Genomic DNA, 121,896 nt, shown 5'->3' on the forward strand with positions numbered 1-121,896 from the left:
GATTTTTTGTCTTGTTTCCAGCCAAAAAAAGGATTTTCTAGACAAATAAAAATAATTGACTTGTTTTCAGAAAAAAACTAGTCAAAATTAAGTGAGTTTTTGCTTGAAACAAGCAAAATAATCTTCCAATGGAGTAAGAAAAATAATCTTATGTCAAACAGAAAACAAGATAATTTTTCTTACCCCATTGGCAGATTATTTTGCTTGTTTCAAGCAAAAACACACTTAATTTTGACTCTTGTTTTTCTAAAAACAAGACAATAATTTTTACTAGAAAATTTGTCTAGAAAATCCTTCTTGATTTAAGAATTTTTAGATATTTCGGCTGGAAACAAGACAAAAAATCTAAATAAGAAAAGCATTTTTTGCAGTGTATGAGTATAGTGTGTATTAACGTGTAGATTTCAATCTCTGTACAGTCTAATATTTAAGTGTCATGCCATTCAAATTTCATACAAAAAGCAAACTATGCTCCCTTCGAACTGGTTTTCTTTAGAATACAAATATTGTGTAATCCCAGGCTATCTGTAATCAGAAGCACGTTTAAAACTGGAATATAATTTAATTTCATTCACACGTTTCATAAACACATAATCCTTTCTGGATCACAATCCGCCATCAAAATTATATATTTAATTATAATAGCTGCTGTGCGAAAAGGCTATAAACGATCTGTCACCTGCAGCATCCGCACATGCGGTAGCCTACTAGCTGGGACAACTTCTTTATGTTTACAGACGAGACGTAATGAAGCAAGGCCATGCTCGAATTTCCCGCGAAAACCTACCCGTACCAATCAAATTAGAAAACATTATTTTACGCTAACTGTTGTGAATTGGGCTAAAGTAAGGCAATAGTTTTGAACACTGGCTGGTCATGTACTCAATATTGTACTCAAATATTGATTTCGGATAATTTTTAACCAAAAAAAGTTAATGACTGCAGCTTTAACAATTAGGGATTAAATTGGGCTGGGGCCACCCGGCACATATGTTTACCTTGGTAACTCATCAGAGGACTTTCCTACTTTTTCAACATTATAGGCTATAGTTTTAAACACTTTACTCATTCTTACTAATTCAAGTAATGATGTGATTCAAGTGTCTTCAGAAAACTTTTGAATGCATTTCAACTTTATCTGATAACGTAGCGTTCATAAGCACAGCATTGCTTTGTTTACAGCCGTTTCCAGAAACCGCTATATGTTTGACGTTCCAAAAGCACCTCCTACTGGCAGAGAATAAAATTGGAACAATAAGCCTGTCTGCCGTTTACCCCATTCGCCCATATAACTCTGTTTTAAAATAATGTAATAATTTATACTTCTGACCCGTCTCTTTTCTTAAAAAAAAAAAAAATGGTTTAAAGACTAAAATGTTAGGTTTATCATTTTAGATATATATTTTTCTTGTTTTTGTGAAAACCTGTATCTCAACTGTAATTAAATTGTGTTTTTACAGTCATTTTACAGTTTATTATGTTATCACAGACATTGCTGTACTCTGCTCATATGGTATTAATTTTCATTTTTAAATAATTTTTTGCAGAAAAAAGGTCTTAAAAAGTCTTAAATTTGAATTTAAAAATCCTGCAGACAGATGCAGCTTTGCACACTGCCAGCATCTAGAATGATTTTGATCAGCATTTTAGTGTTCATAACAGAGGGCTCTCTCAACTTGTTATATTTTACAGTTTGTCAATTGATATAATTGTTAATGGTTACAATATAATTACAATATAATTGTTAATTGATTTTGTAGGCTTTGCATACACATGTGCACCCCTCAAAATCTGGAAACCCCATGAGCCCACCCACATAATAAATCCCAATTTAACCCCTGTTAACAATAAACTATTAACGATGGTACATTCATACAAGGACCTTTTCTTCATTGATTTTGCTGTGAAACATGACCCAGACATGTTTTCGTGAGATTCACTACTTAGGTACTTAGTTACACAAAATCAATTATCTGCATTTTGATGCAATGCCAGGTTGTGCCTCCTACATGAACATGCTCTCTCACCTCCATCTGTTGTCTGTGTTCAGGAAGGTGCAAATCAATTGCTCGAGCAGAGGAAAGCAGACACAGTGTTCTGTGCTGTTCTTGTCTAAATCCCTCCAGACTTCCTGTTGCAGCGAGACGTCATCGGCAGCATTGTGTAATGCAGAATAGCTTGCATTAGTTCTATTGCAATGCAATACGGTTATTATGATGAAAGAATGTGGCTTTCTTTCCTTAAGTGTTCCTCGCAGAAATGTTCTGGCCTGTATAGACAGATGACAGCACAAACAAGTAAGTTCTAACACTATATGGCATCCCAATTCTATCTTCCCTGAATGGCACAGAGTCTGGTGCGATAGGTGAAAGCAAGCAGTCATTTAAACCATTCAGACTGCAGATCAGGTACTCAAAGCTGCAATTCATTGCTTCGCTCACACTCCAAAATTGCTCCATTCAGACGGTCTGTGGCATTTTACAGTAGAGCAGAAGGCCACTCTCACTCACAGACTTACAGAAGACTGCAGTCACATGAGAACCACTCATGTATAGAGGCAATCATTCTAGTGGAAAGTGGGTGAACAAAGCTGTACAAAATGTATTGTGGGCGATCCCGGTTAGAGATGCTATGCAAACGTTCCTCCTCATCAGCCCTCAAGAACACTTGCTTGTGTCATATGGGTCGCTCTCTCTTCAGAAAGCAGTATGATTACACTGATAGTAGATGTTCCCACCTCTTGAATAAAACACTAATCATTTTACCTCCGTTTAAAGAGCTGTAACGGAAGCATCACTTCCCTAAATGTGGCGAAAAAGTGGCATAACAGTCAGAATCAGAACGTTTCTTTTATTTCATAATGCACTGTTTCTTTTGCGGTAATGTTACATGAGAGGAAATGTAGAGAGTTGCGACATGCTGTGCATTGAAATTACTTACACTGCAACAAATTGTTTTTAACATCCAGATTAAATCTTTAACGGCAAAATCTGGTTTAACTGTAAATTACAGGGAGTCGTCTGTGAATTAAACAAGGACAAACAAGCGAGGCTTTATCTCACAATAACAACACTTGGGCTGAGTACGGCTCTCACGTAGAAAGTTAAAGTGATTCAAGTGTCCTTCAAAGACAGGGATACAGGTCCTGTTTCACTGCAAATCCGTAGTTTGTAAACATCCTCTCGATGTTCGTAAAGACACATATAAATATATCGCAGCTCAAATAAAACAGCAAAGTTATAATTCATATTTTTTTCACACAAGTGGACATAATGGAGTCTGAGTACAAAAGCCTGCACATATCCATGTTGTAGACAAGACCAAATATGATTTTACGCCTTTTATTATTATTAGATAGGACAGTGAAATTCAGACAGGAAAGTATTGGGTGGAGAAAGGGGGGCGGGATCAGCAAAGGACCTAGAGATGGGAATGGAACTTGGGTCACCATGAGCACAGTTGTGCTATATGTCAGTGCACTAACCACTAGGCCAGGGGTCGGCAAGTAAGTTTGGCATCGGGCCAAAAAAATATTTGGGCTCGAATAGACACTGTCATACAGTGGCTAATTCACTAAACAATCACTTTTGCAATACACAGTATGTCGGCACAAAAACAGCATCACAAACAGCCACAATCCAGTTTAACTAGGCTCTATATGCACTAAAAAGTGCTGCAGCACCAGTATTGTCAGTACAAGTCATTGTTTTCTATGTAAATTAAGCTTATTATACAGTAGATACACAAAACTTGGTGCAATTTGCCTATTATCACCTGCAGAAAAGCAAGCGGTTTGCAGTCACGATGGCAGTTATTTGTCAAAAAGTTAGTTCAGGTGTCTGGATCACAGTGCTGGAGCATGCCAGATTGTAAAGTGGACCCTCTACAACTTAACAACATTAACCCATCCACAAGATTGTGCCCATGCTGTCAACACAAACAATTTGGGCGAGTTTGTGCTGGTCACTGATTTGCGAAATTCCTGAATGGGTTCAAAAACAGTGTGTATGTTTTCAAAGATCTGAGGTTGGTTTTAACCCAAGTTGGTTACTCTTGTCTTCCATTTGGAATCAACAAGAGGGCTTCTTGTTTTTCCAACAGAACAAGCTCATGTCCTCCCTTACTCCATTACTGGCCAAAACATAGAGCACTGGGTCCACCACGCTGTTCAGGCTGGACAACGCGAGGGAGCAAGTGAAGGGCAAATACATTGCTTGTTCTAAACTGCAGGTTTGATCTTCTCCCAAATAAAAGAAGGCGATGGACCTCACCATCAGGAGGATATGGTATGGCGCAAAGCAGAAGGAGAAAATGCCAATGACCCCCATAGACAGAAGCTTCACTTTGCGTTTGCCTTGATCGTCCACCCCTCTGCTTTGCTGCACCTTGGTTGGGATCAACCAGTAGCAGACGGTGATGACCACCAGTGGCAAGAAGAAACCAATTCCCACCCGTATCAGGTTGAACATCGCAATGCGTTCTGTCATGGGGACAGTCTCGTAGCACGTTTGTTCAGTGTCATCCAGTGGATCCGATAATTTGTCCAGGTACAGCACCAAACAGTGCAAGGCCATGACGAAAACATAGACCAGCCCACAGATGATCCAGGCATAGCGCTGGCGGCGGAAGACTTGGACTCTCAGCGGGAAGGTGATGGCCAGGCAGCGATCGATGGAGATACAGCAGAGGAGATAGATGCTGATGTACAGGTTGGAGTAGTAAAAGAAACCGGCCAGACTACAGAGTCCTTGGCCGAGGTTCCATTTGTGGTTGTTGTTGAAATAATAGACCCACAGGGGCATGGTGAAGATGTACAGGAGATCCGAAAAGGACAAACTGAGCAGGTAGATCCCTAGAACATTCCTTCTGCGGATCTGCTGAATTATGGGCCCCATGGTGATCAAGTTGAACAGCAGCCCCAAGATGAAGGCAATGATGTAAATGGACATCAGCAGGTGACCTGCTGGCTGGGTCTTGATCACACATGATGAGTTGATTGTCTTGTTTGTTGCATTCATCATAATCTGGGTGCACAAAGAAAGAAATGCTCTAATAAATATCTGCATCAGAAAATTCCATAGTTCATAAAAATTCATTAATTTTCAATTCTGCATGTAATTGTGATTCTAGATCATGTGTGCCCTTTCAAAGATCAAACTCAATTGAATTTGAGTTGATTTGAATTCTAATTCAGTTGAAAATGGTGCACAACCTTGATGTAAATAGATGGGAAATTCACCAGTTCTTGCATAATTATATCCATACTTTAATTTAGTAGTCAGACCTTGGCAACCACCACAAATGCAACTATGGATAGCTCCTTAACACACTGTGTTGTACAGGAATTTACAGTACAGTACAATATATCCTAGTCGCTGCATTTAGTGTTGCTTGAATAAACTCATGGGAAAATGTATACACTTTATTTTGCAGTGTCCTTGTTACAGTGTAATTATCCACTAGTACGTTTAAGTACTGAGTAATACTAACGTGTTTACTAGTTAGGGATAAGAATTACACTTTATATTTGCATATGTACTTACAGTGTACTTGCATAAGAAAGTCCTGGATAATATAAGGTACCTACATGGGTTAGGGGTAGGTTTAGGTGTAGGTTCAGGGTTGGTACCTAGTTATTACCCAGTTATTGTAATTATTTTTTTAATTTCAGCGCATGTAAAAGAGTGGTAAACCATTGACCTTTAGGTTTCAAAATTTGAGCACTCATAGCTATGATGCGGTTAAACTTGGCTAGACGTTTTTGCTGTTGATTGTTGTTGATGCAGATGTTGTCATGGTGCACAATGTATTGATGTTTTAAAAGTCCTTTCTAGATCAATCTAGATGTTAATTATAATTGTCATGACCGATGTGAAAATATCAATCTACTGAAAGTGTGGTTCAGACAATGTATTGATTAACTACTCAGAATTTATATTGCGCATTAGGCACATAACCAAAAATGTTCTTGGAATTGGCAAATCCAAAAGAAAATAACAAATTTCTGGTTGCTGCAAATTGCAGAATGTCTGTGGTTTCAATGAGAAGTGAACAACCTGATGCACAAAACATTTCCTTTTACGTCTTATTAAGTCAAGGTGTAATGGTTAACCAGCCAAGATGAACACCGATGAGTCACTGAAAGCATCTCAGATTAACAGCATCTGCACATCAAATAAAACTCATGTTTTACTCAAAAATTATATATATATATATATATATATATATATATATATATATATATATATGGCCAGACACATTTTGCTTCATTTATTTACAAAAGCAACATTTTATAGACCTTTTCACGCACCATCTCTTACAAATCAAGGTTCACAAAAGGTTGCAAAGTCATTCTTATCAGAAAATAACAGCTTGCAGGAAGCCTGGTAATTAATTTAAAGTTAAACGTGTAGCAAAATGTCATCCCCAGTACTACTTGCTTTATGTGTCATGATTACAATGGAGAATTATCCAAGAAAAACAAATTAATAGAAATGATTATAATAATAGTCTATAATGAAAGTGTCATATAGTCTTGTATTTCTCAACACTAAAATATTGCACATATATTGCCAGGATACATCAGTTTAGAAGGATGAAGGTAATTAATTACCTCTGTGACCAGGATTCCTATACCTTTGCTATTTATTTTATGATATGTTTGATATTAAAGGCAAAATGTCACCCTTGCTGTTAAACTTAATTTCATGGTTGAGCAAACGTGTTTTTGAGCAGACGGGGAAATAAACTTTTTAAAATGTGCCTGGACTGAGTTTATAATGGATTTAAGCCTTGGTTCTGTTTTTTGAAAGCATTCAACAACTTTTGCCTCAGATCTTGGAGATCAGCGATATTTGTAGGCAGAGACTTTACATCTGTTCATATACCACACATATGCCATGGTTTTTCTCCGTTCACACGAGTGGCAAGCCTTACACTTTGAAATCTCTTTGAAAGATGCATCTTATAATTTCCCAAAGAAAACCCCCCACAAAACAAAAATAAGCCGATAAAACTTATTATTTTGCCGATTAGGTTCACATTAGTTCATTTCACATCTAGCTACTGCAGCTCTCTCATCACTACCTGCATATCCCCTATATTCCCTTGAGTTCATCTTTAGTGCTATTGCTAAACTTGTTTTTAGCCTTTGGATAGTCTTTTCACTTGCTGCCAGTCTTTGCTCAAATTCAATTCAAGACACTGTTGCCGTCTTACACAGCTGCCGGTCTCCACATGAAGGGTTTTGCAGTGCCTCAATTCTTGCTCTTCAGTGCAAAACCTGTGAGAAAAGCAAACAGCCCTACCACAGTCAAAGAAAGTTTCACCTGACCAAAAAGCCTTATAGCTGCACTTGAACTATATCCTGTTCTTGCTTTTAAGACAAGCATCATAATATTGCTTATATGCATGGATCAACCTGGTCTCATAAAAAGTGCACCCAGGTACGTAAATGCCATGAGACTAGGTTGGCATGGACTGTATATACCTAATATTAAATATAACATTTTGATGCATAACTCATCTTGTTCCATTTTTAATACAGACATGTATGGTACCTCAAATTATGTGGCTTGCGATGTCTAATTTGTAAATGAATCACTGAGATCAGATCTGTTCAATGAATCGTTTGAATGTCAAAAAATCTATGAAATTATGAATTATGATTTTTGTTTGCAAATTAAAAACTCATATAACCATTTAATAAACTAGCATGTGAATTTACTTTTCATATATTTTTAAAGACAGGCAAAACATTTTCATCTGAAAGAAGTATATTGTTTTTAATTGTAACAATTTATGGTAATATGATAATTTTTTTATATTTTTTCCACTTTAGACATTCTATTAACTATAAGCAACTTTGCAACTACATGTCAAGTTGTTCTACTTAACCCTAACACTACTAATACTCTAATGAGAGTTAGTTGACATGAAGTTGGAAACTTATACAGTTACTTATAGTTAAAAATGTCAAAAGTGGGCAATCAGAATAAATGTGTAACCTAAATTATATTTGAAAGAATTAACTGAAACGTGCACACAAAACACCCTTAGTTACAGTATATGTATGGCTTTATTTTGGATCACGTGATGTGGCAGGATCCACATGATGACATATCGAATCTTTGAATCATTTGTTTTCTCTAGTTCTTTGAAGTTGAACTGTTCGTAACATCTCATTCACATAAATGAGTCAGACTTCTGATAGTGTGTGTGGTTTATTGAGGAGAGGATGCTAATATTTTAAAGTGAGCTGATTTATTGTCACATTTTCACAGGAAACTAAGCTTTATCTCAAGATCAAAATGTCATGGGGACTGTGGTGGGCAAACGGGGTGGGCTCAATTGATTTGGACCAGGAAGCAAACAACCACTCATAACTGTTGCACATGGGGGATTCCACACAGGAAAACACCTCTGCTCTCAGCTGCCTGTCCTGGTACAGTACGTGCAGTACTGTTTTGTGTAATGTCGGCAAGCATGTGCTAAGAATAAAATGTGATGTGGAGAGATGTCAAGATAAAAAATAAACAGATCCAAATCATATTAATGTAGAGATCGGTCACCCAAAAAGTTGTTGGCAGTGTTGGGAAGGTTACTTTGGAGATGTATTAGGTTACAAATTACCCTATTTAAAATGGAATGTAGTGTAACTATTTCAATTACTTTATTAAAGTGATGTAACTTATTACATTTGATTACTTTTTGATTACTTAAATTTGTAATGAATGCTTTCAACTGTTAATCATTTACGACATTTAAAGCAAGCAGGGTTAACCTTACAGTAGTACTCAATATCAGGGGCGTAAATCGCGGGAGGGATGGGTTGTCTGAGGGTTGTCCTCCCCAAAAAATATCATTACAAACCACTGTTTATATTGTAAATAATATAATGGACATATACATAAAATAATTGTGCAAGTAGTAAAACAATATAAACGCAAAAAAAAGCATTTTTTAAGTTTAGAAACGTTTCAAGCCCCCCTCCCTTGCCTCACAGTGGTCCACTGCCTGCTTTCGCCCTTTACCTCACCTGCTCCAGTCGGTGGGAGAGAACAAAGTTCTTCAGTAGTTATATGTAAGTAGGCTGTCAAGGCTATTTTATTCACTTTAAACATCGGATGAAGTGATACTTTCTCCTCAATACAGATGATACGGGATCATTAATAAATTAATCATGACAAAAAATGATGATATCCGATGTATTTTTCTATGAGCAATTATAAGGTCACCTTGCTTAGCTTGTTTAATACCGTAGCTTGTCACTCACTACAACTAAAGCCCAAAGTATACTTCACTTTTTACACGTACACGAGGGACAGCGTACAGTGCGCATGATGCAAATTGTGTCAGCAGAACAGTACGCATGCACTGTATGCGCACCACCCAATTTTTGTAACCCACATGCTCACTGAAGTTATTTTGCAGTAATCAGTTGTTCCACAAGGTGGCAACACTGTCCCGGACTGTTGTTTCACAGTAGAAAACGAAACTAAAGAGACGGACAACGACAACAAAATAGCGGAGAATGCAACAACAGACACTCACATTTACAAGTAGTGAGAAATCTCAGCTTTAGTTTAAAAGAGTTAAAAAAACTAGGCCTTAACACAGTTATAAGCCTGTGTGTGAATTGATATTAGGCTAATATAGTAGACCTACTGATGTGTTTGGTTTTGCTCAATATGATGTTAAGTGCCAGATCAGTGGGCTTGCTGCGGTTGAATATCTAATTACGAGATGTCCTCAGTCCCAGACGAAACCTAAAATAGTATGTGGAGGACGCCAAATAATTTAATAACTGTAATATGACCGCGTGGTGAACCTATGAATCAAACTCATATTTAAACACGGGCTATGTACATATCTATCCTTACAAACTGCAATTTTGGCAGTATTATTTGTCTACCCTTCAGAAATTGCTCTTGAGAAATTTCATGTTTATTGTTACCAACATTCTTCAAAATATCTTCTTTTGTGTTCAACAGAAGCAAGAAACTCATACAGGTTTGGAACAACTTGGGTATGAGTAAATGATGACTTTTTATTTTTGGGTGAACGATCCCTTTAAGTGGCCTTTTATTTCATTAATATTATAATATCTGCACAATATGTGGAAAGACACGTAAAACCTTTAAGTATCAAATTACGTTTTAAAAATGTAATGTATTCGCAGACCTTCTTCATGTAAGAGATTTTGAGATCTTAATGGTCTTCTTAATCTGCTCACAATATCAAACTCAGGCGTACTAACAGCATTAGCTGCTATAGTGATTAGCCTACCAGCAGTACGTCAACCTGAAATTCAATTCAGGTCTAACTGAGCAACGGTTTTGAAGCGATGTGTGCTATTCACCCTACCCGTGCAAAACAGAGGAAAAATCAATAGATGGGTAACCTGAGCACACACTCTTAAAGCTTCAAGATGACTTTGAGATTTGAGAACCAGCAAATACACAACAGTCTCCCATACAATACATAAAAAATTTAAAACTGCATCATAAACAGCCTCCTCTTCAGCTCTGCTGTGAATGATGATAATACCGATTCATTATTTTTCAAGTCTGATGGTTATTTCGGGATGAGCAATGATAAAGATGTGCTGTGATTCACTTGTGCTGTGATTCACATATTTCAAAATATGTCGGGCTGTTCATGCTTAATTTTCGTGGCAATGTGGTGTGCTCTTTAAAGATTGTAACAGGGTTGTGGTTGAAATTTAGATGATGCATCATAAAATAGAAACTGCATATTGTTTACTGTTGTTTAAATGTAATATTCACTTTTAAACCTATGCCAACATGTTTAAATGTCAAATATTGCATAATAATGTTTTCTGTTTTTGCCCATGAATTCTGCCACTCAAACACCAGAGATTACAAACATTGACACAGGCCAAGAAATGAATTTAAATCACAACCACATGATCCAAACCAGAAAAGGGGCTGCCGCTGTACCATAAAGGAAATACACAGGTACTTTAATATAAAATCTTCCAAGTTCAGAAAGATTGATGTGAAAATCCCAAAACGGATCAAGTGAGCAATGAATAACATGGTTTTGTTGTGTTCCTACTCACTCCTTTTTTGAAAAAGAAGTACACTTAAGCTTACTTTTAAAAGCGTATTTAATCAATACAACACTATAAAAGATTAACTTAAGTGCAAGCTTAATGTAATGTTTTCAGATACTTAATTGCATGTTAAAATATATTATTAATTGTAATTATAAATGAAGACTTTAGATGCATAAACCTTTAAAAAAAAACTCTTTCAAATGAGCATTTTTATCAGGCTCCTATATTTAGGTTGAGTTATTTTCCTTTTAATGGCAAAGAACATGTTTTTCAGTTACTGCATGCCTTATTTTCAAAAATGTCCAATGTTATTTTCATATGAGCCTGATAAAAATGCTCATGTAAAAGAAAATATTAGACAGACTTTTTTGCATCTGAAGTCTTCAAATACACAATTTTATTCAAATATATTAATCCTTTATGTAATTTCAAATAACATGCTTCAATTAAAATTAGAATGAAAGTTGTGTTTTAATATGCAATTAGTCAATACATCAATTCATTCATTAAAGAACAACAAAAGATTATTTAAACAATGATTTAAAATGTACTTTAAAATCTTTAATTTGACATTATTGCAAAGTGCACTTTTTAAAAATGTACTTAAGCATGTTAAAAAACATAGTCCTACAAGTGTACTCTCTTTAAGTACAATTAAGCGGTCTTTTTATTCATATTAAATTATCTGTTTTTAAAATATACTTTTAAGATTTCACATTCTCTACAAGTGCACATTTAATACAATTAAGTTCATTTTTTCATAAGCACTAGTATACAGCTGCTAAAAACATTAAGGGAAAGGGAAGTGGTGTGTGGCCAAGTATGGTGACCCATACTCAGAATTTGTGCTCTGCATTTAACCCATCCAAGTGTACACTCAGTAGTGAACATACACCCGGAGCAGTGGGCAGACAATGCTGTTGCGCCCGGGGAGCAGTTGGGGGTTTGGTGCCTCGCTCCAAACCCCCCTCGCTCATCTCAGTTGTGGTATTGAGGGTGGAGAGACTGCTGGTTATTCACTCCCCCCACCTACAATGCCTGCCGGACCTGAGACTCAAACCCACAGCCTTTGGGTTACAAGTCCGACTCTCTATCCATTAGGCCACGACTGCCCAAAACAGTTCTCATTTGGTGTTCCTTTAAAAGAACAGCTGTTGTTGTTTTCATATTTGGGGCTCAATAAAGCCAAAGGCTATTAGAGGGTGTGCATTACACTGATTTTTTCGATGTTAGGGATGGTTCAACAACTCTTTTAGTGATAGTGTTATTAAAAATCTGGGTAGGATATTTTCACTGTTTGTCTAGAAAGGAAGTCAGGGATAATGTGGGACTCTTCAGTCAGCAGTTACTGCACAGTATTGATAAACATCTACTTTAATGGAGATTTCCTTTCCGTTTCCTTTCCCTTAGCCCACATTTTCCGTAATGTGTTTACACTGCTTTATTCTTGTTTTGCTATTGTAATTACAGGTTTAATGAGCACCCCTGAGAGCTGTTGAGACTCAGGCTAGTGGTCTGGAAAGAAGAGTGGTGGGCTGCACCTCCTGTCAGCCCCTCTGAATGGCATAATTGCTCCCTAACCAACTCCCTTCCTGAGGCATCCGCATACTCAGGCTGCACGAAAATTATGTAAGTGCAGAACAAAACTAACAGTGTTTTTACCTTGCATCAGTTTTATGTCAATGTTATAAATTATATTAAGTCAGGGAAGTCTTGACCTAATGGTTAGAGAGTTGGACTCGTAATCCAAAGGTTGCGGGTTCGAGTCTCGGGCTGGCAGGGATTGTAGGTGGGGGGGATGTCCAGCGCTCTCTCCACCCTCAATACCACGACTGAGATGCCCTTGAGCAAGGCACCGAACCCCCAACTGCTCCCCGGGCGCCGCAGCATAAATGGCTGCCCACTGCTCCGGGTGGGTGTTCACGGTGTGTGTGTGTGTGTTTACTGCTGTGTGAGTGCACGTTGGATTCTGAGTATGGGTCACCATACTTGGCCGTAAGTCACATCACTTTCACTTTTCACATAGACATATGACCCTAAAAATGCCTTGGGTCACGCAATTTTTTTTTCACAAAAAAAACTAACTAGTCTGCATCTGTTTTAACAAGTTAAGCACTTCACATATTTAAAATCTTATTGGGAGATGAGAGAACGGTGCATTTCAGAATCAAAGTCATTTTGCAAAACAGATGCCATTTGAGATCCTGTCACTTACAATATGTGAAACACTTACATGTGTGAAAAATAATTAAAGTCAGCTTTGCTATATGCAAATATGGACTAATAATCAGTGCTATCAAAAGAATAATGGTGATTAATCACATTCATGTGTGTGCTATGCATATTTTTGATTTATATATAAATACACACATACAGTATAAATTTGGAAAATATTTACATGTATTTATATGTATATATTTATATTCATATAGTTTATATTATATATAAATACATTTAATATATAAAGATAACATACTTTTCTTAAATATATACATGCAAGTGTGTTTATTTATATATACATAATAAATATACACAGTGCACACACATGTATATGTAAGCAAAAACTTATTTTGAATGCTATTAATCGCGTTTAATCGTTTGACAGCATTACTAATACAAATTAATAAATACAATATATATTTTTTTAAGCATTCAACAGTTTATTTATTTTAGATTATTTACTCATTTTTTTCTGCATGAATTTTTGTATTTATTCATTCTACATATATGATGCTAACAAACAAACAGATGGTCAAATTAAATAAATCAATCAATCAAGGAACTGTCACTTGCCTGTTATGACAATTTGAACATTTTTATAACAATTTGAACTTATTAATGGATTAATTCATTGTTTTATAGGGGACAATAGGGTGAAGGTTACACACCTTGAGATGCTGAGATGCACTTTTTGGAAATTTCCAGGATGTGCATCATCTCTGTTACCATCATATTTTGCCCCCTTTTACTCCATTAATGACTAATTATTTAAACCATCATAATTACCTCATCATTTCAAGAGAAAAAATAAACTCTTCAAAGACAAGTGAAAGTCCCATCTTTTTATGCGGGCTATATGACTGTCAATTTATAAATTAAATAAATTCTAAGACGCACCTCATAGTTTAACAATATCATAATATTCAATCAAATTAGTTGTCAACCGTTACTTTTTCGAAGGTATAATTACCTCCCAAAATGCATTAATTTTGCTTGATTTCGCACAATGCAATTTATTAACTTCAAAACATATTATTAGTCTTACTTTCAAAACTCTTAATAATACTAGACGTGGCAGCCGGATCCCTCATATTCGCATCCCAGCGTTGTAAACATTTTAAATTAGTAGGATCAAGTGTCTGGCAACTGCATTACTAGTGATACTATCTATAGCACTGGAAACAAGCAAGCATGTCCACCCTCTGATTTGATCTTATTTACACATACACACTGGTTCACCATTATTCTTGTAGTTCTTGTAACAAAACCAGCCTAAAAAATGAAAGAACCTCACCTGTGAATCAACACTCGTTTAAATGATAAATTGTACTCCACCAACTCCAACCAGAGAAGGGTGTCCTCCCAATCCCAGCGGTGTAACTTTACAACCTCAGTCCTAGAACCGCCTCAAGTCCAGCTCCAGTCCCGCGTGAGCTCTGAGAAAAGTGGCACAGCTGAGCTCCTCAGACGTGAAGAGGGTGTCATGCACTTTAATAATGCTTCCAGGCCGGAGCAGATCAAAAGTGACCCTGTGAGAGCAGGTTCAGCCGATGCACTTCGCGCGGAGTGGATGGAGAGGAGATTAATTGAGAGAGAGAGAGAGAGAGAAAGGGGAGGAGAGATGAAACCTGTCTCTCACATGTTTGTCTACAGGAAGATGTTAGGCTAGGGGTTTTTTTCCCCTTAGAGCTGCATGTGGTGGCGTTAGAGGGTGGTAGCGTTAGAGGCTGCATGTGGTAGCGTTAGAGTAAAAGCTTTTTCCAGACACGTGGTGAATGACAGATTATGACAAACTTCCAGTGATGGTCCAGTCTGCTTCAGACACAATGCCACAACTTCCTGTTTAACATAAGAGAAACTACAGACTTGCCTGCCTTAATGGCTGTAATGGAATAAATCCATAATTTGCATTATGAGTCATTTTCTGCTTTAAGACACCACTATCAGTAAATCCTGATTGAACAGATAAATCAAAGCTGAATCAATTTTTTTCCCTCTCTAATGCCAAAGCACCTACTGTTTTTTTCTGTCTGAAATGTTCTGGTAAAGGCTGAGACTTCTGAGAAATTAGGTTAAACCTATATAAACTTAATATTATCTTAATTGATTATTTAAAGGTTACATTCCATGTGGAAATGTGGAGCAGTTCCCCTATGCCTGATAGAAAGTCACAACTCAAGTTCATCAAAAGGTGTTTTGACCTTTCAGTGAATTTCATAAATGATTGACTATAATAATACAGGGAAGGAATGAGACTTGAATCTAAAACGTATTGCTAAATAATTTGTGCTGTACCACATTGTTTTGCGGTTGCCTGTTGCTTGGGGTTCATTACCGCATTTTTTTCCCCCTTTCATATTCTTCCCATTTCTGGTGGTTTGCATTTATCTTACTAACTGATTTCTAGAGTACAGAGCAGTGTCTGGACTCATACATGTGGGCTTTCCCTAAAACTGTCAGGGCAAATATGATACTTTCCATTTCCTAATGTTTTTAACTTCATATAAACAACGTTTTTTGTAGATCTGAAACACCGTAATGTTTAATTCACAGTTTCCATCAGGAAATATTAGTTTGAGTTTAAACTTAAAGCAGTTATGGGTTAAATGAATGTGAATCACTATCAGCAGTTTCTGTGGCATTTTCTCGATTATACAATACAATATAAATTTGTCTTTGACCCCACCAGCGAAACCAAGTATAGACACATACCAAATAAATACAGATATTAAATCACACAGCAGGTACAAAGGATCTTTTATAAATATTTATCTTTGCTCTAGGCATTAAAAACCGTCTCCCAGTGGGCCGTGGAACAAACTGGTCACACAAACGATGAGTCTTTTAGAATACACTCTGATTTCTCAACACATCTTGAAGTGTACACCTCACCCAAATTACTCTGTGGTCTGCCAATGATTTTACTAGCTGTTTTAGTGACCCCTGCCAGATTATTTTTCGGTGTGCTGCTTATTAATAGTTGGTAAGGTAGTTGTTAAGTTTTGGTATTGGGTAGGATTAAGGGATCTAAAATATGGTCAATCAGAATAAGCCATTAATAATAAAGAGCCAATATGCTAGACTAGTAATAAGCATGCTAATAAGCAACTAAGAAGTTAATAAGAATTGGTCCCTAAACTAATACCTAAAGTACCAATTAGGACCAGTTCTCACCATTAACTGGACCTTAAAATAAAGTGTGACCAAATATTATTATTGTGAAGTATTATTATAATTTATTTTCTATTTTAAATTTCCTATTCTATTTTAAATATTTAAAATGCCTTTCATTCATTTGATGGTAAAGTTGAATTCCCAGCATCATTACTCAAGTCTTCAGTGTCACATAAGTTAATATTTAAAATTCCAGTATAGCCTATTATTTAGTCTTAATATTATTTAAAATTAAAAAATATAAGCCTCTATATAATTTATATAATTATTCCATTTGAATTGTAATGTTCAATAGAGCCTCATCACCGCCGCTGTTTAAACGCCGAGCGCGCCTCTCCTCGGGAGACCGGTCTCTTCCCCGTGCATGCACGCTGGTGTCCTCGTGGGTCCAGGAAGGGAGCGTCGAGGAGGACTGCCGCACCCGTTAGGCGGCTGACGGGCCAGGATGCCGGGCCGCCGAATCCCCCAGAAGCGCCGGGAACCCCAGAGATGGACGAAGCCGCGCAAGAGACGCCGCCGCCACTCGCTCCCGGCCCCGAGAGGGCCACCGGACTCCGCCCCTTCCCTGGACCCTTCCCTGACGAACACTACCCTCCTTCACTAGCCCCGCGGCACAACGAGGACACCAGATTCCCCGTTTATTTGGACACTTTTCCCCTTGGACACTTTATTTTCCCTTTTTATTGTTTAATAAAAACCTCTCCGAGGCTTGACGCCACACCCACTGTGTCTGTCGTTTGCTCCTCCCGCCACAATATATATATATATATATATATATATATATATATACACACATACAGTGCCCTTCAAAATTATTGGAACAGTAAAGACAAAATTGGTGTGGTGTGTGGCCAAGTATGGTGACCCATAGTCAGAATTTGTGCTCTGCATTTAACCCATCCGAGTGTACACACAGTAATGAACATACACCCGGAGCAGTGGGCAACCATTGCTGCGGCACCCGGGGAGCACTTTGGGATACAAGTCCGACTTTCTATCCATTAGACTGCCCTAATTTACAAATATGATTAAAAGATGAATATGAGACAAAACTACAGAATGTCACATTTCATTATTGGGTGATTCAACACAGATGTTTTACCAGCTAAGAAGTTCAGCACTTTTAGAGTTTCATCCCTCTATCTGATGTGAGCATAAGTATTGGAACAGTTGCCTCACAGGCAGGGCCTGAAGTTAACTTTTTTGACCACCAGCCATTGTGGCAGGTGGATTTAAAAATCCACCTGCCACAGTAACTTTTTACCACAGCCAGTTTTTTTTTTTTGCCTCATAAGGGTGAAAAATAGAAATCACACAAACATTATTTTTTAACTTGTAAGAATACACATTTAAGTGCTGTTAAGTTATTAACGAAATCATTATAAGTAATAATAACTCTTAGACTATATATTTTTTAATCTTTTTATTCATTGATTTGCTGTGTCACAGACATAGTCATATGTCATAATCACACCGGAATAGAAAAACAGGTATACACACACACACACCATGCTAACTCAACAGATATAAGTTAGACCTAAGTTACTGCAGCTCGTATGTAAACAAATCACACACGGCTGTGTTGATGGCTGATTTAGTCAGTAGACAGTTCCTGGCAACTGTTAATTACAGCCTTCAGGAACCGTTAAGCAGAACTAAATGACTATTACTGGTAAAGTTACCGGGTACCGGACATTTTCTCACTGGTTCCCAACTCCCAACATACACACGCACACACATCTGTGACACACAAACGTAGTCAGAGAAGGGCCTCGTCTTCTTGCCAGATCGCGTGATCGTTCCCAGAGGCGGACAGAGTACACAGCTTCATTACTTGAGTAAAAGTACAGATACCCCTTGCTAAATTTTACTCAAGTACAAGTAAAAGTACTACAGTCAGGTGTCTACTTAAGTAAAAGTACTGAAGTACTTGTTTTTAAAAGTACTTGAGTATCAAGAGTACAAGAGTACATTTTCTAAATATTGCATTACTACTGCCACAGTGCTTACATTTATGTACAGAAACGTCCTAAATGGAGTTATGAAAAATATTAATACCTTGGAGAATGTAAAAGGAATTGAAAGTAAAATCAAGTCATTCATCTTTTTACCATGTTGCTTTATTTAACATTTCTCACTTGCCCACAAGGCAATATAGCACAATGGCAACACTCTGACAAACCTCTGCTAGAGTTTTAATGGACCCACATTTGAACCTGACTGTGTTAAACACACCGCATACTCAAGAACATCAAAGCAAATGCTCAGCTTACATTAATGTGTAATATCAGGAAAGAAAATTCAGCTAACAATTGTGTGTACATGTGAGTTTCTCTGTTTTTTCATCAATCAAATCAATAAACCTAAACCAGCAAAGAAGGCAATATAGCAATGTTCTGACACACCTCTGAACCTGACCGTGTTATACACGCAGCATAGAGCAAAGAAGAGAAAATAATAATGATTAAAGAAAATCAGCTGTATTTAGGTCAGCGTACAAAGAAGGAAAAATTAAATTCAGCTCATTTGAGTGACAGTATTAAGCCCCTTCCTCTCACATTGACATACAGGCAAAGGCAGGAGAAAATACTTTCAGCTGAATAACACCATTCTCACACACACAATCTATGTGTGACAACTCTGTGTGTGTGTGTGTGTGTGTGTGTGTACTGTACTTCAATTCAATCAAATGTCATGAAGTCCTTGTTCAACTTGTTCAACTTGAGGAGAAGTTGGTTCTCAAAATTCTGTGAATGAATTGATCCCCTTCTTGGGGTGAAAAGCAAACCTGCTATGCTAAAAAGCCTTTCACACGCTGCTGAAGCCGGCAGGGCTGTGTTGAGCTTTAATGAGAGTGCAAGGGCAGCTGAATGGCGTTCAAAACTGCAAGGATCGAGCCAGTGGGCTGTTGCACCTATAAAGCGCCTTCTCCTGGCCGTCCAACAATCAGTAGTGGTGGCAATGTATGGTACCTTTTTCATTTCGTTCTTGAGACGTTCTTTCATTTTAGATGTAGCTGAATCAGTTGTGCGGGACATGACAGCATTACTCGGTTGTAATTCTACAATAAGGTCTTGGAAGGATGGTTTCTCAACCAGGGAGAAGGACTGGAGACCTTGAACGATGAAGCGGAGGATAGCCCGATCAACCGTCTTCTGAGACACCTGCTTGGTCTCCAGCAGCTTCAGTTGCTTCGCCTTGAAGCCTGTTCCACCTTCTGATGGCCTCTTGCAGGCTGTTGAAGTCAGTTGACAGTATTCCTCCAGATGTGTCTCATGCCTTCTCTGTAAAACACAGTATAATATTTCAGTTTACACTATAATAAACTAATAAATATTAGAAAAGATACCCATCATGTAGTCTACATAGCAATATTATTAATTATGAAGTGCTTGTTGTTCATAATTTTCCAATGGCTCCAGACTAACTTTTTTAAATTGGTTTTACTGGTGCAACTAACTTTATTTTACGTGGACCAGCAAAGTATTTAGGTGCTTCTGACATTCTAACAAGTGCTGCAATATTAGGTCAGGCAAATACAAGACTTTTTAATACAATACATACCTCTCATGTATTTAAATACAATTGTAGGCTACAACAATTTTGTATGGTATAACAAGACAGGTATAAGTACACTCAAGAGCCTTCACCCACTTGAATAGGCATTTAAGACTTACAGTTCAACAAACACTATTGTAATCCTGTCTAGGCCAGCTGAACTGTTATTTAAAAAAAAAAAGCCAAATAGCCCCTGTAGGGCTAGGTCTAGTTATTCGCTCTGGTGAAATAAGTGAGCTGAAATGCCCTGCTTGCAACTAGCATAGCCTACGACTGAACTAATTGGGCTTTTGCATTTTTTGTACGGTAAAAAAGACGTTTCGTACTCAAGCTCAGACTATAAAATATACATATGCTCTCTCTATTTGTCAGGGGCATGTCAAAACATGAATCTGAAAGGACTTCAGTTGATTATCTATGTTAACGTTACACGATTAGCAAATTGGCGGGTGCATGTGGCTTCGACTACTCAAACGTAACCGAGAATGTAAAAAGCTGCATTATCGCAGCTAGCCAATCATTTAGTGCACTTTTCTGTAGCTAGAATCTAGCTTAGAAATGTAAGGAAGTTTATTTCAATGTACGTACCTTGACATGCTTCCGCAAGTTGGAGGATGAATTTTTGTAGGCGGTGATGAAGTTCTGTTTTGGTAAACACAGCAAACACTTGAAGCGAAAACTATCATTAACTTGTTCAGAAAATTTAAATAGTCTGGCGAGGTGGGGCCACGGGTTGGCACATTCCCGGGATCGACCTGCTGCGTATTCATCCATTGTTTCGTCCATGGTTTCGTCTCTTATCTAAATCATTATCTGACCATGGAGTTGACTTTGGCGGAAAGCTGAAGGTGATTGCTGATAGGCTGTCCCAATCAGTGGCGCCTGCACAATCCAATTACGTTTTTTTTTTAGAAGTAGTAACGGGTACTCACGGTTATAGATAGAAATGTAGCGGAGTAAAGAGTACAATATTTGCCTCTCAAATGTACTTGAGTAAAGTCATGAGTACTCCCCAAAAATGATACTCGAGTAAAGTACAGATCCCTCAAAATTGTACTTAAGTACTGTACTCAAGTAAATGTACTCCGTTACTGTCCGGCTCTGATCGTTCCGAAACAGAAGTCGCATCTTCTCAAACTGCGCTGCTTTCATGGACGTCAGTGCCTTGACCGCAGCGGTCTCCTCCGGAAGCGCAGTCTTTGATATTTTGCAACTTATTGTGTGTAGGTGGCTTTTTGATGACTCGTGGTCCTTCATTGCTTCTAATATTAAGTTTTTAGTCCCGATTAAAAAAGGATTTGACTTCGCGTTCTCTGAGCCGTCACTGCAGTACATTTCATCTGTACTGCGGTCATAAATCAGCCACTCACGAACCTTGCCGTTGTCGCCAATTGTCCACTTTGTATTAAAACATCGTCTTTTACTTTTCTTTGACTCATCCTCATCTTTTTGTTGGTTGTTCGTTTCAGCTGGCCTCTTTACCCCAGTAATGTGCCGCCACATTTTGAGCTAAAATCCAACGAAATGGCAGATTAAAAAAAAAAAAAAAAAACAGACGCAAAAAAAACAATAACTAATGAATCACTCAATTCTCATTGGCTACCCGCCGATGTGGCAGGTAGATTGACAGTTTTACCCGCCAATTGCAAAATTCACCCGCATTTGGCGCGTGGTCGGGTGTTAATTTCAGGCCCTGCTCACAGGTCTTTCTAAGTGATCAGCTGTGTCCTGTTGCATTAATTCTTCAGATATTAAAAGCAGGGAATGTGTCGTATCAGTTATATCCATTACTTCTGTATTCTGAATCTTGCATTCGATGATGACACACACACCCAGGATGAAGACGAGGGAGCTGACTTTGAGAGAAAAGCAAGCAATTTGGATGCTAAAAGAAAAGAGGAAGTCAGCTAGAGCTATAGCAAAAACAAAGGGCATGGAGAAATCAAGAGTTTGGAAACCACCAGCGACACCAGCAACGACCTGATCGGCTGAGAAAACAACAGTAGTTGATGACAGACAAATCATAAAAGCTGTGAAAATGAATCCTAAAATACGTGTCTGTAAAATCACCAACAACTTCCAGAAAGCTGGAGTGATGCTCTGACAATCTACTGTCCTCAGGAGACTTTGACACAGAATTACAGATGCTACACAGCAAGATGCAAACCTCTGACCAGCACCAAAAATAGAAAGGCAAGATTAGAGTTTGCGAAAAAGCACAAAGGTGAGCCAGAAGAGTTTTTGAACTGTGTTAATGGACCGATGAGACAAAGACGAACCTTTATCTACACTGTAAGAAAAAATCTGTAGTTTTTACTAAATAATTCTGACAGCTGTGGTTGCAAGAATAATTTTGTAGAAAATACAGAAAAAATGTAAACACATTTACAGAACAAAACTGTAAAATTTACAGTATAAAACTGCAATTTACAAACAGGGACATTTTAATATAAACCAGTAAATTCAACAACACACACTGCTATTAGAATCTGTTTTGTACCTTTAAAAAACTGACAGCCACCATAATAATGCAGATGGTGAAAGAGAACGCCACATGAAGAATGAAAGCTCATCACAGGTAGCTTCACCACAAGCAGAAGTATGTACTAATATATAGAAGGCGCACGGAGTTATTCATGCAAACACAAAACACCATCATGGTAACACACATGATAGTTAAATAATTCAATAAACTTTCATCAAACAACAGAAGATGTAACACGAAGCCCAAATGTACATAACTGATAACTAAAAACATTATTATTTAAACAAAATACTTTCAAATGTCACGCAGGGAATTCTGGGAATATCAGTTTATAGTTTTTGACGGTAAATTATACATTGTTTTTTTTACTTCTAAAAACTGTACAATTGACAGCATTTTACTGTAAAATTACATGAAATGTCTGGTTAGATCTTTTACAGTTTTTCCCTGTATATAGTACAGGAACTTACTTTTAACCTATTAACAGTTTTTTTCAGTAGCGTTTTTACAAAATTTTACAGTTAAAATTACACATTTTTTTACAGTGTAAGTGATGGGAAAGCAAAAATGTGGATAAAAAAAGGAACTGCAATGATCCCAATCATACAGCCTCATCTGTAAAGCATGGTGGAGGTGGTGTCATGGCATGGGCGTGCATGGCTGCCTCTGGAACAGACCCTCTCAACTTTACTGATGACTTAAAATATGATGATAGTAGCAGAATGAATTTGGAAGGGTACAAAACCATCTTGCCTACCAATATTCAAGAAAATGCCACCGGATTCATTGGGAAGTGCTTCATATTGCATCAGGACAATGACCCAAAACACCCTGGCAGTTCAGTCAATGAATTTATAAGGGCAAAGAAATGGAAAGTCTTAGATCGCCCAAGTCAATCTCCAGATTTAAATCCGATTGAACATGAATTTCACCAGCTGAAGAGGAGAGTAAAGGCAGAAACTCCCCAAAACAAGCAACAATTGGAATTGGCTGCATTAAAGGCTGGTAAAAGCGTTTCAAAGGATGAGACCAAGAGTCTGGTGATGTCTATGGGTCACAGACTCACTGCTGTGATTGTGCACAAGGGATCTGCAACTAAATAATAGCTTTTAATCTTTTATATCTGCCTTATGTACAACTGTCCCAACACTTATCCTCACATCAATGAGTGGGATGAACTCTAAAAGTGCTGTTCTTTTTATTTGGTAAAACATGTATGTGTTCAAACAGCTAATAATAAAATGTGACATTCTGTAGTTTTGTCTCATATTCATCTTTTAATATTTGCAAATGTCTTGACTCCACAGCCAACAGAGCATTTTGTCTTTACTGTTCCAGTACTTATAGAGGGCACTGTATATGTGTGTGTGTGTATGTATATATATATATATATATATATATATATATATATATATTTATTTATTTATTTTTTCCCCATGTTCTGATAAAGTCAGATGAGAGAAGTAAGTTTTTCCTCTGGTTTGTAAGCTATAGTGGGACATACAGTGCCTTTTAATGGTTTTCAATTATTCCATTTTAAATTGTGCTATAAAAACGTTTCCTATGATTTCCATTAATAGGACATTGAATATCACATCATCATCCTCTAATATGTTACGTATCACGGCATCTTTCCCAACATCTATCATATTTTCACCATTATGATTTATATCTCAAATACAGATAAATGATTATACTGGTATAAGAATGAATATATTAAACCCTCTACAATGGCTTTTCTCCAAACTCAATACTTTTGCTTAATTTTTTTTACAAACTGAGGAACAAGCTGAAATGATTTTCTGTGCCCATAGATGCTGTCAGTAAAGCTTAATCCGTATTGTACCTGGAACAAGTTCTCCATGTATTTTTATGTGTTTCATTCTGTCATTCTCTCTGCTAGATTCTTCTGAGAATCAATCAGGAAAAGAGAATGAAAAAATTCAACTGGACTCAAACCTCATGACTCAAGAAGATTCATTTCAACAGATGTATGCATCACCATGTTTATTATACCTGCTGGACATGCTCCGGCATTACCTTCCACAAACTACATCAGAATTTCTAAGGTTACATGTGTACAAAACAGTCCTTCATAGCAATACGTTTCAAGCAAACCTAATTCTCAGTGACATGCAGCCTAATGCTCAGGTCTAGGGTCAGTTAGGAATAAGAATACACATCCAGTACAGCTAGTACTAGCAAAGATCAGCCGGTTGCTAACAGCAGCTGATCTGAGAACAGTCTAGGTAGTCTTTGTGCACTCATTTTGTATGCTGATAAGGCCGGGGGGAAGCCTGCTTATCAGTCCTCATAAGATAACATCCATTCTCAGAGGTGAAGTCGTCTGCACCTGGAGGGCAAACCGATGACGATACTGGAAAACACTAGACTCTTGGACTTCTTCCAGGTTATTTTGCAAAAAGGTTCTCAGTAATATGTAAAAAGTGGATCTGAAACTAAAGGTGGTGTCACCACTGAGCACAAAATAGAAAAAAAAGTCCATCTTAACAGATAAATTTTTTTTTTCATTGCATTTGTATCATTACGAATACATTTCTGGTGACCTGGAGATTTTCAGCTTGACGTCAATCTGTTGTGAACAACAAACTAGGGATGGATCATGATGGTCGATGAGTCAATTAGTGAGATTTACTAACTTTTTAACGATTTTTCCGGTACTTTAATTTGCATGTTAAACGCAAGCTGCGCTTTAGCAGTTTAGGTCACATTGGCAGAATTTGGGTGAAATTTTGTGGGCAAAAAAAGGTCTATTGTCCATGCATCAAGCACCGTTCACACAGAAGTCATTTTCAACTTTCTGTTGATAAATGCGGCAAATTCACATGAACGTGAAAGCAATCTTGAGGAACAACTTCACACAAAACTTCCAATTGCACAGATTCATATTGAAATGCCTGGATTTCGGCCACAAAATTTAAACGAGCACCAGTAAATGTGACCATACCTTTAGACAGTTCTGACCATTAAAACTCTTAAAACATAGTTTATTCATCGCCTCCAAAGCACCACTGTCAGGAAAGCCACATTCAGAAGAACATCTCTGGTCATTGTGTCACATCTTGCGCTGTTTTTTTGAATGTCTTGCAAGTTTTTAAGATTCTAAAAATATTCGAAATTTTAAAACCGTGTCTTGAGATCTTTCAGTCGGTTTTCTTCCATTTTGTCCCCTAAAGGTACGGTCACATTAGCAAAATTTAGTAGGGAAAAAGTTTAGCAATTTATGAAGCTCCATTCACACAGAATTCACTTTCAAACCAAGCAGCTTTCTGTTGGCAAATGTGGCGAATGCACGTGACCAACTTGAACCATTTGCAAAATCTACATGAGGAAATCTTTCGTCCTGACATGAAATTAACGATAGCATGCATTTCCATTGAACTAACTGGGTTTAGCTTGCGAAAATACGCAGAATACTGGTAAATGAGACCGTACCTTAAGAAAGACGTCTAGCTGGGGGAGACAAACCAAATCCTGCCCGTTTCGAAAAAATTGGTTTCAGACATGCCTACAATGAACGGTTTGTCTACATGTTGGAATCCAAAATAGTTCTTTCCTGACCTTAATATCTGCAACTCAGAAACAAATCTGCAGCAGTCCTGGCTGAAGGAGGCCAGAGTCAAGATGGCCTGCCAAAGACACCCGAAGCTACGCTTTCTTACAGAGGACTACCTCCATCCTACGCTCGTGGTGCACTAAAAATTGCTAAAGTTTGGGCAGGTACTCTTCATTCCTCTTGTCCTCCGCCTCGGTTTCTTCTTCAAAGGATGCTAACACGCTCCGTCAGCCCCTGCATGTCGGCGTCCTCCGCACCCTCCAGCTCGTCGTCGTCGGACGCGGGTGGCGGGGGTACCAGGTGAGCAGGGTAGGGCAGCGTGTGGTCACGGGCGTACTGCTGCCAGCGGCTGTCATCGCTCTCGTGGGTTATGTAGCGCTCCCCGAGCTTTGACTCCAGCTCTCGGAGGTCCAACCAGGCCTGGTAATCCTGAAACAGCAGACGGGGTGGTGGGGTGCCACAGCTAATGGTGATTCATTTTGTTTGCGGTGTCTAATAGCACTTTACATAAGGAGCTTATTTGCCCTTAATGTAATTTGCTTGTCAAACATAAAACTCTTTTACTGCAAATTCAAACTTAGATTTTGTCATCTCAGGGGTTGTTTTTTGCATTTGTCCTTTTTCCTTCTTTCATGTGGAGCTTTTAATTAAATTACAGACCTATTTCCAATTTTTTTCATGTGAATATAATAGCCTTATCCTTGTCTAGATTATCCTTCTTGCTATATATATATATATATATATATATATATATATATATATATATATATATATACATACATACATATACACATGCCATATGTGGCACCCCAATCATGGAAAGAGCCATTAATAGCATGAGCCTGATATTGGCATTACCTGTAGATAGGAATGGCTGAGACTCTTGTCCACACTGTAGCGTTTTCTCATCTTCACTTGGAGCAGGTTATTGATGAGGTCGATAGCTATGGAGAAACGGAGAGATCACACAAACAAAATCTGCATTGATTGAAGCTAAATGATTTTACAGCAGTGGACAGAAAATCAAAGGCGGATGGAGCGACTCAACGGTCAGCCTGCTTTTAATGTATCGAATTTCTTTTTGCTATGATGAAGTAAATTTCCAGGAAGAGCCACACAACGTGTTCTCTATTCATCTGTTTTAACTTTTCATATACTTGTATTCTCAATTTGATCTGACATTTTATTGTACATCAGGAACTTGTGTTTAATTCTGTGTAATTTTAGTGTTTGTACCTTCAGGAGATATCTGTTTCCATGGGTTGGGTGGGTACATGAAGGCGGCATTGTGGATCTGATCATTGATGTCTTCATCCTCATTGAAGGGGAAAGTTCCACTCAGACTGACATACATAATCACACCTACAGACCACATGTCCAGAGAGCGATTGTAACCCTGGTTCAGCAGGACCTCGGGGGCCAAATAAGCTGGTGTGCCAACGACCGAACGGCGGAAAGACTTCTCTCCAATGATGCGAGCAAAACCAAAGTCACAAAGTTTCACCTATGGATATCCCGTGTGGGTGGGAAGAAGTGTTAAGAGTCAACGAAGTGTAAAAAGGAGAAGCATAACCTTGCATTATGCAACAGAAAAAAAGAGCTGTAGTTTGTTTCCCATGCCTCTGTATCAGGATGTGTTAAAATTGCGGGGGTTTTTTTATTTCTGACCTGTGGGAAAGGATCCGCTGATGCTAACAGCACATTCTCAGGCTTGAGGTCACAGTGTACTATGTTTTTGAAGTGAAGGTGCCTCAGAGCAGCCAAAATCTAGAGAGGGAGTGAAAAAGAAGATACTGGTTTAAAATAATGTCTTTAATGGCCCATTAACACCATGAACGATTACTATACCGATAACTAGGCGAGAACGGGGCACAACCTCTTTGAATTTCTCAGTTTGTGTACTCCACAAGGGGTTCAGGATATAATGTTTTATCGACAGTAATTTCACACTTGTTTAGTAAAAGTACGTCACTTTGTTTCATCATTACAGCGTATATGTTTTTCTTTATTTACCCTCTAAAAATGGAAGTGAAATGTGACAATGTGGCCCGTAGGTGGGGTACATTGTAACATGTGAGGGGTATGGGTGGGGTGTGTTGTAACATGAACATATGACAGCTTAAAATGTTCTTAAAATCTGATCTAATGAAAGACAAACTAAAATATTTTGTCAATAATATAAAATTTGTAACTTTTTCAAATAAAATAATGACTTTTTTTAAGAATTAATCATCTGAATTAATAATCTGATTTTGGAGTTTGACAATGAACAGATTGCAGCCATGCTTGGTACGGCCCATAAACGAGTCAATATGCTTTACATTTCTTGAAAGAATCATTTCTGAACATTAAACACTGATTGTCTTTTTTCACCTGCTTCTCGCAGTTTGTCATTAAAATGCATTAAAGTAAACAGTGTAAATTACATCGCTAATGTAATAGAATAGCATAGTTTAATTATAGCGGGGCACATTGTAACGCAGTGTTACAATGTTCCCCATCTACGAAATTGGAATTGCATCTTCTGCTACATAGCGAAGCATTAAAAAAACATTAAAAAAATCTAAATTGATAAATAACAGATTGGAGATTAAAATAATTGCAGATTTATCTAATTTTAAATGAATACTAAAAACTGAGATGAAAAATTTACTTAAGACAGAAATGTACTTTTACTATGGTAAAATAAATATTCAGCGATATCTTCAAAAGATTTTTGAATGTTGGCACACTTTTTTCTCTAAATAGTGATGATATGGCAACTAGCAAATAGGTGGTGAATGATAAAAACATCAACAGTCAGTCAGAATCCAACAGACATGAAAGAGCATTTAAAGGGGTCACGAACTGAGAAATCACAATTCCCTTGATCTTTTGATATTTAAGAGGTTATTGTGCTACAAAAACATCCTGTACTTTTCAGAACTCAAAACTTTCTCATTAGTCTAAAAACAGCTTATATTGAAGCCAACTCTGTGATGTAATAGTGTCGCTAAGCACCGCCTCCACAGAAGATGATCAATGCCTGCTTCTACATCGCTGCCTGTTTAGCCCCGCCCACCGATACACACATGTAGAGTAAATAACAAGAGAGGAAAATGCATGTCTACACAGAAATCATATGATAACGATAGCTATGAAGACAAGACGGTGTGCAGTGCCAAGTTGTGGAAAAATAGTGTTTGCATTGCCTTCCTTCTGATTCTAAAATTAAGAAAGAGTGAAGGAACTTTATTTTTAATGAAGATCCAGACCACGTCAATAAGAACTTAGTCCTTTGTTCACTTCATTTTACTTTCCTTTGTATGTTAGTACAGATCGTTTAATATGTAATGAGTATTTATGCGTTTTTGACCTAAATCACAACAGCGTCCATCTGTGAAGGCTGTAGGCTGTCAAACATACACAACTATTAGCTAATCATAGGCGTTTACTTCAGAATCTACAATCCGCCACGCCTATTCAGAGTGTTCTGATGAGGGGGCTAAAAACAAGACAGAAAATAGCTTATTACTTCCCAATTATGTTTTCTGATATAAAAATCTTGATAACATAAGTGGACCTCAGAGAACAGTACAAAATAATAAAAAAGGAAGTTCATGACCCCTTTAAAGCAGCAGATGAAAAAAACAACAAACAGGACACTATAATTACCATTATAGTTATAGTTAAGGAATTATAACTATCCCTATTGGTGTGAACAGGCCTTTAGAATGACTGTGCAAACCATATGTCCTTGGTGTGAACAGCCCTTAACTTCTGAGACACAAGTTTAAGCTCTAAACGCAGCACTGACCTGCGTGATGAGGAACTTGGTGAGTCTCTCAGGAAGTCGTCCTTTCTCACTCGACAGGATCATCTCGAGCATGTCACCATGAAGTTTCTCCATCACCACAAACACCTTCTCCGGCGTCTCAAACATGCATTCGAGATTCACTATACCCAAGTGTCGCAGGCTCTGAGAGAGGATGAAAGGACAAGATAAAGAGATGCGGTTGAGTGAGTCACGTTGTTGCTTATTTGCATTCATGACCTTATGTTAGGTGTCCTCACAATTAGCAGGCACACAGCAGGTTTAATTGTGTTATATGTGTTCATTATCATTTAATCAATACAATGGCACTCATTAGCCACACAGTTCTACGTGTGATGAATCATTGAATCTCTTTCGCCTCCTGCTGATCACCTGTAATATGGCTACTTCATTCCTAAGCTGGCTCTCCTGCTTGGTGGGGAACCGGAGCTTGTCGATCACCTTCACGGCTACATCCCGGCCAGTTTTCCTGTGTTTACCTATGTGGGTTGAGGAAATGATTATGTGTTGTATATGTGAGATCTTTTGCAAATGTCCATTCTTGCATATCATTAGTGGTGCTTGCTATTGCATATACTTATGACAAGGGTTATGAATAAGAATTCCATTTCTGGTGTTTAAACTCTTGAAAAAAAATAAGATTCAAAAAGTGTTTTTTTGCAGTGATGCCATAGAAGAATCTTTTTTAGTTACCCAAAGAATAGTTCTTGAAAGTAATATTTTTCTTAGTGTGAAGAACATTTTAATAATTTTAATAATCCAGGGATGCACGATATAGGATTTTGCTGATAACTGATATGCCGATATTTTTCAACTCATTTTGGTCGATAGCTGATGCCAATACCGATATATACTCTCCAATATTTGGACTGCAATACCTAGTTCAACCTTGTCAATCCTACATACAGCACCTTTAAATAAACAATAATTAAGCTCGTTTACAATGAAAGAACACTGAAAGCTGAAAATAACTATAAGTCAACTGTAAATCATTTCATTTTTTTGTGGAAACATTTAAATTATTTGAAGATTTATAAAGCAAAATGTAGAAGAGTTGTAAAAAAAATCAGTTGTCTTTTTTTTAGAGCTCTTTGAATTTCAGTTTCATAATCTGTATGAAAAATAAACAACAACAAAAACCTAATACATTAAACAATTTTATATGTACAGATTTATGCATTAATGTACAAGTGCCATGTTTGTGATTTTTATTCATGTAAGCTATAGCTTCTGACAAAGCATTAAAGCATACTTGTGATTTTATGACATCAATTACTGCTTTATTTAACACAATCTTAAGGTTATTTGTGTATTAAATTCATTTTATTACAAATAGGCCAACAGCGCCCCTACGTAAATAAACGGCAGTGAATCTAATTAACATTTAGCCAAAAGTTTGCTTCAAAAATGACCACACAGCTGACGTGATCTTATCGTTAGCACACCCTGATCACATGTGAGTTATTAATCTTATAGGCAAGGCATATCGGCTTAATTTATAATATCATGGCAATCCCGATATTCACATTTTAAGACATTGTCAGCCGATTCCGATATCATTCCAATAATATAATGAATCCTTATAAAAAATACCCTTTTCCTTAAAGATTCCATGGGTGTTTAAAGTTCTTCATGGAACCATTAATGTCAATAAGAACCTTTATTTTTAAGAGTGTAACTTGTCCCAAATTGGACTTCAGTCTAGAATATCATAACATCTTAAGGGTGCATGTGCTCTGTTCACATGGTCCAGTAAGAAAACTCCTAGCAACCATCCAGAATAGCCTGGCAACCACCAAGCACACCTTAGCAACCGCATAGCAAATGTTTAAACGTTTTAAAAATCTGCTTTTCAGTCACAGACATACCTCCATATACCACACCAAATTGTCCAGAGCCCAGAACCTCATCAGCAAAGATCTGGTACACCATTCCAATGTCCTGTTGGGTACATCATCATCATTTATTATTATCTAACTCATTATCTTAATCATCTTTATCATCATCAGACAATGTGATGTATCAAATCTTTAAAGGTCATGTTTACTCACCACGTTCTCCTGAATCTGACTGTTAGACACCGAGATGTTGACTGATGCCTGCCCTGAAAATTAATCATATTAATAACCATGTTAGTCTCACTTCATAATCTTAGTGTTAAACTCATACTGTATAAAGGTCAATGACAAATAAGGATGATGAAAAAAACAAAAACAAGTTTCTATGCTAAATGTAAAATGCTAAATTCTCAAAAACTGTAACTTCTTTCTTCGTTGATATGAAACTTGCTAATATCTATCTAGCTATCTTTTTTATTTTAAAAATATACTTTTCATAATTGTTACATATATTTCCTTGTGTTCGTTTTTCATTTGATGTGCACTAAAATGCTAGAAACAAAAAAAAACTAAAAAAAAGAAACAAAATATAATATATAATAAAATAAACAATGACATTCATTCATTTGTGTTTTTAAATATAGTCCAAATTAAGAAAATGAGCATCAAATGGGCATCATATTATATAATCATATCATAGCATCATCATATCTAACTAAATTCTCCTCATAACCAAATTATTTGTTTAGGTTTCATAACAGTGACCCCTATTATGATTATGTATTCAGAATCACACCTTTCTTCCAGAATTAATCTCACTTACGGTGAGGAGTATGACCTTTTGCTGGAGGATTGTCTTGGAAGATGACTGGCATGAGGGCTTGACGTATAGCAGTCTCCCATCCTTTGGCAAACTCTCGTCCCACCCCACTATTGGGCGCAACACTACTGGGGCTGGTGGTGATGGGCAGACCAGACACACTGGATGACGGGGACGGGGTGGTGTTGGGGTCTTCACCAACAAAGTAGATCATGGTACCCGTCATGATCTCAAAGCAGTGGGGGCTTGTGCCAGGAGGGACGAGAGAGAAATCACCTGCAGGGCGAACCTCAAGGATTTCTGAGAGCGGGATCTCCTGCGGAGGGAGGCAAAGGGGAAAATTACACCCTCAATCATGCAGACAATATGCACCAAGGTTAATTTAAAAGCAGGGTCTGGGTTAATGCCAGTGTGAGTTGAGATAATTAACTGAAATGATACATCAAACCAGGTAATTCTACATGTGAAGTCACCCTAATGGCCAACTAGCTTGTGAAAAACATTCATAATGCATTATTTCATGAACCCAGAATATTCATGCTTCATCTGTCACTGTGAACACATAATGCATAATGTAATGTGGCTTTTCCACACACACACACACACACACACACACACATTAACTCCTTTTTCATGTGCATTTTAGCTTACAATGTCTATAAACGATAGGAACTTGCTTCCACCATGGGAAGGATGGAAAAATTAATAAATACTGTACATACATTAAAAAAAAAGTGATTGCGACTTTTTATCTTATAATTCTGACTTTTTTCGCAATTATGAAAAAGTCAGAATTGTGACATATAAATTCAGAATTGTAAAGAAAAAGGTCTCAGTAACCCTTTTATTATTATTATTATTTTTATTCTGTGGCAGAAATGAAAAAACAGAATTGCGAAATGTAAACTGAACTGTGAGAAGAAAAGTTAGAATTCTGATTTCATATCTCACAATTCTGACTTTCGTCTTGCAGCTCTGAGACAGCCACAATTTTTCTGTTCAAGTCAAAATTGTGATATAAACTTTTTTTCCTTGCAATTCTGAGAAAAGAAAGTCGGAATTGCAAGATATAAACTCAGAACTGCATGACAAACTCTAACTCTAAAAATTCTAACTCTTGTTCTTTAAATTCCAAGCTTCTGAATTTCTTTCCCACCATGGAATACAAAATGAAAAAAACGATTGTGACTATCTCACAATTCTGAGTTTTATAATTCTGACTTTTTTCTCAAAATTGCAAACAAAAAAAAAAAAGTCAGAATTGCAAGACAAACTCAGAATTACGAGATATAAACTGAAAATTCAAAATTTTGTTCTTGCAATTTCAGTTTTTTCAAGTTTTTTGTTTCCAACATAAAAAAAAAAGTTGTAAAAAGCTATTTTTCCATGTTTTTTTTCTATCTCACAGTTCTGAATTCATACCTCGCAATTCTCAGAATCACAAAAAATCGGAATTTGGAGATTTAAACTCTGAATTGTGAGATAAAAGATTTATCTTTTTTTTTTTTTTTTTCATGGCGTGGCAGAAACAGGCTTTCATAACAAACAGTCACTAAACCACAAAAGAAAGTGAGATTCTACCTTGTAGTATTTGTTGGTGGTGTTGTTTTGAAATAGGATGATGCATTTGCAGTCCAGGCGCCAGTAGTGTTTCTTCCTCTGTTGGAGGGTGGGGTGAGAGGTCAGAGGTCATAGCTCAACAAGGAGTTGGTGCTGGGGTCAGCTTCACCCCAGCAGACAGGAGGAAGAAAGCGAAGTGTAAACAGAGCTGAAGAGGAGGACGCAAGAGAAAAACCAGGAGGAAAATTAGAAAGAAAAGGCTAAAGAGGAGTAAAATGCTACACGGAAATTCAGAAGTTTTACAGGAGGCAGAGAACAGACCAATATATCAATGTTGAGAAAATGCCTCAGCCAATTTTTCCCCATTCTTTGTGAAAATACTCGTCTAGAAGCACCAAACACTATGAGAGACATTTACTGCTATTCATTCCTACAAATCAATACCCACTCCTGCAGGGGACGCTCAGAATAGCCTGTGATTTAAAAGCTGAAGATTTGCTGATATTATAGCGCAAGTGTGCAGATTGATGCAGAACACATAAAGCAATATCAATAGTGTTTGGAAGTGAGGTAAGAATAGTGTATAGACTAGACAGAAAACTCTCTCTGGCTGTGCTGAAAGAATAGTTCACGCAAAAAAAATTACCGATACATCATTTACACATCTTTATATTGTTCAAACTCTGTAGAACACAATTTAGATTAAGAAAATCCTTGTCACTATTTTCCATATAATGACACTAATATTTACAATGGGGTTTAAGACTCAAATTTTTGAATTAATACATTGGTAATTGATTTCTACATTCTATTGTGAAAGTCTTCTGAAGTAACTGAGTATTCTAAAACCATTTGGAAGATTTATTGGTAAATGTAAGACGCTCTTCAAAAGATCCCCTTTTCAGTTCTAAAGAAAAAAGTCATACAGGTTTGTAACGAATGAGAGTGAGCAAATGAGGTCAAAATATTCATTTTTGGGTAAATTATTCCTTTCAGGTCAGCCAGCAGTCAGAGGAAGTACCAGTGTGTCCTTGTTGCTGTAGTGCACCATCCAACCTTCCTTGATGGCTGTGCTAGAGCGGCGTGTGGTCTGCCTGATCGACTGCACTACTCTCATTAGAGGAATATTAGCACTGCGGAAACATGATAGCACACGTCATAAACCATGAGATCTTATAAGAGAATACAGGTGTGTGACAGATACAGAGGTACGCAGGCAACTGCATGCTGAATGAAAGCTGAAAGATGCACCAATTGCAAAAAGCTAATATGTTATTGGTCAGTTCATTTTATTGCAAAGGGAAACTGACCTGCAATATGGGAATGCACAGTTGCAAATCAAATTTTCACACTTGATGTGAAGGGCTTGTTCACCTTGTAATTTTGATGTATATCATTTTGTATAAGCCATAAAAACTATCCCAGGCTCAATGGATACACATGACTCAAAATCTGAGATAGTTAGTCTGAATATACATATTTCACTACACTTTTCAGGGGACATGTTCACAATCGGTGTTTATCAGTGATATCACTGTTTCTCCATTGCAGATGCGGGTTTATAAACAGCACAGTGTCATAAAAATAACATGCCTGTGGGTACAAAATAGTTATATGATATTATATACAAAATAGTACAAAATGATATTATGCATCTTGTAGCATGTTTCAAGGCAGTTAAATGTGCTGTGAGTGACGCTAAACAGTGTGTTGAATTTTCTTAGTTTGCTCCTTTTCTCAGTTATTACATTGTTTATTGTACATATCATGGCATTTCAGAAATGAAAAGTCTGGTGAGTGGCACTAAATTGTGTTAATCGCGTTTTAAAAAAGCAGCCCTAAAATAACCCAGCTGTAAACATAGTATTAACAAAAGCAAATGTGAGATAAAAACACATCTACTGAAGCAACTATGCCATTTTAGCTTCCTTAAGTAAGGCTTTGAGCTCTCTTGTGGAGTGGTGTGTCTCTTTTTTCATCAGATTCGTACCAGAGCGGTCTGTATCGCAAGTGCAATGTTCTACCGGGTGAGGTATCGAGCAAGTTTACTATATCAGAAAAGCCATACATATGGAGCTGGTTATGTTATCCAAACAATAAAATTTATTAGATTACAAATTAAAAACTTTAGTAAAAATGTTTTAATGTCAGAACATAGAATTGTGCAATGAACCGTGCAAAAAACAAACAAAAAAAACATTTATTTATTGATAACCTGCCCCTGTAATCATAATTTGTGCAAAAAGGAACAAAAGTTGTTGCTATTTTATTGCCACTAGTGTTCATTTCAGCTGGAAACTCTAGTGAAATGTATATATAGATACATTTTTGCAGAAATGTAGACAGTCACATATTTCCAATGAGCCTGAGATTATTATTATTTCCAATTTTGTGTTTACAGTGACTAGGCCTTAATTTTGTCTGTGTCTTACTACCTCTGGTCTCCACTGGCTCCATCCTGGTTGCTGTCTGGGGAGAAAGATCCAGGGATACTGCAGGCCTCATCGGAGTCGTCCATCAGCGACGACTTATCAGTGTCAGAATACTCATTACTGTAGTCCATCGGCACCTCCATGTCTGTGCTTGGACTTAATATGTCTGAGAGACAGACAGATGGGAAAAAAAGTAAAGAAAATTCACACACAAGCACCGTGAAGTGACAAACAATAATTACATGTTTGCATAAGCAGAAGACACAGTGCAAATATTCCAAATGTATTAACAATGCCCATCATGTCAACAATGTTTCTCTCATACTCATTACCGAGAGTCTCCCCTAAGCAGTCATTTGGGACCTTGTATGCACATCGCTTGTGGCAGTTGAACTTGCAGTCTTAAAAAAGAAGAAAAAAACAAGTGTCAAAATCAAATAGTGAAAATAATAAATATAAATATTGCATGAATATGTTTTAAATTATTCTAAATCTTTAAAATGAAATTAATACAGTATGTATGTAGAATACATATAAAATATAAAAGTCTGCTACTTGACTTAAGAATGTATTCTTTAAATAATTTTAATTACTTATTTTAAATTAATATTGTATTATATAAATGTTCAAAATCTTGTGGTAAGTAAAAAAATTGTTAATGCTTCTGAAAGTCCTTTAGGTCATTTATGCTCTTAAAAGTATCTTATGTTTATAAAAGCTGCATTTATTTGATCAAAAGTCAAGTAAAAACAGTAAAATAATAAATTGAAATATAATTACAAGTGAAAATCTCTTTTCTATTCATGTTTCAAAATGTAATTTATTCCTGTGATGGCAAAGCTGATTCTATTGTTTTGCTGTTTCTCAATATTATTAGTGCTGAAAAATATCTGCTATTTTTTTTTTATGTTATTTTATTATTTTTTGGGTGGGGGGCATGATACATTCTTAAGGATTCATTCATGAATAGAAAATTCAAAAGAACAGCATGTATTTGAAATTGAAATGCTTTCATACTGTAAATGTTGTTACTGTCACCGTTGATAAGCTTAATGTATCCTTTGATGAATAAAAGTATTAATTTGTTTAAAAATGATTTTAAATTTTTTTAAAGAGTGTACATATTAAGGTGTACTTTTACTGTTATTTTAAGATAATCTACAAGCAAATTAACAACATAGTTACACAATTTCCTAGCTGTTGTAGTACTAATTTGTAATTCAGGATGGATTATTGAGCAGGATTGTCAGACCTTTGCACTGGAGTCCCTGGCGGAAGAGTCCTCTCAGCAGTCTCTTGCAGTACTGACACACGGTGGGACGCGTGTACGAGTGAACGGCGAATGTGTGGGGGACCTTCACTTTAGTCATGAGGATCTTGTCCAGATGGACCGGCCGCCCGGTGTAAAAGCGCCTGGCCTCACTGGGGGTGCGGGGCTGGAGAAAGATCAACATGATATTTACATGATTTGATATTATTAAATTAAACATAAAATTCCATTATGTTAAAGTTACAGTAATAGAAAAATCTATGTATATTATTACTAAATATAGTTAATTATATTTTTATGGTAACACTTTACAATAAGGTTCATTAGTTTAGTCACATTAAGTAATGCATTGACTAATATTAACTAAGTATGAACAATACATTACTTTATATTACAGTATTTAGTAATCTTTGTTAATAGTAATTAATAAAATATACAACTGTTCATTGTTAGTTCATGTTGCTCAGGTCCATTAATTAATATTAACAGAGAAACCTTTTGATTTGAATAATGTATTAGTGTTGCAGTAAATATGAACTGAGATTGATAAATGCTTAAAATAATTCAATAAAAAAATCATTGTTCTATATATATAGAAAGAGAGAGAGAGAGAGAGAGAGAGATAGATAGATAAATATTGATGTTTTTACTGCACTTTTGATCAAATAAATTTAACCTTTGGTAAGCATAAAATACTTATTTTAGAAGTATTTTATGTCTTACTTAAACTTTTGACTGCCAGTACATAAATAAAAAAACACACAAAAAAACAATACTAAAAATACACTTAAAATCCATTTTTACACATTTCTTATTTGAATCTGTTCCCTCAAAAGCTGTGGTTATACAGTATGTTTGTTAGAACATGAAATTGAATGTGTGCTGTACCATCTGGGTGTGCGATCGGATTAGACTGGCTTCTTCAGACGTCACGCTGCTGTTGAGACTACTGAGGGACTCTGCGGTGGACAGACGCAGAGACTGGCTGCTGGTGAGGGACGCGGTGGACAGCCGCCGCTTCCTCGCCCCGCTGCAGTTATTGGGAATGCTAAAAGCACAGCGCTTGTGGTAATTCAGTCCACAACCTGTAGGGGGAGACAGTGAGAGGGCAAAAAGTTGGACACTGTGGACATTTATCACACTTATGTCCAAACTCTCTCGGTCATAGATGAAGATAGTTGGGACATGGAAAATATATGAAATTGCATGACAGCTCACAACAAGTCTAGCTATGACTGAACGAAAACAAGTGCAGTATGAAGAATACAAATTGTGAAAGATAGAGTCCCCACCATCGCATTTGAGTCCTTGACGCACCAGGCCGAAAAGCATCTCGCCACAGTGATCGCAGAATGCCGGTGCGCGATACGAGTGCACGTTTAACGCGTGAGGACGAATCTGGAAGTCCTCGGATGTAGCAGCAGCTGCAGAACACACAACAAAAAAAATCACAAACAGGAGACATCAGTGCTAACATTTTAATGTTTGAAAATACAATTTACAACAGATCTCAGATTTTTTAAATTAATTTTACAAAAACTTTTACTGTCAACTTTTTACTACAAAATATTTTCAGGTATTGAAACTTGATCTGAAAATATTCTTATGCAAATTTGCATGATTTCCAGCATTTGAAGCTGCGTGTGAGTTGAAGAGCTATGGTATCTCCCCATCTTTATCAAATCTGTTATTTCAACAAACTCTCACAACACTTCTGCTGATTATATTTGATCTTCAACTTTGGCCCATGAACATCAGGCTAACATGCACAAATAACTAAAGCATGTGTGAGATTCTCAAGATAAAAGGTTAAAATACACCAAATGAGACTTTTATAAGATCTAGGTCACATCCATTTAGTTCAGTGACGTGACTTCTTGTTAAAAGCATTGTGTTGTGATTTTAGTTATTGACTTTGTAAAAAAAAAAGTGTGTAAACCTCCAGGAAATTGCTTTGTGTCATATGCCGTTGATATACTGTACATCACTTCAGTACTTCAATGAACTGTGATTTTAAAAAGAGCCAATACAAGAATACAAAATGTGGATTTATTTTCCAGTGTTATCTTGAAAATCCCTATATTAATTCCTTATTTTTCCCCCTAAAACAAATAAAGAAAAATAAACCTATTTCTATTTATATCTGATTCTGGTCAAATTTCATTTTAAAAATAAAAATCTTTGGACATTATCATTATCCCCAGACGCATTCAAATAATTTAATATATATTATATATAATAGCTATAATTTTTTATATGTTCAGTTTTATTTGGTGTTTTTGTCATTTTTAAATATTTTTACATTTTTAATATTAATATTTATTATTCATATTTATTTGATTTACCTTTAAGTTATATTTATTTCAGTTTTGGATTTAGCCATTTTGGTACTTCATACTAAACATATATTACAGCTAGTTGCCAATAAATTTATTATTTTTATCTAAGATTTATATTTGATTTTATTTCAATTAATGCAAATTAATTTAATAGTTTATTTAACAAAAACAACAGTATTATTAAAGTTATTCTTATCTTCTCATTACTGTAAAATGAGACATTATAATTATTATTATTAAATGCTCTTACATTCTATAGACTGTGCAACATGTATTACAATATATAAATATTTTTTTAATTATTTAAAATTAATTCAAACAAGTATGGTAAAGAGAATGAGATTTATTCAAATTGCCATATTGTGAAATGGGGGCGAGGGTGAAAATAAAGTTCTCCACAGGCCAGTGGTCACTATCATTCATTACATGTCACCAGAAATCATTATATCTTAATGAATGACTTCTAGCTTTGGTGCTGCATGTTTGAACGCCTTTTGAGCTATTGGTTAATACTAATTGACTTACCGGACAAAACAACTTCCACCAGGTCCCCCTCCTGGATGTCTGACACAGCCTTGACCAGCTGCAGGATGTTACTGTTGCTGGTGTCGTGCTTGAAGAGGAGGATCTTGTCATAGATCCCATAAAAGCCACATTCAGGAAACTGGACAAAACAAAGAGAAAGAAACATTGATTAGCCTCATTTATAACCCATCTATACATATCCACTACACTCTGCTAATGTAATATTTTTCTTTTCCTGTTGTCAACAACCTTCATCACATTACAGCTGCTCAAAACAACCACAACATCCTTCATAGATTTTTGGCTCATTGACAAACTTGGAGAATCCAACTTTGAGATGAGCTACTAAGATCGATGGTCATCATGTTAATGAAGAGCCATCTGCAAGGGTCCCTAATGGTGGCACTTTTGCAGGTGTACCCACCAGGGAACTTCTCTCTTATTTGTGCAAGTGTTGCACATCAATGTGGGGCGGGGGTTTTCTTTGCTTCTGCCAGCTGCATTTTGAAGATTTCCTGTTGTTGCAGAGATGAGCTTTTAATTTTCGCTTCTGAGCAGATTCTAGAGGTTTTATGTTGTTTGTGTTGTTTTAGGAGATAAAATTTTCCTGGAACTTTTGACATAAAAAGTTCAAAACAATACGTAAGCATTACGTAGGTTTCATTACCAGAAACTTTTCTTATGTCCAAAACAACCATTTACAGAAATGATGCGGGGAAAATGGTTAGTTACGAAATTTGTGACTTTTTAATGTCAGATTAATGTACACGACAGCCCACATTTATGCCAACAATGCCTATTCATTGTTCATAAACTTGGGTCGTTCAGTCAGTCAAGGTGAAGAAATAAGGAGGCAGTGGGATAGATACTATTATTCAAAAACATGAGCAGTAGTAGATCCTATTCCATAACCAACAATAAGAAATATAGGAAAGTTTTGCTGAATTAATATGACCATTAAACATTTTACTCATCAATTTTGTCCAGAAATGAAGATTGTGGCATCATTTAGTTACACTTGTTGTTCCAAACCTGTATGGCTTTCTTTCTTCTGAGGAACACAAAAGAAGTTAGTTTGAAAAATATTTTTTTAGTATATACAGTGAACATCAAAGGGGTCCAATGTTGTTTGGACCCCAGCAACTTTCATTTTATCTTCTTATGCTCTGCAGAAGAAAGTAAGTCGTACACATTTGAAATTACATTGATAACGGTAAATGATAACAGAATTTACATTTTTGGGTCAACTGTATTTTTAACTATGTTTCAAAATTTGTTTTATGTTACAGTGTGTTCTGGCTTTGCAAAGAGGCTGATATTGAGTAAAGGTTTTTCAAACTGCAAAAAAAAACTATGTATCCGACTCAGAATGAGCTTTATTGGCCATGTATGTTTACACATACAAGGATTTTGTTGTAGTGACGGAAGCTCCACAGTGCAACAGAAAGACAGCAACAGGACAGGACACAGATAATAAAAGAATAATATACAAATGTCCAAATAGGCAGTGTACAAAGCAGCAAAAACACAATATATAATATAGACAACCATTTATGTACAGGTCAAGTATGTGCAAATTAGAAATGAGAAAATAAAAATAAAATAAGTGAGTGTGGTGAATGGATAATGTATTATAGTTGTGTGTTCCACGTTTATTGTTGAGTGTTCATGAGATGGATTGCCTGAGGGAAGAAACTGTTCCTGTGTCTGGTCGTTCTGGTGCTCAAAGCTCTGTAGCATCGACCAGACGGTAACAGTTCAAAGTGGGAGTGTGTGCTGGATGTGAGGGGTCCAGAGTGATTTTACCAGCCCTTTGCTCACTCTGGATAAGTACAGCTCTTGGAAAGTGGGGAGGGTTGAACCAATGATTCGCTCAGCAGTCCGGACTACTCTCCGTAGTCTTCTGAGGTCAGATTTGGTAGCTGAGCTGAACCAGACAGTTATTGAAGTGCAGCTGGCGAAGAAAGTACAACCTCTGCTGGGCCTTTCTGACAATGGAGTCTATGTGAATATCCCACTTCAGGTCCTGGGAGATGGTGGTGCCCAGGAATCTGAATGACTCCACTGCAGTCACAGTGCTGTTCATGATGGTGAGTGGGGGGAGAGCAGGGGGGTTTCTCCTGAAGCCCACAATCATCTCCACACTTTTGAGCGTGTTAAGCTCCAGGTTGTTAAGACTGCACCAGAGAGCCAGCTCCTTAACCTCCTGTCTGTAAGCAGACTCGTCACCGTCCTGGATGAGGCCGATCAATGTGGTGTCGTCTGCAAACTTCAGGAGCTTGACAGAGGGGTCTTTAGAAGTGCAGTCTTTGGTGTAGAGGGAGACGAGCAGTGGGGAGAGTACGCAGCCCTGAGGAGCTCCAGTGCTGATGGTACGAGTGCTGGATGTGAATTTACCAAGCTTTACTAACTGCTGTTGATCCACTGACAGACAGAGGTGGGGACGAAGAGCTGGGTTAGTTTATTCTGAAGGGTTTCCGTGATGATGGTGTTAAAAGCGGAGCTGAAGTCCACAAACAGGATCCTCACATAAGTCCCTGGACTGTCCAGATGCTTCAGGATGAAGTGCAGTCCCATATTGACAGCATCATCCACAGACCTGTTTGCTCTGTAGGCAAACTGCAGGGGGTCCAGTAAGGGTCCGGTGATGTCCTTCAGATAAGCCAAAACCAGTCTTTCAAATGATTTCATGGCTACAGACGTTAGAACCACAGTTCTGTAATCATTAAGTCCAGTAATTTTGGATTTCTTTGGGATGGGGATGATAGTGGAGCGTTTGAAGCATGAGGGGACTTCACACAGCTCCAGTGATCTGTGGAAGATCTGTGTGAAGATGGGGGCCAGCTGATCAGCACAGGTTTTTAGGCAGGCTGGTGACACACCGTCTGGGCCTGGTGCTTTCCCTCTTTTGCTCTACCTGAACATGGCACACATCTTCGCTGATTTGAATTGTAGGTGTGGGGGAGAGGAAGGTTGCTGGAGGTGTTAATGGTTGTGTGGAGAGGTGTTCAGGGTGGGTGTGGGGTGATCTTTCAAAACGACAATAGAACTCGTTCAAGTCGTCTGCCAGCTGTTGATTCTCCAGAGTGCTGGGGGATGGTGACTTGTAACTGGTGATATCCTTCATTCCTTTCCACAATGAAGCAGGATCACTGGAAGATAATGTTTTTTCTTAGCTTGTCAGAATAATTCCTCTTTGCCGCTCTTTATCCCCCTTTATCCCCCTCTCTGTAAGCATCTTCTTTGGCCTGACGGAGATGTCTGAGTTTTGCAGTGAACCACGGTTTGTCATTGTTGTAGATTAGTCCTGTTAGGAATGCACATATCCTCACAGAAACTGATATAAGATGTTACAATCTCTGTGAGCTCGTCCAGATCGATGGCAGCGGCTTCAAAAACAGTCAAATCAGTGAAAGAGAAACAGGCTTGTAGATCCCGCTCTGTTTCATTAGTCCATCTATTAACAGATCTTAATACAGGCTTTGCAGATTTAAGTTTCTGCCTGTAGGTCGGAATAAGATTAATCAAACAGTGATCAGAGAGTCCTAAAGCTGCTCGTGGAACCGAGTGATATGCGTCCTTTATTGTTGTGTAACAGTGATCCAATGTATTACTGTCTCTGGTGGGACATGTGATGTACTGTCTGTATTTTGGCAGTTCACGGGAGAGATTTGCTTTATTAAAGTCCCCGGGAATGATTAAAACAGAGTCTGGGTGTTGTTGCTCACTCTCTGTGATCAGATCAGCGAGTTTCTGTAGAGCTGTGCTCACGTGCGCTTGCGGTGGAATGTAGACACTCACGAGAATGAACGAGCAGAATTCCCGCGGCGAATAGAACGGCTTGCAGTTAATGAAGAGCGTTTCTAGATCTGAACAGCACATCTTCTTTAACACAGTTACATCTGTACACCACCTCTCATTGATGTAAAAGCACGTCCCGCCGCCGTGCGATTTCCCTGTTGATTCCACTTCCCGATCTGCTCTGATCAGCTAGTAATTAGGCAGATGCAGTACGCTGTCCGGTATGTTGCCATTCAGCCAGGTTTCCGTGAAACATAGAGCAGCAGAGTTAGAAAAATCCTTGTTTGTCCGGGAGAGCAGGAGGAGTTTGTCCGTTTTTTTTGGGTAGAGAGTGGAGATTCGCCAGATGGATGCTAGGCAACACCGTTCGAAATCCGCGCTGAGGAAGCTTCACGAGCGCGCCGGCTCACTTTCCCCGCCTGCACATCCTCCTGAAGCGTTTGACCTGAGCTACGGCTCCGCCAACTACAATGTGCAGCAAAACGTCCGAAAAATCTAAATCCAGTAAAAGATTTTGTGGTGTGTTCTGCCGAATGTTCAGCAGGTCATCCCTGGTAATATATATATATATATTCGTTTAGTATTTTTTGTCAAATATTTGAACATTCAAATATCTGAACATTCTTAGATCAAAATAAATTTACTTGAAAAGCACAATTACTTAAGATTTTATGTTTCTTGAAAAATATATCAAAATTGTGTTATTTTTGGCTTAAAGCAAGGAAAAATATCTGCCAATGGGGAAAGAAAAAATAATCTTGTTTTCCCTTTAAATTTAGATTATTTTACTTACCCCAGTGGCAGAAGATTTTTCTTGTTTTAAGCAAAAACTATCATAATTTTGATAAATATTTCCGGAAACAAGACTTTTTTTACTCAAGTAAATTTATCTTGATTCAAGAATGCTAAGATATTTGTAATGGAAAACAAGACAAAAATGCTAAGTAAGCAAACCAATTCTGCAGTGTACAAACTAGAGAGAATCCAGCAGAAAACCAATAGCCCATGTGTAAAACTTTGCATCTCATATTACATTCAAAGATGAAGTTTACTTTGAGACTTTATAGGTACCATTAGTAAAAAAACAGCCCGTTTTATCCTAAGGCTGAGGTAATATTACATAATCACAGTTTTTAATGCAATAAAACCTTGGTAAACATTAGCATTGGCCCTCAAGAGAAATAAAAGGATCAAAACTCCTTGCCGTAATCCCTTTAAGGCCTGGTGCATTTTTAAAACCAAATGGCGATGTTATAAACCAACAAAAATAATTTACATCCAACGCCCTTTTAATCACCAGGCATGTAGAGCAGCAGAAGACGCAGTGGAGCAGCTCTTTGATGAAGATCTTGCAGGGGGATTCGGACGCAGTGTCGTGCAGAATCCATTTGTGCTAATTAGCATGAGAACTGGTGTGGTGGATTTGCTTGGTTGCTTTTCATTTCGAATTGACAGCTGTGACCGTGCTGTGATATAAGCCTGAGAGCCAGTCGGGTGTGATATTCGAGCACTTCTGCATTTCAGCCGTCGTCTGCCAATCATTGTAGAGCAAAATCCCACTTGGCACCAAACAACTACCTGGCATGAGAAGATTAGCTACCTGAACAAGCCAACTTGGAGCGAGGTTGAAATGAGAAAGCTGGGCACAGTCAATAGCATGACAAAGGTGCAGTATTACATATAATGAATGACAGAACAACAAGGATGAAAAAAGATATAGCCGCCCCATACCGCAGGTCAAAGGAGTGTGGGACGTAGGCTTGATAATGACAGTCAAATGCATAGGGGCTTATCAGTGAAGCAGATCTCCTGAATACTTTATAATGCGCCATTCAACGCATGTCATACAACTCAGTGAGCTGGAAGCCATCACAACCAGCATACTGAACCTGACTCTTGCCCCTCGTCTTATGTCAGTGTTTGTGTGCGAGCGGCGCTAGAGAAAGTCTGTTGGGATTTTCCACTACGGAACATGGAATCATGGCTGTTATCGGCGCACACATAGCACACTGAAAAAAGCCATTCATGTGTTAAGAATCCTGTAAATAAGTAAAATCAGGTTTAAGGTTCAACCAGAAAAGTACGTTGGTCTCACATCCAAGTCATGGTGAAGTTTGGTGGGATTTTCCAAAGAACGAACTGATGATGTAATTTCAAACAAAATAAACTTCAAAGCAAGTTCGTTTAGAGCAGGGCTGTCAAATTCAGTTCCTGGAAGGCCACTGGGTAGCTACAACCCTAATTAAACACACCTAAACAAAAGTAATCAAGGTCTTCTGACTAAAGGTCATTGCACACTTAGTCCGAAATGTTAGTCCGATATTTTCGCACACTGAAAAATAAATACGACCTCATGTGTCAATCATGTTTACACACTGCCTCAGAAACTTTCGTCCGTCATAAAAAAAAATTCGGATCAGGTTCGATTTTCGCATCCGTAACAAGCATTTTGATAGAAAAGGATGACGAATACAAAAAACCCCCCGAAAAAACTCATACGAAAATTTCGGACTCAGTGTGCAATGGCCGTTATTAGAAACTTCCAGGCAAGCGTGTTGGACCTGATTGGAGCTAAACTCTGCAGGACAGTGGCCCTCCAGGACCAGAGTTTGAGAGAAGTGATTTCCAACCCTGCTCCTGGAGAATTACCATCCTCTAGACTTCAATTCCAACACTGCTCCAACACACCTGCCTGTAATTATAAAACGTACCTGTGAACACCTTATTTATCTGGTTCAAGTAATTTGATTGGGGTTTAAGTTGAATTCTGCAGAATGGCAGCTCTCCAGAAGCAGGTTTGGAGATCCAAGAGTTTGTTTCTTGAATTCAAACAGCTTGATAAAGCGGACTTTAAAGAAAATTTCACTGTGGCTAGTAAACACCTTCAAACTACCACTGGTCCATCGTGATTACATAATAGGCAGGTAAAAGTATATATGCACGCGTATATGCATCACTTTGACCGATCTGCAGATCCCATTTTCTCACGTGCCACGATTGGTCGATTATATACAATTCCTGCAAGTTATTGGTCAAGCTACTTTTCGATCACTACCTTCAGCAAGTATAATAAAGCCAAAACCTGGATATTTTCGGCAATATAGAAATCCTGGCAGGACGTGTCCGGGAATCAAAGAACGAATGGGTGTGATGTAATTTCAAACAAACTTATGCCATAAACGAAGTTTGTTCGCCATTCATTTTTGGAGTTTGAAACACCTTGCAAACTTTCCAGAAAACCTTGCTTCGGCTGATAAACACCTTTTAACCTTTGGGCCATGGTGGTTATGTTATATGTACATAATAGGTTTGGCTCTGTAGATCCCACATACTTGATGTGAAAATCTTCTCATGGTTCATTCTGGTTCATCGAAGTCAAGTCAAGTCACCTTTATTTATATAGCGCTTTTAACAATGTAAATTGTGTCAAAGCAACTGCACAATATCAAAAAAGGAAAATAGTGTATCAATAATGTAAAATGAAAAGATAAAAAAAAAAAAAGATTTTCAGTTAAAAGGAATTTCATTATTGAATTCAGTGATGTCATCATCCAGCTCAGTTCAGTTTAAATAGTGTCTTTGCAATCAGGTCGACGATATCGCTGGAATTGAAGTGTCCCCAACATCAGCGGCAAGGAACCAAAACTCCATCGGTGACAGAATAGAAAAAAAAAACCTTGGGAGAAACCAGGCTCAGTCGGGGGGCCAGTTCTCCTCTGACCAAACGAACCAGCAGTTCAATTCCAACTGCAGCAAAGTCAGATTGTAAGGGCTCAACTGGTTCCAGTGGTCTTTCCCGATGGCTGTCTAAGTGGCGGGGTCCTCACTGGGGATCTGTCTTTGGCGCTCATCCAGGTGTCCGGCCTCCGCCGACGATCAGGGCCACATACATCATTTCCCGGTACCGATCCACCATCTGATCTGGACATGGACTGAGAAACAGAATAGAAACAGACAAATATTACCGTAGATGCTATTCTTCTTATGATGTAACGAGTACATCATGTGTTATGGGGAGTGTTCCCGGTTCCGGTTTATCTAATTAGTGCAATCCTTTAACGGATTTGAATAATAGAAGTGTATTAGTGTGTTATGTGTAAGCCAGGTTAAAGAAATGTGTCTTTAATCTAGATGTAAACTGACAGAGTGTGTCTGCCTCCACAACAGTATTAGGTAGATTGTTCCAGAGTGGGTGCTAAATAGGAAAAGGATCTGCCGCCCGCAGGCGATTTTGATATTCTAGGTATTATCAGTTGGCCAGAGTTTTGAGAACGCAGCAGACGTGGAGGACTATAATGTGATAAGAGCTCACTCAAGTACTGATGAGCTAAGCCATTCAGGGCTTTATAAGTAATTAACAAGATTTTAAAATCTATACGATGTTTGATGGGGAGCCCACAAGTCAGACGCAAGTAAATATGTGGACACACTGGAAAGCTGTTTTACAGTAGAAATTGAAGTTGTAATTGTAATTGAAAGTGACTTTTTTCATGTTTAATATTCTAAAGCTGCTTGTTTTAAGGAAATCTGTTGTATGAAGTGCTATATAAATAAAGGTGATGTGACTTGACCGGGAGCGCCATATTGAGTATATGGGGGCTTTAATGAAAGATCATGCTGATGTTGTGATACGAGCATGGAAAACCATTTATAGTGCAACAGCGAAGAGTGTGAGAACACAAAACCCAGACATGACATCAGAGAGACGACAGGAAGAGACAAAAGGAAAGAGAAAGAATATAAGAGTATTACTACACTCCATACCCAAAACAACACCTTTCCACCCAGTTCCTGTTTTTCCCACCGCCTAAGGATTCCCATGTGTTCCTTTCAGAGCACATGTGGCTAACCCCCACCTCATCCAAAGGAAGAGACGGACCCTGGTCTGTGGCCTTCCGCTCGAAATACTCCCTCCCTCCCCCTGAAGCTTCCACAAGAAAGTCAGCAACCCTCCATCTTGTCTATTTCCAGAGGCTTGAACTGCTGCCAAAGATTATAGTCCACACCCGGCCTGCTACCACAAATTCTAACCAACCTCTAAACATGCTTGACAGCAGCAGGCCCCTCGGGCGAAAACAGTCACACAGTGGCTTGAGGCGCTTGCTAAACTGGGCAAAGTCTGTTCAGAATCTGTCTGCAATTAATGAAGCTGCTCTAGTGGCTTATTAACATTTAAATGAAAAAGGACCAAAATTACAGCAAAACAATCAAATGTCCTGACAAATCTTCCAAATGGAAAACAGCATGTTAAATGAATTGAAGAGGTTTGCCCATGTCATATAAACAAATCACGCTCATTTGAAAACCATGTCTGAGGGGCAACATTTCTGCAAATTTATATTTCTATATCAAACAACATTTTCAATATCACATAGTAAATGCAGTATGCACTTTGCTGGCCTAAAATAAGACACTCAAATATGAGTCATACAATTGCCTGCATATTAAAACTAGCTACAACAAGCACTTGCTACTTACTACTTTGTACAAACCCAGCGCTCATTTTATTTGTCAATTAAACTGAGTGCAAAAAAAGTTTTTCCAGACACTTTGCAGTAAATGGACCGTAGAGCAAACTGTCGGCCACAAATCGCTCAGCTACATATGTATCCTCAATTGTTCCTATGCATTGTTTACACAGTGGCACAAACAATAGACGCTGGTGCAATCATATCTGCCATTCCCTAGGCTTTGCTTGGAGACAGCGCAGTGTTTCTAAGGGTGCTTTGTGTTGACTAGGATTGTGTTTCTCTCATGGTCTCAGGCGGCTGCGCCCATTATGACTCTGATGAATTATGGAAACCATTGTCCCCTTCTCTTCTCTTCTCTTCTCTTCTCTTCTCTTCTCTTCTCTTCTCTTCTCTTCTCTTCTCTTCTCTTCTCTTCTCTTCTCTTCTCAGGACTTTAACCCTGTCTTGTCTCATCAGACATGAGTACGGTGGCATAAAAAAAAAAAATACTATAAATAGCCACTGCTCTTCTTTACATGTCATATTGGAAATCTCTGGACAGACTGAAAGCAATAAAGATGAGTGACATTTATATCCACTTCCAAGTCTGACATGTATTTTCCCTCCTCGTGTTACCTATCAAGTGCCAATAAAGGGTGATCCCCAGTGCGCTCCAGTAGAGCCCTGCACGGGCCTCAAATTTAGGCCCTAGCCCGGCCCACGTCCGACAGCTTATCAGAATTACCGGCCCGAGTCCGACCCGAGCCCGTCTTTTTTTTCCCCCTTCTCCTAAAACAGTTTATACTACTGTTTCGGCTATTAAAATAATTAAGTTTTGTGTGCAATGGCAAAATTATTATATATATATTTTTTTTTATTGAGTTAATTTAGAAAAACGTTTGGAGCATTTTTGTTCGTTAAAGCTAGCCTATATCTAAGTTTGTGCGGAGAGTGGAAGCTAAAGCGCGCTCTGCAGGACATGGAGGCATCAGCGCAAACACTTGGATTGTTTTCAGTGGAAACAAATTAAAATAGCCTATGCCGTCATTTACATTTTATTATTTTTTTTTTTTGATAAAGAGTAATACATAATTCGGACCTGTAAAGGGTCTACTTGTATTTGTGTGCACTCACAATACCAACAAAAGGTAGTTCTTTTATAAAACAAAGAAAACAAACATGATGCGCTTTCTGCCGTCTCGTCTTGAACAGGAGCGCTTCACAAAAATGAACCGAAGCTGAGCGAATACATGCCTCACAGACATGATAAATATATCTATAGAAAGCTTTAAATTATCACTTAACGAAATAAAAAATTGAAAACAAAAACTCTTATTCTAATCTTAATCATAATCAATAAAGATGCATTTCTCTCTAAAGGCGCGTCTAATGAGGAGACGGTGAGTCAGGATCAGCAACTTCATCCTTGCGACACAGACTCACAAAACATTAGTTTATTAGTAAATAATTCAAATATCTCCTTAATATTTCCCGCAGACACATTCATGGTTATGTTTGCTGGGGTTTTGCAGCAAGCTTATTGCATGCATTTGAACGCAGAACTATTCAGCTGCGCTGAAGTCACTTGTGCACCTGCTGCTGCGGGACACTAAACACCGTCGAGCTGCTCTCAGTCGCGGCACAGTCTCGTGTTGTTTCCACCAGCGTGGCAATTTTTTTTCATCACTAATCGATGGATGTCTACAATATAAAAATAAGGAGAAACCCAAAACAGGCCCGAGTCTGAACTATGACGTAGAAATTGGCCCGAAGCCCGGCCCTAGAGACATAAAAAATTCGGGGCCCGGGCCGAAATGCAGGGCTCTACGCTCTAGGTTTTCGGACTGATCTGGCAACAGCTTCTCTAATTAGCTTATACGACCAGCTTCTTTTTTTTTTCAGTGACTGTAAAGCATATATTAAAGCTGCAATTCTTACACAGCTTTTGTAATAATAATAAATAATAAAATAAAAAACTACATACATTTTATTATTTAGATTAAATTAAATTAAATTAATTTAGATTTAAATTTATATGTAAAAATGATTTGATTGTCAACATGTTTTGCATCTTGTTTCTCATAATATCTCGTCACTGTTGAGAAAATGTACATGCTGGAACACTTACATGAAAGTTCCAGTCTTTTGACACTAATAATAATAATTCATAAACTAGTAATAATAATCTGTCTGTCTCACATATCCATATAGTACACTCATTTACAGACCCCTTTAAACCACTTTGTGGCTTCATTCTGTGATATGATCATGGTCACATGACCACGACCATGGTTTGAGAATGTGAACACAGTTTGGCCACAGCAGCTTTAGAATGAATGGTTGCAACACCATGACCCACTTCAGTCTGTGATTATTCCCACACGTCAAGGCTTCATTCTTACCAAACAAACTCCTTAATAATGGAACAAGAAGTCACTTTTTCCTTAGATTGCCCTTTGTGTGCTATCCAAACATCAACTAATTGTAATGGAAATGCCCATTGCTCCAATCCAGATCTCTAAGACCAGCTTTACAGTGCTTAGAGACAGTGTGAAACCAGAGAAACTCTCAGAAGTGCCATGGCAACATAGGAATAGACTATTTTGGCATTTTATGCTTTTGTGTTAAGAATGATTCACATTAGCCATAAAAAAGATAGGTTTATTCTTAAACCCATCTCAAATTTACATTGTAGCCTTCATTTTAAAATATATTAAGTGCAAGAGAAGCTTTATTAACTCTATATATAGAATTTATATAAAGAATTTATATAAACTTTTGCCGTCCAGATGTTTGGGATCAATAAGATTATTAATGATGTTTCACAATATTTTAATTCTGTCAGGACCACTATCGTCAATGATAGACACTTAGCATTCAGTTTGGTTTGGCTGTATGGTTCTGTTCTGGGCAAAAAGTCCCTGCACATCCATGCAGCCTGTCATGAATGAGCAGGGAGAGCAGCAATAATACCCCCCCCCCCCCCCCCCCCCTCCCACACACTAAATGTACTTAAATATACTTAAGTACATTTAGTGTAACACATTACTCAAGATTAGGGAATCTGATTCAACAGGAATGTCAGAAGCTAAGTCCTGACTGTGGCGAAAGGAGGAGTTGGGGATGGAGGAGGGTAATTTGCTCCTGAGCAAGCAAGCTGCTGAATAATACTGTTAAGACACATGGATTCTATCAAATACCAACAGATAAAAAAAAAATCAATAAGTGACTGACTGTTAGAAATGTTATAATGGGCCATGTTTGGATCTTCCAACCGTACAATAATCCAAACATAAATCTCAAAAACAACACAAAAATGGGTCACTGAGCACAAAACCAAGCGTCTGCTGGCCATTCCAGTCTTCTGACCTGAACCCTGTAGAAAATGAGTGAGATGAACTGAAGAGAAGAAGCACCAACATGGAGCTGTGAATCTAAAGGGTCTGGAGTGATTCTGGATGAAGGAATGGTCTCTGATCTCTTGTCAGGTGTTCTCTAACCTCATCAGGCATTAGAGGAGAATATTTAGAGCTGTTAAACTGGCAAACGGAGGTTTCAAAAAGTATTGAATAAAAGGCTGCCGTTAATTGTGGCCAATGTATATTAGAGAAAAACATTCATTTCATAATGATATTTCCCCCCCATTTTAAATTCTTATTATCCAATGAAAGGTTAGATTTTTGTGATTTTAAAAGATAAAAAGGACTAACAATGCAGATTAATTTTGATCTTCTTTGATCATATTTACCAAGGGTGCCGATAGTTTTGGCCATGTCTGTAAATATTAAAGAAAAATAGGTTGTGTTTATATATTAAATGTACACATACATACATTATATATATATATATATGTGTGTGTATATATATGTGTATGTGTGTATATATGTATGTATGTATATATATATGTATATATGTATATATATATATATATACACACACACATATATATATATATATATATATATATATATATATATATATATATATACACACACATATATATATATATATATATATATATATATATATATATATATATATGTATATATATATATATATATATATATATATATATATATATATATACACACACTCACACATATATAGTGTATGTATACACAAAATATATATACACCAAACATATATTTAAAAATAATATTTTTTTTAAATATCATTAGAATGGATGGCCACAAATAGAATGGATGAAATTATACCAAATCAGTAAATCAGTGAGATCGTTCTAACAAATATATATATATTTGTGTGTGTATAGATAATCAAGAAAACCTATGAAATATTACTAATAATATAAAAAGCTATTCTTGCATTTACTTTATTAAAATGAGTAAACACTGCACAGCAAAATATACTGTCCATCTCTGTGGTCGTGACCCCAATGTTGAGCCCCTCTGCTCAGGTGAAAGAAAAGGTGTGGCTGTGTAAAAAAACTACATGGTTGCCAAACTGAGAGAAAACTGTGTGACAGCATGAGAATCTGACTCCAAAATAGCAACAGAGAAAAGCGAAACATGGACTAATAGATGCAAGTTCCGCTTTTCATCATAACCACCATTTCCTTTCTATATATCTAGAGTTTACAATACACACAGACAGTTTATGTGGCTTTTCATGCCCAGCACTGCTGCTTTATTTGAAAAGGAGTTCACATGGCCCTAAATACAGCACTGAAGACTATCAAGCTCTCTGAGGCATTACAGTCAATAAAGCAAGATGTTCTCCTTTGATTGTGCGGTTTCAATTTATCTAGAGGACGTAGATGAATGTAGTTTGAACATGAAGCTTCAAATGCCACACGCAGATTAAACGGAAGTTATTAAATCTGGTATGAGATGTTCAAACAGAAACGTATTTTCAATACAATCGTTCAGTCTATCAGTGAACAAAAACAAAGGCCTGAGCTCTTTACAAACACAAGGCCTGAATATGCTGTTACCCAGACGTTATTGATCAGTTGTAACAGACTCAACCACTGAATCATGCCAGAAGCTGTGACTGTTTATATGACCTACTCCGATGGCAATATAATTGCTAAAGATACTATTTGAACAGTAATTATTACAGCAGTCGAACAATATAAAGCCAATAAACAAGCAAGGTAGATGACATCATAATTACTGACCCAGATTTTGTGATATTCTGAGCTGGATCTACAGTACATTTGGGTGAAATTGAACAGCTTGTCTTCACTGACAGAGAATTGAAAAAAATAATAATAATCTGCCTTGAAGTGCACCTGAGATTCACACTCATGAGTACGGCATCCGTTATTATGACATATCACATATTCTAGTCGGAAACATAACACAGACAGCTTAAACAAGACCAAAGAATCATACTGTGAACAGTAAAAAAAATAAATGAACTGTATTTTTAAAAAAATTAAATAATTCTCATCATTTATTTATACATGATATTACAAGTAAATGTTTGTTACAATAAACAAATCCTGAAATTCAACTGTTCTGTACATCACACCTTAAAGGACTGAAATATAGCATGTAAAATTAAAATAACATGCAAAATCTTTCATTATAATTTACTGAACTCGTTGTCCACTTATCTTGATATATGTATTGTATATAAATACATAATGTATAGGCTATCTGATCTTTTATATATGAGTGTTTCTACAGTTTCAGAAACTAGAGTATCATCAAGCTTATGACTTTGCTCTGTCATTTATGTTCTCAAAATTCATAATTACAACATTTCCAACTCTAATTGAAACGCACACAAAATTCTATAAAAATTGACCTTTTGTTAATCTCTGCCGCCTTAGTAAATGAGGTTTGAGACATAAGTATAATGCACAGATATTTGGAAAACGTTAATAAGTGACCTGTCAAAAATATTTAGTTTAATTTACATTCAAAGTTAATCTATTTTAAATGTACTAATCTGCAATATCATTACATATTTCTAATTAAAATATACATTTAAATAAATTACATGTTTCAATAGAAATGACATTTTAAGTATATTTTAGTTGATTATAAATGCTTGTCAGTGAATTTGGCAGTACACAACTAAGACAATAAAAGTAATTATGAAATGACATAATGCTGAACTTAAATTCTACTTAAGTCGATTAAAAAGTAGTCTAAAATTCAGCTAACTGCATTTAATAATGTAATATAATAGCAATTAGCATGCAATTAAGAGTCCAAAAATATGTTGAAAACTTAAGTATATGCTTTACATACATACATATACACATACACTGTATACATACACACACACATATACACATATGTATATATATATATATATATAGAATATTTATATATATAGAAGAGTTTATTTGCAAAGACAGATAATTCCGTTTTTTTTTTATGTTCAAAAAACATGTTTTTTTTATATGTTACCATGTTTTTATTTTGTTTTATTGGGTTAGTTAGCTGTTTTTTTTTTTTTTTTTGGGGTATTTTTTTATGCACAATGAAAAAACATGATTTCTGAGAATTGTTAAAAATGGAGTTATCCGTTTTTGGAAATGAACTCATGTATATATATATATATATATATATATATATATATAGTGTGTGTACACACGTAAAATAAAAAATAATTCCTCTTTTTAGAAATATACTAAAGTGTAGGCTACTTCTTTTTCACAAGGGTATGTATGAAGCAAAAGGAGATTGTGTAAAGTGGCAGACCGGACTGAATGAATATTAGGAACAATGCCCGATTGTTTGCAACATACTGGTTTTGTTTCAGATCAGTACAGTTTATACACTTACCATTTCACAAAGATAACCCTCTCAAAACCAGTTCTCTCATAAGCATGTGTTACATTGTGACGTTACGAAGTTAAATGAATGATAGAAACTGGACTGTGGCTTAATGTTTGTAGGAACTGGAGGTCAGGCATGCAAATGTTTTAACAATGTTGCATACAGCACTCGGAAGAGACATAGTAAAAAGGCTCCTCTTTAAAATAACAATACAAATAACATAATACAACGTTGTTTGAGACAACACCCTTGGCTGCAACTTCTTAAGCCTTCCACCGTCATCACCTTTGAAATAGTCTTCTGTCACCAGCTAAAACAAAAATTTTGGCAGATATTGACTTTAAATGAAACAGTGCCGTGGCAATTGCGGCGTAAAGATGTCAACGCGTTACACTCATTAGCAGCCAACAACTGCTTGGCTCAGCGCGGGAATTTCACTGGCTATTGTGTTTGTGCGTGATGGAACAAATGCTTTTAGCTAGTTGGGTTATTTTTAGGTCGTGTGATGTCATAGGACACTGCAAGCTGAGAAACATATCAGAAATGCCAAGTTTTTTTGCACAAAGTCATAGCCTAACAACCTGAGTGACAAGAGTGAATGAGAATTCCCCTTCGCAAGAGATGACGCAATAAACGGGTGATGTCACAACAACAAACACAATGCTGAGGTCAGTTGGAGCACAATAGGATAAAAGATTCTATTCTACCGAGCTTGGCTCTTTTAGGCTAACTCTTTTCTTCTATTCCTCCACCCTGTTCCACGTGTGCAACAGATAGTCCCATATAGCATACGCTAAAACATAAACTAAAGGAGTTCTTTGCTATGCAAATCTGAATCACTAGCAAGGCAGTGCCTTGTGAAAAGGAAGTGTTGCTTAACTGTACTGAATGTGCACTTGTAGTGTACTTCAAAACTTAAAAGTATAATTAAAACAAACAAACATATTGTGTTTGCATATGATATAATATTAATCAAATTAAACGGCCGCACAGAATACGCTTTCAGGATTTAAGTGGCCAATACACTTTTAAAAACTGCACTTTGTAATACTATCAAATTAAAAGGTTTACTTTAAAATACATTTCAAATTGTGTTCAATAGACTTTTGTGATGCTTTAAAGTACACTTATTTAGACTAACAAGCTTAAGCATGTTGATTATAAGTTTAATACAACACTATATCAAGTTAATATAAATATACCAAATTGCACCTTCATCATTACAAATGTGTAATTGCAAATATTTTTAATACATTGCAAATTTTAATAAAAAGACATTTAAGTATATTTTAGTTTACCATTACGCTTGTCAGTACATTCAACAGTATGCTTTTATCCATATTTCAAAGACAATATTAGTAATTATGAAATCATATATAAATACATAGCCTACTTAAGTGGCCCAAAAATGCTAAAAACTATTTAATATAAATTAACCATTTTAAATAATTTTAACTATAATACATACTACATTTTCATGTTATTGCAAGTAACATGCACAGAAACATTATATAATATATTTTAAAATAATATACTTAAGTGCAAAATAAATGTACGTAAGTACACTTTTTATAGAAAGTGTACAGCTTCTTTTCTTTTTTTTTACAAGGTGAGATTTAAGTACATTGTCTCATAAGGAAGCAAAAGCAATTAAAGACATCATAAATCAAGGTTTTGTGGCTTTTAGTTCAGCTATAAGCCTATTTAGCATTATTAGCAATTAGTTAGCTATATGCTAACTAAAAAAAACATGGCAAAAACTTCTAGGAGATATATGAAAAACGTAAAAATTAGGCTACTTGTCTGATAAAATGCTCTCTAGAATGTAAAATAATTCTTTCAAATCTTTCGAAACGGCAAAGGACTAGCAATAGCATATGATGTTTTTGCTAAGCTGTATAAGCTAAAGGCTATTAGCTCAAAATAAAAACATCCCTTTAATAAGTGTCACCCCAACTTATTTTAACAGGAAATGCATCAAGACAGGAGATACAAATGTGCTCATCAACCCATTTCATTGAATCTTCATTCTTATAAACTTAAGAGAAGAGAAAAGGACAAGTCTGTGAACTTCTGTGATGTTTATGTAGAATATAAGGGTTAAGAGCCTGACTTCCTGTTTGCGTTCTCACAAGTTCAAGAGGGCAAGGAGGGAAAGTCTGTGGAGGTACTAAGTCAACTATTTTCTTTGTTTAATGTTCTTGCGTCAGCCCCATGCAATCATGTTGTATATGTGGTGTAAGATGACTTTCCCTTTAGTCACGAGTAGATAACGCAGATATAATAACAAAGTTGAACATCTGTGTCATGGAAAAGGGTGTAAAAGCCAAATTTACATTCCACACATGGCTAGAGCCCTTACGCAGAGCATGACAGCCTGCAGGACTGGTGCAAATACCAATGATACTTCTCTGCTGTAGCATTTCAAATTCATTGATATAGTATCAAATAAATAACTTCTTAAATTGTATAATGTGTATTAACATTTTTTAATAATACAAAATTGTTTAAAATGAAGTACAGTATCACTCACATGAGCACCCCAACTAAAATAAACCAGTTTATGTAGGCAAAACTTAACTCTGTATACTAGGTTAAATGAAACTATAACAATAGCATCTGTGGCATGCTGTCAATCACCACGGATATTATTTAGACTTGTCTCGATTTATAAAAAGCATTGTTGACAAAGCATTTACTATGGATGTCTAAGTGGGAATTGCATACTGGAAAACTATTAAAAATACACCATTACTGTATAGTTTATACAAGCTACATTTAGTGGGATAGAGTTGCTTACAAACCCAGTCCACAGAGTTATGTCAAAACTGGTCTCATGGCCATTTAAACCAGTACACCCGGTACTTTTTCTTTTTTTCAAGAAGAGACATAACTACATGTTTTAATGAACTCTGCAGCACTTTTCCATGGAACAAATTCCAGTTACGGGAAATTACGGTGCGAATGCATAACCAGAAGCAAAAAGACAATTCAGACAACATATACCACATTTTGCATGGAATAATTAATAAAAGCTCCTTAACAAAAATATACAAGGCACATTTTTTGCTTTTAAACCCTTCTACACTGTATAAAAAGAGATAAATACAAGAAAATATGTTTTCTATTATTTATCTGATATGTTCCTATATTCCAAAATTTCACATTTAATTCAATGTGTTACTTGCAGTTTCTTTATAAATATTTGTGAAATTTACTACACATTTTTGAGCGAAAACTGAAATCTATAGCATTTTTTCCGTGTGTATACAATCGGCTGATAAACTCGTTCAGTGTTACTGTTAACAAGTTATGTTTTTGTAACTGAGTGACGAGTCAAAATTATGTTCTGTCATGAGCAATAGCATAACAAATACTGTGAGCAGCGAGTACAGTCACCAGTTCTGTTGTATTTAACAATGACAAAGTGAATCTGAAGCAAGACATCTTTTCAAATGCACAGCAACAACAACAAAAAAAACAGCCCCTGAAAATGGGACCAGAGCCATCCACCTTCTGAACTCAACATGTTGGTTTAGATGCAAAAATCACACACACTGCAGTGCAGACACACACACACACACAGTGATTTCATTAAGCCCACAAACTTCTGTGCGCTGCCCTGGGCTGAGGCAAGGGCTCGGAAAACAAAGCAGCCTTTTTTTTATTCAAGTGAACAGTAACACGAGAGGCATGTCTGGCAAGCGAAGGGGAGGAGAGGGCGGAGGGGACTCAGCCAGGGGACTAAATGGAGTTTGTGCTCTACTGTGCTGAAATGGGCTTTTGTGGCCCAGGTGTCAGTATGAAGCAGCAAGTAAGCCGCTAGGAAAGCCACATTGATCCCCAGAGCCCCCAACAATTTATGACCTTGTTACTTTGAACAGAAAAAATAGAAATGAAAGTAGGGATGAAAATTGTATAGTTTTAAAAGTTTCCAGCTAGCCTTTGTGGCCGGCTCATTAAAAAGAATTGGCTCCTATTAGTGTTTTAATAGCTTATTTTAGTATTTTTGAAGGAGTTTGTGACTGATTCAATAAAAAGAATAAGTTGACAGCACAATAAGAGTCTTTCAGATTTGATTTTATGATACAATGGTACAGCGATAGTATCATATGCTTATACTACTTTAACAGCCCATGTGAAAAAGAAGTGTGCTAAATTGTATTGAATGTGAAAATCTTAAAAGTATTGCTGTATGTATAGTTTAATATATTACATATAGTAAAAGTATATGTTTTATGCTTTAATACTCTTTTGTCATGCGTTGACTAACATACTAATGTACTGATTATAATTGTAACTGCATTGTTATTCGATTATATTTAGATTAAATACTGTATATTTATATAGCCTAATATAAATGTAAATTCATAGACTGCAAATTCAGCATTTCTAATGCCCAAATAGAAATAACTCTAAACTATATTTTAGTTCACCATAAATACCTAGTTAGTACATTCAGCAGTACATTTTAACCATATTTCAAAGACAATAGAAATATGAAATGAAATTACATATAAAGATATACTTATAGGGATAGTTCACCCAAAAATGAAAATTAGTCAAATTACTCACCCTCATGTCGTTCCAAAACGTAAGACATTTGTTCATCTTCAAAACACAATTTACGATATTTTTGATGAAATCCGAGAGCTTTCTGACCCTGCATAGACAGCAACGCAACTGACATGTTCAAGGCCCAGAAAGGTAGTAAGGGCATTATTAAAATAGTCCACGCTTCATCAATGGTTCAACTGTAATTTTATGAAGACTGACACGAAATAAAAGAAATTGTTGACTAAAGTCATTATTCCTGGGGTGTTTTTGCACACAAAAAGTATACTCGTAGCTTCATAAAATTACGGTAGTAAAAAACATGGTAGTTGCGTTGCTGTCTAAGCAGGGTCAGAAAGCTCTTGGATTTCATCAAAAATATCTTAATTTGTGTTCCGAAGATAAACAAAGGTCTTATGGGTCTGAAACAACATGAGGGCGAGTAATTAATGACAGAATTTTCTAATTAACATTTGATGTTAATTTTATACTCAGGTTTCACTTAAGTATATTATTTTCGTAATCTTTTCTTTAAAAAGTGTGTTAAAATTAGAAGTGTACTACTTTTTCACAAGGAATATGCTATGGTACTGAATGATTACCATATTATGCCTCGTTGCTTGTCCATAAAAAACATGCTAATACTACAGTTTGTTTTCTTTCTTTTGTTAAAGACAATAACAGGGTGCTTAGCATTTGAAAACACATCAATTCTCACATAAAAAACAGACTTCTCTCCTCACTCTGAGATCATGCGTTTATCTACTGTGGTAACCCATCCATTTAACTTTCTGCAGCAAACCGGCTTGGAAACATACACACAAAACCTCCGTTCTTACGCATAGCACATGCACATACTGCTCCACCTTCTCCAAATTTGCATGCACACTCCACCCACGCCTAACGTTCACACCGTCCTACATTACAGTCAATCCAAGCACATGAGTCTGACACCTCGTTCCACTCATTTCTGCTCTTTTCATGGCAGAGTTAAGCTGCTTTGATTTGTATTACCACACACAATTTCCATTCTTCCAAAGAAACCAATTGCAAACCGTGGATTGGTCTGAAAAGAATATAATCCTAATGGGATTAATTACATACCGATTTACTCACAGCACGGCATTAAACAACACGTTTCAAAACCAAAAGGTGCGCCAGCTGTGGAATTAAGGCCTTGCAAACAGCGTTTGTGTGTCTATGTGCTAAACTGAGTGAACTAAATGTAATTATTTAGAATTAATGGATATGCTAAATCAAAAACAGGGCCTAAATATGTTGTTTATTAACACTACAATTTTCAAGAATATCTACCATGCGCCTAGTACAGCCTAGTAGTAAAGCCACAACACCCTAATATGACTATTTTTGCACAGGCAAGCATCGTTCTAGTAAAATTCCAGTTGTTACTGTTTCATAATAAATTAATGTTTGCATAGTTTTATTGCACTAACAATCAATGTTAACTATGGTATTTTGTGGAAACTGTGGGTGAGCCAAACTGCCCCGGATAACAGAAACCATCTGTGACTTCATAATTGGGCGCACAATTATTAATCTGGGCACAGACCCGACATCTTGTTTGTTTTCTCTTTTTGAAATGACCAAGGAAAGCTAATATGTCCAGGTATTATGAAACTATTGCCATTATTTGTACAAAAAAATCACTATGGCTGTGCCTTGGTACAATATGCTAATATCATGGTACTTTGACATTCACCAATGTAGTCAATGACTGCCATATTCATCATACACAATGGTATTTGCATAGTACATTCAAAATATGGAAGTACCTTTTTTCGGTGAGATTTAAAAGCATAGGCTGCTTTGTCAAAGTTTGCATTATACACCATAAGCATATTCCTTAGCCTAAACTTAGACAGCTACAAATCATAGCACAAATAAGGGACAAGGATTTCATAATGACCTACATGATGGAGAAAACTCCAAAAGAAGTGTAAATGAGTATGCCAGAAAATCCTGCCTGAGTAAAGCGATCTGCCGCTGGCGCTGTATTGTACCAATGAGTAACCCATTATAATTGACACCTGGAAATGTGTTTTTGTTAGGTGCTGAATTGATGTGTCACAGGCAAGAAAAATCTGTTTCACATCAAATAATCGCGTATTTGGGGGCCATTTAATGGCCATTACATTTGCCACATCATATATTTTTTTTTTATTGTTTATTCAAGCTATTTTTTTTTCTCTAATTCTCATTTGCTGCATACTATCTATGGATTTACATTGTTAAATTAATACATAATACAGTATAACATATAAAACAGTCTGTTCACATCAAACACAACATTCGCTGTACACCAAATCAAAGAACTTGAGCAGATTTCTTCTTATCTAAGGACCAGCGACTCTTATCTAAATCTTCAACATTAAAATTAAATGCAAAATAGCTCTAAGCTAAGAAAATAACCCTAACAAAGCACAATGTCAAAGATTGCGTCTCTTGTCTTTTCTCTTTTCACTTTTGTCATTAATTTCCTGTTGAGCAAATGTGTTTTGAATAGTCAAATGGTGGCCAGCATACAACGGTGAATGTGCAAGGAAATACGGTCCTTCCATGCAAAGACTCTCCGTAGCCATGCAAATGAGCCGGAGTGAGATGACTTTATAGCATGCGGGAGTTGCACGGTGCAGAATTACCTGTGACTCCCCTGATATCAGACACTGTGTGCTTTACAGTGGCCACATTTGTAAGAAACAAACAAGTAGTGATTTTACGCTAGCTGCTGACATTTCCTCAGGAGTGTCCTTTAAAGTCTTCTTCCCTCTGGAATGGGGATTCACAGTCCAACCTCCTTAACCTATTGATCTAGAATGGATCTAGAGCGTGGTGGAATTGAGATGTCCATAACCTTGTTTCGACACTGGTTACAGTTCACTGCATGAGCGTTTTGGTACACAGGTCAAAAATGTGTTTTTGTACCGTTTAACTTTCTTCTGTTTAGTATGAACTGACTCACATGCTTGCTGCAAACTGTGATTTTAATTACATATTATATTAAGGAGGACTTGCCCATTTGTTCTTCCCCAAACCACTGAAAACGTCGTGGCCTAATGGTTAGAGAGTCGGACTCGTAATCGAAAGGTTGCGGGTTCGAGTCCCCGGCCGGCAGGGATTGTAGGTGGGGGGGAGTGAATGCACATCGCTCTCTCCACCCTCAATACCACGACTGAGGTGCCCTTGAGCAAGGCACCGAACCCCCAACTGCTCCCCGGGCGCCGCAGCATGGCTGCCCACTGCTCTGGGTGTGTGTGTGTGTGTGTGTGTGTGTGTGCATTTGTTCACTACTCACTGCTGTGTGTGTGCACTTGGATGGGTTAAACGCAGAGCACCAATTTCGAGTATGGGTCACCATACTTGACAATACGTCACGACTTACTTTGCTTTTAAAACACAACCACAATTCTGCCCTCTTTCTACTATTATCACCCCAGCCTAGAATACAAGGCCAGAGGTGGGTGAACAGGAGATTGATGGAGTGCTCCTCCTGGGAACCAGATAAAATCACACTCATTCCTCTCTGGGGGGCGACATGCGACTTAACCCTCAACCATTTGTTTCATTTTAAGCCTATATACATTATCACTAGACACCTATTTTGCTGCCAACCACATTCAAAAAAGACCTTGTGCAGAAATCTCTTTAAAGGTGTGTTGCATGGAGATGTGCAGAGATGAAAGCAACAGCATTGTCTGTGAACCTGCAGTGAGAAAACAAACTCCAGGAGGAAGCCAAAGGGAGCGGTTCAGAGGTGGAGGACACACCATGGCCTCCTACTTTGGGAGGAAACAGGCTTAATTTCCTCCTCTTTATCCCATGGACAATGGCTTGCTTACGTGTTGGACCAGCAGGGAAAAAAAGGAACAAAAGGGACAGCCCACAGCCTGGTACTCTATAGATGTTTTAATAATGCATTACATAGATGGCAGAACAATTTTGGAGTTCTTTAGGGATTGAGGGAAAGGAAAACTTGTTCTAGAAGAGGATAAATAATGCCTAGAGGGAGGAACTGAGTGATGCCGCCACATTACCTTCCAAGTGAATGGAAAAAAGTGTCCATGGAACAGAGGGAGCCATTTGAATAAACAGAGAGGGAACACTGTGACTCACTCTGTCTGACGCCAAGGGGAGATGAGGGAAGGAGTCAAAATCCAAGCTCACAAATCACCCAATCCAAAGGACACAACAAAGGACTTGTTGTAATCAACTGATTTGTGAGTTAATAGGAAAAACATGATGGTCAATGTTTCCCCGAGTCCAAATCACATTTATATTATTTTGTAGATTCCCTTCTGGGGCAACTTTTAAAACAAGTTCTCTTCGTAGCAACAGATCAAGACATTCGCCTTCACATGGATAACAGAACTCAAGCCTGAGAAAAAAGAAAAAAAAAAACTCTTCCTAATGAACCTTTTTAAGATGACCCTTGTCATCTCACAGTGTGACTGGCTGATAAAATCTCAGTTGTTAGGTACTAATGCAGATTTGAGGTAAGGGCAGTCACGGAATGGATGGCCTGTTTTTTGTCCCATTACAGCAGAAATGGGTTCTGGACATTCTGTGCCAGACTAAGATATTAAGTGAATCTAATTTTTACATCAAGGGCTTCACTCAGGTAAGATGGCCCACCTGGAGGGTTTGACATTTGGCAATTTAATCAACAATGCTTGTACTTACTAATGCATTTTTTATTAGTATTATTCTTACGACCTTCCATGAGCTTACATATCAGTGCCTTCATTGGCAACGTACACATCAGTCTGGGATTTTCCTGTGGCGAACTGCTGACACTGAGATAAGAGTTGCCATACTTTACCAGAGCATGCTCTGCATGCATCACATATTTCTGTGGTCACTGTGCATGTGAGCTAAGTAAGAAATATTTACATTGCAGAAAAGGACACCTTTTGCTCTAATGAAATCATCAAAAAATACAATGAAGAATCTTTGAAGTCTGGGTGTATTGAAAATCGCTTTAAAAGACCTGAAGGTAAACCACTAAATTTCCAATAAAAACTGCTGTATATTCAAACATAAACTCTGCATTTTATACACAACCTCTGAGGGCAAACATGCCATCTCAAAACTTTTTTTTTTAGCTGTGCAAAAGTGCTAGTGCATACAGCATCAAAGCACAACATACTGGGTGGCGCTTACCTTCTGATCCACAATTGAGCAAGAAATTTGTTTGACGTAGGCCAGGTCTGCAGTCTGGGGTAGAAGCACAGATTCTCTAGTAAGCCCAATCTGTATCATGAAGGAGACACCGGTTGGTGCCAGAGGCCCGGACGTTATTCCAGATGCCCCGCCGGGACCCAGGGCAACCCCCATGTCCACTGTAGGAAACCCTGGGGTTTGAGAGTTATGGACAGAGACCGGTGTCCCCTGCTGCATCACCACAGACCCAGGTGGAGATGGACCACCCGGGGGAAAGAAGACCTGGGACATGGGTTCCGGAGACATGAAGGGACTGACGTTGGCCATGCCGAAGAGTCAAAAACAGTCAAGAGATAAGACTGGGTAGTGTGAGACAGCAAACTCACCTACACACACCAGCAGTCACTCACTCATCAATAGTGGCCGTCCTTGCTGTGTGTCCCGTGTCTACTAGAGCTTAAAAACAACTGATCCCCTTCCAGGAAGTGGCTCTTCTTTCTTCTCGCCCTCCCTTTCACAGAAAGCTCCTTTATACAGCTTTCATTCCAGAGAAGAAGCAGGTGAGAAATACAGATAAAGTTTGGCTTTGAAACTAAACGTCCTCTCCTCCTCCTGCTGCTTCCTGTTCCCTCACTACTCCAAAGCAGCTTTGAAGAGGAAAACGTCCAAACTTCAAGGAAACACACTGGGGACAAAAAAGAAACTAACAAATGAGAAAAGCAAACAAATGCCTATAGCAGTAAATCCGTCAACTCAAGATGGCCTCCAAGTACAGGAAATAAGCCGGAGAGAGCTCCTGGTTAGGCTTGCTTTGCAAGTCAGAATGTGTTTCAGTTTCTTGTCGTGTTGAGCAGTCTGCTGTGCCTCAGTGAGAAAACTACTGAGGACACTCCCTCTTCCCCCTGCCTCCACCTCCCTACTGTCTGAACCTGCAGAGCCCTGGAGGAAGTGATGTGACTGGCAGATCTCTCGGCCAATCAGCAGGAGAGAGAGCTGTAAAAGAGAGGCTCTGTGAGATCATACATATCCACTTCGGTCTCCTCCCAGTACCACATACACCTTCTTCCCTCCCTCTCAACTTTTAGGTCTTTCTCTTTGTGTAGCAGTTTGCCTTGTTTACTCCCCCACCCTGGAACATATTTGTTCTCCCTTTTTTTTTTGCCTGGGGCCCCATGTTAACTTGCACTCTTTTCCCTGTCACTCATTCTTACTCTCTTTCCCCAGTCCCCTTTTTATGGCGGCAAATCTATGCCATTAATAAGCGAGCGCAAAACAGATCTAGATGCAGGAAACGGGAGCCCGCGAGCTCATTTCAAACCCCAATCTTCTCACCTGCTCGCGCGAACACTTTTATTTTTGTCAGTCGTGGGGCGTGGCTTGCTGGTTTAATTGTTACCTCAAATGTCATTGGTTATTCCCCTTTTCTGGAAGCCAGTATTGGACGCCTGTTATATTCATAATTCACTTGACTTGACAAATAGCTTCATCAGTGGACCAGAGAGTTATCATTTCATTTGCTGGTTTTATTTATTGTTGTCTTTAATGTAATTTAATGCATTGATCATAGCGTAGATCTTTTCCAGATACTTCATTAACAGCAACTCTTCTGATTCTTAATGATTGCAGTCTTGTGATAATAAGATACACATATACCCAAAGGCACTTTCAGAGACAGAAGAGTTCAGACTAGACAAGGATGAAATGTCTGTACAAAACCATATTTTTATTTAGTTGTTTTTGGATTTTTTTTATGACATACAACACAAGACCTGCAGAGTAAAGAAAAAAAAAAAAAAAAAAAAAAAAGACAAAAATCAACAGGATAAGGAAAATATGTATTTCAATACAAGCTAGAAAGCGGTTCAAAAATATGTATAATAAAACAAAATAAATAAAAGGCTGGTCTTTTTTATCCCTTGTTGTTAGAGGATATAGTTTGAATACAGCTTAATATGACGTACAAAATATCACACAGTGATACATTGCTTTTAAAAAATAAAAACACTTAAAGTCATTTTACCTTGGCTGTGGACTGAAACTTTTTCTTTCTTTTTTCCTTAAATTTCCATACAATGTTTAGTTGTTTAGGCTTTTACACAATCACAAGCAAGTCTTAAGCCTAGCAACAAAGGTACTACTCTCATCTTGCACCTTATTACTAGTAATCATAATAATATGTGTAGTAAATAAAAGCAAATAAGTGAGAAAATGTGAAAGTTACATTTTGCATTGGCAGCTTTTCAAAAAAAAAAAAAAAACTTTCATTTTCTTTCAAATTTTACTTTTTTTTTTTTTTTTTACACATTTGTCCTTTCGGTAAGTAATGCGTTTTGTCGTTGTAATTTCAAGACTCGTATTGCATCGAGGGGTGCGGAAACAGAGGTGAACAAAAGAGACAGCAGGACTTGTCTAAACACCCATGCAATCGGCAGTCTTTGGAAGAGAACGTAACGATGCAGCAATACATGGATGAACCGAACAGTTCGTGTGATCCTACACGTGTAGTGTAGCATAAAGCTAACCGTTAGTGTGCGGTGCGAAGTTACTAGATAAACAGGTAAAGCAGCAAAGGATAATGGATTCCACTGAACGCAAGTCTGTGGTTGTGAGACATTCACTGACTGGGCGAATAGCCCAAAACGAATCGGTGGTCTTGACATTGGACAAGTGACATGAGACACAACCTTGTCCATAAAAAAAAAAAAATATCACTCCAAGAGGTTTTCCTTGCCAAAAATCACACCCCCCCCATGCAGGAAACCTTGTTTTCCGAGTTGGATGGATGGAGGCAGTCTGGTTAAGAACTGACTTGGCTCCATTATGCAAGAGCGCTCTTTATGGGCCATCAGTCTTTTTGTCGCTTCCGGGCACTCGTCTATGACCACGGAAAACCAGTAAAGGATAAAAAATAAACCCCACAAAACGGAAACTGGCTAATACAAGATGTGACCTTTGATCTTCAGACCTCAAGACCAAGCTGCCTCTGACAAAGAAACCTAAAGATCAGATTCAGGTCTGACTCTTCATTTCACCTTGGTTTCCCCCATCAAGTTTCAGGGTTGCATCTTGGATTCCTTGCTTAGCCAACAAGAAGCAAGGTTGCCCACTTTTATTTTCACTTAAAGAGCTCTTTTCTCTGGGCTATTTTACTCTGAAACACCTTGCATTGACTAACAGCACAAAACCCACCAAGAGGACTTTTTGAATTTGTCTTAAGTTTCACCACTGGGCTTTGACCTCTTGGTAAGTCAACTGAAAACTGGGCAGCACTAGTTTCTCATCACTTAAAATACCATTTCAAGTTTTGCTACGTTCTCCACTTTTCAGGAAAAAGGACTTGGGTCGAGATCACAGATGTCTAAAATCTCAGAAATCGACAATACAGCTGTACTGAAACACTGGAACTTGTAGTTGGTTTCATTTCGTTTTTTTATCGGCGACAATCCCCAACCAAAGAACCTCCTGTGTGGATTTAGAGTTTATCGTCTTAAAAATACCCTGACAAAACCTTAAAAGCACACCAGAAGTACTTTGAAATTCCCGACACACTTGCCGTATTTCTGAAATGCCAAAGAACCGTACGTGATGACTCTGAGGAATGGCAGGCATCAACCGAGATTTTATACTTTACGACCCTCGTCGTGAACAGGTCCCTGATTCAGAGGAGATCTTAGCACCAAGGTTGTGAAACAAGTGTGCCATGTACAGCGCATCCTGCTTATATACAGAAATCAGTTACGCATCCAACTGCAGATCTTCCCAGAGAGTCTTCCGACCGATACCGAACACTACAATAAATACACTACTCAGTCACCTGACTATTACGGATAACGCCACCTGATTGGATAGGAATGAAGACGGTGATTGCAAAATGCTTGTGCTACCACCGTCACAAACGCACACACGCAGATACACGTGTTTGGTTTTAGTTCAAAGTGTACTCATCATACGAATGAAATGTGTTGAACTGATTATGAAAGGCTGAAATACTAAGGCTCTTAGCTGTGAGGCTAAAGTAAAGCTGTGTTGCACTTGCAGCTAAAACGCAACCAAAAAACTAATCTAAAGCAGTCTTTGGAATGAAATGCATCGATCGCCTCACGTTACCAGGCAACAGTTACGCGAGGACATTAATTCACAGATTAGCACTAATGCAATTTACATCGAGAAAATGCGCAGGCTTGGGTAATGTCTTGTTTACCAAGAACCTTCAAATCCTCAACCTAAACCGAGCATGAAATTAAAATCCAGGGTGTGTGTTGTGTTAAGGTGTGTTTGTGTGGGTCCATCCGTCAACAGATTGGACATCCCTCGCAACACACTGTGCAGGTTATTAGTAGTGTCGTCTAAAACTGAAGTCAGGACATGAGCAGCAAACTCATTAGTATTAAAAGCAGTAGAGTTTGTATCACATAAAGAATGATGGGTTATTGGGTCGTGTGCCTTTAACACAGGCACATATGTAGAACGTTGTTCCCCTCGTTTAGTGAGCGAGTGTGTGTGTGTGTGTGCGGATACTCGGCGTTTCACTCTTTTGACCCAGTAGTGAGGGTGGATCCCCTGAGAAGAGAAAAAAGCAAAAGTTAGCTCAAGGCAGAAGGCATCACGTGTGAATAGACATCCCCACACACACACAACTACAACTACTAACAAGGTGCTGCAAGCGATTTTAGCCTTTTTGCTGACTTGCACCAGACATAAAGAACTAAACTAGACCATAAGGAGACCTTTTTCCACTGCTGAATCTCCAGTGACATGGAACAAGTTGATTATGTGTGTTGAGTACTGTGAGTGAATTGAATCTGAAGTGATAGAGAGAGTGTGTAAAAGTAAAATGACAGCAAGAAAATGCTGAGTTGTCCTCATGGCTGCAGACAAAACTAACATTATAGTCCGATTCACAAACAGGTAACTATTTGGGGCCATTCTTTTAATTAAATTTTTTAAATGAATTTTTTTCGGCGCCGATAGCCTCGTGGGCAGCGCGTTGACATGCAGCACCACTGCGCTCGACCCCACCTCTCTCTCCCACTTTGCTTCCTGTAAACTCTAAACTGTCCTATCATAATAAAGGCAAATGCCAAAATTATTTTGTTTCCTGAGGTGCACTTATAGTCTTAGAATAATACTACTGATGAAAAAGTATGGGTTGAATGTTAACCACTTTTATTAGAATTATAAACTATGATAAAAGTTCATTAGCATGCATTGATTAATCCCATGTTCTAGCAAATAAATGTGCTCATGCGACCAAATGAGAAAGTTCATCGCAACAGAGCGACCAGTGGGAAGAATGAGTCTAGAGTCTGTTTTATATAAAGTTTTTGCACCAAAAAGGTCTCTTAACCCAACAGCAGAATCTCTCTCTCAGAAGAACACTCCTCCTTGATTACATACGGCAATGACGAATGTTAATGGGCTTAAGGCGGAAATCGTGACGCAATTATTCCGATTTTAAATCCTGATGTTTCAGAAGAGTAGAAAAGACTAATAATTTGAACTGGGGAATTCGCATTGAGTGTAAATATCAAGACCATTCTGATTCTCCATTTCATGACCCTTTAATTATTCATAACTCACAAACTTAAGACTACTTACTCGTGCAAATAATTAACCCTTCATAAAATGAAATGCAAGTTATTAATTTCAGTGTTGTCTTTCCCATTTTATCTACTTCAGATCTGTGGATCTTAAATACACATATACATATTAGGGCTGTCAAAGTTAACGGCACTCATTTTATTAACATGCGATTAACGCAGCACGCATTCTCTGTTTGACCCGTGGCCTAGCCCATAGTTGGAGAAATGGAGATACACAGTGTTGCCAACTTAGCGACATTGCAGATCCCTTTATAGACTTTTTTCCCCCTTCAAAAAAGCACCCAAACCTTATTTAGTTTCTGGGACTCGTCGGTGCTGCCGAGCGAGCGCGAGGTCTTGCTTTCCCAGTGCGCACACTTCTCTCTCTCTGTGCGTTTGCATTGTTCAGCGAGCGATGGAGAGGAGCAGCGCTTTCAGTTAAACACAGATATTATGTTGCTTCTCTAATTTTACATGCAACTATAGCCGAAATCACAGCACAGCTATTGTCTTTATTTTATGTGTATTTGATTTGATCAGACGACGGCTCGATTATCAGGATTTTTGTGCAGATTAACATTTTGGAAGGAAGAGCTGGTTATGTAGTCTTAATGGGTCGCGTTTTAATCACTATTTCACATTCATTCCGTTGTCTGACAACAGAAACATTAAAATATATCAATGAAAACAGTTTTATTGAGAATTTAGCTGCATCAAAATACAGTACGTGAGCACAGAGAGACAAATAAATGTAATAATAAATAATAAATGTACATTTTGCATGTTCAGAAGAAGAGCTGCCCTGTCGCGCAAAAATGTAAACAGGTTTGTGTAAGTAAATTGCTCAGTGCAAAGAAATTAGTAATGGAAACCTGGTGTTTATTTTTTTCATGTGTCTAATAGACATGAACAAGTTCTTTGAAAAACATCTATGACCTTTGAAATGTCTCTAGTCTTCATGCTCTAGGTTGACTATGGTTTCAATAATAATAAACATACATTTGCATAACGCATCCATATTTGTCCATGCCCATGATGATAACAGTATTAAAAACTTGAAAAGCATTAATTTAAGGTACATATAGAACAAATAAAAATGTGAGATTAATCATGAGTTAACTCGTGACAATCATGCGATTAATCGCGATTAAATATTTTAATCGATTGACATGTATACATATATATTTTTTTTTACTATATTTTGATGCGTCTCATTCTTTATTTGCTTAAAGGGATATAGTTCACACAAAAATGAAAATTCTGCACAAAAAGTATTCTCGCAGCTTCATAAAATTACATTTGACATTACATTCATACATTACATTGGACTATTTTAATGGTGTCCTTACAATCTTTCAGGGCCTTGAACGTTTCAGTTGCATTGCTGTCAATGCAGGGTCAGAAAGCTCTCAGATTTCATTAAAAATATCTGAATTTGTTTTCTGAAGACGAACAAAGGTCTTACGGGGTTTGGAACGACATGAGGGTGAGTAATTCATGACAGAATTTTCATTTTTGGGTGAACTATCCCTTTAAATGGACCAAATCGCATACAGCACCCTTTTAACTTCTAATAGTGCGTTCACACCAGATGCGACTTACGCGAATAAATCGCGCTATTCGCGCATAGTTGGACGCTTCAACATTTTAGTTTACTCGCTTCATTCGCGCGTGAAATTCACTTCACAACAGAGTGTATTTGCAATAGGATATAACAGCTCCGGGTGTCCACATACAGCGACGATTATTTTGTCCTCCATTGTCGTTTCAGATTTCTCCCTCCGCTCACTACATCGTAATCACGTCACTACTAGAGCAAGCTCCTGATTGGTTAACGCGGTGCGAATATCCGCCCAAGTTCTGATTTTTCAACTTGTGCAAATCGCGACATTCACGCCGCAGGATGTCTATTCGCATCTTTGCGTTGACTTAACATGTAAATCACTCACGCTTAACGCTTCATTCGCGTCTGGTGTGAACGCACCATAACTCTTAATCCAGTTTTAATGTGTTTGAATATGTATTTACCAGTGAGAAAATCAAACAAATATCTTGGCGAGCGCGTCGGCCCCTGCGCTGGCGATGAAAGGCTGCGAGGGGTGGAAGGCCACGTCATGAATGGCCTCATCGTGTTTTTTCCTGTGTGCTGTGATCTCCTGCACACACGTGCGATTGTCCAGCATCCACAAGCGCACAGAGCAGTCATGGCCTGAGAAAACAGAAATCAGTTAATATTGCTGCAGAGATTTTCATATTTCCGTGAGAATGTGGTCTGTTGACGTGGATGTGCTCAGAAGGCTTCGTTTGGCATGTTGTTTCGCTCTCGGATGTCACACACTGCGTGTTCATGTAGATTTACTTACTGCCAGAGATGAGGTAAGTGCCTTTAGGGTCTGTGGCAAGACAGGTTACAGCATCCAGGTGAGCCACCATGGAATGAATCACTTTCCCTTTGGCCAAAGCGAGAGGAAGGAGGAAAGATTAGGTCATGTGGGATATTTTAGATATTCCAAGTTCTGGCACAACCAATACGATAATAAGGTTGTATTAAGTTTGTGTTCTAAAAACTGGGATTCATGAGGGAACTGCAAAACTAATAATTAAATCACTAAAAAGTAAAATTAAAATATGCAAGTCGTTTTAAAATAAAAACAGTGTTTAACCAACAGCAGAGCAGCATAAACATGCAAATCTGTTTTTAAATTAACATGAACGACTATTTTTATTAACTAACATAATCAAAGATTAATAAACATTGTAATAAATGTGTTGACCATTGTTTGTTCATATTAGTTAATACATTAACTAATGTTAACAAATGACACCACAGTAAAGTGTTACCACTAGATGACTAGTTAACCATTGTGACTCATCCGCAAATTACACAATTTACATTTAAGACAAATTCCATTATGAAGACATACCCGGAAAAAAAAAAGATCAATAAAAACATCCTAATGTGCCTGGAAACAAAGCCACAGGTAATGCACCACTGGGTTCACGTCTTTGTTTTCCTCGCTGGCTAATCTTTCACACCAAGAATGTTATTCGCTTCTCTTCAAGCGCTCTTGCTATATAAACTGGTGAGTAAAGGTTGGTGTCTGGCACCGATTCGATTGAGGTTTTTTTATACCAGAGGTTCTTTTTTAACTGCCTTGAGTGGTCTATTGTGACTGCACGGTAAGAGTGTCGAATGCTTTGCTGGTGTATTTACAGTTCCCACAGCGCACAGCTGGAAAATACATTGTTATTATGGGCTTCAAAATTGCTACAAGCTCCCCACACACACACACCTGTCTTATTGTCCAGGAAGCGGATGGTGCGGTTCTCGTGGGCTGTAATGGAAATTGGTTGGATGGGATGGCTGACCACGCAGTTAATCAGCTCGCTGCCTACAGGGGGCGGTAAAGAAAAACAAAATATTTTATTATTGTACAACAGACTTCAAGCCGAGATGAAATAGCATTCATAAACCATTTTACTTTTGTAGCGTGATGTGTGGAACTATTATTTTCAACGTATGGCCAGAACGGCATCATCCACTTTTATATACTCTTGAATAATGCTAATATATATATATATATATATATATATATATATATATACTGTATATAAAATATGTATAATTTTAAGATTAATCGTACATTTTCACTAAATTTAACAGTAATATTAACTAGAATTGAGCTAACATGAAATAAAGTTTTATTTTTATTAAATAAAGTTAACTAAAAAAATAAATACTATAACAAACGTGTCACTCATTGTTATAGTCAGTTAAATTAATGGAACCTTATTCCTCATAAGTATAATTTCTAGAGTAAATTAATTCCTATCATAAGAATAAGATCATTAAAATTATTTAAAGCAATGACACATTTTTAAGATTTTTTTTATTAATTTTACATGACTTTTCACAAAATGGCAGAGTAATAAAGTACTAAAATAATCACTTAATTTTACAGTTTTTAAATAAATAAATAAAAATTGTTTGCTGGTGAGCATAGAATCACACCTTTTCAATATTTTATTAATTTACATGACTTTTTGCCCAAAATGGCAAATCATTTTTAATCATTTTATTTAATACTTTTAAATAAATAAATAAAAATTGCTTGCTGGTGAGCATAATTTGTAAATGTTTATTCCTATATGAACTGGCGCTTACCATCCTTAGCCTGGTTCTCCAGGACCATGATGCTTTGCTCTGTGTTGAGGTCATAAAGCAGAGTCTCGCCCCCATCGAAGGACACAACGACCTGGGACGGGTCAGAGTTTACAAAGGCAACCGAGGTGGGAGTGCCATGTTCTGAAAGACACACAGGCATTGAGTGAGAGGGACAAACAGAAAAGACACTATCCTGACGCACAAGGTCTTCTCCTCACCCTTCTCCTTGTTGAAAACAGACACACACGGTGAGGAATTATGGGGGTCCCAGATCCGCACAGTCCCATCTGCAGAGCAGGAGGCCAAACGCTTCAGGCTGGAGGAGTAGGCCAATCCCCACACCGCGTCCTCATGGCCCGACAACACACTGCTCTCCACGCCTGGATCTGAACATTTATACATTCATTCATTTATAGTCGGCGCCCTCTAGAGGACTGCAATAAATAGTGTTAACCACTGCCTTTCAGTCACATTGCAAATACAGTATTAGATAGACTTGCCATAGTTGTCGTAAGGATCCACATTAAGGTCTGGAATCTTCCAGCCGCGCACGGTGCCATCTAGACCAGCACTGAAGCACGATTCTCCTTCCTCTCCCATAGCCAGAGAAAGAACAGCACCACTGAAGCACACACACAAAACATTAAAATGCATGTGTATATATATATATATATATATATATATATATATATATATATATATATATATATATATATATATATATATATATATATATATATATATATATATATATATATATACACATACACACACACACACACATATATATAAAAATGAATATACAATAAATATATATAAATGTCAATTATTTGTCACTTTTTCTCTCACAATTCTGACTTTTTCCTTGGAATTGCAAGTTTAAATCCCACAATTATGACTTTATAACTCAAAATTTAGAGTTTAGATCTTGTAAATCTGAGTTTATATTTGTGACTTTTATTCTCAGAATTGCAAGGGGGCAAAAAAGGCTAAATTGTGAGATAAAAAGTCGCAATTAATTCTTGTATTCCATGGCAGATAAGCTAAATTAAGCGTTAAATCAAAAATAAAGCAAAAGTAATTTAAACAAAAATAGGGAAAATGAGCATGCACGATTAAATTTACATTCTCTGCTGATAAATGAAAAAAAATCTACACTTAGATATTAATCACTGGTACCAGTATAATGTGCATCTCTAGCTTTAGTGCATTTTTCAGTTCAGCTGCTACTTGGGAAGCCCACTAGGGTTTATAACACAGCTTTAGCCTCATAATTTAGCCTCAAGCACTTGGCACAGTACGTTAGCCACAGGTCATGCCATTTCATTTTTAGAGAGCCGATCTCAGTCTAATTATAATCCTGTCCCACTCACCTGTGTGCTCTGAATGTATAAATGGGCTCAACGTCCAGCGCTGCATTTCTGTGAAAGCAAAAATGAGAGGCTTCCATGTTAGACAGCGCTAAAAACTTTCTAAATACACTTCCAGAGACACCTACACTGACACAATTATAGGTGACATTCTTAGCATAAGAGGGCAGTCAAACATGGATCTTCTCAGCCCTGTTTGTGTGTCTTGCTTTGGAGAAAAGATGCAGGGTTAGGATATGCTTCTTACTTTTTGGAGTGCATTGCCTTGTTGAGGTTCCACAGTTTGAGCGTTCCGTCCTCAGAGGCAGACAGCAGCACGGCCTGGCTGGGGTGAAAGGTCAACGCTCGGATGGCGTCGAAGTGGCTTCGTAGCGTGAAGCGAGGGTTCCACGTTTTTTTGAACTCTTCTCGACTGTCCTGCAACTGATCATATCAAAGGTTACTATTCCTGGTGAAAAAGAACATTTTAGTATACATTTAACAAAAGGTATTAAAATAATATAATATAAATATAATACATTTTTTATATAAATAATATAATTTTTAAAGAATATGGTGGGAAGTGAAATGTTTTCAGTCACTTCGATACTATAGGTCTCTCTAATGCTTAAAATTCACATCTGTTTGAGGAAGAAAGATTAGAACTTATAACACTAACGTCAATGGTGAGGTCATTGTCGTTGGCAACAGTGAGGTCAGCCAGCTCTCCGAGGTTCATATCCCCTCCACCAACCGCATCCAGAATGAAGACATCAGATGAGAAACCAAGAGCTCCCCCTTGAGTTCAGACAGATACACAACAATTCACACATTCTACAGTTTCACAAGGATAAAAACATATAACTGTTTAGAAAGAAACATTAAGAATATCACCGTAATTAAAATGCATTCATTTGCCAATTCATTTCCAAAGGATTGTGCAAGTATCATAATCTTGTCTCTAGATAAACACACACTTCGATTTTATTAGAAAGTGACAGTTATAAAATCTAAATAGTTAATCATTTCTGGTTTAGGTTTTTTGAACTGTCCATTTCAATAAATATATTCAAAAACCAATTGTGCGATATGCATTATGTAGTTCTCACTATGATTTCACATTTTGGGGTTAAAAAAGGGTAAATAAAGTTTATTAATCACTGTTATTCTATGAAAGTTATTCTAAAACGATCATAAACAAAATGTCATATTGTATATAATATAATACAGAAACATGTCCACATTTTATTTTACTTAATGCATTAAACATTTTTTAATCTATTGGCACCAATGAAGTAGAGTTTATAGTGATATATATTTCACTATATATATTTCACACCAAAATTCAATGATTCAATGTCACTGAGATTGTACGTAATATAATATACAATGTGGAATAATTATATTTAACCGCATTTTTATTTAATTTACTGCATTCAATATTTTTTATCTTCTCTAGAGTAATGGTTAAACAATGGAAAAAAAATTATCTTTTTCAAAGCAAATATCTGAAAATATTAAGCTTTTTTATGGTCAGAAGTGATCAGTTTGGGATCAGACCGAGCTTTCGGAGATTCTGATCTTACCCTCTACGGAGCGTGTCTGGCCTGGGATAGAAGGAGGTGGAGCGGGCTTGGGGGGAAAATCTGACATAATGCCTTGCAACTTGTTCCGGCGGTTCTCTGAACCTGGGCAGAGGAAGTGAGAGAAGTAAACAAACCATCAGACAGAGCAGAAAAAAACAATCCACCGCTATCAGTCGCTCATCCTGTGGTACGATGACAAGTTCGGAAGAGGTGAAGAGAATATCAGGGAAACAAACAAGTGTGCAGTGACGCGAGGACAGAATGGAGGTCCCGTCAACAGACTTTATCAACAGGAAGCTACAAACAAAAGCAAAATTAAAAAGAAAACAATGAGTGGTCACAGCATGACAATAAAAGGAAGGGAAACCCTCACATCCACTGTCAAAAATACATGCAGGGATGGCGAGTCGTCTAGAAGTGCTTCTCGTGACCACAAATGTTGAACATATGGGCCTCCATACCTAATTCACGGCCGTCTCCAGATATGCGAGCTTCTCCCGCCCCTTCGCCTTCCTCTCCTGAGCCCAAGAAATCAAACTCGCCCAGAGCGTCCTCAGAATCATCTTCGTCGTCGTCATCCTCAGGGTCAAGATCTGTGGTCATCGGTTCTCCGCCCATCTACATGAGCACAGGCGACACGCTGTTAGCAACAAAACAGGATCTGTGCGTGCAGACCTTATCTGCGTGTAAACACACTGACCTTGCTCCTGGACTTCTTGTTTTTGCGTCCGTCAATGCAGTCTGTAGTCATGCCCTGGAAGTCCTCCTCTTCATCACTGTCATCCTCATCGTCGTCTTCACAGCCACGAAGAAAAGGAATTTTATCCAGGACAGAGCTGCCCATCCGTTCTTTAGAGCTCTCTTTTCCAGCACGCCTGCAGGAGACAGATTTCTTCATGATTACCACAACTGCAAAAACAATAGTCTCAAAAAAACCCTTGCAAACACTTCTATGATATTAGAAGACCCCTCTCAAGTCTTTTGTGGATTATTGCTTGTCTAAACTGATAGGAACAGCAATATGATAAAAGTACACAATGTTCAATTAGGAGTTATATTTATTATGAACAATTATAGGAATAAACAATCCCTCCGGCAAGAAACATACTGCTTTATGCTAACAAATCACTGTATGCAGTCACAAGTCAAAGTGTGTTTATAGCAGACTTCAGCTGTGGGAAATCTGCTGGAGTAAAATAAAACTAAATTAAGCATAACAAAAAAAAAAATACTGTAAAAGGAACTAATTCAAATTAAAAACACAATAGAACATTACAAGAAAAAAAACGACAAAAACAAATGAAAAAACAAAACAAAAGATGAACAAAACTAAAATTCTAAACAATAGATAAAAAAAAAAAAAAAATGAATAAAACAAACAAACACTAAATTAAAACAAGAGGAAAAAATAAAAAAAATAAAAAACAAAAAAATTAAACACCAAATAGAACAAAAACAAAAAGAGGAACAAAACAATAACAGATCAACAACAAATAAAAAATACAAATGAATAAAACACTAAATAGAAGAAAAAACGATGAACAAAATACAAAACAATAACACGAACAAATAAAAAAAAGAATCAAAACAAAAATTAATTTTACAGTCTCTTTAATCATTTCTCATCCAATTAGAATTTAAACCTGGAGTTTTTCTTCAAAAGAGGAAAAGGACCAAAGTGGTAAATCTAGCAAGGTTTTGTAGGCAACTGGTTGCCTGGGGCAACAGTAAATTATTTTATATTTCATAACAGAATGTGAGATTGTGATTTCAGAGAGCAAAATAAAATAAGATAATTTATTTTAATATTGATTAAGATTTCTAAAGATCACTTCATCTGCACGCAAACACCTACTGGACTGTATTTTGCTGACTTTATACTAAGATGTCAAAATGTGTGTTGCTCTAACCGTTTGATCTGCTCTTCTATCTGGCGCACTAGTAGTGACTCTCCTCCACCGCAAGGTTCTGGTTCTGCGGGCGGTTCGCTCGGAGGAGGCCCGTTTGCCTCTGGGCTGTTGCGACCCAAAAGGGAACGAACGCGTTTGGAGCGCATGTCCAAGATGGTGTCGGAATATCCCACCTCCTCCAGGTACCTGCTCATATACATACAAAAAACAAAACACCACATGCACAGGGTCAGCACAATATTTTGATAAATAAATCTGAGAATGAATGCAAACAAAATGCACTGACTTGCGCAAAAGCTGACGGCCCTCCTTCCAAGGCATCTGATTGGTTGGTTCTGAATCTGAATCTGCAGGTCCATTGGGTACTGCGAGAAACAGAATGATGTCAATGAGCACAAGGAAAACATAACCAGCAACAGTATGTGTTCTGGACATGATAGATGTTTTGGTAAATTTGAATTACATCACGTGTTATAAGTGCATGTGTTTTTTTTTTGTGTTATTACTTGGTTCAGCTTCTGTCTCTGGTTTCTTCTCTCCAGGGCACTGGTCAGTGCCACTTTTCAGCTTCTGATGTTTGGCCCTGAGGTCAAAATTACAAGATTATGATTATGTCTGATTAACAAACATGCAAACATACTCCGATCTCACAATGTGCTTCAGGATGGCATCTTCTCTCAAAAAATTAAACAGAAAAATAAAACAGAAAAACAAAAGCAGTGCAAAACAAAAAAGGAACACAATATAAAACAAAAAAAGGAACAAAAAAAGAAAAAACCTAAACAAATCCACAACAGAACGTAAAAAAAAACCCCAACAAAAACAAACAGAGCGAAACAAAACCGCAGAACAAAAACACAGATCAAAACAAAAACACAAAACAAAACCGCAAAAAGAACAAAACAGAAAAGCAACAAAACAAACAAGAACAAAGCAGAAAAATCACAAAATAAAACGGAAAAGTGACAAATCCCCAAAAGAAAAGCAGAAAAATAAAATAAAACAGAAAAGTAACAAAACAAAAAGCAGAAAAATTCATCCAATTAAAATGTTAAAGTCAGAACCGTTTCAATCCATTCTCTTTTGTCTTTTTAATTTTTGTAATGTTTCATTTTATTTTTACTGAACTGTGGTTTCACAAGAAGCTCGTCCTCGGCTCACCTCTCCTGTTTCAGAGCGTACTCCAGCATCTTGATTCGCCGCACCAGATCCTGCTTCATGTTCTCCTGACCTTTCCTCTCACCCTGCAGAAACGCCACCTGAGCCTGAGACAGACAGACACACAGGGAAAGAGAGAGAGAGAAATATGGTACAGGTTCAAACCAGATACATCTGAGAGAAAATGAAAGGTTATATGCTGAAGCTCCGCAACCGTACCACCCCAATGCCATTCTGAGAGCAACGGTTAACTAAAGGCCTGCGATTCCACAAGATTTATTTTAGACTGCTGCTGACCGAGCGCCGACCAGAGTCATGAAAGGCAAATATGTTGATGTAAAATAGGCTATAATGTCGGAGAAACCACAAACCATTCATTTCCCAGTTTGGGCATGGTTTAAAAGAAAGAGAGAAGACACTAAATAAATAAAAATGAGTCTCAATCGCCCCCTAGAGTCCACCATAAATATCACATCAACCAAAAATGCCAATTTACAAATATTATTAAGTATGCCAACTTATCAATTTAACTCTATTCAGGCCAGGGAATTAACCTTTTAGGGATTTTGTTTTTGGAGCATGCTTCTATGGCTTTGACTAATACAATTATTGATTATTAATCATGTTTGCACACATCCCTACAACAAAACGTGCTGTTTTATGGCCGAGTGAATCTATGCTTTCAGGGAAATCAAACATACGGATTAGTACTGGTCAGCACAAAGTCATATTCTTGTGTTCATAAATCAGTCACACACCATCGGTGTATCTCACACAACAGAACTGTATAGGCATAGTACTCTACATAACATGCAAAATCATAATAAAAAATATTATTCATATCAATAACTATGAATAAAATATAATAGCTATTATTCTTAATATTATTAAAATTAGACTGTTAATGTAAATCTATAATATATATTTTAGTTTATTTTAAAATAATATATATTATCTAATTTACCATATTATGAATCCCACCAGTACTACTAGAATACATAAACTTGTTATTTATAACAATAAATTTATATAAAAAAACAGTTATATTGTTGTTACTGAAAAAACAATTATGAATAGATAATTCCACCCCTACCCTTAATAACATTATTTTCAAAAACAAAATTAATCTATAAATATGAATGATCATTAATACAATAAAAAACAGCCATTACTACTGTTATTATTATTTCAAGTTAATGTAAAATATTATAACATTTTATGACTAATAGAATTTTAAAACAAATATAAAAGTTGAATATCTGTTTATTTAAACAATCTGAATCTGTAGATTTAAAAATATAAACTAATATATAAACTATCATCATAAATATTACTTACAATAAATAATAAAAATAATATACAATAATCATTTATATAATATTAATTTATATTGTGCATTATATTTTTAATCAAGACTGCTATGTTTTCATAAAAAAAAAAAAAAAAAAAAAAAAAAAAAGAGAGACTTACTCCTAAAATAAGATTTTAAAATCATGGAGTTTTTTTTTTTTTTTTTTACCCAAAATAGGGACAATTCCAGCTATACATTTAATTTTTTTTATTTTTTATTTAATTTTTTTTTTTATTATCTATATGTAGCCTACTAGGCCACGTCTAGCCATAGATAACATTGGTTCAAAATCACTCCGTCTCCAGGGCTGACTTGGAGGAAAAGTAAAGCATGACAAGTTGGCACAGGTCCTCATGGAGACCGGCTCGACTGCAGTTGCCATGGTGTGGGCAGGAAACCTGTTATGGCAGGTCTTTGGAGCACTTTGACATTTTCACAAAGGCAAGTAATTGCCCATGTCTTCAGCCTTTGAAACTGGGATACTTGTCACAACTACTGAGAATCTGACATCATTAATCTAGGAAATAGACTGCTTGAGGAAATACACTTGCAATCTACCCATCAAAATATAGTTTTGGCACTAACAAAAAAGGAAAAATCATAAATCCAATGAACAATTACGCAGCAAAAGTGTAATATTTCTACTCGAACAGACACTTCTAACTACACAAGCTCAGTATTGTGTTCCTGTTCTGCAAAAAAAGCACACCATTTCTGGTCATTGGAGGTTTAGGAAGTGACCGGTAGAACCACACCGACACATTTATATGGCGGACCATTCCTCTCATGACTTCCTGTGGGTGGGAACAGGTCAAGGGCACATGCAAACTCTCTCTCCAAATTAGCACCCCTTTGAGACTCACTCCAACAACTAGAGCAGCAGACGTTTTCTGGGACGAGTCTTTTTAAGTGTATATGAACCCGCTGAACTCTTTCTTATGAAAATGACTAAGTGTTTTTATACCACTTCTGCTCAGTTAGATGGGAAGTAGAACCTTTGACTTAGGGGTGGGCGATATGGGAAAAATATCATATCACGATTTTTTATAGAAATATCACGATTCACGATTTTTATCCCGATTCTTTGTTAGTTTTACTATTTTGGTTTTACAAGTTGTCTGAGCATTACAGCCAAACTAGAAAGACAAAGATGCATGGCAGATATTTAGGCCAAAGTGGGTGAAGATAAAAAATCTTTGTCATTATTTTATTTTTCTTATTAAAAAATAAGAACAAAGATACACATTACAAATACACATAATATACAAATAAAACAAACAGTGCTTTATTTCCAGGTACAATAGGTGTATTTAGCAGAGCATTCAATGAAATTGAATGAACAAATATAAAAATAAAACACTAGATAGACTGATTCCTAAAGCAACTGTATTAAAGTTTTTCAGTCAAGAATAGTGAGTGATTTTTCTCTTTGTGTTTTGTTGTTTTGTTAACGTTAAATGAATAGTTCCCCCACAAATTAATATTCTGTCATCTGTCTGTCAATTCTGTCATAATGTTGTATTTTTATATCATCATTTACTCAAAAGTTGTTTTAAACCGGAATGAGTTTCTTTCTTCTGCTGAACATTTATAAATGCCATTTTGAAGAAGGTGGAAAACCAAACAGTTGCTGGTCCTCAGTGACTTCCATAGGATGTTTCTTTCCTACTATCAAAGTCAATGTAGACCAGCAACTGTTTGGTTTTCCACTGAGTAAATAATGACAGAAATTCAATTTTAGGGTGAACTATCCCTTTAATGACAGTCGACAGCATGTTTAGTGTCCTGTCCCTTTAAGAGCTGCACGCATCTAATATACAGGCACGCATCCGTTTCTCTCTTAACTATTTACTTTCATTTTAGAGATAACCAACTCAGTCTGTATGTAAACCTTGTGTGTTTTGACAGTATTAGCGCAAAATATAACTTAGTTGAGTAATCAGGCGCTGTTAGACAGGCGTTTTAGTGCGCGTGCTTCAGGTGTATGCGCTCAGAACAAGCGCACGTCAGACCAGCGCGCGAATTAAACATTTAACCAGCAAGGCTTGTATGCAAATAATGTACTTTTGCGATCGCGAATAAGTGCAGTGTCCTGTCTGAGTAACTCTACTGCTGTATGTGGTGTTGTACAGTACATAGAGACGGCGGCGCCAGAACTGTATTTGACAATGTGCGCGGTAGCGCGATACTACGATATTTCTTCAAAAGCAGATCGTGGAGACATTTTTATCGTCCACGATCAAAAATCGTCATATCGCACACCCCTACTTTGACTTTCAGCCTTCGGTGAAGCTTAAATGCAAAAAGGGTTGTATTGATAATACCATGTTATATTGACATTAAGGGAGTCGACAGAGGTGAAGCTACCTGTTGTTTGACGAATGGGTCTCATGTAAAGAATCACATCACAAATAATATTTCACTGACTGTATGTGGCAAAGATCAGCATCACACTACTGTATTAAACTACATGCAAGAATTGTAATGATGATGAATATATTGCTTGATAAATATTTATAGACTACACAAAGCTAATTATAAATTGGTTAGATGGTGTCCAGTTTGTTTCTGTAATTTTTTTCCTCAAATAGTAGCTGAAAAATTACTATTTTAAAGTTTATACTCTTTTAAAAGATCCCCAACTTTTTTCAGTGATCATAAAAATCAAGAGATTTTTTTTTATTATTATGATTGAGAAACACTAATGTTATTACATTGTAAACAAAATGAGGATTTAGTACAAATAATCCATAACTCCATATGTCCGCTCATATCAAAACCCACCAACATATTCGTTTAGAAACAAACAGTGCTTGATCGGTGCATATATCTCCCCTGATTCACACGAGATCGCAAAATTACGAACACAGAACTCAAGCATAGAACAAAAGCATCCATTTGAGGTTGAAATGTTTGATGGATTTATTTCTAACTAACATGCAGCTTTTCACTTCACACGATGTTAACTGATGAATTATTGTGATGTTTTTATCAGCTGTTCGGACTCTCATTCTGACGGCACCCATTCACTGCAGACAATTTATTAGTGAGCAAGTGACGTAATGCCACATTTCTTGAAACCTGTTCTGATACAAAATAATCAATTAAAAAAATACCTCATATACATCTTGGATGGCCTAAACGAGTTTTAGCAAAATTTTTGGGTCCACTATAGGGCTGCACGACTAATCGAATGCGATTGTCAAGCACATCTCATCAGGAAAGCCGGTTCTGTGATTAGTAGTAAATCTCCATCACCTGCTTTCAGATGGAGCAGCATTTACTACAGAGCCGTAGTTCTCTGACAAGCTACGCAAAAATAAAATAAATAAAAACTATGTACTATTATGAATACGAAGAAATCGTTGGCGATAATGACAGCTGTTTAGCGTCTCAGTGAACTACGGCTCTGTGTAGTAAATGCTGCTCCATCTGAAAGCAGGTGAAAATACCACATTTAATACGTTTTTACTCCAAACTCACTTCATAACGTCAGCCGAGTGTTTGAAATAAAAGCTTCTGTGAGATGATGTGGCTTCTTACACAGAATAAGGCATGCAACCACTGATCTATATATAATGATAGATCAGTGCACGCAACATATTTCATAGTATTCTAAATATTGCATTATAGATACTTTATTATAAAGGAAATTATAACAATAATAATAAGAACTCAGGTAAAGCATATGTTGCCGCAGTCGTGTGTTTATTAGTCACGTTGAATCAATGAAAGCATTTAAATCTGTTTTCCTGGGTTTCTTCTGCGGGACGTATTTGGCCTTCGGATGGAGATTTACTACTGATCACAGAACCGTGCTTCACTGAAAGATACGCATGACAATCGCAGCTTCGGTCTAATCGGGATTTCACTTCGATTTATCATGCAGCCCTAGTCCACTATTCCTTTAAATTTTAACAATTTTGTTATGCGGTTCTGTCATTATTAGTTTTATAATTATTTGAAATATGATTACTTTCCTTACTGGGTTTAATTTGTATTTTATTTATTCATTTACAGTAAAAACATATTTTATTTAAAATGTATATGTTATAGTTTTAGTTAACCATAACCCTGCCTCAAAGGTCATTATACCCATGTCCTGCCTGCCACAAAGGACACACAATGCCACAGGTGTCCCACATAAAACCATCAGGGAACGTGACGCCCCAAGGCAGGAGAAACCAAGGAGGAGTTGAGCTACTGTCCCTTACCACCCTTTTATAGGCCACGTCAAAAACAATGCGTGTGACATGGAAAACACAGGAGTTAGTCCCTGAAGCCTGTGCACATTTCCATGGGCATGTCCAGAAGAGGCCTGGCAGAAGAACACGCATCCATGAGAGCCACAGGGCCGATCATTTTATAGCGCACACTGGCAACTCATGTAATCTACTACAGGCACTGTTTGAATGGGGTCACTTAATTGCAACGCTTTTCTCCGTTCTCTAATACATTCTTAATGTGAGTGCAAGCTTTCCTAATAGATCTTATGTTTCCAGGTTTCATATAAAATAACTTGAGCTATATATAATAATAATACAATGCAAGTAATAGCACTAAATGACTCTCTTGCGACTGAAAATAAATACTTGCGTTAATTCTCCAGCGGGACTGCATTACGTCATGCCTTGGACAGAAGCTTCACAATGTGAAGTAGCAGCAGTCTGGGTCAATTATTAGAACATTTCTTTGAATGCAAATGTCTCTTTACATCACTGCCTTGATTCTATTATCTTGCACTTAATGCCACGGTCGAGAAAGATGCAAGGATATTGGCATAAAAACAGTGCTTGTGCAACTCTAGGTATAAATGTAGCCCAGTTCCTCAACAAGTTACTAGTCTGAACCGATGGTTTAGCGAATCTTGATGAGGAATGACTTGCATGGTTTAGTGAATCAAAAGCAGACTCCACCAATGGAATTTGTGTGTATCGGATGACTCTTACAAGCCAGTTCTCTTGTTTCAGTTCCTGCATTCATTTGACTTACTTGCCAAACTGCAAGTTAAAGGGATAGTTCTCCCAAAAAAATGAAAATGTTATCATGTACTCACCCTCAAGTTGTTTTAAACCAAGAGTTTACCTTACTGTTGCGAGTAACCAGTCTCCACTGATTGCCATTGCATTCTCTCTTGTTTTCCTCCATACTATGGAAGTCAATGTGGACCGGCTTACCACAATCTTTAAAATATCTTCTTGTGTGTTCAACAGAAAGAGCAACTCATACAGGTTTGGAACAACCTGAAGGAATTTTCATTGTTGGGTGAATTATTATACTTTTAATAGTGTAGTCATGCCTTACTCGAAATTATGCAAACACTTCAGGTTTTATGTTGTGCATAAAACACGTGAGATTTCAATCACTGTTCATGACAACGTGTAGTTAAAGAGAAGCAATATGTGTCACCAAATTAGTTTATTATTGCTACATAGCTACGACCAATTCATGTACAGCATTTATCTGCTTTTTTAATCTGATCTCATCTTTAGCATCAGACTGCTGGCAGCATGACTTGTATTTGATTTCCCCTCTAAAAATACTAAAAGAACCGCTCGGAACTAGAACCGATTCCCATCCTAAACTGGGTAACGTTATAGATATTCAACAAAAGGATGCATTTGCTGCTGTTTCAATGCATAGCATCAGATGAATGTTTAACCCCGATGTACTACATCTAATCAACAATAACAGCAGGCGTCTTGTCTGTAAATGTGCTCTTCCTCAAGGAATCCGTCTGGAAGAGACCAAAACATGCGATTAAAGAAACCCCGTTTTTTACCCTCAGCTCGTCTCGTTCGGCCTCCCAGCGGTATTTCTCGGCTTGAAAGCGGCTCCATTCGTACTGGATGAAATGTAAGATGCCCGGCAGCGAGAGGCCCGCGTCCCCGTCCTGCGGATCTCGCGGCTGGGAGGATCCAGCCATCGCCCCGGTTGCCGCGGTGGGAGCGGGTGCGAGCACAGCCTTCGGCCCGTTCGGATTGCGCCCCGCTCCGCTTCCTGCGGGGCTCTGGTTCGTTCCTCCCGCCACCCCGCCGGATCTTTCCGCCTCCATCAGAGCGTTCGCGCTGTCGCCGGAGCCAGGAGGTGGAAAAACAGAAGAATAGACCACCCCGTTGCTTGAAGTCTCCACCGAAACCCTCTCCCGTTTTCCTGCCCGATACAGATAGGCGAGTACTCACTCACACACACAGGAAAGTGCCAAATAGTGATCCACTCCTACTACGGAATGGCTGCAGACGCTGCCCGCTCTTAGGTGCTCGCTATCGGTCATAAAGCTGGCTTCCGCAAGGGGGCGTTTAGCGGCTCCATAAACCTGATCCTCCATTGAGGTCAATTCCAATCGTTTTTTGTTTTAAAGGAGACCTTCGACTGCTTAAACGTATCATCTTTTTAATTGTTGATAACAAAGATGTGTGGCTGACCTGCCACATGTAAATCCACCTCAGCAATCTCTATAATATATATATATTTTAAATGCGAGTCCAAGCATCACGAATGGCTCTGATTGGTCCATCATGACTAGCGATGAGAAAAGTAGGATCTTCCTAGTCGCATAATTGCTTTCAATTTTTTTTTTCTGTTGTAAAGTTATTTTATATGCTCTATGTTGTCAATTGCGAAACTGAACATCATGTTTTATTTCATTAATTAAATTTTGCAGAAACAAAATTGCAGAGAAAAGCATTTTAAAATAAATATTTTATTATATTTCAATCAATGTTACATAAAATAAATGTATAAAATATTTCCCCACTATAAATAACAAATAACTAATAATTTTGCCTACAGATTGCACTGAAGTTAAAAACACACAGTAGTGAAATATTTAAAAAAAAGTTTTAAACTTATCCTGTTACCGCTAAGCCCCGCCCATTTGAGAATCCTAACATCACTTCACGTGCCATTCTACAGCTCGTTCTATTTCTATGGGATTGATCGAGGCGACCCAGTTGTGTGAGCTTCCTGCTACATTGTGGTCTTCTCTCGGGCTTCCTTTGCTCATTTCCGAATTAAGCACGGGGAAGAATAGAAAGAATACCCTGCAAACAATGTGCTGATGAGGAAAATGTTGAATCAACCTTAAAATGTTAAGTTCTCTCAATCGTGATTTCTACCGTTTTGTATAATGAAGATGCGTGTCATTCTTTGTGCATGCTTTCAAGATCAGAGGCTGCATAGATCTACTTGAATCGATGGTTGTAGGCTTGTTTGGGTCTAATTTTGCATGCATATTCTATATTTGGAGGAACTGTCTCAAGTGATCACATGATAGTTTCTCATATACTCAAATCTGGAGCTCATCTCTAATTGGGACAGGAGCTTGGAACATCTCTATATATTTCTAGGTCATCTTTGTTGGCTAGACTTAGTAGTGATGACTAATAGGCTTTTTGCAATACAAACTTGATCTGAATTTCCCAAACAATTACCTTGTACTTTGAAGAGCTCCAAGTGGATTTGTTTATTAAAATGTTCTTTGTTTTGTCTCCTTGTTTAGCATTTTTTTTTTAATGGACTGTGGTGAACTAATGGCACAACTAAAGGGTCAAATATGGGATCTGTCCGTCTGTCTTTTTTCCTGGATGGGATCAGCTGACACATCAGGAAGACATCAGCGGAAAGTGATTTGGTCAAAGAAGATGCTTCATCAAATATTCAGCTCCCAAATGCTTTCCACTTTGCTTTATTTTTGGCCAGACCTGAATGATAATGTTCAGGAATTTGGGCAGGTTATGAGAGTCAAGATTTTCTGTCCTCTTTCTATTTGAGATTTCACTTACTGTATGCATCATAAAAGTGATTAACCACAAAAGTCATAATGCGAATCAGTTTTTGCCAGGCTCTGCTAACAGGAGCAATAATTTTGAATTTGCTCATCCTATATTATGTGTCACGGGCCCAGCAGCAGATGATGGAGAAGCGTCGGGAACAAAATAAAGGCTTAAAGAAAGCCTCTCTGCCTGTGGCAGGACTGGGAGCTATGGGTAATCTGGTAGGTGGAAGTATTGTTGGAGGCGCTAAAATGGGAGGCCTTGAGGGCAACATGCGTGGACCACGCGTCACGATCCTCGTTCGTGAATTTGAAGACTTTGAAAACTACGTTGGTGATGTTGCACGCTCCTTTTTGCGCCAGAGACCAGAGTTGCACTTCCTCGCTGTAGCCGAAAGTCCACCATACCCTCCTCTGGCGCTTCCAGAGGGATCCCGGCTCCTGGTGTTGTCGCCGAGTCCAGACCAGCCTCCACAAACTCACCGTCCTGAGTTCAATGTGCAGACGGAGTTTGCATTGTTAGTTCCAGATGGAGTCGAGCTGGACCACGGCCGACAAATCGAGCGTCTCATTCGGGAGCTGGAAGGGGAAGGTGGCGGGCCGGTCCGACTCGTTGCCGCCCCTGTGCTGACCCGCTCGGCGGTGCAGTGCCTGCACCTTCGGGTGAATCTGCGGGAATGGACCGCGACCTACACCCCCGCGGCCTCAGGGAGCAGCGGCAGCGTCTGCACAGCCCTGCAGGGAGACGCCGTGGTTCTTATCCGCACCGAGGACCTCTTCAATCTCTCGGTTCCTTTAGGGCGCCCCCTCATGTCTTCCTTGTTTGTCCAAACTTCTCTGCGCGGCTGGAAGGTCAAGCTCTTGGAACGACCTTCGTTCTCTGCAAGTCATCGCCCGCTGTTTAGCTCAGCGCACAGCCAGTGGAAGGCGGACAGTCACCTGAAAGATGCCACCAATCACCTCATGCGTAGCTTCGGCCTGAAGCGCGTGGTGTTGCCTGATGGTCGGGATCAGTGGTTTGGCTGCAGTAAAGAGACCGCTCGATGTTTCGGCACAGTGCGCGACGATACTCCGGAATACCTCTACCTAGAGCGCTGGACTCCACCTTGCTGTTTGCGCGCCCTACGAGAGACCACTAAGTATGTTATCAATATCCTGGAAAGCTCTGGTGTGCGTTACTGGCTGGAAGGGGGTTCCTTGCTGGGAGCAGCCCGACACCAGGATATAATCCCATGGGACTTCGACGTGGATTTAGGCATCTACTTGGAGGACATTCCGAATTGCGACTACCTAAAGAACCTGGACTCCGGCTCACTGGTGGACGCTAACGGCTACGTGTGGGAGCGAGCGGTCGAGGGCGACTTCTATCGTGTGCAGTATAGCGAAGCCAACCATTTACATGTGGACTTGTGGCCCTTCTACCCCCGCAATGGAGTTATGAGCAGGGACACTTGGACTGAGCACAAACAAGATGTAGAGTTCCCAGAGCATTTCCTACAACCCCTGGTGCCAATGCAGTTTGCCGGCATAACCGCTTATGGTCCCAACAACCACCGTGCCTTCTTGGAACTCAAGTTTGGGGAAGGGGTTATTGAGAATCCCCAGTATCCGAACCCTGCCAAGAAAAGACTGGACAGGAGTCGCACGTAAGGGTCGTAGCATGCAGTAACTTGATGTGCCACAATTACGCAATACTGCATTTGTTGCATTTCTGACATTTTAAACTTGGTAGAGTATTACTATCAGAAGGTTTTGAACTGTGTCTGATCATTTCAGTGTTCTCATTTCCTGCTGGTTTTATTTATTGTATGTGTTGTGGTTTGGGGAGTCACGAGTCCCAAAAGTAGTCTAAATATACTGTATGTAACAATGGTAATAAAAGTTCTAAAATCTGAGGATGTAATATTTCACACTGCAGCGCCCCAGGAATTCACAAACAAAGGTCTAAGCTTTTTTGTATTACATGAATGTTATTGTAACTGTCTCTGTAGATATTAAAGGTAACATTTTATTTTAAGGTGTGCTTGTTACACGTTACATGAACTTACTATTATAATAAAAACAAATATGCAAAATTACATGCAAGTAACCCTAAACCAAACCCTAATCCTATACCTAACCATATAGTAAGTACATATAGTTAATTAATATTACTCTGTACTTAAATGTGTAATTACACTGTAACAAGGACACCTTAAAATAAAGTGCAACCCAATTAAACACTAATCAAACATTAGATTTTTAAATTGATTGCCAGAGAAACACCAGATTTAGTGCATTATTTACAGTAAGTGCTGGCATATGGAAAACTGATTCATGTGTGTAGGTCCACAAGTGAAGCAGCTCATTAAAACCTTGAAAGGACTTCACTGCTTTTCAACTTAATGGCCATTATTATACCACCATGAACTTTGTAGAGTGTAGGATGTTTTAATTGACATGGTGACACTGATGTACGCTGATGATGAAAGAGGCTGTAATGACCTTTTAACCTGTTTTTTTCTTTTTAATCTGAAATGGTTTTGAAATGGAAAAGGTTGCACAAAAAAGCCAGTTTATAGAAGCTACTGTTTTATGCACATATTCACTTTATTAATATTTTCACCACGTTGCATTATAATAACTGTACTTTTGATGTTTGAATTTTTTTTGACTGTCTGACAGTTCGACCTCAATTTTGTTTTAATGCAACTCATTTTTTAAACAAATTTTGTTTTTTGTCGGTGGTTCACAAATATACTATGTAATGTCCATTATGTAAATGCCACCAAATATTTAACAAACAGCATAAACACAAACCATGGCTTAACATTTCAGTGTATTTCAGATGTCTGGAAATAAACCACCACACAGTATTACTTCAAGAGTGTTTATTGGAAATATTACAGTAAAATGTTAAACGGACCACAAGGTGGCACAATAAGCCATGAAGTCTTCATGCTGGGCTTGGGTAATGATATATGCTATAATAAACATGATATAGATAAATATAACCAAACAAGTGGTTCAGTTATCCTAATAACAAAATCTTCTGGGACCCAATGTGGTCATTTTAGTGACTTTAACTCATAATAAAGAGAACATCACTACGGATTTATTTAAAAAGACTTTATTCAGCAGTCCGTGGAGTACATTCACTGGTTCTCTTAACAGTACCGATGACTTCAAGCATGCCATTTATGACACAACCACCCATCAAACTCAAACACAGACACATATCCACATCAGCAGGGCAGCCACACTACAGTCGCCTGGAATGAGAAGCCTTTACAGTACTGGCTTTTAAAGGAGTGATGTCAGTCACGCAGAAAACCTGTGAGATTTGAAATACAACTTTAACATAGAACAGATCAGAAATGAGAGACTGTTAATTATGCAGATTATAAGTACCAAAACCCATGCTTAAATTAATATTAAAAAATGAGAAACGTTTATTTGGTCAAATTTAACCTCTCGCTGATCAACTGCGAGTCGATTTCTACAGAAATGGGCTATTAAGTCAACTTTATTCTTATCAATGTGGCAAACATTTGGTCAACATACAGTACAACGGGAATTGTCTCTCACTCTGTCGCACGATACCATCCTTCAACTGGTGTGTTTAGGTTGTACACATAAGACATTTCTATATTTAAAAAAAAATTGAATTAGTACTGCAGTTTAACTACTAGTTACAGTTAAACATTCACCAGCTAATGGTGTTATCAGAATATTCTGCCCGATTTCTCCTCTTAAAGTTAACTACCTTTAGAAAATGGCAGGCATTTTATATTTGTGCTCCTCTGCAATAATATACATTAGAAGAAAAAAAAAAAAACGATCTCTGAAGAACGCTTTTAAAAAACAAACAAAATTGATACTTCATTTCCTTATATTTTACAAAAGGATATATATTTTTTTTTTGGTACACAAAAATACATTTGGAAAAAAAAGAAACCCAAACAGAAAACATTAACACATCCAACATGTTCTTACACATGTTCCTTATTCTATCTTAAATAAAAAAATAAAATCTCAATTCCAGTCTGGATTCATGCTCTAATCTATGGCTTTCTTCTTAAATGGATCGGTTTACACCTCTTGACCTCAGTTGCTTATCAACTTGGCCATAGAGAACTCCCTCACCTGCAGGTTTCAAGGCTCTAACCCAAACAGCCTTGGAGCTTTAAGACAAGGCGTACTTTGCATGTGACCCATATATCATTGTGCTTACGTTCCTTTCTGACCTTAGGATACAACTTGACCTCAAAGAGCCTGCCATGAAATATAACGGTGACTGCATAAAGACAGACACAGAAGGTAAAATGTTGTCTCTTGACTGTCGGTCAGGCTTCCCACAGCATTTTTTGGCTCCTCTAGTAGTAAGTTAAGTGAAGGTATTAGCACCTGTTAGATGGACCGACATCTGAGGAGCATGAGGTGGTATAAAGGGAATCAGCATGAATGAGGTATTTCAACATAACGGACCATAAAGCCACCTACAAAAATGTATTTGGTGTGTTTGAAAGATGCAGAGATTCTGCGGATGCTTTGGCTTATTAGGAGATGTCTGCAGGTTTAACTCGATAGCATATAATCAGAACTATTAGGGCACGTGTAGTAATAAATAGATTATTTTAAAAGGCCGGACTGAGTTTTTGTTTTATAAAAGGAATAAAGCAAACAAAAAAAAAAAAAAAATGTCAGACCAGCATCTAATAAATAATTGTTCTAGCATTTTTCCCATCTAAATGTGCATACGTTTTGGCAGACTGGGCATAGAGGAGGGTCAAAAGGATGTAGTCTTTGTCCTGTCTTAATCTAAACCTGTCTCTCCCATGGTCACTGCGTGGATGCAGAGCTTGATTTAGTGAGAGCAGACAGGTCGGGAAGGAAAGTTTGTTGAAATACTGTGCAAGTCTACATGACGGACTCCTTTTCACAGGGTTTCGGTCCAGCGACCTCTTCCAATTCAAGGTTTCCCAGTTTATCGATGAGCGGAGAACTTTCTGGCCTGGAGGCGGGGTCTTCTTCCTCCACTCGCACTTTATTTAGCTCCTCCCCCTCTTTACTGGAAGTGCGGTCCACGAAATACTGCAGAAGACCTGCTCCGTAGGCGTCGCCTTCAACATTGATGACAGTGCAAGTGCGATCGCTAAATGAAGACAGAAAAGGAAAAAAAAAATAATAATAATTACTTTCACTGTACTAAAATAATGAGGACACGAAATTAATACAAGCAGCAATAAAAAAAGACAACATACAATTGATCATTTTTATTTTAAAAAGTTGCTTAAAGTTATCAAATTTTATAAGACAATAGATGAATAATATATATATACACACATGTATATGCGCGTGTATGTGACCCTGGACCACAAAAGCAGTCTTAAGTCGCTGGGGTATATTTGTAGTAATAGCCAAAAATACATAGTATGGGTCAAAATTATAGATTTTTCTTTTATGCCAAAAATCATTAAGATATTAAGTAAAGATCATGTTCCATGAAGATATTTTGTAAATTTCCTACTGTAAATATATCAAAACTTCATTTTTGATTAGTAATATGCATTGCTAATAACTTAATTTGGACAACTTTAAAGGCGATTTTCTCAATATTTTGATGTTTTTGCACCCTCAGATTCCAGATTTTCAAATAGTTGTATCTCAACCAAATATTGTCCTATCCTAACAAACCATACATCAATGGAAAGCTTGTTTATTCAGCTTTCATATGATGTATAAATGTCAATTTAAAAAAATTTACCCTTATGACTTATACACACAGACATATAATATATTTGCATTAAAATACAATCATCTTATCCTCAACCAAACTAATTTAAAATTAAGAGTGGTTGAGGATAAGATGATTGTATTTTAATGCAAATATATTATATGTCTGTGTGTATACGTCATAAGGGTAAATTTGTAAGGGTAAGTCATAAGGGTAAATTAAAATCCAATCTTATCCTCAATTGCTCTTAATTTTCTTAATTTAGCAGTTATTTAAATGAAAGACATTGCATGAATACATATTTTTTTAAATTATTAAAGTACAATCATCTTATCCTTGACTGCACTTAATTTCAAATTATTGTGTAAATACTTTAGAATAAAAATTATTACTTAATCTCTCTCTCATATGTACAGACACACACACACATATACAGAGATAAAATATAGATGTCATAATATGATATATGTAAATATTTGTAAATGCAATCTTTTTTTGTATTGACATTATTCAATGAAGATTCTTTTTTTGATTATATATTGACATTATATTTTAATTTCAAGTATTTTCTTTAATAATAAAATACTATTACTGAAATGTAACCATTTATTCAAAATAAACTGCCTACTTTTAAAAGTCAAAACTGTCAGAATTCATGAGTCTTTTTCCATTTTTGTTCTCCCACTCCCTGCTATCCATATTAAAACTTTACCATCTTTCTCTTTTACCCACAAAAACATAAACCAAATACTCACACAAGCCAGTCCACAGCCAAGATGAGGGACAGATCGTTGGTGGGCAGGCCTATTGACTCCAAAATGATGGCCAGCGTCAGCACCCCTCCAGCAGGGATTCCAGCAGCACCGACGCTAGACGCCGTCGCAGTCACGCTACAAATAGATAAAAAGTCAATCGGTCAAAGCCAACGTCTTCCAATCAGAGCTGAGTATGGAGGTGGATGACTGTCATCCAATGAACTCACAGGATGGTGATGACCTGGACGAAGTCCAGCGGGATTCCGTTCAGCTGAGCGATGAACACCGCAGCTACGCACTGGAAGCAGGCGGCTCCGTCCATGTTGACGGTCGCTCCGATGGGCAGAATGAAGCGGCTGATGTGCTTGGACACACCGTTGTTCTCCTCTACACATTTCATCATAAGGGGCAACGTGGCAGAGCTGATAAGAAAAATCTGATGATTACTTCCTTCTTAATTATGCATTCGCAAAATTCTTTTGATTTAGAAAAGCCTATCAATGAACAGTTACATTTTATCTTAATGTAAAGAACATTTTAATAATCTAAAGAACATCTTACCACAATAAAGGACCTTTTGTGCAATGGAAAAGTTCTCTGGATGTTGAATGTTCTTCATGGAAGATGCCAATAAAGAACCTTTGTTTTTAAGAGAGTAAATAGCTGCAATCATTTACCTAGAGGACGTTCCAAAGGCAGTGGCCAAAGCGGTGATCAATCCCAGCAAGAAGGTGTATGGGTTCTTCCGTGTAATCACGAAGTAAATGAGTGGGAGGACGAGGAGACCGTGGATGGCATGGCCAATGACGCAACAGGCGATGTACTTCCCCAGGCTGGCGAACAGCAAGCCAACATCCTCCATTTCTACAATCTTAGCAGCAACCAGGAACATAATACCCAGCGGTGCGTACCTTTGGAAAAGAAAACACGTGGAAGGGAAGTGAAGAGACGAATGCATAGGACACAATTAAAACACTGGGAAAAGCACATGGTGCTCCCTTACCACATGATCCAGGAGACCAACACCATGGTGGCCTCATTGAAAGAGTTGAAGAACTTGATAAGGATCTCTCCTTCCTCTCCAAGTTTCCTCAAAGCCACACCAAACGCCATAGCAAAAACGATGAGACCCAGAATGTTCATTCCATTCACTTCTGTGCCAACTGGAATCTAAACACAAAGATACAAATGACTGAATTCACAAAAAAAAAAAAAAAAAAATTAAACCACTACTATTTATATGATTTTTCTCATACATACATTTATTAAATTATAATTATAATATTATATTGTAATAATAAATTCCTTTATTATACATGTATTTATAAAAGTTTAATAACATAAAAATTTTTAATTATATATATATATATATATATATATATATATATATATATATATATATATATATATATATATATATATATATATATATATATATATATATATATATATATATATATATATATATATTTCAAGAAAATTCTCTGAAGGCATTATATCCGAGACTTGGTACCTTTTCGTAGATGGTCAAGTTGGCAATAGTTTTAATCTTGTAATCAGTGGCATACTGTGAAGGAGAAGAAATGTTCAGAATCACCTAATAAGCACACATCACGTATAAAACATAAAACCAAAAGTTAAAACAAACGCTTGTTAAACCCACCGACTGAAAGGCAGCTGATACCAGGTTCGACGGGAAGATGTTTCTGAAAGAAGATGAAAGGGAGAAGTTAGATGCATGTCTGCTATACTCTCAAATTACTCTCAAAACTAATTAGTCCATTACACTGAACAAAGCCCAAATAGTTAACTTCAGAAGTCAGTTCAGTTAGTGGGTTAAAGATATTTACAACTTCAGTTTAAACGAGTATGAAGACATTTTATTATAACTTCTGGAGAGAAATACCAGACAGTGGACAAGGATGAACCTTTCTAGTGTGTTGGTATCAATGTGAGGTTATCGTATCGTGAGATTTTTATATCATTACATCCCCAATTACAACTGAAGTATACTTTGGCAAACACTGCCCAGGGCAACATTTCCCTAAATTGATCGCAGCTCCATTGGTTTCAATTGGTCTATGATGTACTTAAGCTTACAATGTTTTTGGGAAGCACAGCCCAGAACAAGGTAGTAAGAGAACAAAGATCTGATTCTAGCCCACGGGCACAAAAAATCCTCACAGTTCTGGCCAGCCAATCCCTGAGCGGCCTGGCCTCACGAGGTGCCTCATGTGGAAATAACTTGGAGAATTTAGTCCGATTATATCCCTCCACTAATCCCAGTTCCCCACATGATTTCCTATCCCTCCAATGGAGATGGGCACTAGGACCTGCCTGGAGATGAGGATTAAATGACAAACACAGACATTTATTCAGGAATATCCCAGCATCCCTGACCTTAATATGGCATACATACAAAAAAAAAAAAAAAAGAGGATTTCTTCAATCTGATGGAATTATAATCCCTGGTATACATCCTGTGTACCACCTTTTTCCAAGTAAAATCACAAAAGCAGCAGTGCTCGAGTTACATTTCCAAAGAAAATGCCATTATAGGTCGGATTCTGAACACGCCTGGAATCAGCTTTCCAAAACATCGCAATCATCTAAAGAAGCCTGGAAGGAGTAAAGAGACTAGTATAATCATATAATAGTGCAGCTGGAGCAAGATGAGACTGGAAAACTCGAGGGACGAACAGCCTTAAAATTAATGTGCAACATGCTGCATCCCAGACAGTAGGCCACTGCCAAACACCAATGCCAGTAGTCATTCCCTTCTCAAATTTCCTTCGTCTGAACATTGAGGAAAGCTAGAACTGAAGACACATGCGAAACCAGTATAGCAACACAAATAAAACCGGTTCATGCCATTGAAATGTTCAAAGCGTCACATTCAAATCCAGTGAGCAGGATAGGCCGAGCACTTTAGCCAACATTTACAACTACTAATACCACACAACGACAAGTTTGACTCAATGCATTCCAAGTATGGCTTTAAGGTGTGATAGACGTTCCTGCATCCTACGTAGGTGTGTAAATAAGGACACATCAAACAGGACCTCCTTGAAACGTGGCACTCCACACACCCTTTCGCCAAAGATTCATCCCAAGTTCAGTGTTTGTTGACATATTAAAAGTAACTATTAACAGGTTAATATACCTACACTTTGACTTTGCCCTATCTAAAATAAACTTTCATCAACAAAGCACAAAAAAAGAAATTTAGCAGAATATCCAAGCTGCTCTTTTCCATACAATAAAAGTGAATGGTGACCGCAAACTGTAAAGCAAGATATTCAGAGAAACGCTTTAAGTCTGTTCCACACATAAACCAATATGTATAGCTTGAAAGATGTAAAATGTAGCGCATGAGTGGTGTTGACCACTATATATAGTGTTTTTGAACAGCCCATTCACTTTAACTGTAAAAAATAGAGCAGCATGAACATTCTTCAAAATGTCTCCTTTTGTGTTCTACACAGAAAGAAGGTCATAAGGGTTTGCAACAACAAGACTCACTTAACCTTCAAGATAAACTATATCTTTTGCACAACACAGGGCAAGGAGAGCTTGTTCCACAAACTGTTGTTGTTGTCAGGGGTCCTTCCATAGCATTAACCTAATAAAGCAATGCTATACTACTATACTAGAACCTACTATACTTGCCAGAACCCGCTGACTTTCTATAGACTTTCTATAGAAAGACCATCCAACTGCATGCTTACCAGAATGCGAAATTAGCAGGGCTCCACAGTGCAGTGGACCTTGTGATCGTGTGGCAGGATTTAGTCACGGTGAGACCCCAAGAGAGAAGCCGTTTGGATGATGACACGAGCCACATCAGCTGCCTAATTAACCCTGCTTCTATTGTGCATGCCTGCATGCGTGTTACCCTCATGTGGCAGGCATACGTTGCCTCGTTGACTTCCCCTGGAGATGCAGCCAAGGAGGGAACATTACAAATGTTTCAGTTTGGCTTTACATTAAGATTCTAATTATGGAACAGAACCACCTTATTTATGTAAAAAAACTCATCTTAAGAATAACTAACTTAAGAATTCTGGTGAGTTTTATATTTTGAGGAACTAGTCATAAAGTATGACACATCAAATGACAAGGAAGTACATGGAAACTAAACTAGCTGTGAAACCAGAAAGAGACTGCCTCTTACAGAAAAAAAAAAAAAACATTTTGTTTTTAGGGAAAATCTAACTTAATAAATTATTAATTATTAAAAATCATATAATATAATAATAAATTATTATTATTGTATTAACCCAAAGCTCTCTCAATATTGTTAGAAAACAGGCTTTGGCTCCTTTTGTCATGTGGGAATGAATGCATGACTGTTAGCAACTGAAACGCTCAACAATTATCAGCCATTGTTTCCTTAACTGTCTTGAAACTGAAAAACAAAAATCAACAGCTAAAAAAAGTAGAGAGGCTGCATTCATGTTTAAGTGACCGGATTTCCAAAAAGACAATTGTTGAAATTATTATTATTTTGGATTAATAATGGGACAATTCTTGCATATTACACACACACACACACACACACACATATATATATATATACATATATATATACATATACATATATATATATACATACATACATACATACATACATGTGTGTGTGCGTGTGTATGCATGCATGCATGTGTGTGTATATATATATATATATATATATATATGTGTGTGTGTATATGTTTGTTTGTGTATGTATGTATATATATATATATATATATATATATATATATATATATATATATATATATATATATATATATATATATATATATATATATATATATACATACATACACAAACAAACATGTGTATATATATATATATATATATATATATATATATATATATATATATATATATATATATATATATATATATATATATATACACATGTTTGTTTGTGTATGTATGTGTGTGCGCGTGTGTGTGTATGTATATGTGTGTGTATATATATATATATATATGGATATATACTGATATATATATTTATGTGTGTGTATGCATGTATTTATGCGTGTATGTGTGCGTGCATATATATGTGTGCGTGTATATATATATATATATATATGTTTGTTTGTGTATGTATGTGTGTGTGCGCGTATATATATATATATATATATATATATATATATATCTATTGTATTATATGATATATGCAAGAATTGTCCCATTATTAATCCAAAATAATAATAATTTATTAATAACTGATTCTTTGATTAATAAGTTAAAAACAACAGCATTATTTAACAAATAAATTATTACAATATACAATGCTACTCGAAAGCTTAGGGTCTGTATTTTTTTCTTTTTTTTAAGAAATTAATACTTTTATTCAGGAGGGATGTGTTAAATGAATAAAGTAAAGACTTATATTGTTAGAAAAGATTTCTATTTTTAACAAATGCTGTTCTTTTTAACTTTGTATTCTTCAAAGAAAAAATATCACCGGTTCCAAAAAAAACAATATGAAGCAGCAAAAGTTTCAACACTCATAATAAATCAGCATATTAGAACGATTTCTGAGGATCCTGGGACACTGAAGACGGGAGTAATGATGCTGAAAATTCAGCGCTGCATCACAGAAATAAATTATATTTTAAAGTAAATAAAAATAGGAAACCAATACAAGAAATTGCAATAAGAGTTTACAATATTACAGTTTTTTTCTGTATTTTTGATCGAATAAATTCAGCCTTGATGAGAAGAGACTTTAAAAATCTTACTGATCCCACACTTTTGAGCGGCAGTGTACATATAAACTGAAGTTACTGAACGTGGATTTTTCTTTTTCTTAAATAAGCAAAAGGTAGTATATAGCACATTTAGTTTTATCTCACTTTGTGGGCCAAGTGACATTTTCAAGAGCAGTCCACAAAAAACAGGAAACCCTTTTTTTTTCTTGGGTCAGGTCACCCTAAATTGTGTCAGTGCAAATATTTGCATTTTGTATATATTCATATTAACATGCTAATCGTCAGTGGTAGTAAGAAGTGTACTAATTGTTTACAAGACGTCTTTTGTTGTTGTTTTGAGAACAAAATGTTCTCTACACATCACTCTTAAACACATGATGAAATTTGACCCGTTTACAGGACAACAGGACCAAACCATAAAACTCACCAATAAACCGTATGATTTAGGTTTCCCTACGGAATGCAAGGAATGTCTGCCTCAGCTGAAAGAATAAATGCTCATTTTCTTTAGAATTTCTATTTATTTTGTTCTAATCAAGCGCCACAGTCCGGTACATAAAAAAAAAAACTTTAAATTTTATTCTGCATTTACTTTCTCAAGATAAGGAAAGCAAACACAAGGAAGGCTAGATGCCACATCTATAAAACTGACCATAAAGCTGCATCCTCTTAGAGCGGATTACTGCAGAATAAAGATCCAGGGGGCGGGGTTGGATCCATATCTAGGCGGTGGAGATGGTAGGTTTAGGTATATGTAAGGTGGGAGGGACGCCCCCTGGATCTTGGAGGACCATCTCGATTACTGCAGCCACGAGCAGCTGATGCAATTTAAGTGTCAGTTTACACCACAGTCAAAACAATGTTGCTGAATAAGTTATCATTTATAAGTTTAACATAACAGAGTGGCTATTTACACCAAGTTTGCAAATCTCATATCGCATCGGAAAGGCATTTACTTTCAATAAAAATGAGGGAAATAATCAAAAAGTTGAAAATAAAAGTATCGGGTAGGGTTAGGGAGGGCTTTATTGTCCCAATAAGGTGGCATCCATTTAATAATTTGAATTAAAACTATAATTTACACTCAATACGTTATTATTGCGTGTTGTTTTATAATATACTACAATACTGAGGTGCAGATAATTGCCACTATTTGCAATAAGTAGTTATAGCAGAAAATTCTATTTTAACAGTGTAAATAGAATCTATAGCTATTTGCACTTAGTGAACACCGCTGCCTTAACATAAACCCATATGAAAGCGTTTGGAACCCTAGAGCTCTAATTTCGAATCCCAAAACGCGAAATGCGCGAACACGTGTTCACTGGAACTGACGGGACTCACCTTATCAAGTCTAAAAACGAATCGATGACTTCTTTGGCTTTAGGAACGTCCGTGTCATCCTGGTTGAGGTTGGATATTTTTTGCCCGTCGCTGGAGCCAGGCTGTATGATGAACGCCATAATAACGCCGATGGCAGACGCGATCAGAGTGGTCACCAGAAAGAAGAGCATCGCCCAGCCGCCCAGCTTGCCCAGGGCTTTGGGGTCAAGGCTGGCAGCCCCTGACACCAGACTGCAGACCACCAGAGGAATGATGATCATCTTGAGCAGGCGGATGAGGAGCTCGCCGGGGAATCCGAAGTATAGGATCTGCGTGCGGCTCAACCCGGCGCTTCGCACGCCGAGCCCGATGAAGACGCCGACGATGACCGCGGACACCGTCAGGATGACCAGCAGATTGGCCATGGCGAAGCGTTTCAGCTTCTGCCCTCTGGTCTCCGGCTCGCTCCTCTTGTGCTCAACCAAGCCGTTGGCGATGGTCGGGTCTTCCAGGTGAGCTCCACCGTTGGACGTCTTTACATCTTCTATTGTGATCTTTTCTTCTGCCATTGCGCTTTCTGGAGGTAGGAGTCTTTGGTGTGAGCTGATTGTCTGTGCTGGCAGTGTAAAAACGCGCCTTCACGGAGGAGTTCCCAGGCTAGAGCGTCATCATTAGGGCGGGGCGTAAATTAAGCAGATAAGGTCTAACTTGTAGGCTACTGGAAAACATAAATACATATCCTCTTGTATGGTGACCCAGCAAGAAAAACCCCCCAGCTCTCTCTCTCTCTATAGCAGGTCTTGTTAGTAGAAATCAAGTCAAAATATATAATAAAAAGCTTTTTGTTAGGTTTCAAATAATAAAACAACAGATACATTGGCACTGGTCAAAATGACAAAATAAAAGAAAGCGTTGTGATACTTTGTGTTTTGTGGAAACGTTAGAGGACCGTCTGACAAGTTACACCTGCATTGCTCTGTTGGGTGAACTTGAGATCTGACTTCAAACATTCAGGGAAAGTACTTTGGTTAAAGTAATTAAACACACACACATTGTTGAAGTTCTGATAAAAAAAAAAAAGTCTGGCAATTTGTTTTTGTAAAAATCCCTAATAGAAAAAGTCTATAATTTGTTGCATATGTCATTCATTTAATATTTTATATTTTTAAAGTGTGACTTAAAGGGGTCATCGGATGCAAAATTCTCTTTAATAGTTGTTTGAACATAAATGTGTGTTGGAAGTGTGTGCACACATCCGTCCTATAATGATAAAAATCCACCCAGTGTTTTTTTTTAAATCCCCTTTCTCAAATCAGGCTGTTCTGAGGTTCCTGTCAGAGTGACATAGTTTTTACACTACCATAGAGAAATTTTAAAAATGCTATACAAGTTAATGGGGGCCATCAACTGTTTGGTTACCTGCATTTAACCAAAGTATGTTATAGACTTTTCATCAAGACCCTAAAAAAATCATATGAGCTTGTGTAAAATGGGCATCCGATGACCCCTTTAAAGGGATAGTTCACCCAAAAATGCGGGTAACCAAACAGTTGATGGCCCCCATTAACTTGTATAGCATTTTTTCCAGACTGTGGAATATTCACCAGCAACTGTTTGTTACCCACACGCATAAAAATTATGAATAATGATGAGGGTGAGTATAAATGATGACAGAATTTTCATTTTAGGGTCATTGTGAGATATTTCTGCAGGTGCGATTTGAGCTAAAGAAACACAATTTATGAAACACTCTATAGCCATCAATTTGCTAAAATGGTTTGCCAAGACATACATTTGCAGAGCGTCAAAAACGATAATATTTCATTGTTTGCAGAAATCTGGTCCTCACTTCTGTAATCTAATATGCTGAAGATTGAGGTCTCTGCATGGAGCCAGAGTCAGATTATCTTTAATAAACAAAACCCCTCATTTTCTTTAAACAGGTTTTTTTCAGCGTGGTGCTTTATGTTAATAAGAGCAGTCCACACTCTAAAAACAGTGTTAGCGCACTCATCAGGGGTCCCTTTATGGGAAGCTAAGGGTGTGCTTATATAAGGTTCATCTTTTCTGTACTGGACCGTGTGAACCGAATCTCATAGAAGCGCAACATTCCACAGATATTGTGTGCTGGTCTGAGAGAGAGATTTGAGTGCCAGAGATCCATACGGTGAGTGAGGATGATGTGCGGTTTGTTCGAAGCAGGGGGCCTCTCTTCTCAAAACAGAGCGTTTGCTCTCTGCTGTGTGTGTCACACACGCCACGACCTCGATGGCTTTGAATAAACACCACTGCCCTGCCTGGCTCCATATAACAACCTCGTACAGAAAATCTGTCCCACCTGGGACTTATTACATACTACAGTAGATCAGATCTAAATTCCTCAGTGTTTCACTTCCAGCAAACAGGGAATGTTTATTTATTTTTTTAATTTTTAATGGATTTTTTAAATATTTTGTTGCATAATTTGTTGCATATTTTTAGTAAGTTAATAAGTTTAATGTAATACTTGCAGTCTTTTTTTATGAGTAAAACTTTTTAATGAGGAAGAAATTAGCACATCTTATTATAAATAGAGACAATAATATTAAATAAGTGTGACCATGGACCACAAAACCAGTCATAAGGGTAATATTGTTTTAAATTGAAATTTGTACATTTCCATTGATGTATGGTTTGTTAGGATCGGACAATATTTGGTCGAGATACAACTATTTGAAAATCTGGAATCTGAGGGTGCAAAAAAATCCAAATATTGAGAAAATTGCCTTTAAAGTTGTCCAAATGAAGTCCTTAGCAATGCATATTACTAATCAAAAATTAGGTTTTTGATATATTTACAATAGGAAATTTACAAAATATCTTCATGGAACATGATATTTACTTAATATCTTAATGATTTTTGGCATAAAAGAAAAATCAATAATTTTGACCCATACTATGTATTTTTGGCTAGTGATACAAATATACCCCAGCGACTTAAGACTGGTTTTGTGGTCCAGGGTCACAAATATTAAATAGTATTTTATTAATTTTCACTTTTAACAATTTATTAAATGTAATTGTTTTCTGAGTTAAAAATATGCTATAATTTGGAACATTTTTGCTGCTTAGATTTATTTTTAAACTATAAAAAATAATAGTGTAGTGATGTTTCATGCTCTAAATGTTTTTTTATTATTATGAAATTAAATTAATTGTAAATATTAATAATAAGACAATATATACTGTTCAAAAATTCGGTTTTGTCTATTGTTTGACTGCAGTGAAGTTTGACTTTTCAAAATAACTGATATAATCTGCTATCACATAACTATAACCAGTATTCTGTTACTACATGTTCATCTGTTAAAATGTGCATGGTGAAAACACAAAGTATTATGCATTAATGCATGTCAGTTGGCTGTTCTTTTCCTGCCTCAGTGCTGTTACAGTAAGTGCAGCCCTGGCAAAACAAAGCGAACAGGGTAAAATGACCTGAGAGTCGCATGACCTTTAACAACAGGGAAAGGGAGAAAGCTCGATACAATGCCGTAGGTTTTCATGTCATGGGAAAGCAAGCCCAGGCACAGAGATTCTGAATTAAAGCACCAGAATGGCATCAGCAGAGAAACCAGATACTGTACGTCTATCTCGCAAACCTGGCACCCTTCTCTTCAGCATCTGTATTACGTTCACACAGAGACTGTATTGTTCAGAAAAGTACAAGATAGCAAGAAAACAACAGTCCAGGAAGAGGGTTACATGCGGTTATATAAGAATATGTGTAGCGACAGCATGTGGTGAATGTGGTTGTCAGATCTATATGTGTTCGACATTCCCAAACAGCACGTGAGTATAAATAGAAAGTTGTTCTGAAATTAAATTTGGTATGGTTCAGAACAACTTTGCAGTAATTGAACATACTGTAATTTTTGGATAGAGGCATCTCAAAAATGTTTAAATGTAAATGCAAAGAGTCCCCTGTGTGGAGCTCCTCTGAGGGCAGACAATGTAAAATGCTGCGTCACCCTTACTGAGCTGTATCAATGGATATCCGAGCTATTATATTTAATTGTGCAATGATTGAATGCAGCTAGGTGTTGGGAATGTTCTTGTCAGGTCACGCTACAGATCCATTCAGCTATGCTTTTCTTCCTTGGAGAAAGTCCAGACTGCAGAAACAGACATGTGATCAGATTTAACAGCACACATATGAATAAAACTGCTGAATCATGATATGTAAGTAAGACGTGCTTCTGCTCTGCTTTATGGACTGGGACTGTTATTCAGGTCAAGTCGATTTTCTCTGTCTATAACTTTTTGCAATGCACATTGTCTCAGAGCTGCTTCACAGAAAATCGTGATGATAATGTTTATCATATCTTCATGCCTTACTTGCATTCAGCAGATCACATCTGGCTGATAATATAGCTCACCTTCTGTGACGATATAGACAGTCAATATTTGCTTGAATATATTATTATTATTATTTATTGTAATAAAATCCAAACATAATAAACAATTAAATCATTTAGATAAATTTTGAATTATTTAATAACTTCCCTCCGTCTCATTTACTGGGATGTACATCATTGATTACATTGCAAGAGTGCCCACTACTGGCAGAACCCTTGAAATGGGTTGAATCGGAACATCCTAAACCCTTGATCCGCTATGTTGTTTGTTTATTGTTCACATTTTTCCCCTTACAAATTTTTTTGGTGTAGCATTCTATATGTATATAGGTATGCTTGTGCCGTTATACATGTAAAAAAAAAAAAAAGTATTTTATATATTATAGAGTTGTTTGGGTTGGGGATAAATTAAACACGATCTGTGATGACGCCATAATCGTGTTGCAATGTGGTCTATATGCCTGCCTGCCTAACTGCCTGCAGTGTGTATATGAAGCAGACTCGCTCATTCGGTCAAAATCGAGTGTCCATATAAACTTTCCTTGTCCACTTCACAAAGTATAATGCACTTCAAAATGGAAGCGGGGAGAAGTCCTTAGGGAAGTATGCGATTGAGTGTCTAAAATGGGAATGGAACGCAGCCAATGAAGAAGACGACAAAGTAGATTAACATCGATGGACTTGTGTGTATTGACATCTTTCAGTGGTCGAAACAACATACCTTCTGATGTAGAATCATGTTTATTTTGTGTTTTAACTAGTAGTAATGAGGAAGCGATAAATTCACGTGCTGGTCCAGCCTGAAATAATCTGATTTTAATGCTATTTAAGCATAAAAACAACATTTGAGTTTGGAAAGCAGTTTTTCAATGGCCTACATTCAAGTTGATAGGACTTGATCTTGCATGTCTGAAATAACTGCCTGGAGGACTTGCAAATATGATTTACATCGTATTATACTTTGATACAGTATATTGCACCAGGTGGACCGCTTTTATGATACTTTTATGGTGCTTTTGCATACTTTGCATGAAAAAGAGCGAGCCGTACATTATTAAAAACTTCAATGAAAAAAGAGAAAAGGTCAAACAGGTTTCAAAGAGAATTTTTCATTTTGCTGTGAACTAATGCTATAATGATTGTTGGCAGGCTCTTATACACCGTTGTGAAATCTTAACATAGTCAAATGTAACGCTGCTTGATTTTTGACACATGTCTGAAGGGCAGCTTCTCTTGGGAAATTACCCACATGAGAGGTGCTGCTGTCCCCTAAATCCGGTTTAATCTCGTCTGAGCCACACTTGCACAGCACGCCTACCTAATGGCCGACAAATTTACACGCTGTAACCCAACTCCCTCCCTTCCCAGTCTGCCTGAGTATGTTCTTTACTTCTACATTACACAGCTGAATATCTGTCTAAAATTAAAACTGTATGTTTAATGAAATGGTACTATTGCATAATGCAGAGTTAAAGGAACAGTTCAGCAGTTCTTTCTTCAGTGGAGCACAAAACGAGATGTTTAGCAAAATGTTCATGCTGTTCTTTTGCATACAATGAACGTGATTGGTGACTATCGAGTTACAAAAATAGCATATTAAAAGTGGTCCATATGACTTGTGCACTGTTGTCATTTCAAGCCATTTTATGAGGAAAAATAGAACACATGTAAGGTTTGTTTCAGGTTGTTGTCGCATGTCTCCAGTCCTTTATAGACCATCTGCTAACGTCACAGTTAGGCGGCCTGCATGTGCCTGAGGTTATAACAAATCTGTTTACGTGTGGGTTAGGTTTTCCTGTTTTCGTCTGGTTCATGCTTCTTAACTTTAGAAAAGCTGACTTATGCAGAGAAGCAACTGCCAAATCTTAACACGATGGCTCTTTTATTAATGAACAGATAGGATTGCATCCTTTTTGTTGCTCATTTCCCTGTTAGTTTTTTATTAGGGACCAAAGTATAAAGTCTATTATAAATTCACATGTTTAAGAAACATTGTAAGTTTTGACTGTTTGGCAGGCTTAAAAGTAATAATGTATTTTAAATATAATAAATAAAGAAAGAAACTTAAGTACAATTAGATAAATAAAGAAATAAAAATGCATGGCCCTAAATATTAAAGCATTTTGATATGCTGCACAAGAACTCATAAACCTCTGATAAGATATGTTGATTAGTTTAAGGCCCATCGTTATCCCACACAGACGCCACTGTCTCACCCTACTGCTGATAAAAATATCCTTTGGCTGTAACCGTATGTTTTACACCCCTACTTATCTCCTTCTTTTTCCAGCTTTCTCAGTTTTACTGCTGGCTGTCAGGATAAATTACCTGATGAAGGACACACATTGTTTTCTCACATTGTTTTCAGAGATCTCCTGCCAAACCCGAAGCGTTCTGAAACTTGTGGTGGAGAGCAGTGGTTCTCGGGAGGGTTACAATCCAGAAAAGTGTCACAGGTCTGTTCTGAAGAGGACGGGAGAAAATGCTTCCCATATCTTTTTCTGAAGTGTATGTTGGTGCAAATTTACAGGCACGGGAAATTATATAATCCACAACATATATACTTTTTATCTTTTTCTTATTTAGTAAATATTATCCACACACTCGTATAAGACTTTGATGAAAAATACCCATTTCTGTGCACCATTAGAGGTTGCACAGGCCAAATTATGTGGGATTATTTAAAATTCCTTGCATCTGTGCTAAACATGCATGAAGAAATGTTGTTGATCTAGTAAAAAGTGGTTACAAAAGTATTTGGCCACTTAAGTCATTTGTATGAATTTCATTTCAAAATATCAAACCAAGTGTCGTCTGCAAAGATTTTATTTAAGTGTGGATTTTTATTTGGGGAATTTGAAACATCTGCGTTCTTTTTGGGGGTCATTGTACATTTAATATACATAATGCACGATTATCTCTTTCTCTCACACGGGGGAAGATCATGGCTCTGAGTGTCTCTCATGACCCCAGAGACCTGCCAGACAAGATGGAAGTCTGCAAATGCCAGAAAGCTCTTTTGAGTACATGCAGTTTTGTGAAAAGCATTTGCAGGGAACACAATCTTCCCGGAGGAAGTCATGCAAGAACATACAGTTGTTATTCTGTCTTAATGGGTGACAAAAGGAGCCGTATGATGATTGGCTGAGAAAAATACACCCACCTTTTCATGTTCCAGCATTCCTCTCTCAGTACTGAGTTCATATTTCAATATTCTTGTGTAGAATGGCTTTGAATTTTTGCTCTTTTATTTCTGACAAGAAATAAATGGCAAGTCCTCCATGGCGGAGTATGTAAGGCAACCCATTCCTGAAAACGCTCCAGCTGGACTCAACAAATGAATGTGAAGAATCCAAATCCAGAATCTAATGACTTGGAGAAAGATATTACTTTGACCAAATTACAATTATGTGACTTCCTTTAGGGCACTCTAAATAGATGAGTACAGATGATGGTTATAATAAAGCCAGAAATGGGTTCCTTGCCTGTTTATGCAGTAATACTTAGAGCTTATTGACAAACACAACGGCGAGATTTATTTAAATGAATAGTTCATCCAAATTCTGAATTATTTACTGACCTTCACATTGTTCCAAGCCATATGACTTGTCTTGAATTCTAACGTGAAACACAAAAGAAGCTTTGAATAATATTTATGCAGCTCTCTTCCATACAATAAAAACAGACAAGTTTTGTTCCAAATTAATCATGAAAAATAAAACATCATATGTATGTTCATATGAAGTTATATGTTACCTTTGTGTAAAGAACAGACTGAAATTTAAACATACCTGCTGCACTATCAATTCTCAATAACATCAACATATTCAAAATTGATTTTTAGACACAGCAACCAAGTATATTGAGTAAATGCAATTTTGCATTCTTGGGTCAACTATTCATTTTACATCGCAAGCCCACCTGAACAAATGCATAGGATTTTGCAAGTTTATTAAATGCCACTTCACACCAACAGATGCCTGAGACGACTGAGTAGAGTACATCACTTCTCAGACATTCCAAGATCTGACAAACACCAATTCAACATGTCCAAATGGCGAAAACTAGTGCCAACCAATGGGGCAACACACCAATCAGACAAAACCAAACGAATGTGTCTGTTGCTGTTTGTCGGTGTCTGACTCGGTGCATTGTGAATTGGCCATAAAACACAATTTTTGTAGCTTTTCGATATAATGCACTCCATTATGTTAGACAAACTCTATTCAAAGGTTGATTGAACTATGTAGAGGAAGTGTAAAAATAAAGTCTATACAAGTTTTAAGCCGAGTAATTTAACTCTTTCAAACAAAGAGCTCACTATTTTCATGTGCTGACAAGATGGGAAGAAACAAAAAATGTACCCAAGAGTTGTTCTGCAACCATCAACACCCTAGTAATTTAAAGATTATTGAGTTAAGTCAACATGGACTTGTTATAATACAAAGCGCAGTTGTCTACATAGGACATACTGAACTTAATACTACACCTTTTGACCTGTTGGTGTTTTCAAAAATTCATCTATATAAAAAGGTTGTACATCGTACATCGAGTTGAGTAACCTTGAACCGTTTTACACTGTATGATGGGAAAATATAACAGATTTTTGTTTATATGATCTTATATCTATTGCAAATAATAACAAAACTTTCAGTGTAGCAAACTAAAGTATATAACTGCTTTAAACGCCGTGTTGACAGCATGAAGTCATGCGTGAAGTAATTAACCCCTCAGCTGACTGCAGAACAGCTGCATGACATAAAACATATCCACGACATACACAGAACACATGAAAAGAAACACGCATTACTCACTTAGTTTCTGTCATGTGTACTTCTAAACACTCAATCACAGTATCCTATTTGTCTGTCTTTGTCACCTGATGGTAGTTTGTGCAACCAATTGTCACGAGACAGTGAATGAAAATAACCTGCAACATCTACATGACCATCTCTCATAAGGGGTATGACTGAGTTTACTGTATGTCTATTGTGACAACTGAAATTTTTAATAATAGAACAGATAGTAGGTTGACTGTTTTGAAATAAAACAACGCGTTTTCTATGTTTAGCAAGTAGAAACGAAGACCAGGCTAACATGAAATCTGAAAATAAATCAAATATTTTACTATATTTGATCAATTGTATAAATGGAAATTTTTTAATGGCTGTTAGGAATTCACCAAAATTTTACTAGATGCCAAAGCTCAATATTCACACTAAAACACACACAGTGATACACAACTTGGGTTTCCATGTTTTATGGGGTCTTTCTATAGACATAATGTGTTTCATACTGTACAAACATTTCCAGAATACCACAATTTTATGTTTGATTAAAATAATCAAATATCTAATCAAATATCTACCCACCCTGAAACATTGTAACATTGTGCACTGACTGGTTGTCTTGAAGGTCGTGTTGATGTTTATGCAAGTGCAACCAATCACCAGCCCCAGGAGAATATTGTCATCATATACTGTCTGCTTGCTGACAGGCACATACACACCAAAGCAACATTCAGACAGTAAATGGAGTGTATGTGGGAAAAATCTGCATACTATTCTGTCTTGAATTAATTTGCAGAAAGAAATCAGTTCCCAGATGGGATGTGCAGCTTACAGCTAAATCTGGTTGACAATTCACTTTATAGTGCACACACACAATATGGGAGTGACAACTGAATTGACCACGAAAATCCAGGTAGTGACAACAGCCTTTACAGAAATTCTATGCGGTGTGTAAAAAAACCAAACCGAACAACTACTTATGAATGCCAAATTCAAAGGTGTATCAGAATTGTGGTGCAAGAAATCACAGGGAACATGGTAGGTTTTGACTCTGTGTTGCCAGATTATGCTATAAAAACGGCAAATAAGATCCAAACATGTTTTCTTGGAAATAAGCCACATACCAAAATATCATGACCTGCACCTGCCTAATTAATTATCTCCATAAAATGGATTGCTTCATGACAACAATAAACCCAAAGATGCTTAATAAGTGTTGCTTATAATTAGTGGACATGGTAACCCTTCTAGAGCAAGTTCTGCAAAGCAGCCTTCCAAACCTTAAACACGATCGCTCTGTCGACAGTGGTTTAATTCAAATGGCCAAATATATCAACCATTTGGTTGCTGTAATATTATTTTTGGCAAAATAGCGGAGACCAAATGCACAAGGGGAAGTCGTGGCCTAATGGTTAGAGAGTCGGACTCGTAATCCAAAGGTTGCAGGTTCGAGTCTCGGGCCGGCAGGGATTGTAGGTGGGGGGAGTGAATGTCCAGCGCTCTCTCCACCCTCAATACCACGACTGAGGTGCCCTTGAGCAAGGCACCGAACCTCCAACTGCTCCCCGGGCGCTGCAGCATAAATGGCTGCCCACTGCTCTGGGTGTGTGTTCACGGTGTGTGTGTGTTCACGGTGTGTGTGCACGTTGGATGGGTTAAATGCAGAGCACGAATTCCGAGTATGGGTCACCATACTTGGCTGAATGTCACTTCACTTCACAAGACGGCAAAACGTTGCAATTGTTACAACGGTGTCAGTCGTTGCAATTTCAAGAGTGAATTGTTTTCCTATACAAACAAAACTGTGATTAAGGGGATTTACTCCAGAATTTAAATGCAGTTGTCACTCCTGAAACTTTACAGTGTGTACGTGGCCCCTGTTAGCAGAAATCATAAGATCTTCCAAAAGTATTATAAACTCAAACTCATAGGAAACATTCCACTAGACTCAAGATTCCATTCCTTTCCACGTTTATAGATTCCTGAACATTCATTGTCCTTCCCTCCTCCTCTTTTTAAAGAAGATATGCTTTAATGCTTCCTTCATCTCACTCAGCTTAGACCACTGAACAGCAACAACAGATCAATAACGTGACACTGAATGGCCTTTAGCTTCAATTGTTTTGCTGCATCCTTTGTATTAACATGTAATACATTTAATAATCCATTACAAAACTTCTTACATTATAGTTTGTTGTTTCTATTATGGCATTAGGCTGTATTTCCATTAAGGGCAAAGCTGCAGGTTACCATAACTACAGGCTGTCACCATAGTGACCTGTTTCCAAGTTGCCCCTGTAGTCCTGAAGTCACCCTAGTGCATGCCAACATAAACTGCTGATCTAGACAGTGTTTGGAATAAAAATACACTATGCTTATTACTATATGGAAAATAAACTATCCACTGAATAATCTGGGGACATTAATCTAAGACATGTTACAAATTAATATAATTAAGAAAACCAGAAGACTACATATTAACAAACAATTACAGAAGTTCATGTTACTCATTTATTTAATCCAGTCCATCTGTTATTTTGTTATTTACACTATACCATGGATATTGGCTATGTTTAAAATAGCACACTATCATTCTATGCCTACTATTTCTGTGAGAAGCCCATTTACTTCTTTAACTTGTATCTTTATATATATATATATATATATATATATATATATATATGTAAGATGTGTATCAAAGCTTTGGAAGATCAAATCAATCAAAATGTGTTAAGTAGTTAAAATCTAAATAATTAAAAAATAACAAACATATCATTTAAATAATAATAATAATAATAATCATTATTGTTTGCAATATTTTTTGATATGTACACTGCAACATAGTGCAATGCATATTTTCCCAAGCATTCCAGTTTCTGGAAAATAATTGTAAATACACACACACACACACACACACACACACATTAAAACTTCGAACTTTTGTAACTTAATAAGACACTAAATAAAAGTATGAAAGTTAATTTCTGTAACTGTGTGTTAATATGTAATTTTGTTGTTTTTTTATTTTAATGTGTAATATATTTGACATGCACACTGCTATCTAAAGTGTTACTAATCTCCCAAACATTTCAGTTACTGGAATGAAGAAAATTATTATTAAAAACAATTATGTAAATAACAAACAATTACAGAAATGTGCTCAGTAAAAGTACCGAAGAGCATGAACTTCTGTAGTGTCTGTTAATGTTTATAAATGTTCCCACACATTCTAGTTTCTGTCTAGCTCTATGGCCTGATTTCTGGCTGCACTAAACCTGAGCTTTAAGGCCATGGAAATATATGAAATACCTTTGTATTAAGGTACAGTAATGTCTATAATGCAGAGACTAATAAAGTCAAAAGCTAATGAAAACATTATCTCAGGAAGACGCTCTGGTTTCATTAGTTGTGTATCTTTTGTAGCCCTGAAGATATGCAGAGATGGATATGAAGATATGAAGAGCTGGCCTGCTTACATTCCCAAGAAATCCACAGGTGGTCAACAGAGACAATCGTCTGGCTTTTGCAAAACCCGGTGAGTCTTTATTGAGTTTGTAAAGCGAGTGAAATAGCGGCAGGAGCACTGTGAAGGCCATCAACACAACAATTCAGTTTGAGAGAACACCTCCTGTTGCTTTGATTAAATTCCCAAAGAGCAACTCGATTACTGACCTTTCTGTTGACTGATGTTCATGACTTTGACACTGCTGGACTTTGGGTCCTTTAAACTTTAAACGTTTTAAATGTTTGCTCAGGTCGCTATCTTAACAGACATTGCCAGCTAACGACAGGCTGATCTGCCGTTGACTGTTTGCCATTGTTGTTCTAATCTGACTGTAGATCAAGATTTTTACGTGGCTCATGGATAGCACAGCACTAAGATTTGTAAGAATAACAATCCAAGTGCTAGAAGCTAACTGCATAAACCCTGATAAGCTTTTGATAGCTTTCTGGAAGCCACCCCAGAAAACAATAACACAGATATAATTTAGGAATGTGTGATGGTATCGTTTTCTTTCTCTGTGGCTCAGTCCTGGAATCACATGGCATCTTAATCGTGTTATTCAAGGTGCCAGGTTGAATGTGACTGCTACTGTTCTACACTAGCAAGTGGCCCAGTTTATAGCACTAATCCTGCTCTAATACTAGCACAGCTGATGTACTGTAACCTCTCACACACATAAACTCCATCAACCACTGTACTACTGTTGGCACTTCATTCAGAACTCCATTGAAGAATACCTTTCATCACAAAGTTAGTTACAGCATGTCACTTTAAGTGATCAAAAACGGCAATTCTTGTTTTAGGCAATTGAAAACTGTTGGGTTCATTGGCAAACAACAACAATAAATAATTATAATAAAAAAAAATCGAAGTTAAAGAGTTAAATTCTCTCTTGATACTCTGACGTCTTGTTTAGATACCTTCTGCCCCTTGGCTATCTGATGTTCTCCAAAAACATCGTTCTAAACTCAGGGATGCGGAAAGGGTATGGCACAAATCACAAGATCCTACTGACCTTAATTTATATCGATCACGTCTCTCTGACTTCTCTGCTGTTTCCACTGCTAAAAATATTTTTTCCCTCAGCATTTAAACGGGCTCGTATAACTCCACTTCTTAAAAAACCCACTCTTAACCCAACTCTTTTAGGGAACTATAGACCGGTTTCCCTTCTTCCTTTCATTGCAAAAACACTTGAACGAGTTGCAACATCTAGCTACCGGGGTGCCTCAGGGCTCAGTTCTTGGACCACTTCTCTTTTCTGTCTATATGGCATCACTAGGTTCTGTCATTCAGAAACATGACTTTTCATATCACTGCTATGCTGATGACACTCAACTACCTCTCATTCCATCCTGATGATCCGACAATAGCTGCTCGCATCTCAGCGTGTCTAACAGACATTTCTTGCTGGGTGATGGACCATCACCTTCAACTCAACCTAGCTAAGACAGAACTGCTTGTAGTTTCAGCTAACCCATCACTTCATCACAATCTCACCTTCCAGTTAGGCTCATCTACCATAACTCCTTCAAAAACAGCCAGAAACCTTGGAGTTGTGATTGATGATAAGCTGAATTTCTCAGACCACATTGCTAAAACTGCCCGGTCCTGCAGATTTGCATTATACAATATTAAGAAGATCAGGCCCTTTCTCTCGGAACATGCAATACAACTCCTTGTTCAGGCTCTTGTTCTGTCCAGACTTGATTATTGCAATGCTCTCTTGGCAGGTCTTCCAGCCAGTTCTATCAAACCTCTACAATTAATCCAAAATGCCACTGCAAGATTAATCTTTAATGAGCCGAAAAGAATGCACGTCACGCCTCTGTTCATCAATTTGCACTGGCTACCAATAGCTGCTCGCATTAAATTCAAGGCATTAATGTTTGCCTACAGAACCACCACTGGCTCTGCACCCCTTTACCTAAATTCATTACTTCAGACTTATATGCCGTCTAGAAGCTTGCGTTCTTCAAGTGAACGACGCATTATTGTGCCATCCCAAAGACACACAAAAACACTTTCACAGACTTTTTCATTAACTGTTCCCATCTGGTGGAATGACCTGCCCAACTCAATCCGAGCAGCCGAATCCTTACCCATCTTCAAGAAAGGGCTAAAAACTCATCTGTTCAATCTTTACTTGACCCTCTAACTCTAGCACTCTCTATTCTAATTTTTATTTTATCTATGTCTTTTTATTTAAAAAAATAAATAATAATAATAATAATTATCTGTACTGCGTTAGGCTAACCAAGACTTGTAATAGCACTTGCACGTTGTTGCTCTTTTGTTGGTTTTGATTGCTTCTTATGTCCTCATTTGTAAGTCGCTTTGGATAAAAGTGTCTGCTAAATGACTAAATAAATAAATAAATAAATAAATAAAAGAGTTGACCTAAAAATGAATGTCTTGTTGTTATTTATTCACCCTCATGTTATCCCAGACCTGTAGGAATTTCTTTCTTCTGTTGAGCACAAAATAAGACATTTTGAAGAATGTTGGTAACCAGTCTGCTGTTGGTAGACATTGACTTCCATAGTATGGGGTAAAATACTGTAGAAGTCAACGGATAAAAGCAACTGTTTTAGTACCAACATTCTTCATAATATCTTATCTTGTGTTCAACAGAAGAAAATAAACTCATAGAGGTTTCGAACCACTTGAGGGAGTGTAAATTATCACTGAAATTTCTTCTTTTTTTTGTTGTTGGATGAAATCCCTTTAAGACACATGCGACAACAAGTTCTTAGACATATTCTCTTTGGATTTATGCTGGTTTTATATGGTTTGAAAAACTTAAACCTGGAAGTTGAATGACTCTTGAAGTAAAAAGTATAAAAACACAATGAATACGTGCACATAATCATAATTTTAAAAATAAAATAAAAAATTAAATACTGTAAGGTAAAAAGGGTTTTATTAATCATCATGAATGATCAATATTGTGTTTGGGAAGTTTTTTGCCACATGACATTTTACAGCCTGAACTAACCTTATCTTGTACAAAGATCTGATATTTCAAAAGACTTGCAGACCATGACACACATTCATGAGAGTAGTGTGCAATAGGGGGAAAAGACAGAAATATAATACTAATATCATAATACTAATATCACTATTTTCCACATTTTGGTTGGCACATGTGTGTGTGTGTGTGTGTGTATACATTATATATATATATATATATATATATATATATATATATGTGTGTGTGTGTGTGTGTGTGTGTGTGTGTGTGTGTGTGTGTGTATGCAACACACACAAAGCTGTTGTGTTGTAGAATAATAATAATAATTAATCTACTTTATAATATGAGGACTGTTGTATCACCCTGACATTTGTGACTACAAATGTACCCAGAAAAATATATTAATTGTAAAGCATACAGCCAAACCAAAAATTATTCAGACACAAGATATAATTTGTAATTATTAATGTTTTTACTAGTGGGTGCAGGACACTATAGTTCATTTATGTAAGTGAGGATAACAAAATATAAAATACAAAGTAAACAGTGAAATATTATACCCCAAAATGTATCATACGGTGGACTACCAGTAAGATTGATAACAATTTGGGACCAAACATTATTCAGACACTTTGACCTGACCATGTTTTGCTTATGTGTTTCTTCTTTAATTGCTAATGCAACCTTTTTACAGCACAGACTGAACAAAATTAAGCATTGCTTAGTAATTGGTATTATATAATTGTGTCGGTAAATTTAACAGCTGACAGCTATTCAAGCTATAATTCATTACATATCTTTCTATCAAAGTTATCTGACATTATCAAGATGAATTTGTTCTTCTGACACAGTTGAACTCTTCTTGTGATATTTTATTACCATTTTCTAAACTATAGCAAATAAACTGTGATAATGTGAGAAATGTTGAAGGTGTCTGAATACATTTTGGTTTGACTGTATCTATTAGTGTATTAAAATCATTGTATTTATGAATTGCATTTTTATTTTATTTTTGAATGCAAAATGTACCTTTAACACAGAGTGCACAGCATTCACAGGAGAGATGTATCCTGCAGAGTGTGGCTTACTAGTAGGAAAAGCAGTGGGTCAGAAGTGCCCTCAGTTATTGAGATTAACATTACTGAATGTGGCAGACACTTTGTGTTCAGCATTGGACCAGTATAAAAGAACAATGCCATGTTCTTTTTATTATGTGTGAAACTGAGTGGGAAAATGGGTAATGACTTGATGGTTTATTTCTAAGATGTAGGAAGAGAGAGGAGCAGGGGAATGTTAGCATGTAGGAAGCGTAACAGTCAGAGGGTCACAGCGGGGGTCAGTCTGTCTGAGCCTCCAATGGGAGCTGCTCTGGGGGAAGCTGCTTAACTGCTCCGTCCCATGAGAA

At 37.3% G+C, this 121,896-nt stretch overlaps 5 protein-coding genes across 7 annotated transcripts; 1 reads left to right on the forward strand and 4 right to left on the reverse strand.

The window, feature by feature from the left end:
* Window positions 1-2,831: 2,831 nt before the first annotated feature.
* Window positions 2,832-14,995, reverse strand: LOC306853922 (G-protein coupled receptor 4-like). Its single transcript, XM_079391623.1, has 2 exons — window positions 14,595-14,995; window positions 2,832-5,024 (listed from the first exon to the last, which is right to left on the reverse strand). The coding sequence occupies exon 2, from the start codon at window positions 5,019-5,021 to the stop codon at window positions 4,071-4,073; it is 951 nt and encodes a 316-aa protein (XP_079247749.1). The 5' UTR covers window positions 5,022-5,024; window positions 14,595-14,995; the 3' UTR covers window positions 2,832-4,070.
* Window positions 14,996-24,495: 9,500 nt separating this feature from the next.
* LOC306854553 (serine/threonine-protein kinase D2-like) lies at window positions 24,496-67,351 on the reverse strand. Its single transcript, XM_079392679.1, has 18 exons — window positions 66,434-67,351; window positions 40,693-40,831; window positions 39,121-39,252; window positions 38,717-38,913; window positions 37,811-37,994; window positions 36,891-36,959; window positions 36,562-36,724; window positions 35,148-35,259; window positions 34,148-34,225; window positions 32,570-32,882; window positions 31,960-32,012; window positions 31,777-31,849; window positions 30,281-30,387; window positions 29,891-30,052; window positions 27,763-27,861; window positions 27,331-27,598; window positions 26,953-27,038; window positions 24,496-26,523 (listed from the first exon to the last, which is right to left on the reverse strand). The coding sequence occupies exons 1-18, from the start codon at window positions 66,758-66,760 to the stop codon at window positions 26,299-26,301; spliced, it is 2,787 nt and encodes a 928-aa protein (XP_079248805.1). The 5' UTR covers window positions 66,761-67,351; the 3' UTR covers window positions 24,496-26,298.
* Window positions 67,352-68,131: 780 nt separating this feature from the next.
* Window positions 68,132-89,820, reverse strand: LOC306854392 (striatin-4-like). The gene is made up of 18 exons (XM_079392349.1): window positions 89,317-89,820; window positions 82,187-82,290; window positions 81,532-81,608; window positions 81,312-81,390; window positions 81,026-81,211; window positions 79,816-79,990; window positions 79,577-79,733; window positions 79,116-79,217; window positions 78,209-78,327; window positions 77,798-77,973; window positions 77,554-77,601; window positions 76,681-76,802; window positions 76,399-76,566; window positions 76,181-76,321; window positions 75,309-75,407; window positions 74,379-74,465; window positions 74,044-74,224; window positions 68,132-70,993 (listed from the first exon to the last, which is right to left on the reverse strand). Exons 1-17 carry the CDS (start codon window positions 89,587-89,589, stop codon window positions 74,055-74,057), a joined length of 2,283 nt encoding a protein of 760 aa, XP_079248475.1. The 5' UTR covers window positions 89,590-89,820; the 3' UTR covers window positions 68,132-70,993; window positions 74,044-74,054.
* Window positions 89,821-90,455: 635 nt separating this feature from the next.
* LOC306854369 (ribitol 5-phosphate transferase FKRP-like) lies at window positions 90,456-94,165 on the forward strand. The gene is made up of 2 exons (XM_079392308.1): window positions 90,456-90,624; window positions 91,036-94,165. The coding sequence occupies exon 2, from the start codon at window positions 91,357-91,359 to the stop codon at window positions 92,956-92,958; it is 1,602 nt and encodes a 533-aa protein (XP_079248434.1). The 5' UTR covers window positions 90,456-90,624; window positions 91,036-91,356; the 3' UTR covers window positions 92,959-94,165.
* A 236-nt stretch (window positions 94,166-94,401) lies between these two features.
* slc1a5 (solute carrier family 1 member 5) lies at window positions 94,402-105,492 on the reverse strand. Of its 3 annotated transcripts, none has more exons than XM_079392309.1 (8): window positions 104,850-105,492; window positions 99,443-99,485; window positions 99,293-99,346; window positions 98,783-98,949; window positions 98,457-98,690; window positions 98,007-98,201; window positions 97,780-97,914; window positions 94,402-96,442 (listed from the first exon to the last, which is right to left on the reverse strand). In XM_079392309.1, exons 1-8 carry the CDS (start codon window positions 105,395-105,397, stop codon window positions 96,208-96,210), a joined length of 1,611 nt encoding a protein of 536 aa, XP_079248435.1. In that variant the 5' UTR covers window positions 105,398-105,492; the 3' UTR covers window positions 94,402-96,207. The 3 variants fall into 3 exon arrangements, with proteins under 3 accessions (XP_079248435.1, XP_079248437.1, XP_079248436.1); XM_079392311.1 differs by having other exon boundaries at window positions 98,783-98,971; window positions 104,850-105,430; XM_079392310.1 differs by lacking the exon at window positions 104,850-105,492 and adding an exon at window positions 99,964-100,785.
* Between the last annotated feature and the right edge of the window lie 16,404 nt (window positions 105,493-121,896).

This window comes from Barbus barbus, assembly GCF_936440315.1.
Source record: "Barbus barbus genome assembly, chromosome: 34".
In the NCBI taxonomy this organism is placed as follows: domain Eukaryota; kingdom Metazoa; phylum Chordata; class Actinopteri; order Cypriniformes; family Cyprinidae; genus Barbus; species Barbus barbus.

Excerpts from the sequence above, each read along its gene's own strand:
- slc1a5 (XM_079392309.1), bottom strand. The coding sequence starts at position 105,397 with ATGGCAGAAGAAAAGATCACAATAGAAGATGTAAAGACGTCCAACGGT. Across the intron at positions 98,691-98,782 it reads TTGGTCTCCTGGATCATGTG|GTACGCACCGCTGGGTATTA; the intron begins GTAAGGGAGCAC and ends TCTTTTCCAAAG. Across the intron at positions 96,443-97,779 it reads TTGGCTGTGGACTGGCTTGT|CGATCGCACTTGCACTGTCA; the intron begins GTGAGTATTTGG and ends GTCTTCATTTAG.
- LOC306853922 (XM_079391623.1), bottom strand. The coding sequence starts at position 5,021 with ATGATGAATGCAACAAACAAGACAATCAACTCATCATGTGTGATCAAG.
- LOC306854553 (XM_079392679.1), bottom strand. The coding sequence starts at position 66,760 with ATGGCCAACGTCAGTCCCTTCATGTCTCCGGAACCCATGTCCCAGGTC. Across the intron at positions 39,253-40,692 it reads GGTGGAAGTTGTTTTGTCCG|CTGCTGCTACATCCGAGGAC; the intron begins GTAAGTCAATTA and ends TGTGTTCTGCAG. Across the intron at positions 36,960-37,810 it reads CCAGGGACTCCAGTGCAAAG|ACTGCAAGTTCAACTGCCAC; the intron begins GTCTGACAATCC and ends TTCTTTTTTAAG.
- LOC306854392 (XM_079392349.1), bottom strand. The coding sequence starts at position 89,589 with ATGGAGGCGGAAAGATCCGGCGGGGTGGCGGGAGGAACGAACCAGAGC. Across the intron at positions 81,609-82,186 it reads TACGCTCTGAAACAGGAGAG|GGCCAAACATCAGAAGCTGA; the intron begins GTGAGCCGAGGA and ends TTTTGACCTCAG. Across the intron at positions 78,328-79,115 it reads CCAGACACGCTCCGTAGAGG|GGGGAGCTCTTGGTTTCTCA; the intron begins GTAAGATCAGAA and ends TCTGAACTCAAG.
- LOC306854369 (XM_079392308.1), top strand. The coding sequence starts at position 91,357 with ATGCGAATCAGTTTTTGCCAGGCTCTGCTAACAGGAGCAATAATTTTG.